Source organism: Callorhinchus milii, unplaced genomic scaffold, assembly GCF_018977255.1.
Source record: "Callorhinchus milii isolate IMCB2004 unplaced genomic scaffold, IMCB_Cmil_1.0 Scaffold50, whole genome shotgun sequence".
Lineage (NCBI taxonomy): Eukaryota > Metazoa > Chordata > Chondrichthyes > Chimaeriformes > Callorhinchidae > Callorhinchus > Callorhinchus milii.
In genome coordinates this window covers 165,061-309,239 of record NW_024704791.1, presented here as the reverse complement: position 1 = coordinate 309,239, position 144,179 = coordinate 165,061, and the positions used below count along the sequence as shown (strand labels likewise).

The window sequence follows — 144,179 nt, the reverse complement described above, 5'->3', positions numbered from 1 at the left end:
AACATTAGTACAGCATGCTTCGTAATTGAATGAAAACATTGCAATATCCTTCCAAGTGCATTGAATCTTATCATCAGCAACCCATGTAGTTTTGCTGTAGAGTAATAGATTAAAAAAGCTTTTTGGTGCTAAACCCTTCATTGTGATTTAGGAGGAGATTTGTTTAAATAACCGTGCAGCACTTATGGAAATGCAAAACAAAACATTCTATCACTTTAAAAGACTCCTGTAAGTAATTCCTTTTACGTGAAAACAAAATATATGCATGTGCAGCGTTCAGGCCAGTGGCAGACATTCCTCAAGCAAAAGAAAATCCGCTGTTAATGGCTCCACCACCAACTTTCTGACACTGTTGCTGTGCAGAAATAGCCTGTTCAGCTACTTAAATACTCTTTTTGCTTCTAAGTGATATGCCCTCATTTGCCAGTTCCATTAAGACTTGGCTGCACCCATCTTCCATTCAATGTGCATGTTGAAAACCCAGTGCTGATGACGAGCCAAGAGAATCTACAATTCCACTTAATGCTCCTTATTTAATCACTGAGGAATTTCTGGGCTCTGGTTCTGTTCTCTGAACGTTCCGACATCACACACTTTATATTGTTGTTTTGCTCGACACTGATGACTTATTACAGTATCTTGAATATCCATCAAGATGAGGATTTTTCTACAATTAGCTAAATATCACTGTGAGTGGAAGGTGACAGGGCAATACTGTAAATAGCAGTACTCCTGAAGCTACTCCTAATAAAGCTCTGATTGTGGAAATTGAAGCCAACAATGATATAACTTGTTAGGATTTTGGTTGTTACCGCATTTGGCCAAATAAATCAGTCTTTCACCTCATCTGGAAACTAGAACAAAGCACCTCTGATTCACAAAGCTGTCTCTTTGCTGCTCAGAAGTGGAACGTGGGAAGAAGGTTGTTGGGTTTACACTGCTCAAGCAGAAGAAATAATAATATGGAAAATAGGTCAGATAGAACTGATATTTTCATCATGGATTCGCCAAAGGGGTCAGGAGGACTAGGACTGTGACCATATTCTTAGAAACTGCCGAGTTTCACTGTCATGAATGAACATTATCGGTGGAGCTGGAGAATACAAGTGTTTTTTACTCACTCACCCCCGAGTCAGGGCCTGACCAGTGATCTCACACTGATTTCATCTTGCCTTGACTTTGCAGAACAAAGAGAGATTCTTTGAAGGGTGAGCAGTAAAAGACAAAACAGAAAAGAAGAATGCAACTCTTTCAAAAACGCTTCCCCGAATCTCCGGGACCAAAGGAAAGCATAAGTTGTTTGTTGAAACCTATTCCATCATTGGCATTCACATGTTCGTGCCAAATAAAATTGGTCATTCACTTTGTGGCTGTTTGTGGGACAGTACTGGCCACAAATTGGCTGCCACGTTCACCTACAAACACGTTTGCTTACAATCATTGCACTGGACAATACATCCTTTGAAATGCTTTGAGATATTCTGGACACTATATCATATACAGGATTATTAGACTTTCCTTATCTACGTGGAGGAATGTTATTCTAAGTGTCAAGATTTCGCCCATTTACTTACTCACCCTAGAGTCAGGGCCTGACTCAGTGATTTCATCCTGCTCTGCTGGCCTAATTCAGAGCGTTTAGGCACAGATTGGCAGGAGTCAAGCCTTGGGGAACCCCAAAGTGTGCATTGAAGTAGCTGCATGGAGATTAACCAGCTAAAACTCCACAGATTGCCATTGAAAGCTTTGTCTGGAGAGCTTCTTGTATATAATCCTAATGCCCCACAATTTTACAATAACCTTTAAAATGTATCCTAATAAAAGACACTGTCATTGCGCTTTATACCTTATCCAGTAAGCACTTTCAGACTTCCTCCCACAATGTGAAAGGTGTTGTACCAAATGTAAGGATTATAATTATTGATTCCACCTCTGGCAGCTCTCTGGGGCAAAGCATTTCACATCCTCACAAGCCTTCACAAGAGTGAAGAAATGCTTTCTGACCTCAGTTCTAATTGTTTTGCAGATCTGAACTCATCTGATTTGGCAATGTAGCCCAGCATCCTGTTTCTTTGTTGGAGCTTAACAGCGGTGATTGATGAGTCACCTCGCACTCCTAGGTCTCTTTCGGCTAACTCCCTTGGCAAGTTCCAAACCACTCATTGGAGCACATGTGCCCTACCTCCTTGAAAACATGCACTAAGCATAGAATCAGAGAATTATACAGCACAGAATGAGGCCATTCGGTTCATTGTGTCTGTGCCGGATCTTTGAAAAGAGCTTCCAAATCAACCCCACTCCCCCACTCTCTCCCCATAGCCCTGCAAACTTATCCTCCCCAAATAATTATCTACTTCTCTTTTAAAAGTTGTTGTCGAGTGTAAACTAATAGTAGAAAAAGCAGGAAGTGATCTGGATTGTATCTCGGTTAATAGTTATATTTTTAGATTGTGTTTGCTGGGACACATCCTGTGTCACATAGATGTTGCTCAACAAAGAAGATGTAACACCAACTGATCTTGTTGTTAATACACACTACTACTGCACTGTGCTGTCATTGGCAACGCGCTGAGGATGGCCTATAGTTTTTAACCCTTTTCAGATCCTTTTTGACTCCTTGCTCCTTTGGGGATTTTAGCACGAGCAAGAAGAAACACTGTTAATGGCGAGCGGTCGGAGATCAGAGTGTGGCTGGGCTGGACAGGGGTGCAATCACCCCTTAACTGCAGACCAACTGACAGATGTGACAGACGTATGTGACAGATGTAGCGTGGTGGGTTCTGTCCTTCTGAACAACAATAAAAATAATAATCCTTGCATTTGATATATCGCCTTATCACATCATTGAGACGTCTCAAAGTGCTTCACAGGATATACTGCAAAGTGGAGTGACTGTATATTTTGTGGGTGATTTTTCCTATTTATTGCTCTATCCAGTGGATAGCGAAGGGTTACTTTGTGCCTTCCGGAGGCAATTTCTTCCGGATGGTCTCACTCAATACACGACTGTTTGTGGGACTCCGCTGTGGGCTGTTGGCTGCCGTGTCTCGCCCACAAAATACACAGTCACTACACTTTACAGTATATCCTGTAAGAATTATTACTATATATTATTATGCAAAGACAGCTTTTATTTGCAGTCCAGAGATCGTGTGTGGGTTGGGATGAGCAGATACAGGTTGGCCACCAGCCTGTGGCTGTGGCTGTGTGGGAGTCTCTGGACTCTATATGGTCTCAGGATCGTTTTGTCGTCAATATATATTGCGCCACGTTACCTTTAAGGGAATGGCTCTGACGCCTGTCAGAATTGAGTGACAGGCGTAACGCCCAATAAGCAGCCGGGAATCGTATCTCCCCGCCCAACCCGCTTATTGACGTGACCACTCAGCCAATGGTGATCCGGTAAAGGCGGCAGCTCTCGCGTGATTGGTCATCCTGCTCCCCACACCCCCCCACCCCCCCCCCTCCCATGCCCCCGCCTCCACTGCACGATACTGGTGTCGTCACCGGACTGGTACCGGCACTGCCCAATAGCAAACGAGGGGACTATTCACGCTCGGGCCGCGCCCCACACGCCCGCCCGCCCGCCCGCGCGAGGAGATGGACGCGCCGAGGCGTCCAATCGGAGCCGCCGCTGCGGGAGGAGCGCGGACTCGATTGGCGGAGGGATTTCACCGCCCGGGATTCCTCCAATGGGAGGGCGCGATACGGGCGGCAGCGGCGGGCGCTCCGACTGGGACCGGGAGAGCGGCGACGGGGCGAGGGCGAGAGTGCGGCTCGAGCGCAGCGGGTGGGACCGGAGCGGGAGCGGCGAACGTGTGAGGAGAAGCGGGGGAGCAGGTGGGTCACGTCTCAGTCCCCCCCACTCCCCCCTCTCTCTCTCCCCTCAGAGAGTCCCCGCCGACGGCTTCCTTCACCCCCGCGAGGGAGAGAGGGCGAGAGAGGGAGAGCGCGCGCGCGCGGCGCCGTCACTCACAGCCACAGTCACGGCGCGCGGCCTAAGGACCGCGCGTGAGGCGGAGAGGAAATCGCGGCGCCGACACCTCGCGCTCTCGCACTCGCACTCGCTCGTCGACGCCAACCGAATCAGGGCCCGACCGCGGCCTCGTTCGCGTACGTACCATGTGGGAGGGAGGGGTGTGGGGGGGGGACGGGAGCCTCGCCTCGGAGATGTGGCTGCGGTGGGTGGGGGCGGGGGCGGGGGTTGGGCGGATCGGCGGCGCCCGCCCGGGGGGGGAGGGTTACTTTCTGGTACTTTCTACGAGGGGTTTGAACCCGCCCGCGCCCCCCCCCCCGACACGCCCCCACACACTGACATCCCCCCCACACACTGACATCCCCCCCACACACTGACATCCCCCCCCACACACACTGACATCCCCCCCCACACACTGACATCCCCCACACACACTGACATCCCCCCACACCTGACAACCCCCACACACTGACATTCCCCACACACTGACATCCCCCCCACACACACTGACATGCCCCCCCCACCGACACTCCCCCACACACTGACATCCCCCCCCACACACTGACATCCCACCCCCACACACACTGACATCCCTCCCCCACACACTGACACCCCCCCCACACACTGACATCCCCCCCCCACACACTGACATCCCCCCCACACACTGACATCCCCCCACACACTGACACCCCCCCACACACTGACATCCCACCCCCACACACTGACATCCCCCACACACTGACATCCCCCCCACACACTGACATCCCCCCACACACTGACATCCCCCCACACACTGACATCCCCCCACACACTGACATCCCCCCCCACACACTGACATCCCCCCCCACACACTGACATCCCCCCCCCACACACTGACATCCCCCCCGACCCCACCACACTGACACCCCCCCACACACTGACATCCCCCCCCACACTGACATCCCCCCCACACACTGACATCCCCCCCCCCACACACTGACATCCCCCCACACACTGACATCCCCCCCCCGACACCCCCACACACTGACATCCCCCCCCCCACACACACTGACATCCCCCCCCGACACCCCCACACACTGACATCCCCCCCCCACACACTGACATCCCCCCCCACACCCCCACACACACTGACATCCCCCCCACACACTGACATCCCCCCACACACACTGACATCCCCCCCACACTGACATCCCCCCCCACACTGACATCCCCCCCCACACACTGACATCCCCCCCCACACACTGACATCCCCCCCACACACACTGACATCCCCCCCCACACACACTGACATCCCCCCCACACACTGACATCCCCCCCCACCACTGACATCCCCCCACCACTGACACCCCCACACACTGACATCCCCCCCACACTGACATCCCCCCACACTGACATCCCCCCCCCACACTGACACCCCCCACACACTGACATTCCCCACACACTGACATCCCCCCACACACTGACATCCCCCCCCACACACTGACATCCCCCCCACACACTGACATCCCCCCCACACACTGACATCCCCCCCCACACTGACATCCCCCCCCACACTGACATCCCCCCCCACACACTGACATTCCCCCCCCCACACACACTGACACCCCCCTCACACACTGACACCCCCCACACACTGACACCCCCCCACACTGACACCCCCCCCCCCCCCCCCACACACTGACACCCCCCCCACACACTGACACCCCCCCACACACACTGACATCCCCCCCCACACACTGACATCCCCCCCCACACACTGACATCCCCCCTACACACTGACATCCCCCCCCCACACACACTGACATCCCCCCCCCACACACACACTGACATCCCCCCCCTCACACACACTGACATCCCCCCCCCCACACACACTGACATCCCCCCCACACACTGACATTCCCCCCCACACACTGACATCCCCCCCACACACTGACATCCCCCTCACACACTGACACCCCCCTCACACACTGACACCCCCCCCACACACTGACATCCCCCACACACACTGACATGCCCCCCCTCACACACACTGACATGCCGCCCCACACACATTGACGTTCCCCCCTCCCCCCTCCTCCCCACTGTGACATCCCTGCACCCACACACACACACTATGACATTCCCACCCACCCCCCCCCCCACCCCGCGCCGCCCCCCCACTCAAACTGTGACACAGCGTGCAAAACCTGCTTTGGTATTTAAGAATCTTCCCCAATCCTGTGAGATCATAAATAATATTTAATGATAATAATTATTATTAATTAATAATAATTTGATCACTCAATCCACCACACTGCTGTGCACAATTTGCTGCCTCGTTTCGCCCATAAAATGTACAGTTGATTCACTTTACAGTACATTCTGTGAAGCGCTTTGAGACATAGGAACACAGGAATTAGGAGCAGGAGTAGGCCATTCGGCCTATCTATCTATCTATCTATCTATCTATCTATCTATCTATCTATCTATCTATCTATCTATTTCTATCTATCTATCTATCTATCTATCTTTATCTATCTATCTATCTATTTTCTATCTATCTATCTATCTATTATCTATTCTATCTATCTATCTATCTATCTATCTATCTATCTATCTATCTAATCTATCTATCTATCTATCTATCTATCTATCTATCTATCTATCTATCTATCTAATCTATCTATCTATCTATCTATCTATCTATCTATCTATCTATCTATCTAATCTATCTATCTATCTATCTATCCTATCTATCTATCTTTTATCTATCTATCTATCTATCTATCTATCTATCTATCTATCTATCTATCTATCTATCTATCTATTCTATCTATCTATCTATCTATCTATCTATATCTATCTATCTATCTATCTATCTATCTATCTATTATCTATCTATCTATCTATCTATCTATCTATCTATCTATCTATCTATCTATCTATCTATCTATCTATCTATCTATCTATCTATCTATCTATCTATCTATTCTATCTATCTATCTATCTATCTATCTATCTTATCTATCTTTATCTATCTATCTATCTATCTATCTATCTATCTATCTATCTATCTATCTATCTATCTCTGAATCTCTGAATCTCTGAATCTCTGAAGATGTGATAAGGCGCTATATCAAATGCACGGATTATTATTATATCCTGTGAAGCGCTTTCAGATGTTTTGAAGATGTGATAAGGCACTAATCAAATCGTATTGAGATGACAGCTTCCCCTCCCCCCATACTGTGGTGACAGCCCCTCCTACCACTCCCACTGCGATGACAGCCCACCATTCCCCTCCCCCCTCCCCCCCCTCCCCCCCCCGGGCAATGGATATTGTATACATCACTCTTATTAACAGTAAGTTTCTAATAGTTGGATAAATAGCTCCAGTATTCCCTAGTCTTTAAAGTGTTACTATCGAGCACCTATTCCTGGTGTAGTAGCATAGCAACCCACTTCTACTCACTTCCCAGCAATTGGGAAGCATTGTAGGAAATTAATTTATTAACACTTGTGCTGCTAGACAGATATCAGGAAATTTCTCAGCCAACTCCTGCTATAATGCAGAATACACGCACATCCATACACTCGTATATATATATGGATTGCTTTATTACTATAATATTGACCCGAAGCTACAGAGCACAATATTAAATACTTTGGTTTTGTTTGACCTATTGTTCCTTTAGTCCCACGGTTCTATTTTATTTTACATAAAAGTTTCAACCACTGACCCTCCTTTCCTTCCTCACCTTGTCATGTTTTTTGATAGACATTCCGAGGACCTTTTCAGAAGTCATTTTCCAGTGAATGTTGAAAGTGAAATTGATTGCAGTTTAGGAATATCGTTGTTTACTATTGGCCTGATTCTCACCCGGTTATAGAAGTAAAAGGATTGTATGTTTATACGTTTGTAGTCAGCTTCATAACCTAAGGGAAAATTTATGGTGGAGCTCGCGGTTGTTTGGATAGTATTTGGCATATACAGATCATCCTAGTACAATTAATGGAGAGTAAAGCTCCTTTCAACTTGCCCAGTGTAAGAGGAACCCTTCAGTAAACCAATGTGAGTTTTCCATTTGTCACACCAGCTATCTTATGTCCTCATCCAGTGAAATTGCCAAATACTGAATAGCTCTGTGCTTGTGCTGACTTGGAACTGTGTTCATAGAGCTAGAGCAATTTAATCTAAGATTCCAGAGAGTAGACTTTTTTCTATTGGTTTAAGGTAGATTCAGACACAAGTCCCAGAAGTGAAGAGATACCATAAATCACATAGCTTCCTCAAATTCATTTTTAAATGAGGAAGTGCTTTCAGGCTACACTGTGCAGTAATCTCTATTCTGTTGTCCTTCCTTTAGTAATCGTTGTGACCATTCTTGTCTTTTTTTTCATCCATTCCTGGGTGCATTTTTAAAAAGAATCTGAAGCATATTTTTGATTTAATTATTGCTGGTGAAACTGATTGATCGGTAGCTGATGTATGATATTCTAATTGTGCGGAATATTTTTAGACCTGATTTTCCCTATTTTGAGGCAGATTGCAGAGTACATTCATACCTAAATTGACTAAATTTTGTTTTAACTGAGATAAAGGCCAGTGTAAAATATTTGACAAAATCTGACGCAAAAGAGTAGAGCTCAAGTGGGGCAAAGTGAAAATATCAGATTGGTTTGTTGAAGTGCTACAGTTTAGCAGTGTATAGATAAAATTTTAGCTGGTTTAAAAAGACTCCAGGGAATCCATTTGAACTAGGAGTTGCTGGAATTTCACACAGAAACATTTTATCTGAATTAAATATAATCTTGGTAATTAGTTTCTGATATTTTATGGAGATTTCAAATGACAATTCAAGGTTGTTTTAGCTGTATTGGTTATATTGTACAGCACTTTGGGACGTCCTCTCGACGTGAAAGGCACTATACAAATGTAATTTTCTATTGTATGTACCTTTTGGAACTGCATTATCTGATTTGACTTAAGTTTCAGAGACATAAATATGCAAAACTCGATTATTTTATACCTATGATTCTTATGCAGAAAATATATATAGATAGCTAATTAGTTTAAAAAAACATGGCTGCGGATATGAGTGATTGTAGGTGTTTGAAATATGATGAGGATACGCATGCCTGGATCTGCACTGCATGTAGCCTTTGAGACCTGGAGCAGTCATAACAAACCAAATGTGTATTTTCTAAAGACTTCTGTAGATAATAATTTTCAAAAAAATGTTCAAAATATTGGCGATGCCACTAATCGGCCTTGATCAAAACCTAGAAGATGCTTTTGGAAATGGGTAATAAGCCAGTTTGTCTCCAAAGGAGGTTGCAATGCAATTATGCATCAACATTTTTAACTTAAAAATAACACCTACTACTGCACTGAAGTTTTATTTTATGCCCATTCATTGCCTTTGAATATTCTTGGAATACAATATTTGTTTGATTGTCATTAAGTGCTGAAAATTCGATTTGACTAATAATCTGAGATTCAACAGCAACATATTACATTTATATAGCGCCCCTCACACAGGGTAACATCCCAGAGCGCTTGAGAGTGGCAGAGCACACTGCCATTCCGGGGAGAGGTGACCTTAAAAAGGTCTTCAGACGCAACATGCGGGTGGGAAGGAAAGGACAAGGCAGAGGGATAGGGGAAGAGTGTTCCACAGTTTCAGTGACTTTGTTTTGTACTTGTGCTGTTGTACGTGTAATGTTCAATAACGTTGGGTGTGCATCTTGCAAAGTTGGATTTTAAGAAAAGATTTGATTTTTTGTTTAATTCCTGGGTGGCTGCTATAAAAAGGCAGAATATCCCAGATATTGCTATTTGGAACACCATGATCTACTTAAATTATTTTGAGAGTTAATATACTGTTACTGGAGTTTTTTTAAATACAACTTCTAAGGAATATTGCAGTCTAATTTTATTAGTTCTGTTGAATTGAAATTGAAAGTGAATTGAAAGTTCTGTTTGTACTGTAGAAGATGGTTCCATTGAAAATGGTTCAGATGATGTGCTAAGTATATTATTGGCACGAACATAGTTATGACTTACATTTCAAGTTCAAAGTTTTTAATTTGAAGACCTATATTGTTTAATTTGTGTTTACCTGTATCTTGTAAACTAAATTCATTATCACTTGCCTTGCCTGTAGCATTTTTTACCAACACTATTCCTTTCCAAAGTACCATTGCATATTGTATTTTCCTTCTGTTAAACCGTATTAAATACCTAACAGAATAATGGGTCCTGGTTGTGAAGACTTGGGCAGAGTGTGGGCATGACATTACTGAAGTTCTTTTGAAACAATGCTCCTTTGATTGAGACCGATCTATGGTTTGGGCTTCACTGTGAATTTTTTATTTGTTACATGGAATTTATTAAAACAAAATTTTTAAATATTTCCAAGCGGCTTTGTATGCAGTAATTTATTTCAATGAGGGTCAGAAAGGGATGGTATTGAATACTGATGCTTTAGTGGTTCATGTTGGCAGTATTTAACAAATACGGTTTTATTTGTAATTTTTGAGTTGCACTTTTTTGAGTCACTTGCATAATGTACTGGCCAAATCCCAAAGAAGAACAAAGGCCTGCAATTAAGGGGACTTTTGGGGGAAGAAATTGTGATGACAATAATATAGAAAATGTATAATGGTTTTAGAATTATTGTGCATAATATTGCTAAAATGTACATTTGTTAACGTTGATCATGCTTGTTTGACTTGATTGGTAATTTTAAGAAGTTTTTGTGTCCCAACAACAACACGATTACATTTGTATAGCGCCTTTCACGTCGGGAGGACGTCCCAAGGCGCTGGACAGTGTACAGGCGAAATGTGGAAGCTAAAATCATTTGGGGGTACTTTTTGTAGCATTTAATTTGTTTTGAAACAGAATTGAAAACGAGCCAATGCAGTATTTGAGATTTTCAGCGAAGCCTGTTTTGAAGGACATGCAATTTTTAAAAAAATATATATATAATTTTCAGTTAATCTTTAGGATCCGTTTATTCACAGTAAAATCATTGCTCTGCATGGTTACACCATTAGATTACCAAGAGTACAGTACTATGTGCAGAGGATGAGATTAAAAATAGTACACAATTGCCCTTTCTAATAAAAGACAGCTGGAAGATTTGCAGCACTTTTTAATATTCTTTTGACCACAATACATTTGTAGCTAATAAAGGAAGTGACTTGTCAGTTTACTTATCTATTGCTGTCCAGTATATCATCTGTATGCACAAACTATAAAGTTTACTGATCTACATGCTCCACAGCAGGTATCATCTATTGATTTTTTTTCAGTCGAATTTCGTGGATCAGCAGATCAGAACCGTATATCTAGCTATGCAAGGCATCTATTTGCACCATTTTGCAGCCATTAGCACATTGTCTGACTTGTTTACTGAGCTCTGGAAAGATTAATACAGCCTTTACTTATCAACCTAATTCTTTAGAGTTGTGGTTATGACAATGTTGCGTAACAGGATCATTTTAGTGACCCAAGATAATCGTTCTTGTATTTGTATCTTACGTGCACAATGTCCACAATAGGATTTTTTAAAACTGTGTTTCAGTCATAGTAGTTTAGCAGGCAGCAGTTACACTAATTCAGGGACCTGAGGAAGCATTTCAAAACTGTTCACCTGCTAACACATTTTTTTTAAAAAAAGCTGCCCTCATGCAATTATAGAGGCCGGTGAAAATGACTGGATTGCCGCAGTTAATATTTGCTGACTAAATACTAAGCAGTGACTTCTGCAATGGACATTTCAAAACTACATGTGGCATTTTGCAATAGCTCTTTAGACACACATTAGCACAGATGTCCCCCACTTCATGTTCTATGTTCCCCACTTCAGTGATTCAGCTACTCATTGTTTTCACCAAAATTACATTTTAAATCCTGTTCAAGATCAAGGTATGTGATTCAGGAATGAAAAACATTCACATTTGTCTGCTTCAAGAATTTACCATAGTCATTTTTGGTAAAGCAGGATAACAAATCTGTTATGGGGAGGTGGGGTGTGGTGGATAAAATACTGGTTTAGGCAGCAATGAAGAAATTAATAATTACAGTACACTGTAAAAAATTCAGTAATGACAACGCAACCAAAGAGAACTCTCAATCAGTCATTGTTGGTAGAGTAGCAACATTTTACCTTTCTGCCATCTGTCAGTGCATTGAAATCAAGTGCTTCAGTAATCCTGATGTTTACCCAGTTTCCCAGGCAATAATGAGCGACACCTTTGATGGATGCAGTGAACTTGCTATTGTAAATGTAGTAATTTTAGTAGAGAATGAAAGTGGACTGGTGGAGAATTTCAGTATAAAATATCTAAAATGAATTGAGCACCTATAGGCTGTAATATTTAATGGAAGATCCCATCAAATAATCCATAATGTGGCAAGTACTGTTTTCAATTATGGATAAATATTGTAATTTCTGAGTGTTTTTATTTTCTGTTTTTTTCCAGGCTGGTATTGATTTCTCTGTTATTTCAAGAAACTGTTGAAATCCTGCCCGTGTTTGAAGGACAACATGGTTTCAATTCCAGAATTCTACCTAGGCAAGAATGTTCTCATCACTGGAGCCACAGGCTTTATGGGAAAGGTGCTACTTGAAAAGTTGCTGCGTTCTTGTCCTGGAGTAAAGACCACGTATATTTTAGTGAGGCCCAAGTCAGGCCAGGAGCCTCGAGAGCGAGTTGAAGAGATGCTAAACTGTAAGGTAAATAACATACAATGGAAATTTAAAAAGATCTATTGAAGGAAGTGAAATTTTCAAATATTTAAGAGGTTGTATAACTATATTTTGTAATTCCCTTTGAGTTTTGCTTCTAAATATTAAGACAAAACTATTGATTTTCCATTGCAGATGCTATATCAGTATCAGGGAGAATAGTATAGCATTTTGTGGTCGAGAAAGTTGCACAAATAATGGTTATAGGTAAAATTGATATTGATTGCAGGAATTATGAATTTGGTAATAGTTGCGAGTGTGTGGATTTCGAAAGTAGTTTCCCCCCTGCTGTGAGCTCTGTTACTACTTTATTCCGATATTACTTTTGCAATATGCAAGTTCTGGTATGACACAATGTTTAATTGGGCCACAATATGTAGTCAATTCACTTTACAACAACAACAACAACAACAACAAGATTCCATTTATAAAGCGCCTTTCACGTCAGGAGGACGTCCCAAGGCGCTGACAGTATATTCTGTGAAGCGCTTTGAGATGCCTCAAATCTATATCAATTGCGAGTATTATTTATTATTATTTAATGCGGGTTTGATTTATGAGGCTCTATAAGGAGTAGCATTTTAACTCTTAGTAGTGCTGAGTAGTTTGAATGTAAGAATTTCCATTTCTGAGCCACAGTGAATGCAGTGTCAAAAGTTTAGCAATTGTTAGTTTTAAACATGCATTTTTTTTCAGCATTCAGTTATATACCCCACTGTTATGCTCATCAGAAGTGTGTAAGTAAGGTGTTTCAATCACATTTGTTATTTTCCTGTGAAAAAGGAATACGTCTCTGCACAATTAATAATCAGAAACTTCCTGAACTACCCGATGTAAATATGCAGCGGTCGCCAGAAAAATAACATGATGCCATTCAACTGTTCTGATTATTGTGCCTTGCGTTGTGCCTTCAGAAGGTTACTGAAAACTGGTGGATGAATTGGTGTGGCTCACAGGCCTACTGTTTTTTTTATCTGGTCCTTTTTTTTAATACAAACCAGAAATAAACTTCAGAATTTTCTTCAGAAGCAATGATATTTATAATGCAGCAGTGTGTTAGGAGAATGGCCTCTCTTCTGCTGTGGTCAGGTTTGCATGTCATCTTTCAGGATGCTTATTTCAAGATCATAGCTCTGAATAATGTGGCATTTCCAAGTAAGCACACTGATCTTATCTCAGTGGGCATTTCCTTTTAGAAAAAAGGATTATGTTATTGATGTATTGATGCCTCCATTTGCAATGGCTAAAACTATTGCAGTAATATTATATTGCAATGATTTCTTGGTTCAGTACCATCCAGATTATACTAATAGGAGCAGAATCGGTTAAGGAGTTACCTGAAATATGAGTGACATCTGGAATTTTTCCAGACACTTAGCAGTTCACTGTGATCAGATTGACGTATTATTTGTAGCCATTTTGCCACTTCTAGAAAAGGACATGATTTTTTTTCACAATTTAAAGACTGGGAGTAGACTTTGTTGCAGGTGTATACGTGCACAGAAGAGCCTTGTTACTCGAGCACAATTGTTGTGCTTTTTAGGCACAGGAGATTTAAGATCCTGTAAGCTGAAAAATGACCAGATGAAGACCAAAGGTGTATGACCAAATGTAGGCCAGATTCTTAGGTAAAAATGCATTAATCGTGACCTGCAGGGTGTAAGTATGGAAAACATTATGAAGTTTCATCAGTACAAAACTACTTGCAACTGTATTTTGTCAAATACAGGTTCATGTAGTATTCTAATGTGAAACATACTGAATATAGGAATGGAGGAAATGACTCGCCTAATGTCATTTAATTCACAAATAACTGCTGTCAGGACTCTTATATAGAAATCACAGAAGAATCTGTCTATTGCCGAATCAAACTGTTAAATTGTTCATGTTTTTATTATAGTAAGTTATAATTGGCAACTTAACCTAGTAACATGAGTGGGTAAATGCTCGTCGTTTAATTACATTTAATTGGCTGTTGGTCTGATGGTACAGCCCTAACCAACACATTAATTTGATTTGGTTCTTGTGCAGTTTTGCTTCCATTTGTTCTGTGGCTGCTGAGTCCATCTATTCATCACCATATTCACACAGCTTGAATCCAGCTATACACTGCTTTCTCTATACATGATTTCATACTTTCTCTTTTGAGTCATATGTAATATTAAAATCTATACTCATATTACATATGAGTACATATTACATATGCCACATATGCGGCATATTACATCTATAAGCATTTCTAGTTAGAGTTCGACTCTTTCTTGTAGATCCCAGCTGTTATATATCAAAAAAAACTTAGAGTATTGAAATAATCTTGTTCACATCAATAATTGTGATAGATACCCAAATATATTTTCAAAATCTTATTAAAATATTGATAACATTGTTGCAGAATCTTGTTTCTGATAATTGTAGCTTGAGATCAAAAACTTTCAACGGTCAAGTTTCTTAACATTTCTTTTCTCTTTCCATCCTCTTCCACCCTCGCCTAAACAAAATCCATTTCCCTTTCCTTCTCTTAAGAAGGATCATCTCGCATTCTTCATCAGATGGGAGGGAGGTGGGATGATGGAATCATGTACTGCCCCCTTCATGATGGTCATTGATGTGTTCTGTCCTTCCTTTTTCTCACTTTTCCCAGGTGAGATTTTGTTTCGTTTGTCCCCTGATCCTAGTGACCCTGTGCTCAGATCAACAAGCAACTTTCCTGCTAAGTTTCCATTTAGATTTGGATGCAGTTAGACAATTTTCCTATGAATTTTCCTTCAAAATGACCCAGAACTGAAGATTTTCAGTAAATGTCTTGTTTCTTAAGCAATAACAATGTAATATTGATTTCCAAACTAATTCAGGCATGAGATTTTAACGTGAATGAACTTGTTGCATTCTAAATGGAAGCTTCACCATCTCTAAATTAACTTTATAAATAATCTGCTCTGGACATTGTTTAGATTCATGATTGGAAGCGCTGAGGGCAGATTTAATTAGAGGTAAAGCCATTGGAAGGTATTACTGTATTTCCCTAATGGAGCTAAGCTTTGATCTTGAGTAAATTGTTTTGAGCCTTCAATAAACTGGCAAGACTGTTGATATCTTTGGAAGAAACACAAGTGCATTTCTCAAGCTTTTATTCATTCAGAATGATAAATTGCCAAACTCTGCTACTTAAATTGTGAGGAAAAATCACGGTATTGAGTTGCATTATTGATATGTGCTCTATAATTCAATTGCATTCAGTTATAAAATTGGTGCGGTTGTAGCATTTATTTCTTCAGTTAATGGTTAACATCTGATGTTGCTCTTCGATTTTTTTCTTCTTCTGTGCAGCTTTTTGACAGACTCCGTGTTGAACAGCCAGATTTCAAGGAAAAGATTGTAGCAGTGAGCAGTGAACTGACCCAGCCAGAGCTTGGCCTTAGCCAAGAAGATAGAGAACTTCTGACATCCTGCATTAACATAGTCTTTCATTGTGCTGCAACCGTTAGGTTTAATGAAACTTTGAAGTAAGTATTTCCATTTACTGTTCCATGTAAAAGTAGACACTATTTGACATAGCATCGGCACTCTGCTTAACTAAGAATGTCATAACATCTAATGTAAATCTTTGAAGGTTATCAGTATTGTGGAATAAATCCAAAAATTCCATTTCATTTTCATTAATACATTTAAATTGATGAATTACTTCAAAGCAAACTTTTGTGCTTTCTGGAATATTTTTTAAAAATGCAGTAACTTCTACTCTGAGTTAGTATTTGATGGCGTTTTGTAATAGTGTATTTGATAATCTGGTCAATACAAGTAAGAATTTTTTTTGAAGGAGACGCTTTTTAATGTTCTAACAATGTAACAATAAAATCTCAGATTTATGGCAATTTGATGTCTAGCTAAACCTATCCACTGTCAGACCAACCAAATATCAGAGTCGCAAGCACTTTGTTACAAAGTTTATTTTTTGCTGTTGTTTTAATACTAAGATTATTGATGCGTGTAAGTGTATCTGCATGTGTTTTCTTATCAGCACCAACGCTTATGACAAGGACCTGCTGTCTATTGAAGCTCCTTTTTTTTTCTGTAAGTGCTCTATTAATGCAATGGAGCATTAAATCCCAAGGAGTGACTAATTTTGCTATTCTTCCATTACAGAGATGCGATGCAGTTAAATGTGGGGGCTACCCGCCAGCTCCTTGCTTTTGCACAGCTGATGAAGAAGCTTGAGGTCTTCATTCATGTTTCCACTGCGTATGCCAACTGCAATCGCAAGCATATTGAGGAGGTTGTTTATCCACCTCCAGTTGAACCTAAAAAGTTGATTGAAGCTCTGGAGTATGTTTACCGTCTCTTTCCTTTACCTTTTTTTATAAACCAAAAACAGATTTCTTTGGAACACATTAACTTTCTGTTATTGCAAATTATGATATTCAGACTTTATAACTTCCCCTTTCTGTCCAATTATCGATCAAAATGAATTTTATCCAAGAACTAGTTATTTCATGTCTTTCACCGTATGATTCGCTGTAAAAAATATTTAAATGTTTTGAAATACTGTGGAAAGCACTGAATTCCTCCTCGAGGCAAAGGATTCACATTGTGGCCTGAATGGCAAGACCACAATAATGATTTTCACTGCTCTGCTGCAGTGTAAGTAGAGAGCTATCAATTGGATCTTAAATAACATTATGAACTTTGTTGATTAGTGGAGCTTTGTGATGCATGTTCTTAGTTTTGCAACCACAAAGCACTCCTTAGCTCTCGGGGAGATTGGTGGGATCGGGAAATATAAGTTTTCTAAGTGAGCCGTACAAATTGAGCGTCAAAAGTACGATTTGTATAGATTCTTATGTTTTTTGAAAACTTTACAACGATTTATTTCAGTGGGTTGAATAGCTGATGTAACCATTTCTCAATGTGTACTTTTCTCTCTACTTGATGACAAGTTAGTTAGGAAACCTATTTAAAAACTGAATTTTCACAGATGGATGGATGATGGTCTAATTCAAGACATTACGAGGAAATTAATTGGAGAGCGTCCGAACACTTACACCTATACTAAAGCCATGGCTGAATATGTTGTACAGCAAGAATGTGGAAACCTCAACGTTGCAATTATCAGACCTTCTATTGTGGGAGCGAGTTGGAAAGAACCATTTCCTGTAAGTAAACAGTAAATTAAAGTTTAAGCTCCCACAGAAATCATGGTTCTGGTTTATGCAGTTGGATACACAGCAGCCAAATGTGCTAAACCCTCTTGTCAGAATGGTTTGGCTTGTTCGGAGATGCTCTCTTGTTCAGTTCTCAGTCTTTGCTGCTATGAAAATATCAAATCCTTTTTTTTAATCTTACCTCTCTTCCACTTTCTTTCTCTCTCTCTCTCTCTCTCTTCCTCCCTCGCTCCCTCCCTCGCTCCCTCCCTTCCTCCCTCCCTCCCTCCCTCCATCTCCTCCAAATTAGATCACAGCTTGTAACCTGATGAACATGGCCTTTGGGTCTGGGTATAGTGAACCATAGGTTGGAAAGCTGCCCTTTTGCCATCTGTGCTGAAAAGAAGTGTCCCAATGCCAATCATGCAGTATAACTGGAAAACTTTATTCAAATACAGGAATTTAATCGTGTATTCTCTGGTTTCTCAGTTTATTGCATTGTACCCAAACCCAAAGGCCACGTTCATCAGGTTACAAGCTGTGACCTTTCTCTCTTCTCTCTTCCTGGTTGGTCAGCAATAATGAATGTATTTGGGGAAAAGTTAACATTGAAGGAGCTAATCACCCTATTGCATCCACTCCTGATTCTGTTTCCTTTCTTCCTGCTGTCGTCAAAACAGGGCTGGATTGATAATTTTCATGGACCCAGTGGGCTCTTCATTGCTGTAAGTACTATTGGATTACACCTGCTACTGGGATATCAAATCCATTACATAAAAAGAACTATCCATTTCAAACTCTGCTACATTATAGATCTCAAGAATGTGCTGGACTTGTACTGATGACCTAATGCACAAATTGTTAGCAATATGTGATATAGATTCATTTGACCATTTAATATACAACATGACTTGAATGGTTTTCTTTGTAATAGCTTTTGATAACATTCTAAAATCTTGACTTCCATCTATGGGACTAAATTTGTAAAGCTCTTAAAATTCTGCAGATTTTGAGATATTAACATTCCAAAAATGTAACACAATTTTGTTATAAATTGCTGCATTATTAGAGAGTAAAAAAATGTTGATAATCGCGTTGCCTTTGATTATGGGTGAATTGTAATCCAAGAAAATATCAAGTATATTGTGATTGATAGAAAATTAATTTTACATTGACTCTTGTTTCTGTGTAATTTTGTTGACTTGCAGGCTGGGAAAGGAATTCTTCGCACAATGAGGGCTTCTAACAGTGCAGTGGCAGATCTGATTCCAGTCGATGTGGTCATAAACATGATCCTGGCAGCAGCCTGGTATTCTGGCGTTCATAGGTACAGCAGGTGACTCCTTTTTCAATGAAATAATTGGCCAGTGCAGTTTTAAAGAATTTAATCGAACTGCTGAACAATTCTCCAATAAATTGAGCATAGTCTAAAAGTACTGCTGATTAACAAAATTGCAGAAGCAACTATCTAGATATCTCTAGATTGTCCAACTAGTCCAACTCCATATCCCCAACGAGTCTGTGCCAGTGTTTATACTTCACATGAGTTTTCACACACTCTTTACACCATCCCCAAACCCTTCTGTTCCTTTCTCCCTCGTGTATATCCTAATGTTGGTAATTGCTAAAAAAAAATGAAAAATACTTAAAATTCCAAGTGGAAATCTGTTTAAATGTTAGAGGTAAGTCCATCAGTGCCTTAAAACGCCATGTGTGATATTCATTTTATTTTTCAGACCAAGAAACATCTTAGTATACAACTGTACTACAGGTGGCACCAATCCTTTCCATTGGGGTGAAGTTGGTATGAAAATAAAATTATTTAAGGATACTTTTCTTACAATTTATGCATTAAGTGTTAGGATATCTGTAGCTAAATTTTCTGAAGCTTACTGCTAAGTGATTATAGCATAGCAAAATGTAGTAATTGATTCAGAAACTCGACTCCTGTGTCTGAATCTTTCGAAATTCTACAACTGAAATGAAGCAAGCAGAAAATTCTCAAAACATTTTTACACAAATGTTACAATTCCAATGCATGTTTTTCTTGCATGACGTATTCCATTTAGTTTGTACATATTGCAAAGATTTAATCCAGTTTTATCAGTTAGCCCAAAGCACCTTGTACAGAAAAGAAAGCCACCACTAGAATATTATGGATATAATGAGGTGGGAGGGGGAGAGCACTCTTATTTCAATGCATGACTTAATAAAATAGTGAGCAGAGCAGACTATTTAAGCCAGACCAATTCCCGAGGAAATAAGTACAAAGTTTGGAAAGAAATTCCTACTGAATAGGGGTGACTGATTAGCTTTTTTTTTCGCTAATACTGGCACAAAATGCAATATAAAATGAAGCTTCCCTTACAATGATTTCTCTTTGGCCTCTGTCCACGTGAAACTCTCTTAATTTTTTTACTATGTGTTTGTGTGATCTTGCCATGCTGCTGTTCAAAAAATATTTTAATTCAAAGTCAAAAAACCTTTCCAAGTCCTATTACAATAATGATTGGACCTTGTGAAGATGGTCATTGATGTGTATGTACTACTGCAATATGTTTACTCAGAATATTCAGAATGCATCAAACTTTAGCAGCAGGTCTAAGTGATATAAAAATACTCCACCAACACCAAATTAGAAACGTGTCATGGTTTTTAAAATGCACAGTTGCAGAATATGATTTCGGGATGATCTAGCACTCAACAGATTCTACTTGAACGATTATAGCATCTGTTTTTAAAACTTACATATTTAAAGGAATGTTCTTGGTGGTATTAAGTTTATCAAGTCTTTTTTTCCCCAGTTTTGAAGACTTCAGTAGTGATGCATGATAGAACAAAAATCTTGTGAAATGGAATTGGAAGCTAGAATGCATCTTCTGACAGGACTTGTTGTACTGAGGCAAAGGGGGTGGAGTTCATCAATGGGGACAATTCAGTATTTTCTATAGAGAATGCAAATGTATGTCCAGATATAACACAGCACAGAAATTTTGGTTTATGACTTTTAATACTTGAATTTCACCATTTTTTTCTGTCTGTGTTTCCCTTTCTTTTGTCACATTTTCAAAACCTGGCAGAGCTATTTTCATGACCAATTGCCAACTGGGATTCCTAAAGATACCAAATATAGCATAGAATACTTTATTCTGCAACTGTTTATAAACAAAGTGGCTTATATTGATTCTAGAGACAGACACACCTTTTCAGTACCTCTCAATTGTCTGTGTATGATGCTATGTTACAGCTTGATGCATTTTATTCAGTCACACTGCAGCTGAGTTACATGTTAAAAGTCTTGTGATTTCTTATTTTGGGGTGTAGTTGGTGAAAATTATCTTGCTTCATTTCCTGTGTCACTAGGGCTGCTAAACTTACAGCACATACTTTGGCTGATGTCTTTGGTAAGGCAAGTTATTAAAAAAAGAAATGGCATGCAATAATCTTGTGGATACATAAGCTTTGTTTTTTCTTGCTTCAGCTGAATGCAAATCAAACTAATAAAGTATTGTTCCGGGCAAAACCCAATACAATTACAAACTAAAATATTTTCCTGGTCATGTTTTTAATGGTTGAACATTTTCTGCAATACAGGTAACTGTTTTTGAGATCACATATGATTATATTGCAATACTATCAGGTCACAACCTGGCTTTGATAATATTGTTGGTTCACAATGTAAAAGGAGTAGTTAATTTCAGTCAAATTTATCTAATCAATTCATGCTTCCTTAGCAGCCCTAATCCTGGCTGTCCTCGTAAAAGGGTTTGAGAAAAAGCAAGTCATTATACTGTCATGCAACTTTTCTTCCTCAGAGTACCATGTAATATCCACTTTCAAGAGGAATCCTCTCGAACAGGCCTTCAGACGGCCCAATGTAAATCTAACCTCCAATCACTTGATCTATCAGTACTGGATTGCTGTAAGCCACAAGGCCCCAGCATTCCTGTATGATGTCTACCTCAGGCTTACTGGAAGAAAACCAAGGTAATGGTGGCTAGCTTTACACTGAACTCGTATCCTAACAAACCCCAATATTCATCTTTCAGAGGTCAACCATCATTTTCATACTTCAGCAATCTTGAGCAATAGTCTCCATCGAACAGTCGAGGCACAAAGGTGCTAAACATTAGGTTGTCAAACTTTAGCAACGAAAAGTATGTTAGAAGGATCCAATCATTTATATTCTATATTCTACAGAGGAATGGCCTATAACTTGCTTGCAAGATACTAATGAAAATCCTTGGAACCTAGAAATATTGAGGGCTTTTATGTGTAAATTGTTACAATAGCAATATTAAAATAGGTCTCCAGGCTTTAAACAGCTTGTAACTTAATGCACAAAACACTCCCAATTGTCATTTCTAACACAAATTCCTGCACGTAAATGAAAACACTGGTTTGCGTGCATTTCACTTACTAGTAACTGTTGCCAGTTTGACAATGCACAGCTAGTGAAAGGTCTTGGAAATTACTGAGTTTGCTTTTAAATTCAAATGTAGATGGCCTTAATCAGAAAGCACAGCACTATTCTGATTGCTAGTAAATTAGTTTTACGAAATCACTTCTGATTCTGATTGTATTTAAGCAGAGCAAGTAATATAATATCTGGTGACAAATGGTTGCCCTTAATGTAGTGAAAAAGCTGTTGGAAAATGTGCACTTTGAAACTTATTTGTAGATAAAATGATTCAAAGGAGTGTTTTGTGACTTTTTTTAAATAGTATTTGGAGCCAGAGGTTTCACCTTACCTCTTCATTATCCCAGTAGTATATGATAAGCTTCATTAAAACAACAGTAATACTTATTTTCTCTGCAGAGTATCATATAAATGTATTCTTCAAGATGAATCCATTAGAACAGGCATTCAGACGCCCAAATGTAAATCTTCGTTCCAACCCTATTTTGCATCGGTATTGGATTGCTGTCAGTCATACAATACCTGCATTGTTTTGTGATGCGTTACTCAGGCTGACTGGTCACAAACCCCGGTAAGGATACCATAGCTGAGAAGAACAGTTGTGTTAGCAGTGTTTGGCAGTTGACAGGCACAGGCTTTTATAGCATGAATTTAATGTTTAACTTATATTTGTCTTGGAAGTAATGGTTAGCATTGATAACAAAATCTGCACGTTGTCAAATTTAATTTGAAATATTCAGGTTGAAATTTCTAGAAGAGTGCAGTGAAATTCCAATATACAGTTCAAAGAGTGATAGGGTGTGAATTTGTGACTGCAGTTTCTAACATTGTCACACTGAGCAGTGCTTTCCCAGAGGAAGGGAAACTTGGAGAGCCAGCTGGATGGAACGTGGAGTTAGAAGTTCAGGAGCAAATTCTCCTGCCTGATTTCTCAGATGGGGATGATGTGCATTGTAACTACATTGAGAGAAGGAAATAAAAGAATAGAGAAGTTGCATGTTTTTCACAATGCTTCCTATGGGCATAGGGTACTGATATATGGGCGTGTAGACCTGAATCTAGTCCTTTTAGGCCAGGTTTTTAATTCTGTTGCTTTATGATATCCTTATTTATATGGGGGTAATATTTTCACCCATTGTTGTTTGAACTAACCTTGGAGTTTGGGTCACAACTTTTCTCCACTTCCAACACCTCTTGAGTATGTTCCTAATTGGTAGTGGAGATTGAGAATAAGATTACCTGCTTTAATCTAGTTACATGATGTAGTTACGATTTATGATTGTAAAGCAGTCTCCATGTTCAAAGCTCCAACCAATCCTTCTATTTAATTCCTGGTTGGACCTGGAGGTATTTGAAGTACTTAGGCTTTTGTTTTTTTTGTTCTTTTAGACAAAGTTTCAGTCTTCACTTGGTCACTTAGTGATTCAGTGAATTGTTGAGTCATCTGTGTAAAACTTAATTGTGAAGGTTGTTGGGTAGACACAGTGTGAAATTCTTACCAGGCCTATAACTCTCGATTCTTATCTGTGAAGAGAAATTATTCTTTTTTTATGTGGTGATTAAACTATATTCAAAAACTGAGAAAGACTACATTAGTAGATAATCTTACATATATTTTTACTAACAAAGTGATGCTGATAAACTAATCATCTGTAGATTCAAATGTTACTTGTCAACCCTTTTTATTATGTTATCTGTGTGTCCTTCTGAACTGTTTTGGCTAATGAAGACTAGAATCATCTAGTCTCTTGTAGAATGCCAGTATTATATTTACATAGAGCTGAGGAGAGGAGGAAAGCAATTGCTGTCTGAGCAAGTTTTGGTTTCCATTATGTGGTTATTTTGCTTCTAACCAGAAAACTATGTGCGAACAGCTCAATCTGGGCTATGATGCATCAGGCTGATTTGGGTAATGATGATGACAGCTGTGTTTTAATGTACAGGGCAGGTAATTTATTGGCACCCATCAGAGCAAAAGGAGTTAGCTTTTAGGATTAAAGCTTCCTCCCCGGCCCCCGGCCCCCACCCATTTAGGCACCAAAAAAATGCTGGGATTACTATTATTATACACCGTGCTGGCGTCAAGGACTTCCAGGTCAACTGTAAAGCTCCCATAATCTGCCGAAGCTACAACCTCAAAAGAACATTTACCGCCAAATTAGAATTTCTGTCAATTGAAAATTGAGTTCAGATTGTTAAAACTCACTTCATTTTGGTTAAAAAAATTACACAGTCACTATATTCTACTGTGAACTGCTTTGAGACAGACATCCTCTCGACGTTAAAGATCCTGTATTAAATGCAAGTATTATTATTTATGTTTGACTTTCAGAGAGAAAAGCTGTTTGCAGCTTTCTATTTCTCATATTTTTGATTACAGTTAAAAACAAACTTGTGAAAAATTCCTAGAGGACTATTGCTAAAGATTTCCATGAGACATCTTGTAGTTATGGGGGAGATATGTGACATATCCCATCACGAACCTTGTACTCTATTATTTGTTTGCTGTGTCTTGGTTCAGGTGAGAGAGTAGATTACGGTGCACCTGTACTGTGGGAATTAATGAAGATCCCTATTGTATTTTTGGATGAAGTCCAAGCCATCAGGTTTGTGCTGCGTGTAAGATGGGAGTGTTGACAGGGGTGTTTATAGTACCAATACAGTCTTGTGGAAGGTGCCATTTTACTACATGTAATGGTTTGTCTTGCTTTATCGATCCAACAAAGTGTTGTGTGAGAATCCGAATGAGGTGCTAAGTGTCAGTCTCGTTTATTGGTAGTTGGCAATGTTTTGCTCCATGTTACATTGGTCTTGCGATAATACAGTGATGGAATGCAGTTTTTTTTTTTGGAAAAAGCTGACCTTGTCTGATACTCGAGTCCAGATTAACTTGAACTATTTTTCTTTCTACATAAACACGCAAACCACCAACTCACTGATAATTCATTTTATTGAGTCTATTTCCCCACATAAAAGCAAAGCACCATGCACATTAACAAAGAATACAGTATTTTGCCTTGCTTAAATTTTACAGTAGCTATTCCAGATGAATGTTCATCATTTTGCAATATGATAACTAATCAAACTAGTTGTCCACAATGTTTTAAACGCTAAATCCTTGCTTGTTTCAAAAGTTGACATTTTAGACAGAGACAACCTCCATCTTAATGTGTGTATACCGTACTTATAATTCCAGTGCTCAATAATTGTCAAACGTAAATCTTGTGTCCAGATTTAATTTGGGGGAATAGAACTGCATCTTAGAACATGTTTTCAATAAGCGTCACTATTTTCAACCTTATTCATACATTTTGTTGTGATGAATAAGGTTGGCATTAACGAGTGTTTGCTTTTTGCAGTGAGTGATTTGTTTATTTAAGCAGTTTGGTGCTATTTTACCTATAAAGGATCTGGTTTGCTGGTTAAATTGGTTTGCATTCTCCTGATTGTTAACTTGACTTTCATCATGTTTAGGATGATGAAAATCATTAATCGGCTACACAGGTCAATGATGCTGGTTGAATACTTCACAAGCCATTCGTGGGTGTGGAACACTGATAACATAAACATGCTTATGGGCCAGTTGAGCCCAGAAGACAAGAAAGTAAGTACTGTACTCTATAAGTGTCATACATATATTGCCTTTTGCACTGAAATAACATCCATTGCTATATAAAATTTGATTTGATTAATTCAGGGCATCATAATATTTTTGGCGGTGAAGTAACCATACTGCTTTTGGTACCTAACCAATTGATTTGCGCAAAGCTTGTAGAATGAAAGGAAAAGCTTCATCTTCTGGAATTGAGATATCAGGGCATGGATCAGAAAATATTGAAGAGATTGCTTTATTGAATTGAATTTTCCTTATCCTGCAGTGATATACCAAAGTATGTTTGCTGCTGTTTTCCAATTCATCCTTAGGCTATATGTAAATGTTTGCTAACAGATCATCAAAACGTTCCTCTTATAATGTCCATTACCAAATGACATTAATACACATTGTGGCTGGGACAGGATCCTGTAACAGTACCCAAGGTCAACTTTGCTTCTTTCTCTCTCGTTGAATATAAAACTCATGACTATTGGAAAATAACACCAAAACATACTGATTGATACTGGTCTGCACGTCCTACCTCAAATTGCATTAATACTGTTGAGTGTTGACTGTGGGTGTAACTGTGTATCCAGGTCAAAGTCAACTGTGGATGTTGACTATAGCCCAGATGGCACAGAAAGTCGTTTGCTCTCAGCCTTCCTGTTCATAAGGCGGATCTGCAAATCTGACAACAGGATTCAGACACAGCTGAAAAGCTTGGTTCTCTGAAGGGATATTCCAGGATCTAGGACTAGTTTCAGGATTAAATTTCATGACTTCAGTCTTGGTAGCAGACGACTACATGTCCAGAGTCTGAATAGCAAAATAAATCATAAAATAGGTGATAGCGATCTTACTGTTACAAACTTTGACTCCCATCTGGTTGCCTCCAAGCTTGAACTTAAGTAACCCTATTTGTCTTGCTGCAGAATAATGTTGCTGAACCAACCAGTTTGGTTCTCTGACTCTCCTATTGCATTCTTTGATTTTTATTTACCTCTCTAAGTCACTAGTACAATTACTCAAGGAGCTGAGAGGGGGAGGCTTTAAATTGCATGCGTCATACGTGAATGTTGAATGTTCTGGCTGGTGGAGTTGCAACATGAAACGTTGGGAGCCAGACAGTTCAGCTAAACTGATACCAATATCATGTTTCGAGTGATCTGCCTTGCAACGTTCAATTAACCCAAATGCCTTTCAAGTTTTTTTTACATTTGTTAATACGGAAATACTGATCTGAAGTTTCCTGGCTCTACAGAGGTCTAGCTGTTAATATGCTTGGATAAAATATATTAATTTGTAGCTGCTACAACTTTAAATGCCAGATTTTCTGCTGAACTTTCCTTTTTGAGATTTTGCCAGTTGTACAATAATTTTTGTAACTGACTCCACGCTGTTCTAATGCTACACCAAAATGCCTCTCGCTTTCTTCTCTCTCTCACTCTCCTCTCTCTGTCTCTCTCCCCCCTTCCCCCCTCTCTCTCTATGTGCCTTTTCTTATCTCTCTCTACCTCTAACTATTTATTAATTTATATAATGACAAACAAATCTATTTGTGAGCACATGCTATAATTACAAAAATGCAATTATGTCTGTGATTCACCTGCTAACTCTGCCTTAATATTGGTGGGAAAGCGTAAGCCTTTAGCCACTTTGCCTTCAGCCTCTCCTAAAATACCTTTACCTCACCCCTTCCCTACTTTCAAATCACACCTGAAGACTTACCTATCCCTTTGACTGTGCTGCTACCTTAATCTTCAGGTATGTGCTGCACAATATTCCCTTAGGGCCAAGGGCCCGGTGTCTACCCGGTTATACTGGTATAGCCAGGTTGCAGGCCATCTAAGAGGTGCTTAGTGACAGCAGCAGCTTTTGTTTTTACAAACGTCAGGAAACACCTGATCTTTGCTAGGTGTCTTCCCACAACAGCACAGGCAGATGGAAACTCCATTATATGCATGAATTACAGTGCTAAAAGCCAACATCATATCACAATGCAATGGAAAAGCACACAGAGCCCTTCTGAGGGTTTGTTTTAAACTGAAAGCTGGGTTTTGTTTTTACGCTTGCCTTGTGTCCTGTAAAATAGATTGTAAAATTGACTCCTGAGCAGCTTCGGACCCTTGGAATTATTGAGCTATGAGCCTTTTGCACCTCTTTGCATCAGAGCCACTAAAAAGATTGGCACAGGTGTCAAGTTGATCCTTTTGTTTCAGATGTGATTTTTTTCCCAGTGCTTTGGGATGTGCTCCCCTGGGGGCTAAACCCAATCTGTGTACCAAAAAGGCAACTGTTTGCACCATAATTTTTGTGTGTTGTCCAGCAGCAAATGGATGGATAATATTGGATACAGAATATCTGATGCATACCTTTTCAACTTTACTTTGTGTTTGTTACCTGAACCTAGAAGGTGATAAACAACATGTTTGAATGCTAGCTTTCTTTGTTTTACAAGTTCTGAGGTGTTATAGTGTACTTTTCTACAGTGATTTGTTAGTGGTATAAATCATTATCTTTTCCAAGCTCATAGTAATATATTTTTAATAAGAAGTACTTAACTTGCCATGCCTTTGTATTTGAAAGTAGACCCACTCTCTAGTGAGATGCTTAATAATAACTGCATTGCCCTGTGGTAATTTAGTGAACCACACATACTTTTCAGGTAAATAAAGATGTTGAATTAATTTGTTTTGTGAAAGATGCAATTGGGAATATCCTTTAGCTGCAGTTTTGGGATGATTTTTGTTTGTATTTTGTTCTATTTTAAATGTGACTGAGTAATAGGCAAAAGAGCTGATCGATTAACATGACATTTTGATGTAGTTTGATCAAGCACCAACTAATAAAATCAGAGCATTTCATGGCACAGAAGGGAACATCCGAACACTGTGCCAGGACCTGCTCTCTGAAAGAGTAATTTATTGATTACAAATGCTACTTCAGCATAGAGGCAAAGTACAACTACTTCTTTCCGTGATGCTAATAAATTCAACTGAGGACAAATTTGTCAAAATACCATTCTGAATTAGCCTCAACTTGCATCATTTTAGCATTAAAAATAATTACTCTCTTTTTGCTGGTCTGAGCAGCCCAAAGAGCTGCCTGTAATCATTTGAATAGTGCATTGTACGATCAGAATAGTCATGTCTCAGCATTCAATTTGCTAAGCAATTGTGGGAAAGAGGTATTGCTGGTACCAGTATCCAGTCAGTGATAGACAGTGTGTGTTTGTCTTGCAGCGTCAAGCTCCAGGTCCGTGCCAAAAAATTGAGAGATTTGCTCCAAAATGGACCTGTATTTGAATCTCAAAATCCACCATTCTTCTGATAGACATGATCAGTGGTTGTTGTGCTTAACATTCTCTCTCTTGTCAGGCTGCTGAGAAAGCTCTTTCATCATTCTTGTATAATATGGACCTGAAACTCAAGGCAACATGGTTTGATTTGCAGAAATGCAGTTTTAAAGTGCAGTTTATGGAATTCCTTTTCTTGGTAAACCTGTTATGTGTGGGGATTCAACAATACTATTCTAATATGACGACTTCTTACAGTATCTTTGATGCTAATGATATTTTTGTGGTATGTGTGTTAAGGTTTTCAACTTCGATGTTAGACAGCTTCACTGGGCTGAGTATATGGAGAATTACTGCATGGGAACCAAGAAATATGTGCTAAACGAAGAACTCTCTGGGCTTCCTGCAGCCAGGAAACATCTCATCAAGTATGTTTATATGAATAACTTAGAAAGATTTGAGCCACTTTTACCGTCATGTCATTCTCTGATCATTATCTGATGTGGTTTTATTTAGTTATTATATGTGCTATAATTCTATATGTGCATTCTAACCATGTGATGCTAACCCAATTTTACAGGAAATTGACTGTTGAAAAGTTAATATTATTTAGTCTCGCTAATACATCTGATGCTGATAAACCAAAATGGTGCACAGCTTTCCTAGACTCCCACGAGTGCTTGGGCATTCAGTACAATTGCTTACTCTTTTCACTTCTCAGGTTTAACTTTGAAATTTGGCTTAAGTGTCACTGGTTTATCCTCTGCCCCAATGCTCTTGCATATTACTATTATATATAATATTTTTACAGATAGATTTTTCTGAAAAAAAAATGACCAATTGTTGGAAAGACTTGTCTGTCCCCTTGATGTGTACCTGAAACATAAACCAAACCCACTCCATTCCACTGAGCTCACAATATACCCCGACATGTCTCCTGGTTCTAGTTACTCTTCTAAGGGGAAACCAAAAATGAGGCCAATTTTGGAGGCAATTTTCTTGAATAATTGCTCCCTGACTCTGGAGTAGAGGGAACTCCAGGAGAGAATGAAGCCACCACTTCCAACATGAGTTCATTGCTAAACATCCCATTTACTCTGTTACAATAGAGCGGTCCTCACATGAAAGGATGGCAGATAACCTGCTGTGGCGCAGCATGAGGCCAGAAATATTAGTGATCTAATATAATTAGATATAATGACTGAAGTAAACTTTCTAATGCCTAGTTTTCGGTAGAATAATGTCTAAAAATAGCTATACATTGTGCAACAGATTTTGCATTATTTTGCATTTTCTCCTACGTTATGCCACGCTTTCGTATAAATGAATTGCATTCTGCATGTTAATCGTGTGCTGGATTCGAATAAGATGAGTTGTTTGTCTCACAATTCCAGGTTGCGAAACATTCGCTATACATTCAATACAATTCTGGTTGTCCTGATCTGGAGAGTTTTCATTGCAAGATCACAAATGGCACGGAACATCTGGTACTTTGTGGTCAGCTTATGCTTCAAGTTCCTGTCTTACTTCAGAGCATCTAGTACCATGAGATATTGAAGACACTGCTGGCACTCAACCTTTGTGGATAGTTGTACTGGACCTTGATAACTTTTATGTTAATGTTTTTACCTTAAAAAGAAACCTGTACCTTGTTACACTTTGTCATGTATGTAATTTGTTAGCTACCTTATGAAAATTTAAGTTGGCTGTCTAACACCGTATAAAGTACAGAAATGCACTAAAGCAAGTGTGTGTGTTTAAAAAAAATTAAAAAAAAAATCAGTTTCAGGGTTTAAAATAAGCTTTAATACTGAAGGCAGATTGACATGGAGAAATGAGTTTCAATTTTGTTTTCCATTGACTTAACTATTCAGATTTCTGTAGTCATCTCTGCAGTAGAGTTTGTGGGCGGCAGTTTACTTGTGGCGCATGTTGAGTCTGCATAGTTTTCAATTTATCTTTTGGTTACAGGTCAGGCATTCAGTTTAAACGTCTATGGTGCATTACTAGAGGAAGAAACGCCATTAAATTCACATCAAGTTTAAAGAGACTAAATATCACTGGCCATAAAAAATTCACCTTATTGGTCTGTAGTCTCCATGCATTGATTGATCTGAGTTGAAGAATAAATTCATTGTTATTTTTTTAAAAGTACCCATGTGGTGTTCGCATTAAAGTGACAATCTTAAAATTCTGCATTTTTACCATCACACATTGAAGCATGGCAGTCACTTTGTGGCAGTCAGTGGATAAATTGCTAAGAAAAGTTCTTAATGACGTTGCCTTCTACTCCAATGTTACCGTAGAAAGGACCTGTGCCATGTAATATTTAAAATTTTTTTTAAGAATGTCACAGATTTAATCCAAGCAGGTTTAACTGAATGTCTGAATTCAACAAATAGAAACTAGTAATGTCGTTTGCCTTTTTTTTCCAAAAGCCTTTTAATTTAGCATCTTAGATTTATGTGGAAAGCAAAAGGTACTTACGTTACCTGTGGGTAAACATTCCTCGAAGAGAAATGAGACTAGTGAATGCAAATGTATTAATGTACTACACTCTCTGTGGACATGTATTAATAGTTGAATTTTGATAAAATTAGGAAATTAACTTACTAATGGTTTTGCCTTGACCTGGGGCTATCATATTGAGGTATCAGAATGTGCCTGACTTCACTATATTTTAGGTTGCTATGCTGAAGATTTTTTTTAAAAAGAGATATGAAAATTGCTTACTGGCCTCTCAGAATTACTGGCATTTTCCATTTGATTGTTACAAGTGGGATGCTGGCATTGTTGCTTTTGGCACAAAGGTTGAATGAGTCGATTATATTTTAAAATTATGCTGCAGCCTCCTTTAAAACATGCGCTATGAAGAACAGTTTTATTTTTGTGGCCTCACAATCAGTGAGATGTCATGTCTCACTGTACCAATAGCTTACATGGGACCTCCCATTGCTGTACTGTTGGCTACCACTTCGCCTCTACCACACGTAGATTAAAATGACCATTAAAAATCATCAACAAAAATTTTTTAAACACCATGGCCGCTGATCAACATCGGTCCACACCTTTTTTGATGTAAACTGTCCTCGGAGCTGGTGTGATTAGAGGTTCTCACAACTGTTGACTTGATTCATCGGCTGCTAACTTGGTTAACTGCTTGAATGACATTTGCATCTTTACAAGAATCTATTTTAACCGAAGGCAAGTTGAGGGCAAGAGTGTAAAAGAAGCCAGGATAATATATATATTACATGTATATATAATTATATTGGCTGGCTTCATTCAGTGTGCAGTACTGTGTACCTACATAACATTTAAGTTACCGTTTGTCAAACATTCTTATTGTCAGCTTTTTTTTTGTTGAGTTTTCAGTGTAGTTATAATTCATACACCATCCTATTAGTCATGAAAGAGTGCTCTTTGCTTCATAAAGTAATCAAATTAGTAGTTTGGCAGCTAAACTACAGTGATTGTTATTGCTGCAAATGTTTTCCATCAGTTGCCCTGCCTGCTCTGTCTTGTGTGAGGAGTGTCTGGGTTATTATCTAAGCCAAACGTGTGTAAAATCCTTTGTAAAAAGCCCCCTTCGTCTCAGAACGTTGCTACTCTTGTACCCATTTGTTCACAGTATCTTAAACAACGTGACAGGATGGTTACAAAGAAAACCTGTTTGAGATTTTAATTCAAATTTCTGTAATTCAACAAAAAGTTTCACCGATAAACGTATCAGTTGAAGTTTGAGCAACTGAGATTCAAGCCTTACTTTGTGATGGCATTGAACGCCAGCAGAAATAACTGAAAACTGCACAAAATGGTGATTTTATAAAGTAAGCCGTGCAAATACTTTTCACTTTTGTTAGCTGGGATTTGGAGAAACCCTGTGCTCATATCAAATTCTCAACTTTTTTAATAGCAGATTACTTGAGAGGGAATTATTGAGGTGTTTTGCAGGAATCCTTCCTGACTGTAGTTGGTTGGTTGGATAGTGCAGTAAGTGGAACTTCCTGCTATGGGACTGGGTGCGCTAAAATGGCATAGGTTGTTATGCTATTAACAATGGTTGTAAAATAACTTCAATGTGTATTGTGAGGCTGCCTTATCAAACAATGTTACACTTTTTAGTGGATGTTTCTACAAAGGACAATAAATGACATTTGTAATTGAAATGGCTAATATTTATTGGTTTTCAGTCATTGTTACCAGTAAGGCATAATCTGGGACAAAATTTGCTTGATTTTAAGGAAATAATTTTCTGTATACTCCTGACTTTTTAAAAAAAAAAACTTTTTTCATCCTGAAAGCAATGTTAAATGCAAGCCACTCTCCAATGGCAACATTCATATTTTTTACACTGTTTGTATGAAAAATGAACAAGTGTCAGTGTCACAGTTTGAAGTACAAATAGTGATTTGTGAATGGAAAATTAAATGGGTGCCTTTGAGAACCAAAATATGCTGTATTTATTTAAATAAAATGACATATTTATGCTTTTCCCTCCCCCACATTGTGGAACCCATGCTATGCTGCCTTTTCAATATCTTGCACATCATCCAATGGCTAATATTTCACTGTACAGCAAAGCTACAAGAATGTTGTGAATATTCAATGGTTCATGTTATCTGGTTGGAGCAGAACTGGTCATCCTGTATGGAAAAAGATGAATGTTAAATATAGATTTGAAAAGTTACTCAAATAATAATTCTAGCACAAATTGCATGGCAACAGAGTCAAATGAACTAACTTGCAATGCCAAACTGGCATGGGCCAAATCCTGACCTACTGGCTGGATGCATGGTTTATCTGGTTTCCAAACGTGCATGGAAAATGCACGTGATTGTCTATGTGATGTTTAATTCTATTGATCGTTGGAACGGTTTCATAATACTCCGAATGTGCAGTAGGGAGACGTGTAAATAAAAAGGACAATAAGCGTGAAGCAGGAAAATTTCAACGGGTGAATTGGCTACTTTACTATTGCTTTGGTTAAGCTGTGATGAAACGTACTTGAACAAAGTTTCAAGAAATGCTTTTTGCTCTATGTTAAAACAATCCCAGGTGTAGTTCCTCACCTTTTACAGTGGTTTTCTCTTTTGCATATGCAGCCAATAAGGTTAACGATGAACCCACTTATGTTGTGCAGAAGTCCTACAGGGCAGGAAATAAATATTTAGTTTGCATTAAAACGTGCATATTTAAATGGTCCTCATTTGTTCAACTTCCACATAGCAGTAATTTCCTCCACTCACAGAGAGGCAAAGGGTAAGGAAATTTTGCGGGAGATCAAGTAATAATCTTGCTAAGCTTTAGCATTCATAGACTTGCTTTGATAAAGGCCTTCAGTTATGTTAACCCCTTGTTTAGCAGCAACAAGCGTATCAAGTTTCAGTATATAACAACATGGATATATATAACGCCCTCCACGCCGGTCGGGGTCCCAGAGCGCTTTACAGTAACGGATCCCGGGGCCGAGCCAGGGGGAGGGGGGGGAAAGTGACCAATGGCGCGGTCGAAAAGAAAGGTCTTCAGCAGAGACCTGAAAATGGGAAGGGAGGGAACGAGATGAAAGGAGTGAGGAAGGCAGTTCCAGAGCCTCGGGGCATCATGGCTGAAGGCACGGCCGCCGGAGTGGAGCGGAGGACTATATATATATATATATACTGGTATTTCTGGCTATGATTTTGTAGCTATTGTGCATTTGCGATGGATTTTAAGTTGAGTTTTATTTTGGGCTGATCCAAACCTGAGGGGATTTTATTTCACTCTGTTCCTGCAGTGCTTGGTGATGTACTGTGATCTGTAGTGGCAGCGCCTTAACAGACAGTTGCACAGTTGTCTTCAGGCATTTGACTGAGACCTTACCTGTTCATCGACCCAAACAGTGGATTCTCTAGTAGTTTATTTAGTGTCTGCCTTTACCTGCCGTAGAGAAGATTCCACCAATTATGCCACAAAGTCGAATGAGGAGTTGGCGGGTGGACATTCCTTCTTCAGAGATGATGACCTTCAGAGGGCTGATATCATACTTTAAAAAGATGCCTGGTATTCCATGACCCTTTTTCATCTCGGTTAGTGTTTGTTCCTGAAATTAAATTGTTCCTCAAACATTAAACAACCAATTTAAGCCGCAGAGTAACTGTTCAGCGTTTTTCAAAACGTGCTTCCTGCAGGGGGAGAGGAAGCGAGACTGACCGTGTATGGCATAACAGCACACATTTTTAAAAAAACATCTCATTCGGGCGCTTTCCTTACGTTTAGTGTAGGCTAACAAATTGAACGGGGCATGCAAACATAAGCAAATAGGTATGCTGCTTGGTTTTGAGCCACTGGTAAGGAAGAAGAGCCAATTTTGAGAGATTCAGTGAAAATGATCACAAATTACACCACTATTTGTAAACCAGGTAAAATCTCAGTGTGGGGTTGAAAGATAAGAATCTTCTAATTGAACATGATATTTGTAAGGTGTATACAAGATGAGACTTGCTTGATTTGAAGGTAAACTCAAGCCACTTGAACATTTCACTGAATATTTCACTGAATATGTGAAACAATCCAATGTGTAATGTCCTGACGTGGGGTGACTGCAACAACTACTTGCAGTTCTATTGCACCTTTCACATGGAACACGTTAGTGCACCTTCCACCCTTGTAGAAGGAAGTACATTTTTTTAAAACAAAATGACCAGTCCAAGCCAATTCTGATGCTTTCATGGCACATTCTGATGTATTGAACTGAGGGGCATTAGAACTGGTCATCTTTGCAATAATTTAGCAGACATAAACTGGGTCAGAAATCAATCTTTCAGCCTGCTGAAAGGAATATCGCTTTAGTGTAAAAAAGGGTTCCTTTGATATCAATCCCTAGCGCATCTGGACTTTTGATTAATATTTTATTTGGAAAGATATAGTAACACCAAGCTATCCACTGTCAATTTCCGGAGAGTTCATTAACTTTTTATGCCATTAGAACTGTACACATTACTAAATATAGTAACGATTAAGTACGTGGCATTTTTCTGGTGGTTTCCCTGTTATTTGGTGGATTTCCTGGAAGGTCGTGTAAGTAATTCCAAGCCATGAACAAGTGTCACAAAAAATAAGTGACTTTGGCCAAAAGTAGAGGCTGCTACAACAACAACCACAACAAAATTATATTTACATAGCGCCTTTCACGTAGCACTAATGACCAGAAGACAAACAGCCCCATGGCAACACACACAGGACTTCACAATCAGACGACTTGTACGACAACAGATACACAACAGGATAGTCAGTTTGTAGTCAGAGAATCTGGAAATGACGTAAAGGTTAAGGATTGGTTTGGGAGGTATTTGATTATCAAATTCAGGACTGCCATTGTATTAGGGATGAAATTATAAAAGTGTTTGCTTCCTTACCTTTTCTGTGACGGAATACTGATGAGTACTGGTAGAGAAACTATAGGTATTTACTTCAGTTGGCACGAGCACAAGGAAGTATTGGAACATATGTAGATCTGCAACATAACAACATTACACAACACTTAACAATTTGCATTTATGCAGACCTCTTTGTGGAGGATAATGTATCGGAGCGATTTACAGACATAGGGTCAGATGCCAAGCATGGGAACGAGGGAATTGGTGAATCGGGCAGAATTATCTTTCAAGGCCAATGATAGAAATACTAAATTTCTACTAATATCAAGGGCAGCTCCAGTGTGACCGCTGGGACCGTTTTAGTGAGTTTTTTCCCTAATTGGTGTAATTATTGGGAGTTACGTTTCTGAGGTTAGATGCAATTTCTAAGATCAGTGTTTATTTTCGAGGCAAACAAAGGGCTCTGCTCTGAAGTGAAACATGGTCTCTCTGGGGTTGAAGGGGCTTTGAGGAGACACCATATCACAAAGCCGGGCAGGTCTTCTACTCTCCCAGACAAAATTTGGGAAAATTGCGTGCTGCAGAGTTAGCACCATTAATTGGCTGCTATATTATAATTTTAAAACCTGTTACTCCATGTGTTGAGATAAGTGGAGCACCAGCACCACTTTCTTCCACCTCCAACGCATCACCCGTCTCTGCCAATACCTCTCTCCAAAAGCCGCTGAAATCCTGATCCATGCCTTTGTCACCTCTTGGCTGGACTAGTCTCACGCCCTCCTCGCCGGCCTCTCCTCCACTACCATCCATAACATCCAGATTATACAAAACTCTGCTGCCCGTGATCTCACCCGCACCAAACTCCGCTCCCCGATCCCCCCAGTCCTGGCCAGACTGCACTGGCTGCCTATCCCAGAGAGGATCCACTTCAAGATCCTCATCCTTGTCTTCAAATCCCTCCACTCCTCTGCACCCCCCGACTTCTCTGACCTCCTCTCTCCTCAAAACAGTATCTGTTGCCTTCGTTCCTCTGGGTCTGGCCTCCTACTTGTCCCCCGAGTCCTCCGCTCCACCCTTGGCGGCCGTGCCTTCAGCCACTATGCCCCGAGGGTCTGGAACTCCCTTCCTCACTCCCTTCTCTTCGCCCCCTCTCTATTTCTAAGTCTCTACTGAAGACCTTTTTGACTGCGCCTTTGGTCACCTTCCTTCCCCCTCCGCCCGGGTCGGCCCCGGGATCCGTTACTGTGAAGCGCTCTGAGATGCCGTCCGGCGTGGAGGGCACTATATAAACCCAAGTTGTTGTTGATGTTGTTGTTGTGTACGAATGCATTTTCTCTGTTGACTTACTTGATTCAGTTATTTTCACACTACCATCTAGTGGATTGATTAACCCGGGGCTAGACACTCCAAATGAGAAATCATCGATTCGATGGGAGAAATTATAGACTGTAAAAGGAAGAAATTGTTTTAATAATACGCAGTTTAGCTTTTTTTCCCCAACTGCACTGAACTCTCATTACCCCAAACTTCATATATAAAAATGCCAGGGACAAACATGTACAGAAAATAGTACCTTTGGGATTCCTTACAGCAATCACGTGTGCATGGCCAATGGGAAGCTCATACGACCTGCAACAGTATGAAATAATATAATAATCCTTGCATTTGACAAAGAATGTACAGCATGGAAACAGGCCACTCAGCCCACCTACGTGTCGGTGTTAATGCCCTACATGATTCTCCCACCTACCTCCTTACTCCCTCTCAGACACTTCTATTCCCCTCTCCCTCGTGTGAAGGTCTAAGCTTCCTCTTGAATCCATCTACACTGTCTGAAACCACCGCTGCAGGCATTGAGTTCCACAATCTCACTACACTGTTCCTCCTAAATTCTCTTTCAGATCCCCTGTCACTCTCTGCTGGTGTCCCCTGGTTACCGACTTCAGTTTATTTAGGCTTTTATCATTTTAAACATGTACCACACTTAAGAAAAATACAAAACGACAATGAAGTCAAAAGTTAAAAGATGCTGTAGTTTGTAACGAAGGTCATTGTTACAGTCAACAACCATATCGGTTCATAAAGAATATTCCTTCATTGTAATCTACTGTGGACCTGTACTTTGTGTTGTGTCTAAGTTACTAATACATGGGTTACTGAGGCGGAAGAGCTGTCTGGCATATTTGCCTGATAATTACTTACTGAAAATTAAAGGCCTTTTCCTCCCTCCCCACCTTTAAAGCCCACCTTTTCGGCCGTGATTTAGGCCACTTTCCCCAATAAGCTCTGAAGAAAAGTGGGGATTTAATGGTCTTATGTTCTGATCATGTTGTGAGCAATGTCAGTTCCCTGTGATGTGGTCAGTGGGGATATCCTCTTACAACAGGATGTTATCAGACATCAATTGACCCTCAATATAATTAAATTGACAATTAAGGGCTTTGTTTAAATGCGAGGGAATTGATTTCCGCCAATACCAATTTGCTAGGCCGGACAAGGGAACGCTGAGTAAGTGTGGAGACTGGTGCCACTAACTTTCCAGACAGAACATGGAAGTTTCCTGCTACTTTGTTCACGTAGATTGAACCATACACTCTGCACGCATTGGGAGGTTCTGTGGAGTTGACATCTCTGAGGGAAAAGGAAGAGAGTTAACACTTGTTTTACAGGTCACGTAATTTGAGTTGAATTCTTTGACAAAGATGATTAAAAAAGAAGCTGAATCCTTGCATTTCATACGGTGCCTCTTTCCCAAGCTCTTCACAGGATTCACTGTAAAGTGTAGCAGTGAGTGCATTGTGCAGGTGTACGTCGTGGCACCCAGTTTGCACAGCAACGTCCCTAAAGCCTGCCTACTGCGAAGTTCAGGCTGGGAATACTCAGGGCGTCAAGCTAAGGTGCAAATGAATCTTCACGTTAGCGCTGTCTTAGTTTTACTGTCAACACATTTGCATCAGAGCAATACCAGGTTTATATTGCAAAACCTCTACAGAGCTATCCAGTTCACTATTGTAATTCTTTGGCTGAAAAACGGCTCAGACACAAACTGACAAAATGTAGGTGAATCCCCAGGAGGGTTAGTGATCCTTTCTCTCCACGTGATAGACTGCAGGTAATTAGACAAAAATGAACATAAGTCTTGGGGAAATGCTTAGACAATGGATCCTTTTAGAGGTCTGTTACTGGGGGACTTTCTTGCTCTCAGTGCAATGTCTCACATTTCACGATTTTCTTAACAATCTTGCAAATTTCACGAAAAATAATGAGAAACTAAGAGAAATTAATTCTTTTCTTTTTTAAAAAAAAGCGTCTTAGCCATAATTAGAATCACTTTGGTCACCTGATGTCTCCGTGACCAGGTGGAATGTTAAAGATCTCGCAGCGCTATTCGAAATGAGAAAAGCCAGTTGTTAATCATTCACTTTACGGCTGTTTGTGGGGCACCTCTGTGGCTCAAATTTGGCTGCTGCATTCGTCTTCTAAATTCACAGTCCCTACACTTTACAGTAAATCCTGTGAAGCGCTTCGATGTATCTTGACGACGTGATAAGGTGCTGTATCAAAGGCAAGGATTCATATTCTAATGTCAAAGAGAACCCTGATATAAAGTTTCACATGGATTTCCTCGGAGCCTTTGTTTTGCGATTTTCTTCAAATGATGACTTTATGAGATAATCCAGCAGGTTATGTTCTTCCTGTAGCTTTTCATGAATGTCCTGACGAGTCCTGCAGTTTAGCAAAAAGGTCCTTATATAAATGGGAAAGGCTCACATATGAATTGGAAGGTTTTGCTACTCACCGATCGGGAACAGTTTTTGTCAAGACCTCTGGGACATTTTCCCGTCGTGAGAGATGCTCTATATACGTGTAAATTGTACCAACTATTGTAACTTTTGAATCTTACCCGTACCAGTCTTTCTCCTCAGGTGTGAGTTCGAATTGCGTCTAAATATGTGAAAATAAAATCGGTTTATTTAAACAACAAAAAANCGGGAGCTGGTTTGTTTGCTTGAAATTCATGAGCGCAAGAACAAGTTGCATGTACGTAGCTGGCACCCTTCACACTGGTCATGTCTCAGAGCAAAGATAAGCCGGCAAATGTGCCACCGGCAATCGTACAGAGAGGGGGACTATCTTATTCAATGCTCCATTCCATACAGGAAACCACAAAGCACAGGAAAACAGGAGTTACTGCAGTCGTTGAAGGAAGGAAACGTCCTTGTACTCAAGACTGAGGTGAGGCACATAGATATTTGTTAGGTCAGGGTATCAAGGGATATGAGGCAAGGGCGGCTAATTGGAGTTGAGGCAGAGACCAGCCGTGATCTTATAGAATGGCGGAACAGGCTCGAGTCACTGAATGGCCTCTTCCTGTTGCTATGGTTCTATGTTTATCGCACAGAAATTTACTGAAATTCACATCCACCCACTCACTACATGTCAACAGGGTGTTAGAGGTTGCAAACCACAGCTTCTGGTTTCCTGCCTTACAAAGACCTTAAAGTTAAACCCAAAAACAAGAAGCTACATTTACTTCTAACTCTTGATCGCTTTCTCATGCACTGTCTGAGTGAAGGTCAGACCAGAAACTCTTGAGATAAAATCAGCTAAAAAATAATCAAGTTGCTAAACCTTACAGGCTCATAGTGCAGATCCTCTGAATCTTCCACTACTGTGTCTGAGAGATCAAGGATGTCTGCTCCTATATCTTTTAAGACAAAAAAGAGAAAAACACAAATTCCATACTGGGGATTAAGTGCGGTTAATTTCTCGCTAAAAGTTAGGTTTCAGTTCTTGTTATAAGTAATGTTTCAGATCATTGCCTGTTATTGCATAAAACTCTGAATGGATTTATTGTCTCAATCTTTTCAAGTCGTTTTTTGGGGGGCGGGTGGGGGCATTTGCTTTATAAATAATAATAATAATAATCCTTGCATTTGATATATCGCCTTACCACATCATTGAGACGTCTCAAAGCGCTTCACAGAACATATTATAAAATATAGTGACTTCACTGCGAGGAGATGCTGGATTTCCTTGAATCCAAAATCAAGGAAATCCGCTCTGTGGTCACTCCCCCTCCAACTTCCACCCACCCCTCACCCCTTCCCTCCCACACTCCGACTCCCACCCACCCCCCACCCCTTCCCTCCCACACTCCGACTCCTACCCATCCTTCCCTACACACCTTCGAACCCGTTTCCCCACCCTCTGTCACCGAACTCATCCTGTCCCTGAAACCCACCACCTGCTCCCTTGATCCCATCCCCACTCCACTCCTTATCTCCCAGCTCCACCTCCTTGCCCCACTTATCACAGACATCGTCAACCTGTCCCTCTCCTGTGGCTCTGTTCCCATTCCCCTAAAAACTGCCACCATCACTCCCACTTTGAAAAAANCCCTCCCTTGATGCATCGCAGCTATCAATCTCCGGCCCATCTCCAGCCTCCCCTTCCTGTCCAAGGTCCTGGAACGAGTTGTCGCCTCCCAGCTGCGCTCTTTCCACTTCACCCATTCATTATTTGAACCCCTTCAGTCGGGTTTCCGTGCTGCCCATAGCACAGAAACTGCCCTGGTCAAGGTCACCAATGACATCCTGACCATCTGTGACCAGGGCTCCCTCTGCCTCCTCGTCCTCCTCGACCTATCGGCAGCATTCGATACAGTCGACCACGCTATCCTCCTCCACCGCTTGTCCTCCACCTCAACCTTCAAGGCCCTGTCCTTGAGTGGTTTAGGTCGTACCTCTCCCACCGTCTTCATTTTGTTTTCACAAACGGCTTTTCCTCCACCGCCTGCACTGTCTCGTGCGGTGTCCCTCAGGGCTCTGTTCTCGGTCCCCTCCTCTTCACCCTCTATATGCTCCCCCTGTGGTAACATCATCCGCAGACATGGGGTTAACTTCCACATGTATGCGGATGACACCCAACTCTACCTTTCCTCCTCTACCCTCAACTCCACAACCCCCGATGTCCTGACAGCTGTCTGTCCGACATCGAGTCCTGGACTTTCTTCAGCTCAGCGTGCGCAAAACTGAGGCCCTCCTGATTGGCTCACGTCAGCGCCTCCGCACCTCAAGCGCTGACAGCATCAGCATCCAAGGCTGCACTCTCCACCTCTCAAAGCCATCAGGAACCTCGGGGTTCTGTTCGACCCTGAGCTGTCCTTTCTCCCTCACATCCGCACCACAACTGGCACCGCCTTCCATCACCTCCGGAACATCGCCAGACTACGGCACTACCTCACCCCTCACACGGCTGAAACTCTGGTCCACGCCTCTATCACCTCAAGGCTGGACTACGGGAACTCTCTCCTCGCCGGCCTTCCCGGCTCTCCCTCCACACTGCAGGTCATTCAGAACTCTGCAGCTCGTGTACTGTCCCGCACCAGATACCGCGACCACATCACTCCCACCCTCACCCTCGCCCTCACCCTCACCCCCACCCTCGCTCGCCTCCACTGGCTCCCCATCCCCCAGAGGATCGAATTCAAGATCCTCATCCTCACCTACAAGGCCATTCGCGGCCTCGCTCCCTCCTACCTCTCCGACCTACTCTCCCCCTACCTACCTGCCCGTACCCTCCGTTCCTCTGGCTCCGCTCTGCTCTACATCCCCCGCCCCAACCGCCCTACCATCGGTGGCCTTCAGCCTCTCAGCCCCGAGGCTCTTGAACTCTATCCCCCAGTGCCTTCGCCGCCTCCTCCCTTTCCTCCTTCAAGGTCGGTCTCAAGACCTTTCTCTTTGACTGTGCCTTCAGCTCCCCTCTCGACTCTCTACCCCCTCCTCGCTCCCTCCCTTCCCTCCCCTCACCCTGACCATTTCCCCCCAATGCTCGGGTCCCGACCCAATTGTACAGCGCCTTGGGACATCCTCCCGAAGTGAAAGGCGCTCTGTAAATGGAATCTTGTTGTTGTATGTTTGTAGGGCAAAACCCGGCAGCTAAATGCGCACAGCAGCGTCCCCACAAAGAGTCGTGGGATTGAGTGACCACATTTTTGGGAGATATTGTGCAGTCCTGTAGCTCAGTGGTTAAAGCACTCGCTTTGCAAGTGAGACACCTGGGTTCAATTCCAGGCAGGTCAGGGCGAAACCTTGGGCAAGTTTCCTTACTCCACACAGAGCCTAATAATAATCCCTCCAAAACAAAACAATCATTTTCAATCCACGACTGTTTGTGGGACGCTGCTGTGCGCAATTGGCTGCCGCGTTTCGCCCACAAATATACAAACATACAGTCCAGAGGACGTGAAAAGCGCTATATCAAATGCGAGGATTTTTATTATTCTAATCTCTTTGCCGGCCGCTGTCTGTGGTATGTTTGACATGTCCCACTAGGTGGCTCCCAGGAGCACGGCAACGTCGATCATCTCCCATGCGGGGAATCCACCCCTCGAAAACAATTAAAGATCCGGTTGACATTGACCACAACAACAGCAACAACAACTACTTGCATTAATATAGCACCGTTCACGTGGGGGAGAATCTCAGAGCACTATATCAATGGTCAGCTGGACATCTCATTATATTTTCCCTAGACATAGAGAAGCAATTAATATTAATAATAATAATCCTTGTATTTGGTATATTCAGCGCCTTTCATGTCAGGAGGATTTCTCAAAGCGCTTCACAGGATTTACCTGTAACTTGTCGTGACTGTATTTTGCAGACAAATACATTTAGTGTGTTGAGAAACAATCAGTTACTTACAGTCACATTTCATGGCCACTGTGAGATCAATGTTTATTTGAAGTTTACTGCAATACAACAAACAAAAACAATCTTATAGAATAAAAACTAAAAATTGCAAACTTTGTTAATAATAATAATAATCCTTGTATTTGATATAGCGCCTTATCATATCTTCGAGACGTCCCAAAGAGCTTTGCAGGTTATACTTTAAAACGCGTAACATGAATGGGCCAGGAATTGGCCGAGGGGAACCTCGGAACACCTGGGATGCCAGGCGGTCTGTCCTTAATCACCCCCCTGTGCTTTGGAGACATACATTGTTTGGGAGGGAATCCAGGGAGGGCTTGTTCCTCGCATCCAATACGTCACTTTGCTTGTGAATTATTCCCCTTGAGAATGTTTTGTGAAGCGGATGCACTTACCTCTGAATACTCGTGTCGACCACATAGTTGTACTTAATCCAACTGTTACAATAATATAACGATTCTCCAATTGTCAAGATGGCGATGAGCACAAACACGAGGAGAGAAACTGCAACAACATTATTATTATTATTATTATTACTAAAAACAATTTCATATGATTTTCACAGTGAACTGACTGGGGTTGGGGGGGGGGATGGGAGGGGATGGGGGGGATGGGAGGGGATGGGGGGGGGGATGTGGGGGGGATGGGAGGGGATGGGGGGGGGATGGGGGGGGATGGGAGGGGATGGGAGGGGATGGGGTGGGGGAGAGGAAGGTGTTGCAGTACAGAAGGGAAGGTCAGTCACCTGTACCCCCAGTGGCAGTGGTTTCCACACAGACTTCAGGCACTTTGGGGAAGATGTCCAACCCTTTGATGACCCCCAGTGATGCTCTTCTGCCGAATCGCCTCCTCATTCTGGTGGGATTTTGTGAAGCCGCTGAATTCCAGTCCACAAACACAGACACTCAGGGACTCACTCCCACTGAGAGCAGAACCTTCTCCTTCACAGGGCATCACCTGGAAACTGCAGCCTCGGGTCAGGTCACAGAGAGAGAGAGAGAGACCGATCTCCAAAGGTTACAGATGTTCTTCTCTCGGAACCTGAGCCTTTGGTTACAGCGCTGTGCTGTTTGGTGTTTCCGTGTTGGGAATCCGGGATAACAGGATATGAACCGCACTATCAGGGAACACCCGCACTGAAGGGTTGGGTTCACTGATGAGATTGGACATCAAAGGGGGACTCCGACCCTCTATCGTGGGCTACAAACTCCAATACTGTTATATACAAAGTCCTGATCCCGACAGCTCACCAGCAACTGTCTGAAATAAACTAATTACTCTTTAAAATATCAAGTCTCGTACTTATGGAGTACAGACACTGTGATTTCCTATGAATGAATGAATTAATGAATGAATGAATTAAATAATAATAATATTAATAATAATGCTAATAATCCCTGCATTAGATAATTATTTAGGGAGGACAAGTTTGCAGGGCTATGGGGAGAGCTGGGGGGTGGGGTGGGGGGGGGTGGGGGGGGGGGGGGGGGGGGGGGGGTGGTGGGGGGAGGGATTGAATTGGAAAAGCTCCTTTCACACCTCAGGTTTTTTCTACCCCAGAATCAAAATAAGAAAGTGAGACAGACGGTTTGAATTTACCAGAATTCTGTATCCTCTTATTTAAGAATAGTAACATTTATACCTAATCAGTCTCCCAGCTTCTTGGTGGAAGGAATTCCTTTTACTTGTAGAACGGCAACTGATGTATTGCCGTCAAACAATCAATGAGCTTTGTGTTGTAATTTAAAGTCGACCATCAACTGACCTGTCACACATAAATGTGCCCAAACACTCTGTGGGAGAACGAGTGTGGAAGCACAGTCCTCTCCCGTATTTTATACACGAGGGACAAGGCTGTGTCTGTTACAGTCGGAGCAGCGTCAGCCTGAGGTGTGACAAACACAGGTCGGTTTTAATGCAGCAAACACCAGGTGTCTTGGCTTCCAGAGGGAAAAGTACACACAGCGTCCAAGTAACTGTGTGAGGGTAACAGCACCTTCTGGGTTGAGCTGCGTGTCAGTAATAATAATAATCCTTGAATTCGATACAGCGCCTCATCACGTCTTCGCAACGTCTCAAAGCGCTTCACAGAATATGCTGTAAAGTGAATTGACTGTGTATTTTGTGGGTGAATCCCGGCAGCCAATTGCGCACAGCAGCGTCCCACAAGCAGTCGTGGATTGAAGTGACCAATTTACTATTGTTTTTTTTTCTGGAGGGATTATTATCAGGCGTGTGGAATAAGGAAACTTGCCCAAGGTTTCGCCCTGAGCTGCCGGGAATCAAACCCAGGTCTCTCGCTTGCGAGGCGAGAGCTCTAACCACCGAGCTGCAGGATTCCACAGTAAAGTGGTTATTTAGGAGGAGATCAACGTGACTTAGACTATGTTTTCCTCATATAATGAATGACACAAGCAGCTCCTTCATGACTTGTGGCAACGGTGACTTTTATTCTGAATAAAAGTATTCACTGATCCCTGAGGAAGAGATGATCAAAAGGTTTTATACGAGTGTTAGCTGCGGAGATACAAAACATGGCATTGTGCAGAGCCATCTCAATAGCTTTGCTCACCGCAAACTCAGCCCTGTGGGAGACTGAGCAAACACACTAATGTTACAAAGATGGAAAAATGATGCTCAGACATTTCTCTCCTGTTAATCTCCCTCTTTCTCCCTCTCTCTCTCTTTCTCTCTCTCCCTTAATATCACATTTTCTTCTGCATTTTGTTGGGATCATAATAATAATAATAATCCTGGCATTTGATATAGCGCTTTTCATGTCTTCGAGGTGTCTCTAAGCGCTTCACAAAATAGACTGTAAAGTGAATTGACTGTATATTTCTGGGCGAAATGCAGCAGCCAATTGCGCACAGCAGCGTCTCCACAAACAGTCGGGGATTGAAAATGAACAAATTATTATTGTTTTTTTTCTTGAGGGATTATCATCAGGTGTGTGGAGTAAAGAAACTTGCCCAAGCTTTTGCCCTGACCTGCCGGGAATCAAACCCAGGTCTCTCGTTTGTGAGGCAGGTGCTCTAACCACTGAACTACAGGACTCCATATGATCTGTTGATACCATTGGCATTCATTTCAAAATCACCTGTTTTTNGGGGTCAGGCGGGGGTTCTGACACATGTGGAAACCCATCACCGTACTTAAGAGCCATCACCATCGGGGCCCTGGCTTGTGGCATTTTACAGGGCGCTTAAATTGCCGAAACTGACAAAGAAAATGACGGAAAGAAACGTAAAATACGTTACATTTTGCTTCAAAGACGCAAGGCTATTTAAGAAGGGAATCCAGAGCCCGTTTGTCAGTGTAGCCGCTGGGTGTTTGCGCAAATCTTACTGCAACGAGCGCTGAACGAATCACTCAGGGTTAACCACCACAGCAACCAAGCTATCAACTCAGTGAGCAACTCTGCTTTCCTCAAAAGCAACACACGTCCCTCCCACCCACTCCCCTTGATCCTATTTGAACACATTCCAGTGTAGCTCCCTGCCACCCACATTCTGTGCCACGGAAGCTGTGTGTCTGTTGGTTAAACAGTAACAGACGTGAGTCCTTTCTCATTGTCTCCCTGATTGGAGTGCAGGCAAGTTAGTGAGGGAGTTGAGTAGCCGTTCCTGTGCTGCTTTACGCAACTTGTGGCTCCGTCTCTGCCGCCCAGCCCCGCGGGAGCCAAGCAAAGATGCGTGCCATCTCCATCAATCTCTGCCTCGTCGCTCTAGTATTTTGCTGCTGTTGGCATTACGTTCGTTCCCTGCCGCTGGCCAGCCAGAAAGGTAAGCGAGGAGTAGGTGCCTTCATAGAGATAAATAATAATAATAATTATAATAATGTTGAGACATCTGAAAGCGCTTCACAGGATACACTGTAAAGTGTGGTGACTAATGAATAAAGAAATAAATAATAAATACACGTAAGTCTTGTGTGTCAGAACACACAGGTTTGCCTGTGCTCTTGACTCTCATTCAACAGATTGTGAGGGTCTAAGTCCCATGTCGGAGGGGGGAATGGGGTTCTGAGCTTGCTGTCTAGGCTGACCCCCCCGCCCCCGCCCCCCCCCCCGCTCCCGGCTGTGCTGGGGGGAGCACTGGGCAGTCGGAGCTGCCGTCCTTGGGATGAGATGTTAATCTGAGGTCCCGTCTACCTGTTCAGGTGAATGGCAAAGATCCCGTGAATTGATGCGATGCCACAAATTATAAACTGGAAGGAAGGATGGAAGGAAGGAGCCAAGAGGGAATTTACATGTCTGTACGTTTTTGTTTCCTTTCAGCTCTCAAGTGTGGCGTTCGTCAGGAAGGAGACGGGTTTCCATATTGGTTCAGTTTCTGGAGTCGCATCGTTGGGGGGCAGAAATCAGGGGCCGGTACTCATCCCTGGCAGGTACGGGACAACAATAACAACAACAATAACATGCATTTATACATTTAGGGGTCAAATATATTTAAACATAGATGAGTGAACAAGACAGAGCTCTCTTCATTGAGTCAAACACTTTCCTCTTGTCAATCAGACCCTTTACTTTGCTAACGATCATAAAGACCTTTCACTCACTGTCAACGGGGACCAATTTGTAAAGGAAAGATGGAGAGTGGTGTTCCTGACCCTCCCCAGGGGTGAAGTATCTCATTGCTGGCCAAGTCCGAGGCACTTTCTGGCTGATTGCATTGACAAGTACAGAGTGTGAGGAAGGTCTTCAGGCAGAACATCCCTGAAGGGTGGGGCAGTGGGCAGGGAGTGAGTGGGGGGCAGGTGGGTGTCAAAGTCAGGATGGCTCTTCACTCTGAAGGATTTTATAGCTTGAGATCAAGTAAATACATACATCGCTTAGCAATTGAGATCCTTTAATGCACTTCAATAACATGGTAACACGTGGATAATGCACTATTTAGCCGTTTCGCCCACAAACTACGCAGTCACTCCACTTTACAGTGTATCCTGTGAAGATGTGATACAACTCTATATCAAAATGCAAGGATTATTATCATTCTTATTATTTAAGTAGGATTAATTGTCAATGGGATTTTTTTGGGGGGTTTAGGTGTCTTTGAAACGGGGCAAGACACATTTCTGTGGAGGAACAATCATTGCGGAAAAGTGGGTCCTGACGGCTGCTCATTGCATCAGGGACAGGTACTGAGTCACATCCCAGGTTTACCTTTTGTCCTCCTTCTTCAGGCAGCAACTGCAGCTTTGTGCTGGATGTGAATGGTATGCAAGAGATGGAGATTGCCGTGATGTTCTGTGTGAATGTTCCTGTACAGGATGACTATCTCATTACCTCGATCGCCGTCACTGAAGCACAAATGACGTTCAAAGCCGGTTTACTGCAGTTAGTCAGCAATCGATTTAGTCGTTCGGGTAGGTGGGAGGCGTGGAATTCTCGGTTTGCTTTGGCGACTCTTAGTCTACGTGATGGGTTTTCGCGTGTGTCAGACACCTGGCTGACCAAAAAAAAATGTAGTCGTTACTCAGCCTATGAAGCTGTCTTTCTCTTGGCAGCCAACTTCCAAATTAAGTCTGAATTTAGGACTTTCCACAATTCCGCGCGACCTTACATTTTAAGATCTCTCGATAGAAATATATCCCGTTGGGTTTTAGTGGATTGCTAATCAGGGATTAATCTGTGAAGCCGTGAACAGCAAACAGAGAACCTTTCCCCTTCAACAACACAAGGCAGTCAACCCGTTGTTCTCCGCTCGTTCCCTTCTTGTTGACACCAGGAACATTTTGTCCGTGCTGAAGGTGACGGCTGGTGAGCACAATCTGCAGGACTGGGAGAAAGAAGAGCAAACACTGAGGGTGAAGCGGATCATAACCCACCCCAGCTTCAGGCCAGGCAAACACCCCGATTATGACATGGCTCTGCTGGAACTCAACGGCAGCTTCACCTTCGGTAATTTCTACTTAGAAACATGGGGTGAAATTCCACTCAGATTTAACCAAAGTGCAGTCCTGTAGCTCAGTGGTTAGAACGCTCGCTTCGCAAGCGAGAGGACATGGGTTCGATTCCCGGGTCGGGGCGAAACGTATGGCAGTTTCCTTACTCCACACACACGCCCCTGTTTACCAGCAGTCAGTAGGAACCCAGTTGTTAGTCGATTGGCAGATTGCTTTTCCGAGTGTAATAATCCCTTCAAAACAATAAATAGATTTAAAATATAATAATAACTTTGTCACTCAACCCACGACTGTTTGTGGGGATGCTGTTGCGCGCAATTGGCTGCCGCGTTTCGCCCACAAAACACGCAGTCACTACACTTTACAGTGCCTCTTTTGAAGCATTTTGAGACGTCTCGAAGTCATCTTAAGGTGCTATATTGCTGTAAATGCAAGGATTATTATTATTGTTGTTGTAACGCTGACTGGCAGTGCTTTCTGATCGCAGGTAAGAGCGTGTATCCAGCTTGTCTTCCCAATGATGATGATAACTTTGCCTCAGGCGCCATCTGCATCGCCACTGGGTGGGGACGGTTAGCAGAGAGTAAGTGTCACATTATATTGAAAAGAATTACATTATATTGAAAAGAATTGCTATCCCCAACCAATTACAGCAAAAACACATTAAGAAAATGGATGCTGGCCAGTGTTCACGGTGTTTATCACATTGTTCTGATGTACATTGCAATCAAAGTCTCATTTTCCCACACACTGACAACCAGTCCTCAACTTATAACCACTGCTCCTCAATAAGCTGTAAACCTTCTTTGCACAGTTTTCTCTTTTCTAAAACAAATTCTGCACTTAAAAAAAATCACTTTGAGACTTCTCAAGATCGAGGGCGTTATATCAAGCACAAAGGATTATTATTACTATTATTGTTATTAACAATTTGTAAAAAAATGCCGTACATTTATATTTCTTTGTCAAGGTGGAAGGTTGTCTAATATCCTGCAAGAAGTTGAGCTGCCGATCCTGGATCCTAAAACCTGTTTGCAAGTGTTACAGTCAGTGATGAAAAGGTACAAGGGAACCACTCTGTTATGTGCTGGATTTCCAGATGGACAGAGAGATGCCTGTGAGGTAAGGGAATCCCTATAATAATCTGGTCCTTCAATCCATGACTGTTTGTGGGACGCTCACTACTGTGGCTGCCGCGTTTCACCCACAAAAAATACACTCAATTTACTTTACAGTATATTCTGTGAAGCGCTTTGAGGTGTGAGAGGTGCTATTCAAAATGTAATTTGTTCTCCTTGATCCTGAAGGGTCCCAATAGGTTTTAATTTCCAATTTACTTCAACTTACTGGGTTCTACAGTTGAATGTTTGGATCTGCGTTGATATAAAAGACAGACCTGGAGTCTGTCCAGAATCCACATCCACAGAATGAGCTGTGTTTCCAGGCAATGGAACCATCAATCCAACAATGCGAGTGACATGAGTTTCCATAACACTCGCGTGACTCAAGCCGTAATCCAAAATGTAAACTACAAAATACCACCGGCAAAGTCAAAGCAATTGGCTGCCGTGTTTCACACACAAAATAAACAATCACGACACTTTACAGTGTATCCTGTGAGACGTCTCGACGGCGTGATAAGGTGTTATATTAAGTGCAAGGATTCTTATTATTATAAGAGGACAACTTGCTGTTTGAGATTGGGTGAATGATTCTGAAGTGGAAAAAATAATAGACAATTATCATTTTTACTGTTAGTGACCAGGAATTGTTCTGTTCAAAGGCACTGAGCTGGAAAATGTGCAGGGCTATGGGTTAAGGTAAGAGTGGGGGAGTGGGACTGGTTGAGTAGCTCTTTCAAAGAGCCGGTACAGGCACAATGGGCCGAATGGTCTCCTTCTGTGCTGTAAGATTCTATGAGCTGGAAATCAGAGGTTACGAAAGCCCATCGCAGTTAAACTGAAGTGTTGGACAAAGCTTCCAACCTGAAGCTCGTTATGTTTTTATGTGGGTTACTCATTGTTGTGTCCTGTTGCAGAACCGTAAGATCCCTTTAACGGTCTCACAGGGCTGCAGTTAAACTGTTGATGCGTGTGGTTGCAGGGTGACTCAGGAGGGCCCCTGATGTGCAAACGTGAAGGAGGTTCCTGGACCGTGGCTGGGGTCACGTCGTGGGGGATGGGCTGTGGCCGCAGCTGGAAGGACAACAACAACAAATGGCCGAGCCTGCGGGGGACTCCAGGAATTTTTATTAACGTGAAGCTCTTGCACTCGTGGATTCAGAAAACCGTGCACAATGGCAAGTAAATGCATGTTTCTGCCGCGCAGACGCACTCTCGCCAATAAAATTGCAAATAAAACTCAATGAGCCACTTTGTTTTGATTGAAAGCGACATTTTACTGTGAGAGTGAGGACAGTGAATGATGTTTGCCTATTGCCCAGGACAATCTGTGTGCTTTATTCTTGTCCTTTACCTTGTTTTTCCATTGGAATAAATACTGCTGGGATTCCGCAGTGTGGCCACTTTAATTGAATGGCTATGCCAACGGGGGAGCAGGTTTCTCTTTGACCATCTCCTCCGCACAGAATTGGTATCAATGTTTTGTTTCTGCACGGTGGATCTTAATGTGTTAGTCAAGTTCTGTTGATCAGCCAGGGCTGGCTGTGCTGTCATCAGGGGTCAGGGAGTCATCCCACTCAACTCCTGTTAACCCGACAAGCCAAAGCCCTAACAGTTCGGGTGGTCCTAGCTGGACAAGCAGCAGGAAAGCTTGCCAGACAACCGGGTTACTGAACCCTCTCGCCCAGCCAGTGTTCTGTTTGCCTCTATTGTATCTTGCAGGCAAACTAGTGAACCATTACATGTTCCCCTCTATGCTATACATGTGAACAGAAGTATCATAAATACCGTTATATAGTTCTAATTTACCTAAACAGTACATAACTAAAGTACTTTTTTCTGTTGCAGTTTTACAGGGAAACCAAAAGACCATTTTAAATGGTATGTTCACAAGGCACAAGTTGGTGCAAAAAATGGTTACTGCTGAGAAGGTCTGTTACTAAGATACAAGAAGTCTGTGTGTGGGTAGTTAGCTTGGTTAGCTTTTTATCATAGCTTTATCAAACCATAGCTCTATGGTTAGCTTTTTATATATCATTTGGTGAATGAATCCACCTTTAAACCAAACAAGTCCACCTTTGCCAGATTCTATTATTTCCTGGTGTAACTGCAGTGTTACTGCAAAACATATCCGTTGATGATTACATAATTGGGCATGTAATTAGACAATCATACACGGACGAGCCAGGCTGACATTTCAGCTGGGTAACAAGATCACAAGATTGGTTTGGACAAAGAAGGCCCTTTGGTCCATCTGATCTCATCGCCCCCAGAATATCATCCACCATCCCAACCATTCCCCCCCATCACAGCATCAAGCTGCTCTCTAAATGAGTCCAGTTTTCTGGCCTCAACCACCTTTCCTGGCCCCACCTGTTCCAGTCATTCATTAACCTCTGAAGAAAGAGGAACACGCTGGTAACTCAGACCTATGTCCTCTTCTTCTCCTGTCGTGTTGCATCGTAAATTATTGATCTAGATGGAGTTTTTCAGTCCCACTTAAAATTTTATAGACTTCTAATAGTTCCCCTCTGAGTTGTCTTCTCTCAAGATTGAAGAGCCCCTGGCGTGTTTAATCATAGCTCATAGCAAAGACGTGACAAGAGGTAACCAAGTCGTTCGTTGTGAAATGATGGTGCCTCGTGATGGCTGCTTTCTCTTTCTGATAGAAACGACATTGTGCAGTGCTAACGATGGCACGATGACTGGCAGCGAAGGAAGCATTGATTACCCAGAGAGCCCAGATCAATACTATGAAAACAATGAGTAAGTACACAGGAACATTCAAACCACACTCCCTCACATGCAATAACACAACTGTACACTATACAAGGTTCATTTTCTTGTTTGGGTCATTTAATCCCAAATTTATGCTCTTTCCCCCCAAAAAAAATCAGACTCATCGGGTGCACATCTAATTTACTCTCTGGCTCTTTCTCTTCAAAGTTTTCTTTGATTTCAAAATCAGGATTTGTATGTGGATTATTTATGTCCCACAAGAAAAGCACATTTTACTGGAGTTTACGCAGTTTGATGTAGAAGCGGGAATGTTCTGTGAAAACGACTATGTGGGTGTGTACGCTGACCGAGACACGTTGATTGGTGAGTAACCCTTTGAACAACAGCCTGCAGAGATATGAATTGGGATTAATATTTAGCCAGATATTTAACCCTGTGAATGGCAGATTCAATGCAGACTTTATCCATCAGCTTCAACCCAGGAAAATCTTAACAAGTCGGGAATTGCTCTCTGCCAAATAAATAGCAATTGCTGTCAAATTGAAATCGATGAATCATACTGTTATTAATATTTATTAATCATGTCGTATGTTGAAACGATTGGTTTGCACCTGTTTAGTTCTTTGTTATCAGCTTCTGTACTGACTGATCTATTCTGGTTCCAGGTAAATTCTGTGGCTCGGTTCCTCCCTCGCCATTACTTATTGACTCTCATCGAGTGACGCTGAAATTCGTATCTGACTTCAGTGATTTTAGAACTGGCTTCTCAGTAAAGTACACAGCGGTGGAGGCCAGATCACTGAAAGGTAGTCTTCACTCATTGATCTCTGTTACGTTGAGCTCACAGGCTGAAGGTCCTCCGCAGTCCTGGGAGAGCACTGCCTTGTCACAAGTGCAAATCCTTTCATGTGGACATTAAACATCCTGTGGCTCTACTCGTAGTGACTGTGTATTTAGGAAGCTAAACCCCATGCCATCGTTAGGATATTATTATGTATTATTATTATTGTTACTGTATAACATTTCCCTTCACTCAAACCTGTGTCACGTGTTTTGTTCTCAGGGTCTGGCTGTGGGTCACTCGCTATGCTGTCAAGGCAAGGGATGATCCAAAGTATGAAGTTTCCACAACAGTACAGCAGTAACACCCAATGTCAGTGGTTGATTCAAGCTCCAGAAAACCATGTGATTAAGGTACTCAACATATCCAACTGCTGTGCGCAATTGGTTGCCATGTTTCGCCCACAAAACATACAGTCAATTCACTGTTAATTAATTAAATTACAGTCTAGTCTGTGAAGCGCTTTGAGACGTCTATATCAAATGCACAGATTATTATTATTATTCTGCAAGGTAAGTACACACCATGCAACTCTCGCTCTCCTCCGTTAATCCCAGTCTTTCTTTGCAGCTGGAGTTTGAAGACTTTGAAGTGGAGCCGTCCACAGGCTGTTCTTACGATTCATTGACAGTATACGATAACCTGGCGCAAAATAATCAAACAGGTATCAGAGAGCAAACACACAGAGGTCTCCAACACAGGAGGATCTTAACATCTGTCCGCCAATTCCAGCTCAGCGTCTGTCTGCCTGTGAACAACATGAAACAAAGCTAAACTGGCAAATCCCTTATTCAAGCAGACGCCTCTCACTTGCGAGGCGAGTGCTGTAACCACCGAGCTACAGGACTCCACATTAATAATAAATTAAATATTAATTTATAGGGCAAAAATGTTTCTTTATCTTGCCTGATCTGTGATATATTGCCCCCCCCCCATACCTGCTGGCACTGGAGTGCAGTCGTTCTGCAATAATTCTGCGATTATTATAATAAATGCCAATATTTATTTATTTTGTTTAAATGAAGTGACCCAGTCCGAGTGGAATAAAGGGATGGGCTGGAGGGATCACATTGTTGTTGGTTTCAGTGGTTGCTTGTTCTTGGACTGTTTCCAGTTGAGATGTGTGGACTGAGCCTTCCACCCCCTGTCCTCAGCCGTGGCGATGCGCTGATAATTCGGTTCATCTCAGATGATTCTCAGGCCATGAGGGGATTCCGAGCTGCCTTCTCCTTCATCAGTGTATCAGGTCGGTCATTCACTCTTTATCAAGTTCGTAACCGGTGTATTTTTCACCCCAACATGTAATGCAGGATGAGATACGTTTAGGCTTATGTCAGGTGAATCTCTTGAGTGCGTCGCCCCTCCCTTCAAGACCCATCTCAAGACCCTCCTATTCGACCGTACTTTCGATCACCCTGCTTACCCCCCACCCCCTCACACCACCCTCGAACCTCCTCAATCCTGATCACCAGCTCGGGTCTGAAACACTGACTGTCCAGCGCCTTGGGACGTCTTCCAGACGTGAAAGACGCTTTACACATGTAACTTTGTTGTTGTTGTGTTTGGGGAATGCTACTCTCACATTTGGCTTACGGTATAAGGAGTGCTGAGATAGCTTATAGCAGCTACTGCCTTTGGGTTTTCATCTCAAGAAGTCCTTCCAGGACATCACTCTGGATCTGAGGAGATTCACTGTGTTTATTGGATGGACGGTTTTCCAATGTGCTATCACTTCTGTTATTCTATAACATTATTCATAATTTTGAGAGAAGCTGGTAAGTAGCATTTCCTCTCTCTCTCTCTCTCTCTCGAAGACGCAGGTCACTGGTTAATCTTATGAACATTATTTGCGTGTTTTGTAGATCTCTTTCTGGGACATCAGCTGACTGCGGTGGCCATACCTACTGAACAATCCCCCTATCCGGTTCCTCTGGGTAAGTCAACTGTCTGAGCCGTTTTTGCCCTCTCTAGATCCCAACTGAGCAAAGGCACATCATACAAAACCTCATCCCGATGGTAAACCAGAGAGACTAACAACTGAGTGATTGGGGACCATTTAAGTGACTGAGAAGAACTGTAGTGACAGGATGAGAAGTGTAATCAAGTTGCAAAGGCTAGGATTGTCGTTATAATAAACGGGGAGGGAGGGAAATGTGTTTTTTCATTTAGTGCCGAGTCCTCTGTAACTACCCAATGTCTCGTGCCTACGGTCACCTCCCCCACCCCCCCCCCCCCCACCCCACCAGCTCAGTGTTGTGCTCCGACAGGTGCTCTAGGATTTGGTGCTGGAGTTCCAGAGAGTGGAGGCAGAGACATTATATCCATAAAAAGCACTGTTGTTGTTGTTGTTGTTGTTTCAAAACATTAAAGTTGTTGTTGTTGTTGTGGTCATCTCTTGATGCTGAGCAGATGTCTGCGGAGCCCCTCCGCTCTCACCCAGATTCGCCCTCAATAACGTGGTAGAGCCAGAAGATGCCGTCCCCCATTCCTGGCCCTGGCAGGTCAGCCTGGGTCTGGCCAGTGAGCACGTGTGTGGAGGAGCGATTGTTGCCCCAGTCTGGATCCTCACCTCTGCTCAGTGCTTTTACGAAAGGTAAAATTGCATTAAAACAGCGGGTGGAAAGCTTGAATTTTTCTTAATTACAAGTCAGTGTTTTACGGCAACTCCCCACTGGGTGGGAGATACAGTGAAATTCTGTTAACTGAACATCTTTTTTTCGCACTTTTGAGCCTGAAATGTAACAGAAATATAGAGGAGAAATGTTGCCTTCCTTTGATGTAATGACACCCTGTGAGTTTCTCTGGTGAGGAGCAGCGATGAAGAGTCAATACATGAAGGGGAGGAGAGCGCGTTAAGCAAGAGATCAGTGGCAAGGCTGATTATTGGTCCTTGTGTTTGTAGGGAACAGTTTATTAACTTGTGGACAGTCATCGCTGGTGACCATGACATTGACACTGTAAACCTGGAACAACAGGTAATGATCAACAACGGCAGCCCCCTCCCCACACCCCCACTCGGTACAGTGCCGAGCCCTCTCTCCAAATTTAAAGCGTTTCGCCCACAAAATATACAGTCAATTCACTTTACAGTATATTCTGTGAAGCGCTTTGAGACGTCTCGAAGACAGGATAAAACGCTGTATCAAGTGCAAGGATTATTATTATTATTAAAGATCGATCCTGTGCCTGTCAGCACTAATGTGACATTGGAAACCCCTCTTTGCACAATCTCTTGTGTTGATCCTTGTGTTGAAGCTAATGCTTATTACGAATGATTGCACCGCAGTTTTGCTCCTGTTGCTTCACTAACATCCAAACCCTTTGATTTCTTTAAACCCTTGGATGGCTCTCCCAGGCAGGCTTAGAGATGACAATGTGTGATTCAGATTGACCTTCGCTTGTTGGTCGTAAAACCATTGAGCTGTTAACCTATGTTTTTTTTGGAAATAAAAGGAAAGCTTTATAAAACAGATCCTCATCCATCCACGTTACAACAGCACCACACAGGATTATGACGTTGCCTTGATTCAACTTCAGAAGCCTTTGCAATACAATGACTATGTCCGCCCGGCTTGCCTACCAGAAGCAACACAAGATCTTGAGCTGCCCAGCCTCTGTGTGGTGACAGGATGGGGGCAACTGTACAAAGGTACGTCTGTCCAACACGTCCCTGCAATGAACGGAGGAAATGGAAAGCAAGTATTTCCCGCCACTACTCTTTCCTTCTTCCCGAATTATTTACAAATGTAGTTATTACTGGGGAGGATGTCAGATTGGAAGCCTTTCTGCATTATTTTATTTTATTTTTTAAAACTTTACGATGGGGACAATACAGAAGAACAAGAGGACGCAGGTTTAGAGTAGAAAAAGGGCAAATTCGGAGAGACGTCAGGAAGTTGTTCTTTACTCCATAATGATGAACAGGTGGCCAGTAAGCAGTGGTTGAGGCCAGGACCCTGGGACTCATTTAAACAGCAGCTTGAGGCTGTAGTGGGGGCATGGGTGGGTTGGGGGGGGGGGGTGTATTCTGGAAGGATGAGATCGGATGGGCCGAAGGGACTTCTGCATCCAAATGGATCTTCTTATCTTATGATATGAGACCATTGTACTGTTGAGGTGTGCTTAAAGCGCCCCCTAGTGGCCACAGGTACAAATCTGATATTAAGTGTGGGTGGTTTGGGGGGGAATTAAGGTCATTTGGAAATGTCTTCAGGAGAGGAAGGGGACAGGAGAAAAATTGAAAAGAGGTAATCCACCTCACGTTCCTGTGTTTATTATTATTATTATTATCATCATTATTGTTTAAATAGATGGTCCTTTGCGGCCAAAACTTCAGCAACTGCAAGTGCCAGTTCTGGGCTCCGTGCAATGTCACGAGTACTACACATCTCACCCTGGCGGGATCACAGGGAGGATGTTCTGTGGAGGTTTTCCTGTCGAGGGGAGAGAGGAGACATGTTGGGTAAGCACAGAAAAGAGAAGGGAGTTGTCTCCTGCTGTCCTGGCCGGCAGGCGTGTGGTGTCACTTATGGATATAATGTCTCCGCCTCCATTCTCTGGAACTCCATCACCCTCCTTCTCACTCCCTCCCTTGCCTCTTGTGAGTCAAGATGGCTTTCGACCGCACTTGGTGGTCATTGACCTCCACAACCTACCTCAGCTCCCACCCCCCAGCTCAGGGGTCAAGTTGGGATTGCTAAGAGCCTCGGGAAGTGGTCCCGACGTGACGAGCGCTGTAGACATGTGAATCATAGAATCATAGAATCGTACAGCACAGAAGGAGGCCATTCTGCCCATGGTGTCTGTGCTGGCTCTTTGAAAAGAAGCTCCTTGAAAATCTACTTTGCAATTGAAGTTTCTTATTGGTTTTCCCCAGGGCGATGTGGGCGGCCCCCTGGTTTGTCCGTTTGGAAGCTCAGGAATTTACACTCTCTACGGCATTGCCAGCTGGGGCTGGGGCTGGGGCTGTGGCAGAGCAGACTTTCCAAGTGTCTACACCAATGTCTCCGCTGTGGTTGACTGGGTCAGTGAGTGGCTGCAGGGTAAGTTCCTGTTATTCTGCAAGCCACACTTTATAGTAAAGAAAAATCTCCCAAAAGGTTTCACTTTTAGTATTTTTTCAGGAGAAACGTTACCATATCACATTTGTGTTTTGCATTTTGTCCACATGCCTTCTTTCTGTGTTCTCGTTTGCCCCCTACACCCCCCACACCTCCCCCCCCACACACAGCTAGCGAACATGAGGATCAAGCACAAAGCATCGCAGAAGTCTCCACTGTTTCTCCTGGGTCTGGGCCGAGCCCAACCACATTCACAGAAATTCAACACTTACAACTGATGGAACCCACCCCCCCGAGTGTGTCCCAGGTTTGTCTATCGTTTGCTTTGTGCGATTTTAATACGCCACTGGGTTATATTGACGTCAGTGTAAGTTTTCTGTTGTTTTGAAAAGAAACTTTAGTGAAAACCGGGTTCAAATAGAAAGAGTTTATAAGACTTTGGTCCTCCCTTCTGTGGCTATAACGACACATGCCAACAATGGCCAGGATGGGGTTGTGCTGGTGATCAGAAACATGATGATGATTGTTCTTCCCGGTAGTGTCTGGGGTGAGGAATCGCACAGTGACGAGTGTTTCAGATAGTTCTGTTGACGAGGTTCATTTCTCCGCTGGCTGTAAAGACGTGATATTAATGGCCCGAGAGGGACAGATCCGCTCCCCTGGGTTTCCTGGCAGCTCTCCCGACGATGATCAGAGGTAATTACTGAAACAAGGTGATCCGGACTGTTTTACACCAGTTTTCCTTCTGAATCGTGTGTGTGTGTGTGTGTGTGTGTGTGAGAGGCTGAGTGACATTATCCTGTCTCTGATCTTCTCCTCCCCCCTCCTCTGCTCCCCCACCACCTCTGTCCCCATTCCCCACTCGCTCGGTTAATGAGGGGTTTCTGCACGTCCCTCACTCCCCTCCCCTCCTCCCTCGGTGACCAAGCCTTCAGTTACTTTGCCCCTAACCTCTGGAGCTCCCTCCCTCGCTCCCTGTGTGTGGGCGGTGGGGGATGTTGGTCGGGGGTGGGAGGGAGATACATAATGTGTATACCAGCACACACAGAATCGTCCCCATCACGATAATTTTCAAGTGATTTTTTTGTTCAATTGTTTCTCAGTTGCTTGTGGAGGATTATTGCACCAAAGGACAAAATTATCCAATTGAATTTCAAAGCATTTGACATCAGGACAGAGAGCGAAAGTTGCCTGGACTCCATTACGGTGTATGATGGAATAACCGTGGGCCGACACTTGAAAGGTATGAATTCTTTCAGGTAAACTTTAGGTTACGTTAGTGAGTAGGTCTTAAACAAAACTTACTGAAAACCGGCTTCAAATACAAAGGCTTTTTGAGACGATGGCCTTGAATCATTGTTCATGGTTATATTATTATTAAATGATTATTATTAAAATATTATTATATTATTCTTTAAAAATGATAGATTAATCCTTAATTCTGATAACTGTTATTAAGGTGTGTGGTGTCACTTCCTGTGTGCTACAAGCGCGCATAATAATATTAATAAGAATAATAATCCTTGCATTTGATATAGTGTTTTATCACATCTTCGGGATGTCTCAAAGCGCTTCACAGGATGTACTGTAAACTGAACTGGCTGTGTACTGTGTGGGCAAAAATATTACAGTGAATTAATTGAATAAAGGCTTCGGCAAGCTCTCTGGGATGCCAACTTGTGTGAGCAACACTACGTAAATGCAAGTTGTTGTTGATGATGATGTCACTGCACATTCCACTGATATATTTTTTTCCAGCTAAATTCTGTGGGATGGCAGCGCCTTGTACTATCTGGTCCAGTGGCCCAGCACTCACTGTGCAATTCACATCCGCTTCAAACGGCTCAGCAAGTAGCTTCTGGCTGCTTTACAGTAATCACGACTCCAAAGATAAACGCCTACTTCTCGAATAAATCAATCGTCCTGTGCACAACACAGCACTCGGTGTGCACACGTCACTGTGTACCACGCTCTGCCTGATGGAACCGTATCCTATTTTGATGCTCAACGTATTTTTTGACCATGTCTTGAGGAACAGTAGTAGATGAATTTCAGACGTATTTGCTAAGCGTTATGCAATCTGAAAACACAAGTAAACTTTCTCTGTGGTTCTTAATGGCATTGTACCTTCACCATTGACTTTTGATAGAAAGACTGACTCCTGCACCACAACATTGGCTCCCGTTGCAGGATGGCAGTGTTGAACGGAACTCTTCAAACAGAATCACTTGATTTTCCATCATTGGGCTCTTTTCAAACCATTAAATCATTGCCATAGGAAGCTTACCCAACCCACTCAACCACAATTTCAGCGCAAGCACCAGGATTACACAGAGAATAATTAACGACTGGGATGGGGGTTGCCAGAAGGGCCAGGACATTGGCATTAATTTATGGAGCAGCTCGATGCTGTGATGAGGAACAGTGAGGCGAGTATTCTGGAAGCATGAGATCAACTGAGTGGAAGGTGCTTCATCATCTAAACAGATGTGTGTGTGTGTGTGCGTAGGGGGAAATATTTAGATATCTTGTTGAAAACAAACTAGGGGCATATATATGTAGCCAACTAATATAAATACACTCAAGTCAAGACATTGTATTAAATGCCAAACACATTTAACAATTTATCGCTACGTTGCTGGTATGGCAACATTGAAAAAATACACTTTTCCTTGTGTTTTTAAACAAATCTTAAAACAAATCTTTGTTGTAGTTTGACAGACTTTATTTTGACCATGTAAAAAGAAACAATAACATTTATTTATATCTATTGTTTCTAAATCTGTCTCATCCTCTCGTATATTCTTTTCAATGTGGATGGCGTCCACTTTGCTTGGTTTCTCAATGTAACATCTGAAGATCCTTGATTCCTAACCCATGATATATATATTAGATGTTTATGTGAACATGAGTCATGGCTTTGTAGCAGCAATGGGATAGGTTTAAGTTCAAATATAATTTGTACTTTAAAACTAAAAATCAGTAAATTAAGTGGGAAATTGTCTGATAAAACACTGATAGATTTTTGTATAACAACAACTGATTCTATTGGCCCTTCAGGGAAAGGAAACCCACTGTCCTTACCCGAACTAGAACACGTCAGTTCTTAAAATGGATTTAAAGTGGTAGAGATGATTGTTTCTTCTCCCTCAATATAAACAGTTTATATATATATTCTAACTTATATAATATATACAGTATGTATATGTGTGTGTATGACACTAGTTTATATATGTGCATGTATTCAAAATAGCCTAAGGTATATCGAACATTTTCATTATTTGGTTGACATCTGTAAACTTTTAAATCGTTCTACATGAGGATGTTTAACAGCAGAATACATACTACTGAATCTATATTGTACACATACACTGAAAACTACAAACCGTTCAATAAAGAGGAGAATATGAAGGAGCACAGTTGCAAAAGCTTTGTATAACATTGTGACTAGAGTCCTGTAGCTCAGTGGTTACAGCACTCGCCTCGCAAGCGAGAGGACCTGCGTTTAATTCCCAAGCAGGGTGAAATATTGGGCAAGTTTCCTTACTCCACACCTCGGTTTACCGAGCAGTAAGTAGGAACCTGGTTGTCAGTCTATTGGTGGATTGCTTTTCTGGGGGCAATAATCCCTTAAAACAAAATTTAAGAAAAAAAATAATTTATCACTTAATCCACGACTGTTTGTGGGGACGCTGCTGTGCACAATTGGCTGCCGCGTTTTGCCCACAAATATACAGTCAATTCACTTTACAGTATATTCTGTAAGCTTTGAGACGTCTCGAAGGCGTGATAAGGCAACAGATCAAATATAAGGATTATTATTATTATCATCTCTGGGTGTTTTCATTATTTGATTCTGGCAACTCACTGAACATTAGCTGTTATAAGGTTGAAATTTCTGGAATACTGAAGTTACCGCTCTGATCTTACAGTGGCCTTCGGGAGAATTGTTTCCATTTGTACTTTGGCCTCATTCCCCTGAAGCCAGACCCCAGCCAATATAGCAGGCTGGCAACACTACACTAACCAGGGCTTTTTTTGAGGACAAAATGCGTTGCTTTCCACCCGGATATTGACCAAAACAGACCTAAGAATAACAAACACTTGTGGTGACGGTGTGATCGAGTTACCTAATGAATCCTTTAAAGTAAACTTGCCAAGGTTGCCAGGCGTGGCAGATTGCCTGGCGAGGCAATACTACCCCTTTAAGAGAGGAATGACTTTGACTTGTGAAAATGTCTGCCCGATCTCGTGATTACGCCGGTTGACTTTGCAGTTCAATAAAACCAAGACTCTTAACCTCTTTTAACATGCGGCTGTGGCTACAAACTACAGTGAGTTCTGTATGTCTGTGGGAATGGGGATGCACTTTGCCCTGATGTTAGTAAGTGCACATTCATGGAGATCATTTGGCCTTTTGCCAATCCAATAACCTGACCAGCGCTAACCAATACATTGCCATGTGACAACAGTGGTTCGCAAGGTAACTATCAATGTTATGCCTCTTATTATCTTAGTTATGGAATGTTTAGTAATGTGTCCCCAATGCCATGCACTCCAGGTGAGGTGATCATCACCACATGGGATGCATTTGCAAAGGGTCGCAAATTTCACCCCCGATGTATGTAAAGTGCGATGGGTGGAGAGTACAGATAAGCTAGACAGCAATTACTTGCTAAAATATTCATGTCGTGTTTCAATATGTTGGTGACCGCAAGGAGTGCAGATCTGTTTGCGTTGGGGTAACTGTTGGGAGTTCAACCAGCTAAAACCACATAGCTCGCCATCAACTGCTGTCTGGTAAGCTTTCCCCGCTGCTTGTCCTGTTAGGTATATTTTGGTTAACAACTGTAAACTTTTAAATCGTTCTTCATGAGGCTGTATAACAATCAGGGCTTTGGTTTGCAGGGTTAGCAGGAGCTCAATGGGTTGACTCCCTGCCCCTGTGACTGGGATCAGCTCACAGTCCCAGCCATTGAGTGTGGACATCACTATTACATGCACATCTCCTCTTCTCCAGTTGGAGCACTCGGAGGGCTGGTGAGCAACTGCAGGGCTCAGGGAGGAGGGGAGGAGAAGGGGGTGGATTGAAGCTCTGTGTGTGGAGAGGGAGAGAGTGTGTCCAGAAAAAAACAGCAGGAAAGGCAGAGCAGAGGGGGGGTGACAGACAGCGACCAGGACAGAACAGCAGAGCTGCACCAACTCACACACACAATGGAACAACTGGGCTTGGTAAGTGCTGTCTGTCTGTCTGTCTGTCTCTACTCCTCTCTGTCTCTGTCTCTCACTCCTCTCTGTCTCTGTCTCCTCTCTGTCTCTGTCTCTCACTCCTCTCTGTCTCTCACTCCTCTCTGTCTCTCACTCCTCTCTGTCTCTGTCTCTCACTCCTCTCTGTCTCTGTCTCTCACTCCTCCCTTTGTCTCTGACTCTGTGTCTGTCTCACACTCCTCTCTTTGTCTCACACTCTTCTCTCTCTCTGTCTCATGCTTCTCAGACTCTGGAAACCCCTTTCCAACCGGGTAACCAGCAAACTCTGGAGGTAATTTACAGATTGCCACAACATATAGCAGCTCCTGATCGAAGCATTTTCATTTGGAGGTATATGTGGCAAAAAAATCATGAATATTTCTGTTTAAAACAATGCACACATCGCTTGCTTGAATTTAAAATCAGTTTAAGTGTAGAACAATTAAATAACCTCCTTTCGTGGTGTATTAAAGATAGGAAAGTCCCCCCATCCCACCCCTCCCCACACTATATTTCATCTCATTTTGTCAAGATTGTTGTTGCTTGTAGGTTTAACACCATCTTCAGTGAAATAATGTCATGTCAGGTGAGGGGCTGCTACCAACCTCTTACCTTAAATATCCCAACTCAACATCCCTGCCTTCTGCCTTCACACTCAAAAAAAGGTTTGTTATTGTTCAACCTGTTACAGACAATTCCTATTCAACAGGTGCACAAGTCTGTGTGTGTAGGTTTGGGAGTGTCTGTGAGTGGGGGTTTGAGGGGGTGTCTGTCTGTGTGTGGGGGGGTTGGGGGGGGTGTCTGTGTGTGTGTTTGGGTTGGGGGGCGGGTGTCGGTGTGTGTGTTTGGGTTGGGGGGGGTGTCGGTGTGTGTGTACACCCAACATTATATTTGTTATTTCAATGGATCAATCTGCACTTTGTACAGTCCAGGGCAAAGGAAGATAACAACAGTGAATTATTTCAACACCAGCTAATAGAAAGTTTCATTACTCTTAAGACACCGGCCAACCAGAAGCTAGAGATTGGGAAAGGCCGAGTGTTAGTGTTCACAGAAAGGCAATGGTTGTAATTCTTTTTGAAAAACATTCTGTTTTAGCGGGTTGTCAACAGTGCCGAAGGCAGTGGACACTTTGACGTCTTGGGACGTCCTCCTGACGTGAAAGGTGCTTTAGCAATGTCATCTGTTGTTGTTGTTTGACGGCTGCGTACAATACAGAGACAACTTATTTTATGGGACCTGCTACAGCTGTTAGTGTCCAGATGTTCTGTAACTCTCTCTCTCTCTCCTGTTTTTTTTTCAGGACCTGCCCATTTTCATAGGACTGATAGTGGTTGCTGTCACAGTGCTGATATTCACCTTGAAAGCCTTGGGTGTTGGAAGCTCTAGCCCCAAAGCCCCAGTCACTCTCCTGAGCCCCGACGTAAAATACCCACTGAAGCTCATCGAGAAAGAGGTCATTATTATTATTATTATAAAAATACTTGGTGAAAAAATATCAACCTCTTGCAAAACAGTAGCTATTTTACAAAGCTCAAATATATTAAGAAAAGTAACATTCGTTCATATGTAAAGTGTCAGTGTAAGTGGTCCGGTTGACCCATCGCTAAAAAACATTCAGAAATTACCTCTACAGAATGAGTTGAACCGTAACAACATAATAATAAAAAATAATAATCGTTGCATTTGATATAGCCTCTTATCACGTCTTCAAGACATCTCAAAGCGCTTCACAGGATACACTGTAAAGTGAATTAATAATAATAATCATTTAATTCAAGTGAAACATTCACTAAACCGTAGATGTAGAGCAAACCCTGTGAAGTGCCCTAGAGATGTCTTCTCGATGTATGAAAGACACTCTCACCCCTGCCTTTATTATTATAATTATTTACTGAATCACATCATTCTGAACCAAACTTGTGCTTGTTTTAACAACCTGTTCAAAGTACGGCTGGAAAAGTGCGGTTGAGGAAAAGCGTAACCATTTCTGTCTGATTAAACTCACAGGAAATAAGTCATGATACCAAGAGATTTCGCTTTGCCTTGCCTTCTTCGAGACACATTCTTGGTCTACCTACAGGTAAACATTTGCTGCAATGGGAATATTTTTGGGGGGGTGGGGGGAATCCAGCCATGTTTATTTTAACCCACTGACCCACACTATTGTACAAGCACTGATGACTGGGGAATGTAATCATTTTATTAGCAGGTCTACATTTTATGAATCCAAAACCAACACGTTATAATGGGAAGGGGGAGGGGAGAGGAGTTACCCTGTAAACAGTGTTTGCTGTCCCAATTTAGATTGTTCATTTGCTTTAGAAAAATAAGCCACTGGAGATCTTTCAGGATAAAATAATTTTCACAGAGTCTATTCTGTATTCTAACTCATGCATCATTACTGCTTGTTCCCCCCCGCCTCCCCGCCCAGGTCAACACGTATATCTGTCCACTAAGATTAATGGAAATTTAGTCATTCGAGCCTATACACCCGTGTCCAGCGACGAAGACAGAGGTTTTGTGGAACTTGTTGTGAAGGTAAAATAACGCAAAAATCTACAATAACAAGAATAATCCTTGCATTTGATTTAACTCCTTATCACATCATTGAGACATCTCAAAGTAGTCTGTTTTAGAGGCTGTTTCCTAACTAGTCTGTGGAGATATTTATTGTCCATGAATGTCAGGTTTTAAGACAGCTATAGTTGCCTTTAATAACAATCTAGTGGCTCCTCCTCAAAGATGATCTCTCAGCCTTGCTGAATGCGGGTCCAAGGTCTTGACGCTGATTCCTCTGCAACGCTAGACTTTATGCTGTTGATGCCCCACATTACCAAAACTCTCAACACAATATTGTCTCCTGTTTCCCCCCCCCCCCAGATATACTACAAAAATGTTCACCCCAAATTTCCTGAAGGAGGAAAAATGTCGCAGTATCTGGACAGTCTGAAGATTCAAGATGCCATAGACTTCAGGGGACCAAACGGGCTGCTTGTCTACAAGGGCAAAGGTAACAGTGCAAACCCGCCGAGAGCATCATTTGTTTGGTTTACGTTTATCTGCTCCTCGAGACGTCAATGTGTTTATTGTGACCAACTGTTAAGAATCAGACAGATTTACTACATCGTCATGTACCTCACTCCTCTGCTCAGCTAACTCAGGTCCACTATACACCATCATCCTTCATTCACCAATGCCTCTAACCTCTGGAACTCTCTGCCTCTATCACCCTTTCTCTCTCTCTCTCTCTCTCTCTCTCTCCGTCTCTGTCTTTAAATCCCACCTTGAAACCTATCACTTCAACAATGCCGGGAGTCCCCTCCTCCTTGTTCCTTGCTCAGTGCCCAATCTTTCCAGAGCGAAAGGTGCTGTATCAATGCAAGTTGTTGTTAATTCTGTTGATAGGCTCTGCAGTGCTAACAGGTCATGTGGAGTCCTGTAGCTCAGTGGTTAGAGCACTCGCTTTGCAAGTGAGAGACCTGAGTTCAATTCCAGGCAGAGGGCGAAACCTCGGGCAAGTTTCCTTACTCCACACAGAGCCTAATAATAATCCCTCCAAAACCAAAAACAATAATAAATTGGTCATTTTTAATCTACGACTGTTTGTGGGACATTGCTGTGTGCAATTGGCTGCCGCGTTCGCCCAAAAATATACAGTCAATTCACTTTACAGTGTGTTCTGTGAAGCGCTTTGGGACGTCCTTCCGACGTGAAAAGCGCTATATCAAATGCAAGGATTATTATTATTATTATGTGTGGATGTCTATTTGAGAGCTTTTTAAAGGAGAGCAAGGCGAGCACAAGGAGCTAAAGGTATTAGAGGATGAGGGGGAAGGAACAGGGGAGTAGGATTGGGATGGACAGCTTCTTGAAGGAGTTGACACCAATCTCCTGTGTGGTACATTTAGTTTATCGGGGACATCTTGTACTTTCAGGGATATGACACTGAGTGAATCAAAAGCACACTCTGTAATAACCTTGATTGCGTTTAGCCTTTTCAACTCCTTCGGTTTCTAGCGAAGAAAGATTGCTGGTTTGTGTTTCAATGAGAAACTTTTTTTTAAATGAATGTAACATGATTGTAAGAAATGTTATCTCTCTCCCCCCCCCCCCCCACCCCCACTCTCCAGTTTGAAGCTCGACTGAGAATTTTCAGTGTCAAGTCCTCAGGGACTTTATCGGTTTGAGGGATGCTATATAAATGCAAGTTATTGTTGTTGTTTCCACCAAATAAAGGCTGTGTTTTCCTCCAGGTAACTTTGCTATCAAACCGGACAAAAAGTCTGAGCCGAAAATCAGATTTGCAAGGAATCTGGGAATGATTGCTGGTGGGACCGGTAAGGATGACGTCTTAGCAAATTGAATAAAAAGAGGGATCAGGAAGCACTTCCCCAAATTGTTGTTTAATTTTACTGGAATAATGGAATTTTTATTCACAACCAACCACACAACAATTATCTTCAAAAAGAGCTTGAAGGGATTCACTCACTGTCAAAGTGTAGTGATTGTTTTTTTTTGTAAAAGTGATGTATTTCATGGCCAAATTTTTGTGGCACTGTATGACATTGGGCCAACACACATGAAGACTGCAAAATATACAGTCATTTCGCTTTACAGTGTATTCTGTGAAGCGCTTTGAGACGTGATCGGGCGCTGTATCAAATGTGAGGATTATTATTATTATTATAAACAATTCGAAAGGTTAACGCATCCTCCTCCCCCTGTGATGTAGGTATCACTCCAATGTTGCAGTTGATCCGTCACATTGTCAAGGATCCTGAAGACGACACCAAGTGCTTTCTTCTGTTTGCCAATCAGGTGGGTCCAGAGGCAGCGGGTTACTGGCCTGGGTTTCATGACATTGAGACTCGACTGTGCAAACGCACTGCTTGTCGGCCTCCCCAACTCTTCCCTCCACAGGCTGCCGATCACCCAGAACTCTGGTGTCCTCTCCCGCACCAGGCTCCGCGACCTTATCACCCCCATCCTCACCCAACTCCACTGGCTTCCCATCACACAGAGAATACAGTTCAAGATGGTCCTCACTTTCAAAGCCCTCCACGGTCTTGCTCCCCCTGATCTCTGTGACCTCTTAATCCCCTACCATCCTGTTCACTCCCTCCGCTCAGTGGGCTCCAGTCTACTTCACGTCCCCCGCCTCGCTCGCTCCACTATCGGCGGGCGGGCCTTCTGCATTCTGCCCCCACCCTCTGGAACGCCATCCCACATTCCCTCTGTCTCGCCCCCTGCCTCACCACCTTCAAGAACCACCTCAAGATCCTCCTCTTCAACCATGCTTTCGATCTCCCTGCTTCCCCCCTCCTCCCTCCCCCGCCCTGACCCCCAGCTCGCGTCCATAACTCTGTCTTTCCAGCGCCCTGGGACGTCCTCCCGACGTGAAAGGCGCTTTATAAATGTAATTTTGTTGTTGTTGTTGGGTTTAATGTCTCTTAAGAGATCTCAAACCGGGCCATCCTGTAGCATGTTAAGGTCCCTTTCTCTTCAGAGGCTGCACAGATCAATGTAAACTTGAGCGCTCCGAGACTCTAGTTGCAAGTTGTTGTATTTGTATTGCGTTGTATTAATCGTTCACTTTCTTAGACCGAAAAGGACATTCTCCTCCGAGCAGAGCTGGAAGGTGTCGCTGAGGAATATCCCGATCAGTTCAGGTTTTGGTATACGCTGGACAGACCCACACAAGGTACGGCTCAACATCACCGAGACCCGGGGACATTATAGACTTTCACTCGATATTTGAGATGACTTGATGTGATAAGGAGCTGAAGCAAATGCGAGGGGTTTTATTATTATTATTATTATGATTATTGTTGATTCGCTCTGTCTTTCAGGCTGGAAGTACAGCTCTGGCTTCATTGATGCCGATATGATCACAAAGCACCTACCAGCTCCCGGGGAAGACTCGATGGTTGTCATGTGTGGCCCTCCACCCATGATACAGTTTGCCTGCAGCCCCAGCCTAGACACGCTGGCCTACTCCCAAGACAGCAGATTTGCATATTAACCTATAGTTCTTTTTTTTAATAAAATTACATATCGTATCATTGTCAGCGTGATGTGAATGCAGTCAAATAAACCCCTGCCTGAGGGTTACGTTTTTACAGCCATCGACTTTGCGGTTTCTTCGCTTTACTGCTGTTTGCAGGGACTTTGGCTGCCACGTTCCACTGCCAAACACACAGTCACTACACTTGACATGAAACACCCTGTGAAGCGTTTTGAGCCACACTGCTGGCGTGAAAGGGGCAGCACCAAAATACAACAATTATTATTACCAGCAGCAGACATCATTTCTTTATAATTATAATTATTATAATGCATTTCACAGGATTTTTGGTGTAATAATAATATAAGAATTTGATTTCCTGTCTAAACACGTCATTGAGATTTTGTATCGAAGAGCTTCACAGAATATATTGTAAAGTCAATTGACTGTATTTTGTGGGTGAAACTCGGCGGCCAATTGTGCAGAGCAGCGTCCCACAAACAGTCATGGATTGAGTGACCAATATTTGGGGGTTGGGGGCAGAAAGCGATGCACCAATCGACTTAACAGCCAGGTTCCTACTTACTGATGGATAAACTGAGGTGGGAATGGAACCCAGGTCTAATTGCCTGAGAGGTGAGGACGCTAATCACTCGGTACTAGTCTTTAAATAATTCCAACTCGTGTGTAATTTTGGAACATTATTTACATCCGCATCACAACCCTCTCACACATCACACATACACTTAAGGTGTATATAGGTGTGGGGCAGCGAACAGGAGGCTCTTGTTGGAAGTCTGTTGCCTTAAACAACAGCTGGAAGGTAAATCATTTCTCAGAGGGTCGTTGCTACCTGCAATGAAGGAATCTTTACAAATCCCATTTATTCATTTATTTGTTTTTAAAACGTCCTGATAAAACAGCTCTCCCGCGACAAAACTCATCTCGTGTACAGAACAAGCTGAAGTACGTTTCACTGACATTGGTTTCCTTTTTGAAAAAATGATGGACTTTGCTTGCCTGACCGATGCCCCCACTCCCACCCCGAACCTGTACGTTCACCAAGGTTGTGAGGCCCAGTGGCTGCCGCTAGAGGGAAACAAAGGGTTTTTGATTAATGTGACAGATGGGATCAGCCCCTGTGAGCCAGGCAGGCAACAAACTACATTTATAAAGCGCCTTCACATCGGGAGGCGGAGGCAACGTTCTCGAAAAACGTTCTTGGGTTTGTAGGAATTTCCGATGTGTACAAAACAGCATTCGTTGTTTGCAGGTGGAACTATATTACAGGTATTACCAACACTGGAACTAAACTAAGCCCAAATCAAACAGCCAGGAGCCATTAACAGCAGGAGTCCGCACACGCAATAGATTGGCCTCACCTGCAGCTGAAATTTGTATTACAATTAGCCTCTACCATTCGGGTCTCGACACCCAGGATTTCTCATCTTCTCAGCCTTAAGTCACAAAAATTAAAGTCAATGCAGAATTTTGGAAAGAAATCGCAGATTGCACCTTAATTTAGAAGGTAGTTTTCTTCTGGTTTGTTGTCAATAAATGTACTATTTGATTGGGACATGTATTTTGATAAAGCTTTTAATTCTGGGGACTTAGTTCCTGTTGCAGAAAGATTGAAAGCAGCGTTCAGGAGGAACTTCTTCACCCAGAGCTTCATGTCCCCTGGCCAGATCCCCGCACCCCAACACCACCAGCGCCATGGGATTATTACATGACGGAGAGTTGAGTAAACAGTCTAAGTGTGATCCTTGATTAGAAATTACAATCTGACCCATTATAACCCTTGTAGACTGAAAGAAATACAGAGGCTGTTATTTCGGTTAAAGACCTTGTTCACACCAGAGGCACAAGGGAGCTTTCAGAAACTATCTGGGGAGTAAAACCTGATAACCTTTACCCACATTCGTCAAGTGAAGATATGTCAGAAAATATCACGCCATCGGAGCCCTATAGGAGCAACCATCAAGCATTTAAACCCAACCCACGAAAGAGTAAAAATCCAGACCACCTTTGTGCATTGAAACTTCCCTCCCAAGCTCTGGCGCGGTTTATTGAGTAAACTTCACACAGATGGGCTTCAACTCGTCTGCCTCATTTCCTCTCTGAAGAACCATCTCCAGGATCTTCTCCAGACTGATGAAGATCTTGGTTTTCCTGATGTTGTCCTCTAGTGAGCGGCTGTCGATCACCTCCTGGCCGTCCTCTGTCGCTGTGTGGAAGCTGTTGCTCAGGACCCCGTAGATGTTCTTGGGGTCATCCTGATAGCCGAAGAAGAGAAAGAGTCCGTAACAGTCGCTGCCGATGGAGGAGCAGAACTTGATCATTTTCTCGGGCTTGGTTTCGAGGGTGGACTCGGCCTGGGCTACCTGCATGGTCTCGGTGATGGCCCAGGACTCGTCCTCCTCCGGCTCCTTGCTCTCCAGGTGAACGACCTGAACGACGATCTGCAGCTTGGGATTATTGGAAGATAAATCATGAACAGCCCAAACCCAGTCGGCTCCCAGCAGCACAGCCTGCTCCGAAGTCATCTTGGTGCAGCTGATGACCCCGGGCAGCTTGGCCTGGATGCTGCGGTTAATGTAGGACATCAGAAAAATGTCATTCAATATGGAGCTGTTGATTTTGAGTTTGGACTCGGGGTCGCTGAACCCAATGTACTCTTTGGTTCTCTGTGAGGCAAAGACGAGGCTTTGGCAAAACTGCTGGACAAAGTTTGGTTTCTCCTGTTTCTTCAGGAATTCCCTCAGAATGTTGGCCGTCATTTTTTTTGTTTGATCAGCTTCGTTCCCCACCGAATTCCCTCCGCTTTAAACAACGCTTTCCTGAAACACACAGAGAGAGAGAGAGAGAGAGAGAGAGGGGGAGGGAGGGAGGAAAAAAAACATGAACCCATCAACAACACAAGCCGTCTAGAAAGGAAGATTCTGGGGACAGCTCACAGAGAACGGTGGGAGGTTTAACGTAACACCAAGCACCAGAAGACATTCTCTCCTCTCAACGTTTAATGATCAAAATGAGGCCCAAGTTAAACACAATGGAGAAAACGCTGCTACAGATTCCAGATGGCACAATTGTAATCCAAAAGAATAAACCAAGGTTTCACTCCACTTTGTGCTTCACTGGAGAGTCGGACATCATGGCCGAAAGCACAGTCAAAGGGGAAGGTCTTCAGACACAAAAAAAAAGTGGGAAAAACTCCCTTCTCTTTGCTTTAAAGTTGGACATGTTATTAATGGCCTGCGTTGGTTTTGATCTGAAAATTTGAAAAGTCGATAGGCTGGTTTCACAGCCCCCTCTGTCCTTCTCCTCCTCCCCGCCCCCACCACCCCAAACAAATCCTGATCCACCCTAAATTGCAGGAGACAAGGACAGATCAGACTGGTCTGGTTTAGCCTGTAAATGAACACAATTACCAATATAAAAACAACGCACCTTCTTGAAAACAATGCATCAAATGAACTTTTCACTGAAAATTTTCACTGAAATCTTTCACTGAACAACCTGCGAAGGATTGCATCTTACAATCTTACACACGCGTAGTGCAGTGAGCACCGTAACCTAACCTTAATCACCACAGTAATTTCCATCTTTGGCTCTCCGTTCTAGGAAGGATGTGCCAGTGATGCATCCAACCCTTTAGAGTAACAATTTCCTTTTAAACTTACAGATCGTGGTTTCTTCCGAAACACGTCCTCGGTGGATCTCAGTTGCTTCTCACATCAAATCGCTTCCCAGAACAATACTCATATCCAACCAAGCGAGGATGGGGCGCGTTTAGTCTCTAGCTTTGCATGTTCGCCGGTCCACTCCGCTAAACAAATTCCACCTCACGTGTAGTCCCTCAAATGGTATTTTGCCTTTCAAATGCTAGTGTTACTGTTGTGGCCTAGGTGGGGCCATTGCTTTACGAGTGCAAATAAAGATGCAAAATGATCGCAAACCGAATTTGTCAGGCAGGTTTAAAATACACACACACAGAGCGATCGGAGCCTGTAATAAAGCCGCAAGGCAAAGGGAGGCTGGACATTTACACTAATGGGACCACCCACCCTTCCTTCCTCAAGGGGCAAGCTTTGCTAGGTCTCATCTGGCTTATCTGATTCAGGCCTGTGAGTCAGTGGTAGTCTCAGATCACAAGATCGCAAGATGAGTTTGGATGAAAAAGGTCCTTCGGCCCATCCATGAAGACCACTCACCCGACTCTCTTCCCATCACAGCATCAAGAAAGTCAACACCACCTTCCCACCCTCTCTCTCTCCCTCCCTCCCTCCCTCCTTCCCACTGTCCGATCAGGGCAAGGCTCTGATGTTTTAACACTGAAGAAAAAACACACAGTGCAGCTAGTTTAATGTTGGTGGCAGACACAATTTAAAAAAAGCCTAAGAACAAGAAATCAATACCGAAAAATGTTTCTATGGTGACGCATCTCAGAAAGAATGTGGGTCTTTATGGCATCTTTAGTTTAAACAGAATTCGCTTTGGGTAAAACCATAGGAATCCATTTATAAAAATCTCCAAGAAATAATAATTGTTTCCAACCTTGAGGTCACTTAGACATTTTTCTGCTTTGGAACGGAAATTACCAGCAATAGAATGACATTAGATTTTGTACACAACATATTAAAAACAAACTCTTAATCAATTACTGAGCTCCACGATCACAGATGGACAAGAAAACAACAGCTTTTTTTTGTATGGATTAATGTGCAATCAGTACGAAAGAGTCATTGAAAGGTTTACTCTTTAAATAAATGTTAATAAGAATAAAAATAATCCTCGCATCAAACATAGCTGTCTCATCACGTCGTCGGAACATCTCAGAGCGCTTCACAGGATTTCCGACTGTGAAATGAAGTGACTGTGTGTTTGCAGGATTTCCCTTGGAGCCTATCTTCACTTTGCAAAGCTCCTGCATTGTTACTGCATTTGTTGGAGAAGCCAGAGAGCAGAGGTGCAAGCAATGAGTCCTGGACAAATGGGTTAATGCCACATGTTGCCTTCAGTCGTAGACAGTGATTTGAGCCAATAATCCTTCAATAGGTCATCTCGAGTCAACCGGCTCTGAAAGCAAGAGCAATGGGCACATGTAATAACAATGAACATCTGCTTAGCAATGCACCAGCTCTGGGGCATGCCTCCCCAGTCACCCCTCACACAGTAACATTTAGTGTAAGCCAAGTGATGACGTGCTGCTATGTTGGTGGGTTCAGTGTCTTTTAAAAAGCTTGCATTCAACATCTTTAAGCATCTGCAGAATTTATTTGCAAAATTATTTCCTAATGGGGACAACAAATATTGCCAACACACACATACACACACAGAACATTTTCTAATTCTTAGCATTCTCGTATTAACTTTGTGCTTCAGTGTTAAAAGGATTAATTGAACAGTGTCCACGTGAACTGAGTCATGTGAGGATCCAATAATAATGACCAAATGCCAGATTTACTTACCATTTCCCACTGAAGGCCAGAATATTTTCCAGTGAAATAACAATAATCTTTGCATTTCATATAGTGCTTTATCACATCTTCTAGATGTTCAGGTGTGAACAGAAAGCCCTGTACTCACAGTTAGATTGTTGATACTCTCTGACAAAGCTCCAATCTGCTGCACTGCCCTCTCCGAATCCTCCATCTGTAAAAAGACAAGCATCGGCCTCGTCAAACCTCACACGCCTGCAGCACAGATCCCAAACCAAAAGCAGCCGCTGCCTTGCGTACCCCTGAGCTATCTCTCAGTCCTGCTCAATGTCACATCTCCCCAGAAGCAGCCGCTCAGCCAAGCAAATTGCTCTCAGCAGACTTATTTGTTCCTATCACCAATTCTTGCCGGGCTTTACCACAGCACGGATTTATTGCACCAAAAATATTTAGTTGCACGAGAACTCTTGAATAAGCGTTACAAAGTGTGATCCTGTAACATTCAGACTATTTGCACTGTAATTCAGAAACATCTCCAGGTTGGAAAAAAAAGTTTCTCACAAGACAAATTTACATTTTTATCAAGCCTTTCACTTCGGGAGGACATCCCAAGGTGATTGAATGGTTATTTTATTAACTTTATTTCCTGCTCGATATGTGGCTCCAAACTTCAGTTGATAAGGCACTGATCGAGTTATATCCAGTTCACAAACCCTGCTCTGTTCGGAGCAGGGAATATTTCCTGATCTGATCTCCGGGAGGTTGTCAGCCAACTCTTTAGGAATGTGAGGTCACTTGTTCCAATTGAGAAGGAAGTGAGCTGCAATCTGCCAAGTGGACAGCGATTCAGAATGCTCAAAACTAAACCGTGTGAAAGGACTAAAAATACTGCAAGAATCATTTGCGTGCGTGGTGGGGGGAATAAGAGTTGGGTTCAAACAATATAACTTTCTAACTCAGTGACTGTGTTTCGTGGGCAATAACCGCTTTGATAACCAAAATTTTGTACTATGTATGAAATGCTAAATTATCCATTAGGGAATTAGTTAATAAGCGCTTCGAGGCATCTCAACAATGTGATAAAAGCGCAATATCAAATGCAAGGGTTATATTATGAATCGTATTAAAAGCTGCTTTACAATTCAAAACACTGCCTGGAATCTATTACCTACGCCTACATTTTATTATTTTATTCTTTCAGTAGTGTGTGGGTGTGTGTAACCCAAATACTAGACCAAAGTTGAGAGTTACTATATTTTAGTTGACTTCAAAACCTTACATTTGATATAGTGCATTATCACATCGTCAAGACATCTCAAAGAGTTTCACAGGATATACTGTAAAGTGCAGTGACTGTATTTTGTGTATTTTATATAATTTGAAAATAATTGACAATTATATATACAAAACATTTTCTGGCCAATTTACCAATCCCAAACTCTTAAGGAAAATCACACGTTTTTTTATTCAGTGAAAACTTTTTTATTCATAATTTTTGTAAAAACAACTTAAGACAGATCTTACCTGTTCCTTATTAAAAAGTTTTTTTTTAACTGAAGTGTAAATAATATTTCAATTCTCCCCCCACTCCCACGAAGGTACCAGTTATGTACATTTTGCTAAAAAATAATGACGTCAGTTTCTTTTTTTAAAAAAAACGAAGAGCAACGATTGGGGCTACTTGACACTTAGCGTAACTTACTTTAAGAACACACCACTCAATGGACTTGCGTTGCTCTTCATGTGCAATTGTTAGATGGTGGGTGAGTGGGGGGCGGGAGGCGAGGGGGGGGAGGAAGAGAAGTACCAGCACAAAGACTGGCATTAATCTTTGGAATTCAATGTCACAGGTAACGGCACAATGGGAACCGGTTTCAGAGAGAGACTTCTCCTATTCGGGTTCCGTGCCTCAAAACTGAATCAGGATTCAGTTCAAGTAGGTTTCAAAGAAATGGAAAGGTGTACAGAGTCTCTGTTTCAAAAGAAATATATACGAACAGTACAAAGCAGAGAAGAAGCAAATTCTGTAAGCTTTCCATTGACGCACTGAACTAGCCCTTTAACAACAATCGCAGTTTGGACTGAAGTTTTTGTAGATGACTTTGTCTGTTTCCCCTTTTTTTTAAAAAAACGCAGAAAATATCACCTCTGCTTCACAGAAATAAAACCTTACTGTAGGTCAGTTAAGAATCACCAATAATAAACAGAATGAACAGAAAGTAATAAAAAAACAAAACGGCACATGGATTATGAATTATAGTTCAAGATTAATAGTGGAATACAGAGGGTACAAGATGTATAAATATGTAGCACCCAATTATGAACTGGTGGCTAATTCTACCATATTGGAAACTTACATTTCTCTTTCAATAAAATAGCTATGTGTTATTTCTCCGTCGACACATAGCATGTCCCAATTTCACATCACTGTATTTAGTGTCATTTTTCAAAAGCGTGCGTCATCTCAAATACAGAATTATAAATATAAAACATACCGTGCAAATATTAAAACATTTTTCTTTCTTTCTGTACAGACCTCAATTTGACTCCTCATTTATATTCTGAAAACCATCATTGTTATACTGGGTCCAAAAATATAGATCTATATATATTTCTGTTGATTTTGTACAAAGAGAAGACTCAGCAACGATTAACATTTAGAGTGAAATGGAAATGGGTTGGAAAAGGAGAGGGTTACATCTGCACCACAATAAAACTTTGCATTGCTCTTTACATCTCGACAAAGTATCGACAGTTGAAATGGCAGGGTTTTTAGTTGACCTCAAGGTGATGGAAAAGTTCAATGCAGGTTTGGTATTTAATACGGGTTATGTTTTGTGAAAGTATTATGATGTCCTCTTGCGGTCTTCCAGAATGCCATTAGTACGTTAGTACGTCCTTAATGAACACAGCTGTCCCATGCTTCAGAATGCCATGTGAATGTAGAGTTATTTACAAGCCTGATCTCCTAGGGCTTGTGTGGATGAAGGTGATCAGCTTTTATTGCCCACCTGCTCCAGCTTGTTCAGCTCTCTGTCCACTACAGCCTTTTTGCCTCTGTACCCCGCGTAGCTCTTCTGAGAACCGTTCGATGTCACGTGAATCGTGTCCAAGGGACAAATATAATCCGTGCACTCATCCAGCTTCTTTTTTCTTAGATTTCCGAAATGTGAAAACCCAAGTTTCTTTGGCTAGAAATGATGATTGAAAAGAAACACAAAAGATGAATATTATTCATAAATGATAGTTATATTTGATATAGCGCCTTTCATGTCGGGAGGACGTCTCAAAGCGCTAAGCGGGATCTACTGTAAAGTGTAGTGGGGGTTTTTTGTAGACGAACGTGGAAGCCAATTTGTGGCAGGCAATGTACCATCAACAGCCATGAGGTGAATGAGGGAAGATTGTTGGTCAGGACTCCAGGAAACACTCCCTTCTCTTTTCAAGTTGTACCTAGGGATCTTAAGCATCCATCTTTAGATATGACAGAAAAGTCTACTTGCAACAGTGAAGGTGCCTCTTCTGTCCAACTACTGTACCAATACACCGCGTGTGTTTCCTGTACCTACCCTGACTTTGGCTGTGGTGTTCAGTGGTGTGTAACTGCTCGACTCCAGTATCTCCCTCTTTTCATGCTGAGCTTCTGGTCCAATTAACAGGTTAAAGTGAGTGGTGAGGTGGCGACGCAACAAGGTTTTCTGAGGGGGGATATTCAGGAGCAGAGCCAAGGTTTCGGAATTAAAGCGAGGCTCTAATACCTATAGCAGAAAAAGAGCAGAAAAAATAGTTAATAATAAATGAGTCTTTGCATTTGTTAATATCTTCCTGAACAGGCAGGCGGAACCAAGGTTTTACATCTCATTCAAAGGATGGTACCTCCAACAAAGCAGCGTTCTCTCTCCCCCCACTGTCCACCTAGACTGCGAGTTCAAAGTGTTAACTTAGGGCTTCAAGCCACAACCTTCTATATAATAATAATAATAATAATAATAATAATAATCCTTGCATTTGATATAGCGCTTTTCACGTCGGAGGACGTCCCAAGCGCTTCACAGAACACACTGTAAAGTGAATTGACTGTATATTTGTGGGCGAACGCGGCAGCCAATTGCGCACAGCAATGTCCCACAAACAGTCGTAGATTAAAATGACCAATTATTATTTTTTTTTGGAGGATTATTATTACTCTGTGTGGAGTAAGGAAACTGCCAAGGTTTCGCCCTCTGCCTGGAATTGAACTCAGGTCTCTCACTTGCAAAGCGAGTGCTCTAACCACTGAGCTACAGGACTCCACCTCTGACTCAGAGGTGAGTGTGCGACCAACAGAGACAAGCTGACACCTGGCTAAGTGGCTAAGGTGGACTTCATTCACATTAGTGAATGACTTTAAGTGAAACATCGTGAATAATGATGACTTATGTAGCTGCAGAAATATTCTAAACCTTTGAGATCTCCTTGAACAAGACATATTTATTCTATTTGAATTCTATTTAGTGTTGGATCCCCAACCACTACTGTGCGATGTTCCTATCCCATCCGTACTTACAGCAAGTCCTCCATGTACCCCACTCCCCCGAAGGTTAGGGGCGTACTCAGCTAGATCCACTGACCGTAGCCACTCCATTACCCGGTGGTTTGACCACTGGGCCACATCGGAAGGGGAGACTTTGCTCTGATTGGAAAGAAAACAAGCTCATCATGACTTTAGTCGTCTCATTGTAATTCATCTCAACATAAGAAGGTGAATTTAATATACCCTGTAACTTTCTAACAACTTCATAATAAATATATGTGCAAATACATATTAATATGATTTTGTTTACTCTGTTCCCCCCACACCACCATTCTGTACATCTCAAAGATTTCAAGCCACCCTTGTTTCGTGCACCATCATCAACCGTCCATCCAAACTCCCAGACACCTTCTAAATGTAAAGCTAATTAATCTGGTTCAAGGCCCATCCAACAGGTATAAACAGAGAATCTTCACCTCGTCAGCAGGCCTGCGCCTCAGACAGTTGGGGTTGAACTTGTTGACGTGCAGTACGTGGATGGCACACTTGATGCTCAGGTGATGGAGCTGACTGGTGACTTTCAAAAACAAGAGGTCGTTCTGAAAAGACAGTGGTAATGGATTAGAAGCTCGCTCATGTTGCTCAGACGTTAGTAACCAGAGGCCACGGAATTGAGCTTGAATATGCTAATCTGAATGGAGTTTGATCTCCCCTTATATTTGCTGGCACCTGTTCCTCTCTCTTTCTCTCCCCGGGCCCTCCACAAACATGGGTGTGGGTCTGTGTAATTATTATCTGAATTTCAGTCCATCATTGCTGGGTACTTAGAATCATAGAATCATAGAATGATAGAATCATACAGCACAAAAAAAGGCCTTTCGGCCCATCGAGTCTGTGCCGGCTCTTTGAATAGAGCAATTAATGTCAGTCCCACTTCCCAGCCCTTTCTCCATAACCCTGCAGACCCGTCCTCCTCTTGTATCCAAAGATATTAGCTTTATTACCCACATCCTCTGATGTATGTAACATGTAGATTTAGCAGAATCAAAACAGCTACCTGTAACTCTCATTGGATACCAGCACATCAAGTGGGACATCATTACTCAACACAGCACTCGCAGTACATCAAGTCTGCACCATCACGTACAACAGCGAATACCAGATCCTGAGCAAATTCCTGGATTTCTTGCTCCAATTTAGAGTTGAGTTGAGTCGAGCAGAGTGTTAAAAATTTCAAACAACAAAAATGTTTCACAAAATAATGTTCGCCGGCCAGATGCCTTACCACAGTTAGATACTGGAGCATCCGTCCATCCACTCGGGCTTCATTGAACTGGTCCTTGTATTGAGGTAAGCCAATGTCATCCAGCCAGCCTGCACAGCACAACACAACAACACACAAGGCAATAAGGAAGGAAGACTTTGAAGGGACCAGATCCTCCAAGCAATGCTACAGCTTTTTGTTTTGCACTGATCCATTCATCCTCTGATCACGCAATTTGAGAGAGGGACTAGAGGGACAGGTAAACTGGACCAACTCTCTATAATAAGCCTCGCATTTGATACAGTGCCCTTCACATTGGGAGGACGTCTCAAGGCGCTTCACAGAATATACTATCAGCGCTTTGGGACATCCTCCCAATGTAAAAGGCACTCTATAAATGTAATTTTGTTGTTGTTGTACTGTAAAGTGTAGTGACTGTGTAGTTTGGAGTGCTTCACAAGGGTGAGGTCGGATGCTGAACACGAAATGTGGTGACAACAGGATAGTTGAACAGATTTTTTCATATAGGTGGGATTTAAAGACTGATGAAGAGACCGGGGGGTTAAGGTTCCAGAGATTAGAATGTGGAAGCTCGGCTGCCAACGGTGGCATTCAAGGGCCAGGGATACACACAGCCGGCCTGAGTTGGCCAATCAAAGGGGGTGAGCAGCAGAGTGGTGTAGGAGAAGGTGGCAGAGATAAAGAGGTGGCGGGCGTGGAGGGATTTATGGGCGGACCTTGCATTCGATCCGTTGGGAGACAGGATACAGGAATTAATTCACATTGCTCTCCTCTACATCTCAGAATATCATGGATTCAGTTGCGATGTGACAGTACAGACGGCCCTTTGTGCCGGTTCAGTCAGATACAACACTTCAGTTTGAGCTCAGACTCAGTACAAGGCAGCATTTATCATCAGTTCACAGTACGTACGCGTTACCCAGATGTGGTCCAGCTTTCCTGGGTTCTCGTCCTGTTTGGTACCAATTGTCTTCTGGACCAGCTGGATCTTCTTCCTATGTAGTGAGTGTTTGATTCCCAACTCCTGCCATGACAAGGAAACCCAGTCACACAGCGCTCAGTCTCACACACTGTAACAGCGCACTTAACAACTGCCAACAAACCCAAGCTAGAAATGCTAGCATTGGATTGATCGCCAAAGCTTTGTGTAGGGGGAGTGGGATTGATTTGTGACACTGAGTTTGACCTTTGGCACATTTGGAAATTCGGCAATGGCTTCCTTTTCTACTCTCGCTTATTACTCAATTCTTGGGCTAATTTTACTGGCTGACCCAAACCTTCATTAAGCAGCAGCGGAGGGAATACAAGATGAGGAAGGAAAATAAAGTGGGTAGAAATAGAGATCTGTGGAGCTTCTCACAGGTGGGGGGAGAAATCGCCCCCTGTAAAATTGCCCGAAAAGCCAACAAAATTTATGTTAATAAACATCATGAATGTCACGTCTAGCATTTGATGAGCACGTCACACTTATATAGCTTCAAGCTGTACGGCATGTCGGAGCGCTCAGTCTAACGCCACCCTTCTGTCCTGCCGCGAGCGAGAGAGGACGTGGTGACCTTGTACCTTCTCCAGTTCCTGAGGCGTTGCCGATAACAGGGTCTGTCCAGAGGTGACCCACTGCCTGGCCAGGGCGGCATACTGGCCAAGCCCACAGTCCTGTAGCCAACTGCACACCTGCTCAGTGGTCCACTGGGCAAAGGGCACTTTAGGGTCACTGAAAGGCAAATAGAATTGGACGTTCTTTAGCTGTCGGCACCAACACAATAATCTCTTTTGTGTATTTAATATCAGGACTTGCTGCTTTTTGCTTGAAATGATTAAACCATTATTGCTATTATGATGATTATTATTATTAACTAGTTTTCTTATTGTTGTTATTAATTGTTCTCACCCTTTGTAACCCGAGGTGTCTGTAGATCGTGCCAGGCAGGGCCCAGCGGTGGCTCGAAGCCCACCTCTCCTGAACTCTGTGGGTCCCTCTTCCTCCTCAGCAAGTGTAGACGAATGAGTTCTCCTGATTCTGGGGTGAAAGTTGGGTAAAAAGAAATTAAGTTTATCTTGCACCAAAGACCACCACAGGAATACTTAGCAGGAGAAGACAAATCTACAGCTACGATGCACAAACACATCAATTTATGATGCTGGTTTGGGTACGGAAGAGATCTTGGGTCACAGTAATCCAACACGTTTGTGTCCCTCAAAGACTTCTACACCCATTCGGTTCACTGCTCTGTTAATACTTAATTTCTCAATGAACTTCATCCACAGATCAGTCTTGGGAAGAGATGAAACTCCTCACTCCCTACTCGTCCGACTGTTAAAGAAAACAAAATGCGGTTATCTTATGCAGTTCAAAGTAACTCACTTTCCCAGGAACTTCTTCAGACCTTTAGTATTCTTCCTGTTTTCTGGTAAAGCTGCCGGGAAATGATCTGTCTCGGTCGTCGTGGACATTGGTGACAGTTCAGGTGAACTAAACGTGGAGTCAACACTGCGCTCAGTCTCTCCTAAAGATTAACAGATTGAATGAATGAAATAGAGACCTTTAGCTCCCAGGTACTGTAAGCAGGAGAACAGTAGATAGATATACTGAGTACAGAAATATATATATATGTTTTTATATAGAAACAGCTCAGCTGTTAAGATCATTCGTGACCAGCTCATTCCTGGCTCTTCACTTCCATGCTTTATTGGATAAATTGAATTGATTTCTCAGATAATCAGCTCGTGCTTTAGTTTTACTTCATCATTTTCCAAAGCAGCAGCTTCATTTGATACCCACAAACCGTTGACCCATTTAATCCAAAAAGATTTCTCTTCCTTCACTTATTGATGTGATTTTGCTTTCAACACGTGGTCCAAATAAATAATAATCCTTTTATTTTATAGTGTGTGTTTCACGTCGTGAGGACATCTCAAGGCAATTCACAGGATTTACTGTCAGGTGAAGTGACTGTGTACTTTGTAGGCAAACGATGCAGCCCATCTATGCACAGCAATGCCTCACAAGGGAATGAATGACCAATTTTAGGTGGTAGATTGTTGGCTTGGACAATGGGAGAAACATCCTTGTCTTTTCCAATAGCGTCATGGAATTTTTTCACCCTAATCAGGCACAGACCGGACCCGATTTTTACGTCTCATCCGACAATACAGCGCTCACCCCCATCCAACCCCTCTCTAGCACTGCATGGGAACATCAGCCAAGTGAGCTCAGTCAGTAGTCTCGACGTGGGGCTTGAACCCACAATCGTCTGAGCCCACCGAACCAAGGCTGAGGAGACCCGCACACTCCCTCCAGCAAGGATTAAGGGTTTACGTAGTACTATACCTAAAGCTGGAGCGCTGGCACTCCGGATGCGATCTTCAGCCATTCCGAAAAGCAGTAAAGCCCGTGTGAAGAGGCAAAGGAGGAAGAATTCCAGCAGGAAGATAGAATTAAAGATGGCAAAACAAACGTAAGCAGCACAACCCATGCACTAACCCAGCAAGGTGAAGCCAACGATAATCACAAGGGAAAGTTCGGAATTCAAGTAGAGTAAAAGCCGAGAGAGGGTTAGTCGGGTGCCAAGGACGTCCGCCTAACTTGCTGGCTGTGCTAACCATGTGCAATTACGTGTGTAAAGAGGAAATTACAGGTTTGAATCTCGGTCTGCACTAAGCAGCAACCCTGAACAAATCAGTAAGTTGGGTGAGTGAGAGCTTTTTGATCTAATATTCTGTTGACAGACCAATTTGTACAATGATTTACACAGAACATTCTGATTTTCTCTAAACCCTAAAACTTAACATGCAACTTGAGATTCAGATCCCTTGACCTGGGGCAACAGCCCAAGTCCGACAAATATTCATTTGTCATATTTTAATGCATTTTCAATGGCAAATTATCTCCAACGACCAATAGAATCATCAGCTTGGAGTGGACAGCATTAGAGAGAGACGCAGTGCTCATACTCAAACTACTTCCCCTGGATAGAGAAAAACGTTAAGACAAAAGTACAATTTAGTGCCGTAATACTTTTACATTTTCGTGTTACGAAAGGACTTTGGATCAAAAAACAGCATCGAACGATCAACATGAGATTAAAGGTAAAGCCGGCTGGGTACATACTGAGGTTAGGAATGCTGTTGTCCCAGTCCTCGGTCACAGCTGTCATTGTATTCTGCACAGGAGATGCCAAGTGTCTCTGCAGACTGTGTTCAGCATCTCTGTGGTGGTTAGACTGTGAGAGCTTTCCTGGTAAGGTTTGGTACTTGTTGTTGTCCAGGTAAGCTTTGCTCTGATGAGAGAGGGGGAGGGAGGAAGTGGAAAGTAGGGCAAGAAAATTAGTATTAAAGGCTGACTAAACGTTTGTACAAAAAAAACTGAAGCCGCTACGATTATGCTGACGTGCAGCAGTGATGGTGGCAGGAACCCAACAGATTGGAAGTTGACTTTTATATTTAATATAACAATTATGGCACCGGTTGGAGGTTTAAACTCAGGCTGGTCTGCCTTCTCCCTGTGTTTTGGATATTTTGGTGGGTGAATGTCAGTGTCCAACGCACAACTGTGATTCCCCCCCAACTCTCAGAGCACTGGCTCTCTAAACCCATTTGCTTTTCTTATGGCTTTCCTTGGTGCATCCTCAAATAATGTTCTGGGTTTACTTTGTCAATCCCATTCAAAGTTACATACACCTCAATAAGGGCCCCTCACAGACATCTCTTCTCAAAGCTGAAGAGCCCCCACGCTTACAAAGACATTTTTATTCAGAACGTACAATGTTCAGACTCGGATACTACAGGAAGAGTGTGGAGTTGGTTAGAGGTTAAAACAAGTGAAAGTTAATACCTCTGTCTGTATGGGTTCTTTTGATTCCCAGGCTGAATCCTGTTGAATTGCGGGAATGGATAAGAGAACGTACAACCAGCACAGATCAGCAGGGGGAGATGGAGGGCGGAAATTAATATTGACATGATGTTAGTACACAAAACTATCCACACAACAGAGCAATAAGACAATGCAAATGACATCAATTATTGCAAAACATTCTAAGATTGAGGTTAAAGACAACACTTAGTGGGGTTGGGTGGTGATGGTGGGGGTTTCAGATATTTACAGCGCAGACGTATGCCATTCGGGTCATGGCGTCTGCTCTAGGCCGGTCAATTTGATTGGAGGTTTGAACAAAAATGTCACCTGGTTCTCCTTCAGGGCAATGTGGAACTAACTTTCCAATGTCATCAACTATCCAGTAAGTCTAACCTTTTCAACCCTCTCACTTGTTAATTCCTCCAGACTGGATGACATTTGTCTCTGCTGTAACCTGTAAAATTAAGAGCAGATAGTGTAAGACACACAACAACCAACTCTCTTAAATCATTAGCTAATAATGTTTTTGTTACCTAAAAGATGCTGTGGAATAATAAAGCAAAATATTGACCTTGGTTACTTTATTTACAGATTTACTTTTCCCTCCACTCACCAGTGTCTGTTTGAAGGTTTGTCTCCATATGGAGAAAGGTTCTTTTCAGGATCAAGTTGGACGTTTCTAAAATTTAGAAAAAAAGACACAGAAATTGAATCTAGCATTGAGGAGACGGGTCAACCACTCTGCCCCCACCCTCTGGAACTCCATCCCGCAGTCCCTCTGCCTCATCCCCTCTCTTGCCTGCTTTAAGACCCATTTCAAGATCCTCCTCTTCAACTGTGCCTTTGATCACCTTCCATCTCCCCTCGCCCTCCACCCTCTCCGATCCTGAGCTGCAGCTCGGGTCTGAAACACTGATTGTACAGTGCCTGGGGACGTCCTCCTGACGTGAAGGCACTATACAAATGTAAGCTTGTTTTTGTTGAATCCAAGAGGTTGGAACTATTACTTAGTAGTGATGTGTGCAAGAGACTGCCAGGATGGTGGAAGGCAAACCCGGATGGACCTTGGTCTTCTTTCGTCTAACAAATTCTCATGTTCTTATGTTCAATCACACGGTCCTACTGTGTACAGTCAGGATAACAGTTTAAGCAATTAGTTTGTATCAAAGGATCAAACGGCAATTGATCTACTACCCAAACCTACAGAGAAGCAGTCAGAGACTAATTGTTTTTCCATACATTTGCCTCTTGTTTATTAGATTAACTGTGACAACATTAGTGACCGGCTGCTCTTTATTAGCATTAAGGAACAGCCCGATGGTGCACTGTTTGTGTGAGTTGCTTTTGATGAGTTCACTGCAGGCTCATTTATTCAGAACCCCAAATGGACAATTTCATTTGCAGATCTTACCTCGTTTCAAATTCGACCGGTGACGTCAGTCTGTCTACAGATGGTGAGGGAATGGGAGGCGAGATCTGTATCAGGAATGGAAGAGATTGTTGCAGAACATTTGCGAAAACTCTGGAAGTATATTTGTGATCACTAACTATTTCAAAGCCGTTTCAGGCATCCATACCTCTGATCTCGCTGCTTCCGAGTGTGTAGTATTGGTGGGCGATCGAACCATTGAGCACATACTCAGCTCCTCTTCACTGCTTCCTAATGGTCTTCTATCAGAAGGGCCTGAAAGAAGGTTTTAAGATGTTAACGGATCCTTTAAAAACCAACTGTCGAGCAGAGACACAAACTGCTAATCAATGCTAGTCAGATATTAAAATAAATTCTATAAATTCACATCTTCTAGTTTAGATTTTTCCAACTCAATCCACTGTCAAATCGTATTTGGTAAAAATCAAATACTGAAATACCTTTTACAGCCGATTGATGACAGAAAGATTATGGGGGTCGGGGTGGGGGAAAGATTATGGGGGTCGGATGTCCTCCCGATATGAAAAGTGCTTTTATCAATGTAAATTTGCATTATATAGATTAGTGATAGATTGTGACCTTGTCCCAAATGCCCACTATTTACACTATAATCCCTTTAATGATTTCTTCAAAATTCATTTTGGTTTTGCATGTTTACCAGCCACTTACCTTGAGCCATTAGCACCATCTGCTTCATCATTTTGTACTGGTTCAGCAATCGACTCAACTCCTCTATCCGTCGGTCCTGCCATAGAATAAAATCAGCTTTAACATAAAAACATTCCCGGGGAATTTCTTAATGAACGAGAGCAACAGTTATTGTATTTACTAAAATATCCCTTCAGTATCGCATTCTGTGCAAGAGAATTTACTTAGGTTTCTGTTACAGGGGAACCCGGTTATACTGTGCTGGTCGGTGAATAGTCAGTGGCATCCGGTTTATGCTTCTGTATTCACTGCAGGTCGGAAGCCAAAATGGTTGACCTCCGGGGTAATAGGCTGCCGTGAAGTGACTTCAAGAAGTCACGTCAGCAGTGATCTGATGACCTGGAAGTTGGCCATTTTGCCTTCTCACACCTTAGCCTGCGTTTTGAAACGCACGGAGTCAAAACACCAATTTCAGGATTTCTCTTGGTTAAGTAAAAGTTCGGGTTCCACACCCCAATTTTGCTGTAAATAAATAATGGGGTTCTGTTGTACAACCCAATGTATAATGATACTATCTTAAAGGTTAGTTGGATTTGATCCGCAATAACAAATATTTAACCCAAGATCTCATAATACATATTAACTGCTGCCTTTGCTTGTTGGTGCTTTGAGCTGCACAAGTTAATACATATTCACCATTGACTTTCAGAGTCAATCCCCTGGTGTACGCGGGGTAAGGACAAACCTATTCCTGCTCACCTTTTCTTCGTTTGCAGCTAGCAAGGAATCCAATCCGACCTTTAATCTTTGAACCTCTTGATCTGGAAAATAAACATTAAGTTTGGCATCACTCGGCCAAAAGACACTATTTTAATGGAATTATAAATTTAAAAGGTTGCATTTGTGAAAACAGCCGGATGTGCTGAGTTCAAGAAGAAATGGTAAAAAGTGTCTCAAAGCACTTCACAAGATTTTTACTGTGAAGTGTGAGACTGTGCATTAGTAGGTGATCACAACAGCCAATTTGTGCAGAATAGCGACCCACGAACAGACAGTAAGGAAATGAATGACCAATTTTTATCTGTGAAATCATTGGTAACCACACTGGGAAAAACTTCCTGCTCCCTTTTTCCGAAAGGTACCATGGGATCCTTAACATCCACCTAAACAGGTAGACGGGACCTTGGGTTTGATATCCCGTCTGAAAGAGAGGATCTCTAATAATGCAGCACTTTTCCAGCCCAGATTGTGAGTACAAAGCCCTAATGTTGAACCCACAACCTTCTGACTCAGAGGCGAGAGTGCTCCCGACTGAGCCTGGCTGATTTGCAAGAACCTGCTATTTTGCTCACTTCAGCATAAATCACCATCGTACAGTGTTTTGCATTGATACGATTATGCCGACAGGTCAGTGAGCTACAGGCTAGTCACCTAACGCAGATGGAGCGCACAGAACATAACACTATCCAATCCTACGGTGCAGGTCTGGCAAGCGGTAAAATTAACGCTGCTGCCGAGCTGAAAGGAGCAAAGTGGAAAAGCAATAGTATTGAGCACAAAGTTGCAAAGTGAACATAAATAAATACACAGGGAACAAAGCGACATTCTGTTTAAATAAAAGCATGGCGTTTTGCCCAATGGACGTGTCAGTTTCAACAAGCAACCGAGCAGGTTTGGTAAGAGCTTATAATATTGGTTCAAAGCGAATTTCCCCCCAGAGCTATATCCCAATGCAAAAATGCTGGACTGAAACTGTTGCTCTGCAATTTGGTCAGGGGCTTCTCTTGGTGAAAATAGTCTCGTTTTATTCCGACCAGCTCTTTGAACGACCATTTTATGCCCCATAACAGACAAGTGGATACGGTTCCTCTTCCTGCTCCCCCACTCCGTCTCCCCCGCTCCCCTCCAACATCTCCCCTTCCCCTGTTAACAACTGTAGAGCCAAGAGCACCCACAAAATATAGGAGGTCGGAGTGTCAAATCTGCACTTTGACTCGCTTGCCCTTAAACTTTGATCCATGTGCACCCAAGAAAGAAAAAAAACTATCAAAACGTGGCCAATACTAAAGCCCAGACATCGTGCTGGTTTGATTTTGTCTTTTTTTAAAAAGTGACTGTTAAATGTTTTTTTCAGGCTGACGTAGATTTAAGTAAATAAACCTTGAAGGACAAAGAGGCAGTGTGTGTCCAAAAAAGATTTCTACATAATTCTGTTTGCTTTGCCGTCCTCCCAATGTGAAAAGTGCTGTATAAATGGGTGTATTGTATTGTAATGCTTATTTTGAGCCTTTAGCTGATGAAACACCAACACTACTGTGAAGTGCTCTGAGACGCCGTCCGGCGTGGAGGGCGCTATATAAATCCAAATTGTTAATGCAAGTGGATGAAGCAAGATTCATGTTCTCAAAAAGGGGGGCGGGGGGGGAGGTGACTCAATGGAATTGCTCACCAATTAATAACATTAATAATAATCCTCACATTTGATACAGTGCCTTTCATGTCAGGAGAACGCTTCACAAGGTTTCACTGTAAAGTGCAGTGCCTGCAGGTGAGAAGCACCTGATATCCAGGAAAAGCACAACAGACACACAGCAGGAAGAAGTCGGGCAGTTCAGCAGCTCGAGGGTGTGAGCCAGGAAAACAGTGCGTGGAATGTTGTGGCATTTCCTCTGAGACGCTCTCACTAAAACAGCTCCAAAAGAGCTGGACTTTGTTTTTAAGCTGGGAGTCTAGTGAGACATGGCTAGTAATACACTGTGAAGTGAATTGACTGTACATCTTGTGGGCGAAACACAGCAACCAATTGGTTTGAAATGGGTCTAACTCCATAAAGAAATGCCCAAACTAAGTGGATCTGCCTAATAGACTGAACATGTACATCTATCTCCCCGCTTAAGTCTTTCTCCCAGTTTGAGGCCTGCAGAGAGTACGTGAGATTTAGAAACAGCATCATCACAGCTGGTCCTGTAGATACAGATTTGGTCATGTCTTTGGCCTGTGTACGGTTTAGTCAATCAGTCAGACTCACACACACTCACACACATCGTCAGTCAGCTGGGCAGCTCTGAACTGTAACTAGTGTCTGTGTGTCTGCTTGCACTGACTGAACTTACCACTGCCAAAGGCAGAAAGCAAGCCTCACGGAGGGGAACGTTATTAGGTTTGAATGTTTGGATTCTCTGCTCAGATATTTAAGGGCAATAGCAGAACATTATCTTAAAAAAAAACAGTAAAAATGATTCCTTTGTCCCTGTGAGTTGAGTTGCTTTAGGAAGTCAAAATAGTACAACCAAGTTTTCAAAGCCACATTCACGCTGCAAAACAGAATATCACTGTGCGGAATTAACTCGAAGGTCCTGCCCGGGTGTGGATAATTTTGTTCCGATTCCCGGTGCTGCTAAGCCCAAGATAAATTAGAGCCATATTTTCAAGCCAGTGTCATCTAAGTAAAGGCAGCAGGAACTGGCAAACAAACCACTTAAAAGGGTATTTTTGTTTTGGGGAGGGGGGGGGGGAGGTTGGGGGTTGCTCTGGGTCACAAAACAGAGACATGCTTCTCAAATTTCAATGTGTTCAGCATATTTGCATTGGATTACCGGAGTTACCTGCCTGCCAGCTGTTTGCTTGATGAAAGTTCAACACAGACGTGCGAAGCCACCGAGCAGCGAATGAGCGAATGACGTATACGCAGCACAAAGCCCCCCGCTCACCCATCACCAACCTCCCACCCTACAAACAGTCCATGAAAGCTTACGTTTTTCTTTCAGCTTTCTCCTATACATGTCCTCTATGACGCCACAGGTGGACAGTGCGAGGAGAGGAAAGGTTATGTAAAAGTAGGCGAAAAAAAAGCAAAAAATAATTAGATTTTGAACTTTCAAATACAATACAATATACATTTATGCAGCGACTGTCACTTCAGGAGGACATCTCAATTCCCTCTTGCCGGGCGCTCGAGCCGGGCGGAGGGAGAGGGAAGATGACTAAAAGTGTGATCAAAGAAATACGTTTCGAGATGGGTTTTGAAAGAGGAAGGAAAATAAAATGACTGCTCAAATTGCATTGATAGTCATTGATTCCTCTTTAAGTGCATCATTTGCTTTGCGTAGTTCCAGCTCGCGCATATACATCGCACACAGCGCGCACACGCACACAGCGCGCACACGCACACAGCGCGCACACGCATACAGCGCGCTCACGCACACAGCGCGCTCACACACACAGCGCGCACACATGATTCCAGAGCCACAATTTTGTGCAATGTTTTTTTTTAAAAAAGTACTGTAGGTCCTAATATCCAAAGGGGAGAGTGGTGGAGAGGAAGGGAATCAAAACTCGGGCTTCCCATTCCTCATCACTATCCAGTGGCAGCTCTTGGGAACCTCCCTGTGTTGTGCTCGGGCCGAGTCTACTCTTGTGCCTTAACTGCTGTGCAGATACAGCCACAGTTAACGTCTCGCACAAACGAAAGGCTCAAACTGTGGTGCTAAGCGGGTAGCTCAGGCTACTCTTACCTCTGTCGGACCCGTCACTCTGTACGGAAGCTCTTGAAGACAGCTGGCTCTGTAGTCGTTCAATTTCCATATCTTTACTGAGCAGCTGCTCCTGGAGCTCTGTGATTTCAGCCTGCGGAATGGGAAAAGTCAACATCAACAGCTATTGAGTGGCAGCCACACGCGGAGCCATTTCACTCTGTAAGCGGGATGATTAATTATCATTCGGACACGTTATCATTGAGCCCTGGAACACAACAGGGCTTGTCATGTGAAAGGTTATCGTGCCACAGAGCAGTCTCCAATCTGAACCATCGGAAGGCAAGGATGGGAAAAGAGAACATGCTTTAGGTTTGGATTCATGGCAATGACATCACTTGAACAGTGGACTGAAAAATAAGGACATTATGACTTGGAGCAAGACTTGAAGGGATGATGGCAGTGAGGAGGGGAGAGGAGAAAGAAGTGAGAGATAAAAGCTGTGCACTTGACAAGAGTGTGAGAACAAGGAGAGTAGGAGAGAAAACAAGAGTAAAGAAGGGAAGAAATCTTTCTTATTTAAATGAGGGATCAGAATTAAAGAGAAGTTAACGAGTAGGAAGGGAAGCTGTAGAACCATGTAGCTTGGTCTATGATGGCTCCTCGCTGGATGGGATGTGTGAACACATGCGGGGCTGAAATTGCAGTTTGGTTCCAATGAGCAATGCTCAGTTTGGTCGACCCACTTTGTTAAGTTCTTTAGGTCAATTCTCGTGCAATAGATGCCAAACTAGAGCAGGAATCTCAGCAATTTAACAAGTATCATCAAGAAGCATTAAAGCAAGAGGAGTCGACTTGTCTTTCAGCATCCAAAGACTCCCGCCATACCCATACAATGGAGATAAGACTATCGTTCCTACATTGACAAACAATGGAACTTCAACTCCACACTGGTCTTATTGTTAACGGTGACAACAGCAGCAAAAACAAAAACAAGATCATTTATAAGCTTAGTCAGGACGTAGGCTGCACGTGGGTCATGACGGGGGGGAATGGCAGGGGGGGGGGGGGGGGGGGGGGGGGGGGGGGGGGCTGAAGGCCGTCAAAGAGAGCAAACTAGCATTTATGTAGTGCCCTTCACGTCGGACAGCGTCTCAAAGTGCTTATGACCACCAGTGAAGCTTTAAGCTGCCCCTAGTATATTACCTTTTGCCCTAAACTGACCATTGGGGACCCTGGTGCTTACTTGCACCATGACTGAAAACTCACTGCATCTGCACGGGGCTGAGAAGGGAATTGTGAAGCCACTTGTCCCAAAAGTGACACAGATTGAGTTGCCAAGTGTTGATGCATTCAGTACAGTTCTGTTATGGCCTCCACATGACTGTAGGATCATTTGATATGTCCAGTGAGTCGAGGAATGCAGTCTCTCTAATTCCTGCCAGGACACTTGCTGTGTTGCTACTCGTCAGCTGTGAAAGCAGTAATTAATTCCAGCGCCACTTCCTGTATTTAATGGCTCCTTGCACTGAATATGGGTTTGAAGCAGCAACTGGGATGCAAGTGAAGCTAAACCGGGGAAACATTCCCGTTCGGACTTTGCGAATGGCTTTGTGGCCACAGCCTATGATGAACAGATTTCTTCTTCACGCTTTATAGGAAAATGCAGAGTGAACGCAGAGCCAGGATCGTTCGGGCTGAAGGGGTTCATAGAATCATAGGAATATTACAGCACAGAAGGAGACCATTTGGCCCATCGTGCCTGTGCCGGCTTTTTGAAAGAGCTACTCAACCAGTCCCACTCCCCCCGCTCTTTCGCCATTGCCTTGCCTAAGGTTTCGCCTGCCCGGGAATTGAACCTGGGTCCTCTCCATTACCCCACAGGACTAAAAGCAACATAACGTCCCTCACTCTCTGGTTATTGCCAAAGATTACCGTGAACACAGATTAACACACAGACGAGTGCTGAGATATCAAAGAGCACCTGAGTGGCTGGCCATTTCTTCTCCCACTGATGCTTCTCTATTTGCATCTGTGCGACTGTGTGTTTCAGTCGAGACAGCTTGGCCATTAAGGACTGGTAATAGAGGTGGAGGGAGCAAGAAAGAGAAAGCTAGAAGAAAAGAAAGCCAGAGTAACAGCTCGAGAGAAACAGTGAAAACATAGCATCCAGTGCTCCACCAAAGACCTAAATGGTTGCTGTCCTGCCTTGTAAGCCCCGCATTCTCAACACGTACACAGCAGCTATTCAACCTGCTAAGAAAAAAAAGAGTAGGCAGGGAAACAGAGAAACGTTAGAAATTAATTAGAAGGTTATGCTTGACTGTGTGGGGTATTTCATGCTGAGACAGTCACTGTCCACGTTGGTTTATTTTTTAGGGTCAGTCTAAAGTGTGTCCGACATGTGCGGAAACCCACAGATGTGCGTAAGAGTAACTTTGAAAGGAGTGTTTAAAAAAAACAAAAAATTCAACTGTTTATTAAGACGGAGCAGTGAACATGGCATTCATCCTCCCAGCCACCCACTTCACATCTCCCTTGCCCTGATCTGCTCCAAGTTTCTTCTCAAATGCTGGACTCTCTAAAACAAGTCATCAATAAAGTAAATCCAGACCCTGCTGGAATTCCTACTCTGGGATGGGATAAGATAGTCACAGCACAGCCATCAATTGTATTTCCCGCCAGAACCCGGGTGGATGAATGAACGGCAGGTGCGTTTACCTTAGTTGTTTTCAGTTTCTTCTCGTATTGATTTTTTTCGTTCTCCAGTTCTTCCACTTTGCACTTCAAGCTGCGTAACTCCAGAAGCAAACCCTGAAACATCGAGAGAGAGAGAGAAAGAGAGAGACATGTGAAGTGGAAAAGTCTTCAACTCACTGAAGAATCTGAACAATCCCTCAAAACACTTCAGTTTCGGAGGTGAGTGTGTGACCGGCTGAGCCAGGCTGACACCATGTTTTCCACTGAATCAAGTTTACGCACTGTCCTGACAGGACAGAATGTTTATATCAGCCGGCTTTAAAGTGCGGCAATTTCAAGTGGGAATTCTTATGAAGGAAATCAGCATTGTACTGTTTCTCCCTCTCACCCAAGATTCCTGCTGTACAATGTACATTTCCCTTCCTTTAACCCTCACCCCCGATCTTCCCAGTAATACCAGGTTGTGCTGAGGATGAGGAAGAGTAGAAGCAGTGACATAGTGCAATGTAGAAACCGGGTTGTGCGGATCTCAACTTGACAGTCACGTTTACATTTAAACACCAGAACTCTCTGGTTCAGTGAAACCTCTCCAAACTGCAGTCAGACATCGCTGACGGGCCGGCTGCAGTATAAACATGCCTAGTTTTATTTATGGGAACTGTAAATATTTTTGCGCTGAAACTACAGCTCCACATGATGACGGCCGTCAGCCAACCAGCCTGGGATCAACCGGCTATCCTGCCCCTCGTTCACTCGCTCAGCAAAAGCCCTCAGTTAGGCCTGGAAGACGACAGTGAGCTCAAGCATTTGATCAAAGTCCAAGCTGGTGTTTTGGCTCATTCGGCCAAAAGGAGAAGACAAAGAGACCATTTGTTGTCTGTGCGCTGATGTACAGCAGGCAGAGAGGCTCGGGTTAAATCCTGACACTGCTCAATAGTAATGTTGGCCAGCAACACAAGTGAGGGAGCTCCAGGAGAGTCCCTGGCTCCTGGCCTGAGCTGTCACAAATGTCTCCAGAACTTTACGCACACGACCACTTAAACCGAAGCTGACTGCACACCGTGGCAACCAGCCACTGTGACTGGTGTCCGTGCACATCGCATGTCAGTCCTGATATTGAACCAAAAACCTCCTTCCTTCCTTCTCACTGATCGATTCTAAACCGTGTGTCACCACAGTTTTCCTTTTCATAAAACAGGGTAAGCGAGTACTTTTTTCAAGGTGTCATTGGCCAGGCTCAGTCCATGGGGCTCTCTCCCGAGTTAGAAGGTTGTGGGTTCAAGCCCCACGTCGGGACTTTTAAACTCACATAGTCTAGGCTGCGGGTGGGGGGGTATTGTCAGAGGTGCCGTCATTCAGATTAAGTTAATCGGAGGTCCTACCTGGATTTTTGGGGGATTTGATGTCGCGCCTGTCACATCAGGAGGATGTTTCAATGCAGGACATACCATAAGGTGCAGTGACTGCATTTTGTAGGCGAAGGTGGCAGCCAATTGTGCACAGCCAACAAACAGCCGTGAAGTGAAGTCATCATTATTTACAATGGTGAATGTTTTATAATAAAATGTGACTATTCCTGATCAACCAACCTCATTCTTCAGACTTTTCTCTTCACATTCCTCTTGATCTTTCTCGATCCCCGCCAACTTAATCTTAAGGTTGGAGACTTCTGCCATTAGGTCCAGTTTCTGGCTCTCAAGTGCCGTTCTGCTAATCAACTCCTTAAAACCAAAACGTGTAGAGAGAGAGAGAGAGAGAGAGTTATGGCAATATTTCAACTTTTATCTCATTATGTTCGGTTTGAAAAGGTCTCCAGAGATTTGTTATCAAGAAAAAAAATGTTTCAAAATCCCAATGCTGATTACAGAGTTAGTATTCATTCCCCAGATAACATCGCAATCTCACTGCCCCAGTTGAGCAGCTTGTGCTTTTGCTCTATAGGCGATGAGGGAATCACCAATCGACTGTCCCTACTGAGAAGCTTCAGTGTAGGAGAAAGCAGAAGTATTTTTAGAAGCTAATTGTCAAGAAGTTTTTTTTTGCTCCAACAACGGCTATGCGTCTGACAACTAACCGAAATTTGCAAGTGAAATATTGAGAGCGCCAGCCAGAGCTGGAATTTGAATGTACACAAATACCAGGCGAAGCAGTTCAACCCAAAGCTGAAGAGTCAGCAAAGGGGGTAAAAGGCGCAGGGAAAAAGGTCAAAATACGACAAGTTCAAGTATGAGAACAAGTCTTTGTGAAGCGAGAGAGAAAAATCAGCCACTGACACACAATTAACTAGCATGTTACACCACTAAACCACAATTCACATTAATACAGCGCCTTTCATGTCAGGAGGAAGTCTCAAAGCGTCTTATACAGCTGACTGTACACCCGAGCTGGAGGGAGGAGAAAGGCCACTGAAACTGATATCTCAAAATGTCTCATAGCATTTACTGTAAAGTGTAGCCAGTGTATTTTGTGCGCGAACGTTAGCAGCAGATTTATGAACAGCAATGTCCCACAAACACAAACAACCATGAAGTGAATGACAGATTTTATCTGGGGGATTGTTGGCCAGGACACATGTTAGAAAATCCCTTCTCTTTTCAAATTGGGATCTTTAATGCCCATCTGAACAGAACAGGACCTCAGTTTAACATCTCATCTGAAGGAAGGCACCTCCAACAGTGCACAAGCATGTTATCAACGCCCCCCACACACACTCTATGTCCTTCAATTCCTCTTCTCAGTCTCCAAACCTTTCAATTTTCTCAAGCGTTGACCTAATTCCCTTTGAAATGTGGTTATGAACTCGGCCTCAACAGCCCTAATGTGTTCCACACTCAACAATCACGTGGAAAAAGAATTCTAACCTCCCTCTTTGTACCCGTCACAGCCCAGACTCCACCTCTCGATAATCCTCGATTGATACCATTAGGACATGGGTTGAGGTCCGTGTGCAATTGCAATGTGGGACAAATAGTTCAGGGGAAGTTTTCTGCAACCTGACACAGCCCCCACCCCTTCAACAAATGGAAACTGATCAGCTCCAGTTGGGATCTGACATCCGACATCGAGACACATCCTATATTCGACCCGCAAAGGAGAATATGAGACACTTGACAGAGATTACGTGGCAATGAGTCAACTGATTGAAGTGTTTTGGTTTGGATGCTGCCCATTTGCAAAGGTAGGTACCAAAACAACAGCAAGTCAGTGGCCACTGTAAACCAAACACATGCTTCAGATCCTTAGTTTACATCCCTGTACACAGTACACTTTGTGAGTGAGATTGGATAGGCAAAGATTAGGAACAATTCAAGAGTTTATTGTGTACAGCAATTTCAGCCCACATTTCCCTCCAACTTCAAAGGAAATGTCCCACTTCCAGGCCATGGTTTGTGATTGTGCGCTCGCTCGATTGGGAAAGTCAATAACGATACGACTAAAAGATGAAGGCATTGAGCTATGGGAATTGTTTGATCTCTAACAGCTTGGACTCTAATGGGATACTTTTGCCATTTAAGCGTGCAGTCCGTAAGTTATTTAAAACTACATCAAAACCAATTGTGCCCAAGGCTGTACTAATGGGTGATATCTGCTAGCTTTCTCCACCTAGACATGCCAAAAGCTTTACTCCCAGACTGACCTTGAAAGGCTCCACTGCACAGTTAAGAGTTTGAACAGCACGACAGCTTTACACTCACAGCTGATCGATGCCCAGTGGTACACACAGGACATCACAAAGCAAAGGCGTTGGGTATGGCTTCATTTCTAAAGAGGGGCCGTGTAAATAACTGCACCCGGCTGTTTAGACTGAATGAAATTGTGCAGGACTATTTGTGAACCGTAAGTTGCAGCCAATAAAGTTCACGGCTTGATCAGAACAGAGTCAAAGCCAAAGTAAACAGGAAATTTGGCTTCACGTTCAGAACAAGTCAGCAAATTGCAAAGTATCTGATTGAAACGTCACTCTCCGGCGATAAATGCGAAACGCAGGAGTTCATTGACCTGACAGTAACTGTGTTAATTGTTTCAATTGTCTGCTCTCCTGAAGGTGTTCGGCTCTTTCCCTGCGTTTGCGGTTTGGGTCCCGCAGGCACTGGTAGCCTTGCCCATTAGCCTCAACAAAGGCAACAAACCACAGGGGCTGACTGAGCTGAGTCCTACCCAGATCTCAAGTCCTGTAGCTCAGTAGTTAGAGCACTCGCCTCACAAGAGAAAGATCTGGATTTGGTTCCCGGGTCAGGGCGAAATGCTGGGCAAGGTTCCTTACTCCAGACACCTCTGTTTACCCAGCAGTAAATAGGAACCCGGTTGATAGTCGATTGGCGGATTGCTTTTCCGGGATAATAATCCCTTCAAAAAAATAATAAAATAAATAATAATAACCTGGTCGCTTAATCCACGACTGCGTGTGGGACGCTGCTGTGCACAATTGGCTGCCGCGTTTCGCCCACAAAATATACAGTCAATTCACTTTACAGTCACTGGGGGATGGTTGTTTTTTTAGTATGCTATTAGTTGAGTTGTGCTATTAAGACAAGTTCCGCTCAGACCCTCTACATCTGCCAGGCTGTTTCACGTCATTTTTATTTTAAAAAAAGAGCCTGGGAAATGCACGATTTATAGTTTAAAAATAAGTAATGTTCCCCCAAATTCTTAAGAATTCCCCAAACTCCCAACTAACTAGCGATTAGCAATAATCATTTTAACTCTTCGCAGATGTCTCCAAAATCTTAAAATTTTCAAATGGTTTAACTGAAAATTTATACCCGGAATTTGTGTGTGTTTTTATTTACATATAATATATATATATATATTGTAAAAACATGGACCTAGGCTGCAAGGCCCCAACGTGTGTGTTCTGTATAACACGAGACGAGGCACGTCCCAGACAGGCACAAACAAGTTCAGAAGAGTTTTCAGAAGGTGACAGCCTGCTCAGTCACCAACAAACAGAAAAGATGGAGGTGCAGGGCTTATGCAAGAATATTTCACACTCTCCCTTATAAGAAACATGCCACAAAATGCAAGCACATACAATATGCTTTGTATTGCAGCGCTCTGGAACCTGCCTGGCGTGAGAGGTGCTATATAACTGCAAGTCGTTGTTGTTATTATTTATTTCTTGCATTTGATGTAGCGACCTTCACACCAGGAGGACGTCTCAAAGCGCTTCACGTGATGTCCTGCAACGTGTAGTGATAGTATTCTGTAGGTCAATGCAGCGGCAGCTGATTTGAGCACAGCAACGTCCCACAGACACCCACAAAGTGATTGACCCATTTTATTTGGGGGCTTTGTCGGCCGGGGCAGCGGGAGAAACTGCCCTTCTCTTTTCACACAGCGTTGTGGGATCTTTAAAGTCCTCCCTGAACAAAAGCCGCCCTGTGAATGCTTTCCTGTGGCCAGATTTGTCGCCACAGTTTCAATTTCAATATAAATTATAACCATTAGGGAACATTTACGAGCCTGCGCATTTACATACATTCCATAGCTTTTTATGGTGGGTGAGAGATTTAGTATTATGATAGGGTGAGAAAAGGAGGGATTTGGTGCATTTCTAAAGTGGGGCGAGGTGGGGGAGGAATAAGAGGTTTTATGCCCTGCTAAAATATATGAGCTTTGGATAGCATACAGAGCACTTTTATTATGGACCGAGCGTTTATCAAGCCCTTGGGAAAGGGCTTGATAAGGGCAACTTGGCCAGGATGGGGTTAAATCTATTGATTGACAAGAGTCCACCCATCTACAGGGGGCTCAACCTCCCCAATATTCCTTTCACCTGGCAACAATTCACAGACACGGCTCCCAGAGACTGATAGCACCCACCCTGGCTCCACTGTGTCACTGGAGGCTGATGGGGGGAAACACAATAACATGCTTGACCCATGTCTTTAAATAACTGCAGTGACCAACAGTTAAACCAAGGTCTTCCAAACAGGATTTATAGAAGACCACGATGTGATCTCTCCTCCTCCATCCCTGCTCACACTATAATAAAAACATAACGCACGATGCATTATTCCTGGGGCCAAATCTAAAAGCCGCAACATGTCCAATTCCAGGAGTGTTTATTTACACTCAGGCCTCCCGTGGGAAAGAGAACTACAAATGCCCTTTCACTTACTTTCTCTGCACAGCAGGCTCGCTCACGACTGGGGAAAAGGAATGCTGCCGAGCCAACTTAAAGTGACACATGTCCACTTCTGAACGCGGACTAAACCCACGTCACTAAAGGGATGTTATAGGAAAGTCAAGTTTTATTACAGTAATGGAAGGGGACACTAGCTTTAATTCACTAGCCAGTCTCTCACTCAAACCCTCGACTGTTCAGCGCCTTGGGACGTCCTTCTCATGTGAAAGGCGTGAATCTCTAAGAGCACCTGCCAATCCAGCCAGGCTGGTACTCTACAGCACAGGCAATTCACCAGCAAATCCTGTGAGTCGCTTTGAGACGGGCTCCTGATATCAATCGCAAGGTATTATCATCAAGACATACCTCTTCAACACGCTTTCGGTCATCAATCCCCTCCTCCTCCTCCCCCTCAGCTCCCACCCTCAGCTCGGATGCCCAGCCAACTGTGTCCAGCGCTTTGGGATGTTCCCTCAGACGCGAAAGGCGCTGCATAAATGCAAATTGGCGTCGTGTTGGATCGTATTAGCCAGAGATATCGCTGCCAGTGAAGAACCCGAACATAACTAGCGAGCGAGGCAGTCGGTCACTTTGTGCATCTTGCTTAAACCGAATTATTTCTTAGCAATGTCACTGAAAATTCAAGTACAGCACTAACAAGGGTGGGGTGCGGTGTGGATGTGGGTGGGGGTGAGAGAGAGAGCAGTGAATCTTGTCACTTGCCTGCTGTAGCATTTCCTCAGTTGAGTTCAGCTTTAGCTGGTGTTCCTCCAGACAGGCCTCCAGGTCCCTGATCTTCTCTCCCTGCGCTTCCACCTGATCTGTCAGAACGCTCACCTGGCATTACACAGGGCAGAGAGAAAAGCGTTCACACACAAACACGCACACAAACCCACACACGACACCACGAGCAGGAATCCTGGCCCTGCCTCCAATCTGGCTGATAGTTTTAAAAAAAAATCAAATAATCCTTCCGCATTTGGATTTTTGTGCTTGGGTTGGTTATTTGCAGTCGGCAACGCCCCCTTGTTATGAGGCTTTAATGCCCGTGACGTTCAAAGTTACAGAGCAATGATGTTACACTTCTGATCCGAGTCAAGATAGAAATTGTGATTTTTTTAGTATAAAGAAAGAGGAACAAAAATTGACTCACATTCCCCCCTCACCGCTCACACACACTCACCGTGAACCAATTATTTGACTTGTAACTAATTTGTGACGAGTTGCGAAATGCCGGTGGAGGAGGTTTTTGGAACTGGGTGCAGGAATGTTGAGGGAAGACAGGGACGAGCTCACACTCAGCTCACTCAGAACATGCACTCCAGGGCTGACTGGGAGTCGAGCGAGCTGCTACTTGAAACAGGAACACAAGCTGCACCCAAGCATTGACAGATATCAGGGCCTCTCGCCAGCCACTGACACTGTACTGCAGGGTGAGCAATGTAATCAATACTTCACCTGAATGGCTGTAAAGTGCAGCGGTTCTATGTTTTAAGCTCCGAGACACTGTCCGTATAGCGTGAAGGGCCCTGTATAAATGCAAGTAGGTGACTGTGGGCAGCTAATTGCTCACGCAGTGACCCACAAACAGCCACGAAGGGAGTGAATGATTTTAATCTGGGGGTGAAGGAGGGGGGGGGGGGGCAGCGGAGGGAGAGAAATAATATACACTGGAGAGGAACAATCCATAGTGAGGTGTAACATACGGATTGGGCTACTAGCACAGCCCGGATTACAGTGCATTCATTAACCAGAACACCCCACCTGTAGCACGAGAGACTCCTTGTCACTTTCCAACCGCGTCAGTCGGTCTTGATAGCTTTCATTGTTCACTGTGGCACGGCGATTACCCTGAAATTAATGATAACAATAATAATAATAATAACAATAATAACAATAATAATAATAACAACAATAATAACAATAATAATAGAGGTGAAAAATAATCACATTTGCCAAACAAAGACGGCCACAATATTTGGGCCTCTTGTCCGCAGGGACCTTCTCCCTGCAAATAAATGTCACTGAGCTGGGAAGGGGGAGAAGTGGTCGTGCTGGGGGTAACCAGCAACTGGAACAAGTTGTCAGGAAGGGTCATTGAGGCCAGGACCCTGGGATGTGTTTAAAAAGAGACCATACCAATTCTGTGACGCGATAACGGTAAAGGTGGGTGTTCTGGATGGATGAGATCCAGAGCGCACACCCTACCACAAGAGACAAAAANGAGAGCAAGTGACAAGAGAAAGAGAACATCTACTCTCCAGTGTACAAGTGCGTGTCTGTGGTCATTGAGCCGGTCTGCAATAGGCTCTCGTTCAATAGCCTATAAAACTTGCTTTTAATCCTCAAACATCAGGAACAATTGTTTGGAGCTGACTGCTAGAGAGAGCTGATCTCTTGGAAAAGTTAAAGCAATCAAATCACCTTCAGGAGAGAAACTTGGATGTCCCAAGGAGCTGAAAACTGATGGCTGGGTGTGGAGAGGGGGGGGTTCGGGGTAGATTTCAAGCATTGAAATCTTACTCCCAAAACGGCAAATATCTGCAGTGTTAGTGTGAAGCTCAGCTATTTCCTCTCTAGCTAAAGGACTTTGAACCACAGCTGCAAATTCTCACTGCTTGAGAACGTACAGCTGACACACGGTATAAACACACTGAGCTGTTTGCTACAGATTGCAGATCAAAGTTAATTTTTTAAAAAATTTTAGAATAAAAACAACCCTCCTCCCAGATTAACCAAAATAGAACAAAGCCCAATTTTAATTGATTTTAACCACTTCAGACCTTAAACACAACTCCCATCTTCTCTCAGCCTTGCCTCCCCCCCCCCTCTTCTATAACCATTTACATATCCTCTGGGTCTCAAACACATCTTTTCTTTTTATAATCTCCCACTGTCGCCTTCTTTTGCCTCGCAGCATCAATACCTTTGTTCTCATCATCCCTTGTTCTCCACCTAAATTTTTCCTTTGTCTTTCTTTCCCATCCCCTTCTCTGTTTGTCCTTATAATCTGCCCCCTTCCAACTCCCAATCCTGAGGAAAGGTCATTGACCTGAAACGTTAACTCACTTTCCACTCTCCATAGAGGCTGCCTGACCTGCTGAGAATTCCCAGCCGCTTCTGTTATTAGAACAATGCCCGAGTTGGTGTTGGAATGATATCTCAGGCAAAGCACGTTAAGGGAAGACTATATGAACCTCTTGGACGTCACTTTAATATGAATGGACAGAGAGATCCAGGATAGGATGCACCAAGACTGCAAAATGAGAGAGAACAAGGACTGCAAAGGGCAATTTCAGGCCACACGCAAGTATTTCTTTGCCAGAGGGTAATTAACTATTGCAATCGATTGCCAGGAAGGGTGGTTGAGGCCAGGGCACTGGAACTCATTTAACTAAGAGCTGGATGTTGTGATGGCTGTTCTGGGACAGGCTGCTGCAACAAAAACTGTTTGTAGATGCCACAATACAGCCTTTGCTCTCTCTCCCTCTCGCTCCCTGCCAACTACTGCAGTCACCATTCTACCAACCAGATAGTCCCATATACAGTCCAAACATCCCAGCCTTTCCACACAGTCTGTTTCTAGTTCAGTGTTCAGCACTTATATGGGGAATCTTGTTGACGTAAGCCTAGGTTCTTGGGAGAAGGCCAGGCAGAAAAACCAGATGCAAGAGTAAATCAAAATACATCAGCTGTTCATCAATGTTATGAAGCATTGAAGGGAGCACGAGTAGCTGTGGAGGTAGGGGAGAACAGAGGAATATTTCTAAAGAAGACCCTTTAAAGGGCATTGTCCTAAACTATTGGTAAAAGAGGTCCTGACGTGTCACCTAGTCTCAGTTTATGAGACCACTGTGTCTTTGTCTTAAAATGTAAGATTGGGTACAGTTTACAGCAGAAATAGTGATTGTAATTTACAGTTTGTCTGCTTTAGCTAATGTAATCCCCTAACCCTAATGTGCAAAATCTCTGTAGTCACTTTTACTTTAGAATCTAGTTTTGCACAGTAAGTTCAGGCTTCCAGACCATAAGTCTGGATTTAAGAGTTCCTCACAGTTATAGATCAAGACAAGATTGTCATGCAGGTTAAGACCAGGTGGGATTTCAGGCCCAAAGGGTCCTCAGTAGATGACAGTGACCACAATTATCACAAGGTTACCTAAACCACTACTACTGTAAGTAACCAGCTAACGGTTAGTTAGCTGCAAATGTTGCAGCCTGCACTAACTCAATGTAATAAACGTGAAATTGACACGAACTCCAATAAAAGTCAGTTCTGTGGCTTGGGAGCACATGATTCACAGTCTCTGGATTGTAATAGCAATAATAGTCCTCGCATTCGATGCAGTGCCTTTCACAACAGGAAGATGTCTTCAAGCGTTTCACAGGATTTTTTCTGTAAAGTGCAGCGAGCGCCTATTTTGTTGGTGAACTTAGTCTGACTTTGGCAGTTAAAACAAACAAACAAAGCCCCCAAAAAGGCTCTTGGGTCAATTACTCGGTGGGTCACTGTTGCACAGAGAATCACAAACTTGGGCGGGGATAGTAGAGAAACAGAAAGCAAGAGAGAGAGAGAGAGAGAGAGATGGTATTCATTAGTTATCATGTGGTTTCATTAATGGCAGCAGTGTAGGGCAGTGTGTGGAGACTTGCTGTACACGCTTCACACACTTCTACAGGAGTCCTGTAGCTCAGTGGTTAGAGCACTCGCTTTGCAAGTGAGAGACCTGAGTTCAATTCCAGGCAGAGGGCGAAACCTTGGGCAAGTTTCCTTACTCCACACAGAGCCTAATAATAATCCCTCCAAAACCAAACAATAATAAATTGGTCATTTTCAATCTACGACTGTTTGTGGGACATTGCTGTGCGCAATTGGCTGCCGCGTTCGCCCACAAATATACAGTCAATTCACTTTACAGTGTGTTCTGTGAAGCGCTTTGGGACGTCCTCCCGACGTGAAAAGCGCTATATCAAATGCAAGGATTATTATTATTATTTTTAGTTTTCATCAGTTTGAGGCAGTGACTACGGGCTCGATGCAGTGGGCTGAACATGAACCACGGCACCAACAGATATTAAAGCAAATAGCGCACTGATACAGGGAATTCACATTCTGGTCGTCTGTTACTGAAGTGAAAAAATATACACATTTTAACCAGACTGGCTGCTTAGTTAGTCTTTTCAAAGGTTAAAAGGATGAGCGGAAATTCCTGCCCTACATGCCACAAATTACTCTTTGAGTTAATGAGTGGCTTTAACAAGCCGTTTTACTGAAATCTCTTTGGCATGTGACTAATTTAATATTCTCAAGCATTTAGATCTCAATCACTGAATGGAAAGCAGTCTGAAGCACAGTTTAACACAGCAGCTGAAAACTATTATAACAGGATGAAACTTTCCTTCAACTCTGGACTGAGGGCTGCAAACCCAACAATGAATAAACACAGGCAGCAGCGCAGATCGAGCCGAGTTTGGGCAGTTTACGTTGAACGGACAGCAGCGTAGTTGCAGCGTAGTTTGCGAAACACCTCGCCACATTGAGAAAATGCTACAAAGGTCTGCCACAGTCCAGCAACAGCATACGTGCCCGTGCCAGTGCTTTGCATCAAGTGAATTTTCTATCAACTACTTAAAAAAAAACAGATCCCATCAGCTTCCCCAGAATGGGCTCCCACTGTGGAATAATGTTAGCTATTTCCTGATCTGCTCTCTCGGAGAAATGCGTTCCCCGACCTTCCTCTCCCCCACCCCCACCCCACACCCCTTTGCCTCATTTCATTGCAGTTCCTTGAGAAATCCACACTTGTTATTGTCTTGTAAGTTTCAACCTGAGTTTGGAAATTTGTTTGGAGAAAAGAAAACCCTATATATAAGATGTGAAGAAAAGTTCCAATAAAAAGTTTTGAAAGCTTTTCTTGTTTTTAAAAAAAATGAGCGACTCATACAAAAGCCACGGAACGGCATTGTTAAAATAGGGGTGTAAGCAACAGTTCTGAGTTATGAGACACAAACACCTTTTTGAGTTCATTAGTTGGACGAGTCAAGTCGGAGTAGAGATAAACTGAGACACGTTTCTGAAAAAGTTTTACTTTTTAAGAAAGCCTCTTGGATTTTTTTGAAAAAAAGCACAAAGTTATAATAATAATCCTTGCATTTGATATAGCACAAAGTTATTAGGTCTTTTTACAAAAAAAATGACATATAGTTGATTTTTGTTTAAAAAAATGCTATATATACTGTGTATATATAATAATAAATGTATATGTGTACACTATACACATACACAACTACACACACAACCACACACAGACACAGACACACACCAAACACAATGAAAGACACAAAGTACCTACCCTTTTAAGCCAAGTGAAGTGCCTGTAAATATCTATCTCACCATCCATGCTTTGGACCCACTGTATCCATTATTCAATATGAGAGAAGTAGAGAAGGTTTTGGCAAGAGGTTCGGAAGCATCGCAGAGCAAAGCCACAGCGACCTACACACTGGGAACCACTCTTGGTACTTCAATCTGTCTCTCTCTCTCTCTCCTCTGCCCCTCAGGCTTTAACACGAGGCACGGCTGCACAAACCCCGAGACATGATGTGATGGCTGGGTCGATCGAGGCAGCATCTGGTTTTCAGTGCAAATTGCAGAAAAAAAAAGCCTGCGACTGGTGACTGGATCCTCCGAGCAGATTAAGCCATCGAGTAACGAGTCAGATGCCTTCACTTTGACCTTATTTTACTTCATGTTCCTGCTGCGAGACTTAAAGGGTCCGGTTTCTAAACCCCAAAAACATTCCATTTAAATCAGCAAAACTTGACGGCTGCCACGACCAGACTTCAGCTATTTCCTGTCACAATTGCAACCATCACACAGTCCAGCCACCTATTCCCCCCCCCCCCATCTTTCTCACTCTCTCACTCCCTCTCCCATCTCGCTTTCTCTCTCCCCCCACACATTTCTGTCAGAGCATCAAACTAAAAATAGCCAGGCTCTCAGTTTACCCTGGCTCTACACGGTTCGCTAAAGGTACAGAGCCAAGTAACTTGGCTGCTGATTCTTTCTCTGTGGGCAAAGTCTGCTCACCGACACCAAACGTAAAAGATGAATCTCATATCTCTCTCCAACCCCCCCCCCTCCCCGACTCTGCTCACTTCAATCATTTGCTCACCAAATAGTTATTAAAGCACTCACCTCACCCCCCCCCCCACCCCCCCACCCCCCAGTGTGATTGGAGGGACCTTGAAAGTCATTTAATACGAGAGAAGGTTTAACTGCTCCATAAACAGCGATGATAAAATAGCAGGAGACCAAACAGCAACTTGCATTTATATAGCACCCTTCACATGGGGAGCGCTTGACAGTGGTGGAGAAGGACACCGAGCCAGGGGGAAGGGGGGGTTGGGGCGGTGAAAAAAAGCATCATCAAAAAGGAAGGTCTTTAGGCAGGATTTGAAAGTGGGGAGGGAGGGGGCAAGGCGGGGGGATTGAGGTGATGGGGGTGATCAGGAAGGGGACAAGTTCTGAATGGCTGAAAATTTGTCGCAAGGTAAACCATATTCCCCAAGCGATAAGTTCTCACCGGTGAACGGATGGACCACAAAGACTGCACTCTGTTCCATTTCCCAGTCGCTTGACACAAGCGAGGACAGAGCCAGACTGAGCAGATAAGGGAAAGCTCGCGGAAAACAAAAAGTAATTTCAAAACTAATTAAATCTGCCACTCAATACGCTTTGCTCTAATACATTTACACGTTTGCCAACAGTAATAAATCCTTTCGGGTGGTTGGTTGGGTGGGGGCTAAAAAAAAACCCGAGACATTCGAGAGATTTGCCTGTGGAAATGACAAATCAGAAAAAGAACACCACAAATCAAACAATGATTCACTGCGTCACACAAAACCATAGCAACGCAAATTCGGACAGAGGGGGAGAAAAAAAGAGAAGCCTTTAGTTCCTCAACCACTTTTCCACCTCCTCCCCCTTCCCCCCCACCCCGGTCTACATCCGTTTATACAAAAAGAAAAAAAAATCTCCCTTCACTTCTGTAAATATCACTTTTTTACTTTTATTTAGCAAAGTAATCTGTGCAGATGCGGTTTTAGAAGCAAATAAGTAAAGGCCCATTCAATACAATGGGCTTCAGTATATTGGGACCCCCATTATAACACCGTCATTTGTGGTGGGGGTGGGTGGGTTGTAGACAATGGCTCCATCATTGAGCGAGACCCACCAGCCGGCTGGGACTGATGCTAAGCAATTTCGTGCTTTAAAAAGCATCACGTAAGCCAGTGTCTGAGTGTACCGAGTGCCAATCAAAGCAAATTCCTATTAAACACTCTTCCAAACAGTCAAGATTTCGATCACTTTGTCAGTTGTGGAGCACACTGGCACGTCTCGTTGTTGTGGTTTCGGTGCTGACTGGGTTAAAGCTTTAGTTCTTGGTTATTTCAGGCAATTTTCATGTTTCTCTGGTTAGTTCTGGTTCCCCCCCACCCCCCACCATCATTCCCAGTTTACATTAGCCAAGTTCAGTAGCAAGGCACAAACACTGTGTCAACCGTCTGTGCAGCATGAAGACAGCGTGTGGGGGAAAAATAAAAAAATTGAAGACTAATGAATTATACTCTGTGCATTTGACATAACAACAACTTGCATTTATACAGCTCCCTTCACGCAAGGTAGCAGGAGCGACTCGGAGCGCTTGACATAACACCTCATCACGTGGCAGAGACATCTTGAAGAGCATCTTTCGCTCGATTTACTTTTAATGGTTATAAAAATAAAAAAGAAAGAAAGAAAGAAAGAAAGAAAGAAGGAAAGAAAGAAAGAAAGAAAGAAAGACAGACTTGAACTGACGGCTTTCCATGTATTATGTGGGAAAGCAGAGTGCACGGCCCAGTCAGTATTTTTAGTGGTTTCAATTCCCTACTGACCCTTCGGATTGCTGGGCTAAATTTAGACACAACTCTCTTGAAATGAGAAATGAACCACACAGAAGGTTGCTCGCAACTGATCCAGCTGGTAAGTCAATCTGACATCCCTACAAGCCCTCACAACAACCCGAGCAAAGTCTCGGCACACGAGAATTAACAGGATTACCAATTCCAGCATGTCACCATCTCGCAAACTGCAAGCTCATTACAAGAAGACTGGGTTCGTCTGTACAGCGCTGTAAACTGGCTTTGCAGCAGCAAAGCAAGAACCCATAAAAAGTAAAGTAAGTGCCAGTTACCACATCTGTAAAAGTAACCAGAAATTGCACATTCTGTTAAAAACAAATCCTACTCTCCCCGAAAAAAAACCATGGTAAATAAAGTATGTGTGTGTGTGTGTGTGTGTGTGTGTGTGTGTATAGTGTGTGTGGTGGGGGGTGTGGGGGAGAGATAGCAAATAAAATAAATTAAAACATCTTTTAATCCACATTGTATATCAAAAAGATTTATTTACTCACGGATTTATGCATTTGTTGACAGAACGCATTCTTAATATTAAATGAGAAACTTCCGAGCAGTTTTCGTTGAAAAAAAAAGAATTATTATTATCAATCTGCGTGAAAGGCACTGTCAGTAACAGGCTCTTGTGACTGTACATCAAAGCCATTTAAAAACAGCTGGCATGGTATGAAGGCTGCTTAAGCAATAACAGCTGCCTGTGAAGCTCGCTCTATTGTACGTACACGTCAACTGAACTCAGACGAGAGTCTCTGTGGGTCAGAATTATCGAAAGCAAAATGCGGATAATTCAATTTAAATGGCGATCCTAATCTCCACTTGGACTTACCCTCACGAGAATTAAACAATCGATACTCCCTCTGTGTTCGGTCGGGACTAAACTCCAGCTTTTGTTGGAACTGGGGTGTTGGACAGGAAGTAATTTCAGTCCTGCATGAGTCTGACTGATTGCACTGACTCTATACTAGTTCCAACTATTTCCTCCCTCGGACTGAAAAAAATTGCACTGTATGAAAAGTCCCTCCTCGTCAAAGCCTTTGTGTTCCACCTGGATGTGCACGCGTTCCATTCAATACGTTTCAAGAGTTCGGGAAAGACAGCCAATTTTGTTCCGTTAAAACAAACTGGGAATTCTTCTAGTCTATGTCCGTATCCCTCAGTTGCATTTACACGTTCACTGAGAACGTTCAAGTTTGTCCTGTTAATGTGAAGGCACTATTGCCAGGAGGGTAGGACAGGCATATCTTCCTGGAGTCAAGAGCATGACTTCAAAGTAGAAGTAGATTTGCTGTTTCTGATTTTACGCGTTGGTGTAAAGCACTGGGTTACAGAGGGCTTTCGCCTCCCTGACCCGCCTTTGAATCCAGTGCCCCGGATGGACGGGGTGAATGGTCTGGGAGGCTGCCCTGCGAGAGGGGCGCCATATAAATGCAAGTTGACTTCTTTATCTCGTGCACTGCTGTCTCAAACTGGTCCCCTTTGCCAACCACACACAGACCTGCTTTGCTCTGAGACCACTTAGTTCACTGCACAAAACTGCTCGCATCGCAACAGTGCAACCGGCAGCTCCACAAGCTCACAGCCGCGATGGAACCAGACAAGTTGGACTGGTGACTGTGGGAGCCACATGCAGGTGGCGAAGGTACTTTGCAACAGGAAGCGATTACCCTGCATTGAACATTCAGCCTCACGTCTGATAATGGGTACAAAAATCAAGATGTTCCTGGCACCTGGTGCTCCCCTCACTGCTGCTCAGCAACAAGGCAGAGCAACCCCCACCCCCACAAACACCAAGTGCCCCCTCATTACCTGACCCACAACTCCATCCAATTAACACAAGACCTAGAGCCTGGATATGCTTTGTGAAACCACCACGTTGCCAGGAAACTAATGTAACAGAGCCAATGCTCATGTATATCTCAGATGTACCCATTAACAGCTATTAACACTGCACAAAAAACAGCAGGTGCATCTTCAGCCTCAACGTACGGTCTGAAAGAGGCAGCGAGTGAGTCACCACCAAGCACAAATATCAATTAATTAGCCATTTATCAGCTGAATGGTCTTTTTTTCTTTCCACGTTACATACAACATACCAATTGCAGTTAAACAAGGGAAGCGAGAGATTCACACACTGAGCTGAGGGACCAGAATTGGAAGGAAAGTTTGGTTCAATGTAAGGTCTTGTCGCTACTGTTATTGGATATGGGTCGGGAGGCAGGGACCGTATGTGTGTGAGTTGGTTGTCCATCAACGTTCTGTCAATGTTTACCATGTGGGGCAACGACACTACAATTTGTTGGGGCAATCTGCACCAGATTCAGTCAGTTTGTTTTTAAGACGGGTCAGGCCAGGTTGATAATAATAATCCTTGCATTTGATATAGCGCTTTTCACATCTTCTCGACGTCTCAAAGCGCTTCACAGAATAGACTGTAAAGTGAATTGACCATATATTTGGGGGCGAAATGCTGCAGCCAATTGCGCACAGCAGCGTCCCCACAAACAGTAGTGAAATGACCAATTTATTATTGTTTTTTTTGAGGGATTACTTTTAGGCGTGTGGAGTAAGGAAACTTGCCCAAGGGTTTACCCTGTTGGTCTGGCTTGAAGGAAAGACTAATAAACCAACTATTAATCGATTCATTTTACAGAGGCAGCTATTTTTTAATATGTCTCTCAAATGTATGTATGAAGAGGCCTGAAAAGAGACAAAATGAAAACAATCCTTGCATTTGATATCGCGCCTTTCACATCAGGATGACATCTCAAAGCGCCGCACAGGAGCTGTGGCTGTGCATTTTGCAGCCGAACGAGAACAAGTTTAGTTCAGTATAAACAAACAGTGCTGTTCAAAATGACGTCCGATGTGGTTTTAGGAAACCCCCCACATTTAGGGCAGAAACCATTGGGCTGCTGATAATTTACGATCCTTAAATTAACAGTAATTTTTGGCACCTTAAACTGTGCGCTGGAGGCGATTCACACACTAAGCTTGTTAACTCAGTCAAAGTGGAACAGGGTGCAAGTCCTGGGAAGTGTTTTGAATATGCCAAATCTATCTCCCTATGAATAAAGGCTGTCCTTCAGTCACCTCCTGCTATTATGTGGGGGCTTGTGTGGACCTGACCCACCTGCACTACACTGAGCAACGTGGGAAAAGACTCAGCCCGAACATGTGCCTTAACAATTCTCCACATCTACTCACAGAGAAGTGATCCAGCCATTCGATGATGGCTTGTGCTGAAGCCGTGGGGATCTGGTTCCGTATCTCCTCAACCTCCTCTTCACTGTTCATCAGCTCCAACCCCACCCTCAGCTCTTCCACCAGCTGCAGGATCTGCAGGGACCTCAAATAGGGTGGGGCCACGGGGGAGCCAATCTCAAATAGACCATTGGAGTAGTCAGCCGCAGCCTTGGAGCCTGCAGAAGGAGGAGAGAAGAGAGAAAAAGAGAGACAGCGAAAATGAAAATCATTTTGTTTCTGAAACGTGCTCCAATCACCAAACTACTCCCTTCCCAGACACCGAACCTCAAAAACAAACAAAATAACCCCACGAGGAGTACGTAACAGAATTTGAATCACAAATCAGTTCCCACGAGACACGGTCATTTCCCAGGTGTAAGGTCCATCGTCACCAGGCACCAGAATCACTTCACTTTTGCGCTAAAGTAAAAACAAACAGCATTGTAAACCCTCCTGTCCCACTGCCTCTGTACCATGACCTTCATCACAGCTGATGGGGTGGAGGAGTGGGGGAATTTCACTCACCGTATCCCCCACAGAATGCCGATAAGTTCTTCTTTTGTTGGGGCGACGTACATTAAACTAGCAGCCTGTGCACTCCGCCCTGCTACACTGTGAAAGGTCTGATACTACCAGTTTCCCACAGTGTCACAGTTTGCGGTTGGATGTGGGACTCAGCAAGCCTTGATCAATCCAACTAGGTGTGCACGCCAGTTGGCTCACGCACCCGAGACGTCACTTCACCAGCACACAGGAATGCAGCCAGGCCAGTTCACGATGTGTTTCCTTCCCTTCTCACAACTCCAGACTTCTAAATCAGCAATGTTTAATTCAGATTTGTTTTTTTGGTTGGATCGGGTGGGTGGGTGAGTGGATGGTGGGTGGGGGGAAGAAGGAGGAGAAGAAAGAGGAGGGAGGGAAAAGAAAAGAACGAACAGCACACAATGGTATAATTAAAGAGGCGTTGACACCACAAAGTTTGTTGGGTAAACTGATCAGTTTACTAAACGTGGAACATGACAAAGTGATTCATGAGGTTTCTGAGTTTCTTGACATCTGAAAGCCACAATACACAACTCTTCCATTCTCCTTCACAAATCAAAATATTTATTGACCTCTTCTTCCAATAACCCATCTCCTCCTCCCCATTCACACATGGTTTACACAACTCACACAATTTCTCCCACCCCCCCAATCTCTTACTATTTATTTATCTTAGTGTACAATATTCTCTGAATAAAAGAAATGGATCATTTTTAATGTGAAGGCATGTCACAGAGATGTATTCACTAACATACCGATGTAATCTTAAGACGGCAATTGTATAATATTAATAATCCTTGCCACTCATGTAGAGCCTATCACATCGTCCAGATTTCTCAAAGCGCTTGACAGGATATACTGTAAAGTGTGACCGTGTGCATTTTATGGGCACTCAGACATTAAACCCAAGGTCTCATCTGTGATTGTTCAGGTGGCTGTTAAATATCCCACGTTGGTATTCAAAAAGAGAAGTGAGTTTCCCCTGGTGTCTGGCCAACAATATTCCAGCTACACTTAGACAATCACTTTATAGCTGTTGGTGGGACATTACTATGGCCAAACTGGCTGCCACATTCACCTACAAACTACAGAACTTTGATTTATGAAATTTGAAATTCGAATTCAAGATCCTCATCCTCACCTACAAGGCCATTCCCGGCCTCGCTCCCTCCTACCTCTCTGACCTACTATCCCCCTATCTACCTGCCCGTACCCTCCGTTCCTCTGGCTCCGGTCTGCTCCACGTCCCCCGCCCCAACCGCCCTACCATCGGTGGCCGGGCCTTCAGCCTCTCAGCCCCGAGGCTCTGGAACTCCATCCTCCAGTGCCTTCGCCGCTTCCTCCCTTTCCTCCTTCAAGGCCGGTCTCAAGACCTTTCTCTTTGACCGTGCCTTCAGCTCCCCTCTCGACTCTCTACCCCCTCCTCGCTCCCTCCCTTCCCTCTCCTCACCCTGACCATTTCCGCCCAATGCTCGGGTCCTGACCCAACTGTACAGCGCCTTGGGACGTCCTCCCGACGTGAAAGGCGCTCAATAAATGGAATCTTGTTGTTGTTGTGTTGTTGTGTCTGAAACTGCTGAGAATCCATTGACATTCACAGCGTAACCCATTCTAACATTGGTTGAGGTTTCTCAGTAACTTGCTTTCCATCAGGTGTTAAAGTCCACTTCAAAAAGACATATCGTTGGGTTAATAAAACACTTCATGAATACTGACCCGATTGGACTATTGCACTGCACTTCCATTACCCACTGCTGCAAATTGAAATTATAATAATAATCCTTGTATTTGATGTAGTGCCTTATCACGTCTTCGAGACGTCTCAAAGAACCATCTTCATAGCTCTACACAGCCGACCATCAATTCTGTTGCCCTGGTGATGCGATCGAGATAGGGACAAAGGGACCGCTTTCAGTAGGCAATAAAGAAAAAGTATTTTTAATATTGGTTTTTTTTAAAAAAAGAAAAGAATAAAACCACAAATAGACACATCTCCATTTAAAAGAATTTACATTTTAGAATCGCTCATCTCTCTCTCTCTCTCTAAGATGACTTTATTAAATGTGAATCTGCTAGAGTTAGTTTTACCTTCAGAAGCCTTTGAAATCCCAACGAGTTGATTTCAGACTTGATCGGACAGTGTCGTGAGACGACACCACTTACAGAGCAAAGCCACTGTGCGGCGCTCTTGAGCACTGAAGCACAAAACATCTGTGAGCCCTTAATTGGATCACTAAAATATTCATCTAACGTAGTTTTTAAATCCAACCCCCAAGTCTTCAAAAGAGACGAGAGGCACACAATACTCTTTGGACAGTATTCTAAGTGCATCAACATTGAATCATTAGCCTTGTGCTGCAGTTGAGGCACTGGAACTCCTGACCTTTGCGATCAGAGCCTCGAAGCTACGATTCAAAATAATCTTCGCAAAAACAGGTTCTCAGGACTGAATTATTTTCCACTTATTCACTAGTTTTAAACATTTCCTGCCTGAGCTTCTTAAGGTTCTGCTGGAAAAAATGGAAAATATAGGATTCCGATTAACGTTTCTGAAATTATTTCCAATAGCCATCGCTGGGTGTGGTCCTGTGTTCATTATGGTGAGAGATGTTAGCGAAAGGAAAACTGCAACTCTCTGTTGGTTCAGCCATCCTGTGGCAACTTCCAGTAATCCCAGATCAGAATGGACCGCACAGTAATGCTATTGTCCCAAAGGTCAACACTCACAAGATTGGAAAGCCCTCAATCCGGTTGTGAGGGATATTGTTGCCACTCAACCAGAGGGCTAAAGGTAACATGACTGTAGCTCTGCAATTCCAACCGAATCCAAGCCACGTCAATACTGTCCACCCCACAACCACATCCCAAAGCACTGCCTGCAGTCAACACATCCCTATTTTAGATAATCCTTCTATTTCAGTTGACTGGTTGATTCCCCCCTCCCTCCCTCCCTCCCTGCCAGCCTTTCCGGCCCCACATCAATCAATGTTATACAACACTTTCACACATGCTAAGAGGCATTAGTGGAATGCACCAACATTCAACACCCTCCAGACATGACCCAACCGAAAGGCATTTTTACAATGCTTGGGCACAGCTAAGGTTACAGGATTTATGAATGTGATATGAACACATATCTCGGGAATGTTTACTTATTTCTAAGATCCATAAGGTGCAATGATGGCAAAGACCAGAATCCCAAACCTTGCCACGTCAGTCTCTGGATCAAGATTCAATGCTATTCCATTGAATCCTTAAATCCAGTTGTATTGTACACCAGTAACCAAGAATTACCCCACAGAGTTGCCAGGAAGGGTGGTTGAGGCCAGGACACTGGGACTCAACAGCTCAGTGCTGTGATGGGGGTGGTGGTGGGGGTGGGAGGGACAGTAGGGTGGGTGTTCTGGAAGGATGAGATCAGATGGACAAAAAGGCCTTCTTCATCCAAACTAATCTTGTGGTCTTATCATCCCATCGGGATGCCCGTTTGGGGCACAAATCCTAACCTGTGCATCTTAATGGATCTCCTATTACATCAATGAGATGTCTGTGCAGAGATGCTCATAAGTTCCTGAAGCTCCTAGATTAGTTTACTGTAGTCAACCTATGCTGCACCCAACGTCTTGTATTTCTATGAACGCAGCAAATCTTTCTCATGAGCCGTTGAGTATGACTTTGGCAACACGTAGTTTAGTTTCCCCTCCTGTCGCTGAAAGGCCAGCTGAGCTACAATCCCATTGTGTTGGCTACTCTCTCACATCTCGCCCCAACCGGGCGCTCTACATGTGCGAGCCTAGAGCAGCAGCTAATCAATGAGAGGGGCTTCCACAGCTGACGTCCAAACACACGCACTTCAAAAAGCAGACCTGCCCACGCAAACATCAAAGAAGCAAGATCAGTGCACTGGAAAATATTTCCAATATGAAGTACCTACTTCTGAAGGTGCCCTGCAGTTTAGACAGAAAAAGAAAGGTGAATTTCAAGAGCTCCAGCAGGCAACCTTACTGGAACACGTGCACTTTGAACACATCTGCGCGTGTGGGGGTGTGGTGGGGTGGCGCGGGTGAGGTTGGGGGGTGGGAAAGTGGGAGTGTTATCAAAGCACAGTCTGCCATACAGGGCAGTGTGTCAAGAGCAAGACGTCAATAAGATGGGTTTGTTATCTTCCCCCACACCCCATTTTTAAGTTGTCCATCCCCAGTATGAAGGTCACTTGCAACAAATGCGTGGCTGATACATTGCCCCAGCGGGTCCCGATAACAATTTAGTGGAGTTCAATGGCTCAGATCTATAAAAAACACAAGTTGGGCTTCCCACCCTTGAGGGATTGAAAGTGCCAGTAATATTCATCCCAGCGACTTAAGACATCCTCCCGACGTGAAAGGAGCTTCATAAACACAATATGTTGTTGACTGGAAAAATGTACAAAGCAACGGAGAGATGTACTGGACCAGATGAGGCCACTGGAGTCCATTTGGCTGGTACCAAAGATTGCCTCTGCAAAGAACTGCACTACACTAATACAAACATCATGATTTCCTAATAAACTCATTGACATTTCAACAGCGGTTTGTCAAGATCTCTGGTGACATATAGATGGATAATTATACACAGAATATACACAGACCAGGGGCTTGGCTGGAAAGATGTCACATTTTAAATTGCTTGTTAATGTCATTCAGACCAAGATATCAGCCTTGACGCTGCAGATCAATTAGTCTGACATCTATAATGGGGAAAGGTGTCCAAGAAAATCTGCAATAAAATATCAATGCCCATCTTAAAAAGAACAGAAGCCAAGAGGAGTTAAGTCAACATTGATTCAACAATCAATAGGCATGTCTTACAAAGCTACCTGGAGTTTCTTTTGAAGTAGCAATAGGGAAGTGAGTGGCGGGTCACAGTGGCTAGAATTTAATTGCATTTCACAAGCCATTTGAGGTAGTTGAATATGCGACCGAGTCTAAGAGTAAATGGCAGTACAGTAAGCGGGCTAACTCCATGGCTGTTTGTGGGCACTGATGTATACAAATTGGCTGCTGTGTTCACCCATAAAATATACACACCGCCACACCACTTTACAGTATATACAGTGAAACCCTACTTGAAGGACAGAGCTGTCAAACGTGCGTAAGGGAGATAGAATTCTGCAAGGTTCTGAATAGAAATGATGTGCACACAATGAAGTGGTCTTCACCAGCTGGGTGTCATTCACAAAAACATTTCCAGTTAAAGTGAAGCTTCTGCCAACAAAGCTCATCAACGACAATGTTGCATCTCAAGGGCATTTAAGTAAAAACAACAAGAAAGAAATTGCTCTAACCTTACACCTAAAATTGGTGAGGAGGCCACTTTCAAATTATACTGAGCTGGATTGATCGACATACACAAGACATTTTAAAAGATTTCTGCTCCAATTAGAAGCACACGGAACTGCGCTGTGCGATAGAACTTAGAAAAATAAACTTAGCACTCCCTCCCTCCCAACCTCCCACCCCCCCAGGAGTCACATCAAAACATATTCGTTGGAACAGGGCCAATAAACACTAGCCTGGGAGTTGGGTTTGCTGTTGATGGTCCTGGTTGAAAAGAATCCAGAAATGTAAAATTACACCAGAAGCTGTGGGAAAATGCAAATAATGCAATGGAGGCTTATTTTTAAACACCGTGCCTTGTCCTCCCAACATTGACGGGTGTCTTGGGGACGGACAACCAAACAGGGAGGACTTTGGCTCGAAACTGGCTTAATTCATCAAATTTGTTTCCACTTCCTTTTTACTCCAATTTCTTATTTCTCTACGAAGAGAGAGCCTTGCTGTTGTCCATTGGGGCATTTGCTCATCAAGCCAATTGGCTTGGCTTTCTAATAAACCCTTCATTGTTATTGAGAACAATGGCGCACACTCTGGTCCAATCCCAGTATGATTTGTGTAATAGAATTAAAGGGCACAATTTTAAGCAACTTGCCCTTCCGAAATAGATTTTCTGTTAAAAATAAAAAGGAATTGCAGTTACACTGGTATATTACCATCTTACTCTAATTGTCGATCTGCGATAATATCACTCTGATAAGAGACGGCTAAAGGAATCACTTGTGTTTGTGAACATGGGTCCTCCAGTGATTGCTGCACTCTGACCCTGTTGGGGGTGAATGTGCACCAAAGTTGCGCTGGTCCTTTTGTAACCCAGGTGAGCTATGGACCCACATTATACTGGAAGCACTGTACATTTTCACTTCCTGCCCAGATGCGCAGCACGATTATAAGGATTATTATTATTATTATTAGTTTATTTGGCTCTGAGTGCTCAAACATCAGCTCATAACATGTTACTAAAACCTCTGCATTCAGTCCTGTAATTACTGACGTCCACTCACCCTACTCCGATTATGCCCGTACAGTAAATCTTTTATGTCTGAAGCAATTTTTAATTGGAAGAGTGCTGCACGCAGATAAGCTCATTTCAACTGAGAGCCCCAGAAGCTGATCCAGATAGGACACATTTCTGCAAGTATTTGTCCACCACGTTACACACACACACAAACTTCACGTTCAACTTAATCTGAAACAGGCAGCAATTTCCGGTCAAGAGCATTCCGAGCTCATAAAGGTGAAACTAAACGCAAGTCATTTCACGCAGATGTACTGGTGTAAAGCATTCAGTGCCTTTGTTCTTTGCTGAAGACAACATTCGCTGGAAATGATATTGGGCAGTGAGTGATGGAAACAGCTCACGTGGACATGTCACAGCTCCACACAGAAAAACAGAACAAAACAAAACAGCAAGGAAGTCACATTCAAGTTGTATAAGCCACGGGTTAGGTGGCATTTGAAGTACTGTGTTCGAAAAGAGATCAAAGCCATAAAATATGACCCAGGCTAGAATCACGAGAGAGGGAGGGGGAAGAGGTTATGTATATTAAAAAAATCCTTGCATTTGATACAATGCATTTCACGCCAGGAGGACGCCACAAGGCACTTCACAGGATTAAATGTAAAGTATAGCGCTTTACATTGTGTACTTTGTAGGTGAACAAGGCAACCAATTTGTGCACAGCAGCATCCCACAAACAGCTATGAATCACCAATAATTATTTGGGGGAAACTGGGGTAAAATACTACCACAGGATCTTTAACATCTAGTTGAACAGGTAAGCGGTGAAGGGTGGGGGGGATGGGGGGGAAAAGACAGCAGGGTGGGTGTTTGGTAAGATTGAGTTCAAATAGGCTGAAGGACTTCTTCATCCGAACCACGTCTGTGATCATGCGTCCAAGCTCAGAGCCATTTTCCACTCTTTGCTGTTTGTGTCGAGTGGAGGAATAAAGCTCGGTTTTATTCGATTTGCTGAATGGATTTGTTACACTGGAATTCCGATCAGAAGCTTATCTTTCCAACAGTGGAAACGCTGACTCAGTGACAGGGTTTTATGGGCTGTGTTGGCCAAAACAGTGGAGAACCAGTAAATCGTTTCATCACCCCATCTCCTTGCGCTCGCTAATTAACACACGTCCGAAAATCAGTCTACACCCCGGGTAATTCCACTGGTGATTTCTGTTTATCTTGTCCTTCAGAAATCTCCAGGAGCAACATATCTGTTTTAATGCAGATCCTGGGAAAAACACAGGAAAAGGAGGAGGCCATTCAGCCTCCTAACCCACATCAGTTCCAATATATGATTGCATTTTATCCTTGAAAATTAAAGTGTATCCGTTGTAACCCATTACCCAAATCAAGAATGATGTTATTTTCAAGACTTGCAGCCAACAATTTACAGTTAAGGGTTTGTTTCCTGAGCAGATCTGAGGATTAACAAAGTAACAACATTAGGCACAGGTTTTGGCTTAGGGTAAGAGGCCACTGAAAGGATATTTACCTGCTATAATATCATCCATTTGCTCCAAAGCGGCTTCAAGCATGTGACTGGCATCTGAAGCCATGTTGGACAATATCCAGGTCCACCTCAATTAGCCCAAGACTTATTTTCCGCTGTAAAAATGAACAAGACAAAACCACAGCCATGAATTATTTAATAACCAGAAGTCACAAATGTTTCGGCAGCAGACAATTTTACAGGACGTTACTTCAGGGGTAAAGTGGAGCATTGGATTCAGAATCCCTTGTACACGAGAGGAGAACTTTTACACCCCAGGTAAATCCACTTCTCTTTGGCAGGAAAAATGTGCCATTAAATATTTACGCTGCCACCAGCGGCAACAACAGCCCAAACAGTTCATGCTTCGCTCGATCGCACAAAAAACCTGGAGCAGAAATAAAAGGAATTCATGTCCCACCAAACGGCTGAAATTATAATACAAAGTTTGGCTCATTTTCCTCAGCGATTCAGCTGCTCTGGGGAATGAGCGAATGTTCACAGTTTCTTCAGATGCATTTGTTGAGGTTCGACACTTTATGGTCTGTGACACGCAGCACAGTAACCAGGTACACACTTTTGTACATCACCTCCGTGTCCCTGAACGTGTGTGCATGTGAGTGCACGGGAGCGAGAGAGAAAGAGAACACGAGAGAGAGAGCGGACAAGAATGAGAGAGGAAGACAGAGAGACAGAAGGTGAGAGAGTGAACCCGAGAGAAAACACAAGGGAGAGAGAGGGAGAAAGAATCTCTCCAAAGCATTCTATTAATAATTAATACAGTTCAGTTGACAGAATAAGTTAATTTTTCTAATCTGGTTGTTTTCAACGAGAGAAAGAGACACACACACAGAACAAGAGAGGGAGAGAGACAGAGACACACACAAAAAGTACACGAGAGGGAGAGAGAGATACACAGAACACGCAAGACTTTTTCAACGCTACTCACAGTATTCAACAGCAAAAAAAAACGTATTCCTTACACGTGTTTGAGCCTAGGCTGATGAGACCATTCATTAAGGATTACCTCCGAATTTTGCAGCAGCAGTTGTTAAAGCAGGATATTTATTTTACATTGCAACATTTAACTGGTTTCAGATGTGGAGCTCACCGTGTGGGCTCCAGTGAAAACAAGCAGAGGCCGGGCCTTGGCGTAGCTAGAATCACAAACTCCGGCCACTCTGGTTTCTGCCCAAAGGAACATTTCTCAGAACCCAGTGAGCGCTGACAGCCAATTCCCTTGGGGAAGGTATCACAGTGAGCCCCAATCATCTGGGACCTGGGTAGGGAGGGGAACGATGTAGGAACGTTTGGTTGATTTGTCTCTCTGAAGTCCGAGGTGAGGGACTCAGCTCGAGGTCACGGATGACATTCCAACGCAGTGCTAGGGACAAGGCTGCATTGTCAAAGGTGCCGTCCTTTGGATGAGACAATCGAGTCAAGGTCAACCTCTGCTTGTTCATCAGATGGATTGTACAGATCCTCGTGATACTGTTTGCAAAAAGGGAAGGGAGTTTCGCCCCTTGTATCTTGGCCAAATAATCCTCCAGATAAAAAATAGGTCTTTCACCTAAAGGCGGTTTGTGGGAGCTTGCTGTGCACGAAATAGCTTGCACGTTGCCTATAAAAAGTCAAGACACTAAAAACTCTTTGAGGTGGATGTAATAAGGCGCAATAAAAAAAATTTCTCTCATTTTTTCTCTTCAGCGCCTTAACTAACGCACCAGCTCAGCATTATGTAATTTCAACGCTAACATATCCCAGTATAAGGGGCCTCCATGCTGATATTAGTCTTGAGATCCCATCGAACTAAGATAATATGTCAGATTCATAGAAGAAATGGACCCATCAAAGAAAACGTGCATTTGTACAGCGCCTTTCAAGCACTTGATGTTTTTCAAGTGGACGTTAAAGATTCCAGGTTTACTATTCAAAAAGTGAAGGGAGTTTCTCTCTCTCGGGATTCAATACTCAAGATAAAATTGATCATTCATTCCGTGGCTGTTTGTGGGACATTACTTAGCGCAAACTGGCTGCTGCGTTTCGCCCACAAACTCTCCCCCCTCACAGTCAAACCACTTTACAATATATCCTATGCAGCGCTTTGAGAAGTTTCGATGTTTTGATTTGCTAGATCAAATGCAAGGACTATTATTATTTACTTATATAGTGCTTTATAGAGATATTGCTGGCAGAAATCTGGGAAAGAGGGATGGAGAGAGAGAGAGAAGTCACGATAGATACAGTCGAAGGGTTAGGTTTTCACGGTTTGTAAGGACAAATAGAGAGGGAACAAGATGGAGGGGATTCAAGGGGCAAGTCATTGCTAAGTAATTAAGCTAATCATGTCAACTTCAGACAGTAAGACAACTGTTAACAGATGAAGGGTTAATGGTCAAGTGACGATAAATAGCGAGGAGCACCGTTTCATATAATTGCTGCGCTGCATTCTTAAATTCACATTTGAACGCAACTCCCAGAACCGGGTAAACCTCATGCTAACCATCTGCCATCCTGCTTAACAGGGGAAAAAAACCTTCCTGTAGTTAATCCAAACACACAAAAAAAACTGAGCGACATTTCAATCGCATGAACTGTAAAGCAGTTACCGAGGTGCTCAATGTACAGGAAATCAGCCATGATTTCTACCACCTGGTGCACACTCTCTCTCGCTCGCTCTCCAATCCGGCTGATTAGTGTTTAAGACCAATGGAGATTTTGTGAAATTATTCAAAGCTGGAGGGGGTGTGATTAAAAGAGCTTTCTGTTTCTAATCCCGCCAAGATCAGGCCTTTTACCAGCACAGTAAGTAACGTTTCGTCCAGGCTAAAGTGTTAGCAGGAGAGACCACCAAAATAACGTACAGCTGTGACAACGTTCCAATGACTATGATTAAACGCCCCCCTCCGCGCCCCCAGCCCAACACAACACAGTGAACATTGACACAGCGACCATTTACACAGCGACTTTCATATCGTGAAGAAGTCTCAAAGCGCTAAGCTATGCTGGGTGGACGCTGAGGGAGGGGGCAATGACTAAAAGCACCAATCCACACCCTCAACCCCGCACCCCCACCCACTAAGTGTCACTTTTCCCCACTCTAGCGCTATCCCACTTGAACACTGTCTGACCTTTCTCCCAATCTGGCGTTTATCCTGTACAGAAACAGTCACTACACCACTGTCCTTCTGCAGTCCTGGTCAGTCAACGATCAAGAGATCATCAGCTTGGATCCTGAACTAAACTAAAAAGCCTAAGGGCTTTACAAGCTGGGATTTCACCAGTTGATCAGAATTTTTTTTTATCAAACACACTTAAATGCAGGACGGTTTTCTTTCAAGCAAAACAAAAAATAAACTGTATAACAGGGCCTTTCTAACGCAATGCATTAAAACAACTTACTCACAGGGTAAAGCACTGGGACACAGACACCAAAGATCAACGAAAGTAGCTTCAGTTAAATCCCGCATACAACAAGGCTTCCTGATTGTGTGGGATGGGATGAAACATCTCCTGTGTCCGTGAGGAGTGTTCGATGTTCACTAACAGGCTGTCATGCTGTATCAGTGATTTACATGTGAACTATGAAGAATGTGCCCTGTTTGCTCACTCTCTCTCTCTCTCTCTCTCTCAGAAACCTGGCAAAGAACCAGTTTTCCAACAGCTGCTGCGAAGCAAAAGTCCACAAAACCGACTTGAAGGGTTCATTTACGTCACAGTCCAGGGTCTCGTTTCTGATGCCTTTATTCTTACGGGGTTCGAGTTTTAAGCTTTACATGATCCACCCCATCTCCTTTTGTTGTGCCTTTGGACCCTGTGTACAGACCTGAAACAGCTGCAACAAGAGGCAGGGAACCACAAACTCAGCCATTTCAGGAGATCTTAACTTCATGTTGGTGTCATGGGTGGGGGGGGTTGTACAAGGAAGGTCAGTCCAGTGGTCAGAGTAACTTTTTGGCTTTTATCTGGCATTTTCCACAGCGCAAACTAAAGAGGAGTCAGACAAGGTTAACAGAGCAAATATTCCACACAGAGTTAATGGTGCCCTCACCAGTATCTACCCACATTACTATGTCCAATAGTTATTTTAATAATGATCGTGGTTTAGAGACTCTTAAGCGTTGTGATGGGATTCCATAGAGGACAGACACCCAGCTGATCAAAAAAAAAATTCTTGCATTAGATATAGCATCAAGTCATCCCAAAGCACTTCACAGGATATATACTGTAAAGTGTAGTGACTGTATTTTGTGGCCAAATGCGTCAGCCCAATTTGCACACAGTGACGTCCCACAAACAGCCGTGGAGTGAGTGACCAGTTTTATTTGGGGGATAGTTGGACAGGACACCGGGAGAGAGAGAAACTCAAGTAGTATTGCCACGTGATCTTTAAGGTCCACCTGGACAGGTAGGTGGTTTAACATCTCAACTGAAGGACAGCACCTCTGACAGCACCGCTCTCCCCCAGGAGGTCACGGTGAAATGGCAGCTATTCCTGAAAGCAGAATATTGGTCCAGGTCATCTCTGTATGATGACAGGAAATTGATGTCTAGCGTTAGTATTTATTGATAAACAGCAGCTGACAATAGTCAAGACTGGTCTGCAATATCTTTAGAGATACATACGTCACCCAGCCAGTTGTCTAACACCTTTCTGTCAAGTTATGAATGTTCAGACGGGGCTCGGAACGTGGGGGAAGAAAAGGAATTGAAAAAACAAGGTTTATTTTGAAACAAACAATAGTCCAACCTAGAGTTAATCCTAATTCTCCCCTCCACTCCCCAGAGCAGGGAACAGATAATTAATGTTCCACCCATTTGTTTCAATGAAAACTCTTGCAATGCACATCATCAAAATACATAGTGGGCCTTTGGGAAGGGGTGGAGGATGAAGCTGGATTACTCATGCTGTGAGACAATCCCTCAGCCAGCGAGGGAGTTCATTTAAATGCAACGTGTGGTCTTTCTGAGCTACAACAGCCTGAATTTGTACCTGCCTAATCCCCTTATTCCTGTCAACGGCACTGCAGTAAAGTGATAATCCTTCGGATGAGATGTTAAACTGAGGTGCCGTCTGTCTGTTCAGGTGGACGTTAAAAAGATGGTGCTATTCGATGAGAAGGGAGTTTCCCCCGACAATTCCTTCAAGTAAAATTGATCACTCACTCCATGGCTGTTGGCGGGACATTGCTGTGCACAAACTGGTTGCCACGTTTCGCCCACAAAACACGTACTTTACAGGATATCCCGGGAAGTGCGTGGAGGCGGATGGAACGGGCAACCTGCCAACGTGTAAGCAGGAGCAAGGTTTGGGGCGTCTCATTGCGCCTCTTGAACTCTCATCTTAATGTCACTCTCCTTTCAGCTAAAACACACCCGCTCGTTTAGCTCAAAATTAGTCGGCTCAAAACTGATGCTGTACACTGTCCAGCGTCTTGGGACGTCCTCTCGGCGTGAAAGGCGCTATTCAAATGTAATCTTGTTGTTGTTGTTGCAAACTAATGATCCAGTGAAAAAACAGTCATTATCGGACGAGGGCAGATAAAGCCAAACTGGAGTTCAGAGTTAAAGAGTTTTGCACAATTTCACGTAGTCTTTAAACTTTCAAGATGAAATATTCTCACAGGCTACGACTAGCACTGGGAAGAATTTCAGGCCTCGAAAACTCATAAGCCTTTGATGGCTCACTCAAATGATCACCTGCTTCTGTGAGGTGTCCCTCACTCCGCCCAGCACCTTAGGACATCCTCGCGATGTGAAAGGCCTTATACAAATATAATTTGTTGTTGTCAAGGATTGCAATTAGAGACAATAACAGGGTTTGAGGTCAGTCGAATGACAAATGAGCCATGACTGGTTGGCAAGTGCTCTGGGAACTATAGCACTGGGAACTACAATATGCAAAATCTTTTGGAAACTGGAAAAGTCACTTGAAAAATACCTTAGCTCTTCACCCCTGGCTTATTTGAAATACTTGGTTAATTAACCCTGTTGATTGAGCCTGATGCCGTCATTGGCACTCGCAGGCTAATGCTGTTTTACAAACCAAATATACATTACACAGGCCGGACCATTCTAGTCCTGCACCAGCACAGACATGATGGCTCGAATGGCCTAAACAGTCAATGCAAATCCCAATGCTCTTGTTCTGTGCTGTAAGTTTCTACGGCTGTTACCTAACGCTTACTGTAGTGTAAGGTCAGCTATTTGCATGGTAGGCTCAGCTCCTCACATCGCAGCTCGCACACACCTCTCTGTCCTTTGGGCATAAGGTGTTGCAACATATAGCTGGGAGGGAATAAAGGCTGCAGAACAACTTTGACGGGGATAACATCTTGAATGTCAAAATATCAATTAAGCCTCGGGATTGTGTTACTACTCTCTCACGCTCACAATCATCCGACACAATCTCTCGAGTCAAAGAGATTCGTCAAACATTCAGATGAACTGTATTAGGTCGACACAAAAGGAATCAGTAAAGAATTTTTACATTGGAAAATAAACAAATCAGCAAATCTTTTTTGATAAGTTTCTACATCCAGGTTATTTCTGGGGCTGTTGAGCTGTGAAAAGAAATATTTCTGGTGAAGTATTGTTCATAATGTACGGACGCTGCATTACTCTGTGAGAGTTTGTGTTATTCTCACACAACTAGTTTATATAGACAATACCCTCGATATACAACACTCACCAGTAGATACGCTAAGTGTCAGCCTGGCTCTCGCCTTTCAGTCAATATGTTTCTGGGCTTGAACCGCACGTGGGGACTTTGAACTCACACAGTATAGGCTGACACATAATGCAGGGCTGGGGGGATGGGGTTGGGGGGAGTTGAGAACGCTGCATTATTGTAGATGCCATCCTTTGGATCAGACGTTAAACCAAGGTCCCATCTGCCCTGGCGAGACTTGAAAATAATGTGAAAGTCACTCTGTTACAGTGGGCGGTTATCAATTACTCCCCCCCCCTCCCCACACACCATATTCCATGTAAGGCATCGAATCAAACCTTCACGAGTATTGCCACCTCGAGATCCATTCAAAGTGTTTAAGTCTCCGAGACACCATGCGGCGTGGAGGCTATTATATAAATACAAGTTATTGTCGTTTCACCAGTGATTTCCACGGGGCTAAATTCCTGGCCGGAAAATAATCTCTCCTCCCCACTTAAGGTGGTTAAAGCCATTTGCTCTAGGATACACAGGATCGGCAATAAACACTAAGACATTTTTCTACAGTTTTCTGAACAAACTGCTGTGTTTTGCCCATTTCGCCATTGAAAGAAATAAAGCAGCTGGTTTAGAAGTACCTTGTGTGGATCTGTGGTACACTGCATTCGCCCACAAATATACGGTCAATTCTCTTTACAGTCTATTCTGTGAAGCGCTTTGAGACGTTGAGAAGACGTGAAAAGCGCTATATCAAATGCAAGGATTATTATTATTCCCCGAGAGGAGCAATTTTAGTTCCCAATGAGATTTGTCTCTTGGCAAGCGTGGACTTAGCAAACATCAGCCATCAGTCACAGTTCTTATAATTGTAATCTCCTTAAAGCCTACCATGTGAGCCACTTCGCTGCATCAAGAAGCATCGGAATAACAGCTAGAACTGAGGTCGGGAAGGATTTCTTCACACAGCGGTTTGTGAAGATGTGGAATGCTCTGCCCCAGAAAGCTGTAAAAGGTAGAGTTTTTTTTTTGAAGAGACAATAAAATAATAATCCTGGCATGAGCTATAGCTCTTCATCATGTTGATGAAACTTCTTAAAAATCAGTAAAGGTTGTCCACTTTACATGTTGTAAAATGTGCTCGCTCATCACCCGTTCTCTTCCTGCTCGAGTAGGCGCTGGGAGCTGACATGAACAACAAGTTACAACCCAACGTGCAAAGGCCATGCGAGACCATACTGTCCTGCTCTCAGTCAACACAAAGTCACTCAGAACCGGTTTCACATTAACCTGACAGCAAAACCACATGTACCTCAGAGCGATGTGAAATCCACCCCCCCACCGCACTGTGACAAATTAAAGCCCTCAGACTTACCTGCCCGAGTTACCTACAATCAGACAGGTTGTGAGGAGCAGTATGAGAGAGCATTTTGGGCAGTTTCATCTCATCAGCGTGACAGCGCATTCGCGACCAACAAGAAAACAACTTACATTTATATGGCGTCCCTCACGCAGGGTAGCATCCCAGAGCGCTTCCAACGCTTTGGGGCGGAGTGGCTGAAAGCATGGCCCCCGATGGTGGGGGTAACGAGGGGGTGAGAAATAGTGGCTATCTGTACATCAGTGCCATAGTTTGATGGATATGTATTACTTGGCTGCTGTTAAGCATCAAAAGAACGCTGGTGTCTTTTCCAACTATCTGGCTAACAAACTGTTCCCAATTTCTCAGGCATCAAGCGTTTTGACTGAAATATTCTGGATCATTGCTCCTCTATTTCAGAGCCCTTCTTGGGCTCTTGTTCTCACAGTACGTGTGTGCAAATTGAAGCTACGTTGGGAGGAAGAGGCCAACGTTGATCCCTGATTAGAATGTGTCTGGTATCCATCGAGATCAAGGCTGACACTTCTGCACAGCGCAGCCAGATAAAGTCATGATCAAGGCTATTTTTAAAACAAAACAAAGCACATGAATGCCTGGCTTGAAGTGGACCAAAATTTTTACGTTTTCTGGACAGCCACATATCTGACACAAGTGCAGAAACCCACCGCTGTGCTTAAGAGTATCCAAAATTACTTTCAAAGTTGCACATACATACGCCCGCTGTGTATTTTGTGGGCGAAAACACAATCAATTCACTTTACAATATATTCCGAGAAGCGCTTTGAGCAGTATATGTAGGTTGACAAAAAACAAAGCTTGGGGGGAGCCCAGATGGTGCGTTGGGGGTAACTGTTGGGAGTTTAAGCAGATAAAACTGCGTAGCTTGCCTTCGATAGCGCTGTCTGGTAAGCATCCCACTGCTTGTCCTGCTAGGACCACCCACCTCGCTAGGGCTTTGCCTTGCAGCATTAACAGGATCTAAGCGGTAAGATTCCTTGCCCCCAGTTAATGGGCAGAATTGGACGCAGACACAACCATGCAACTGCCAACCTCAGATCAATTAACTAGAGTAAGATTTTATTAGCACAAAGTGCAAGGCAGACTGCCAAACTGCTTTGAGCACACCAAGCTCCACTCGGGATTGATAAGTTGGACAGCGCTGGACGACAATTGAATTATTTTTAAGACTGAGCAAATTTTTATTTATACCAGATACCCTCACACCTCATTTTCTTCAAAGGATTTACCCCATCTCTGAGCCCCTCCGCCTCACTCCCTCCCTTGCCTCCTTCGAGGCCCGTCTCAAGACTTTCCTCTTCAACCACACCTTTGGTCATTTTCCCACCACCATCCTCCCTACTCCTCTTGACCCCAGCCTGCAGCTCGGGTGCAAACCCTCGACTGTCCAGGGCCTTGGGACGGCTTCCCGATGTAAAAGGCGCTGTATAAATAGAATTTGTTGTTGTTGTTGAAACAGTGACAGATTGGACAGGCTACTTGCAGAGCTGTGTTTAATGAACCTAGAAACCTCCAAAATACACAGTCACTACACTTCACAGCAAATCCCATGAAGCGCTTTCCGATGGGAAAGAAGCTATAATCAAATTTGATTATTTATTTCAATGCGATACACATGCAGTAACAAGAGGCTACGTTAAGGACACCCAATACTACAGTAACTTCACAGCAAGAACCCATTTTAATTTCACTGTCTTTCGATGGCTATTGTGAGAATGATGCTGATCTTGCCGTTCATTAATTAATCTGCCTAATTACTACGGCGCAATAGGCTTGTCGGCAGCAATTAACCTTTTAACGTTAGAGATCCATTACAAAACATTGTCAGACACATTTTGAAATCAATAGCTGGTTTAGGATTACCCCAGAGCAAGTTCATAGTTTAGTCTCTATCATTACCACAAGCACTCTTTTGATTAGTATCTGAAATGACAGGGACCCTCATTTAAAACATTCAATACTGTTTGGGGAGAGTTAAGCTTGGTTGAATTATGACTAAACCTCTGTGTACGTGTATGCACACACACTAAATCTCTACCTTCTGTGGTCTGTTACTGCCTGTATCTTTCAATCTCTTAAAATAAGCGGAAACATTCAAGGGAAAAAAGTGGCAAAGAAAATAAGACGGGCCACTAGCATATACAACAACGAAAGGAACAATAATCAGCTGTACTGATCCACAAAAGGAGGAAAAGACACTGATGGAAATAATCCAGTCTTGATTTTAATCCTCTGATTATTATTTCCATTATCTATCTATTCAATATGATTTATTTTGGTCAGTTAGGCGACCTCAGGTATCCAATCCAAACTGACTGCAGAAGAAAATGTGGGACTCTCAGAGTAGCAGGTTACCCAGTAAGTAACGGGATTGAATTTGCAGTATTTCTTAAAAAGATTCCTTAAGGAATTCGGGTCACATAAACGTTGGCTCCTTCCGATGACCAGAAGTTACATCAGGCCGAGTCTTAGGAACTGCGCTGTGGCTATCTACTTCCAGAGAGGAGGTGGCACACGTGAGAGCTGTAACGTGTAGAGAATTTGAGGGCAGCTCCAATCACACATGTCGAACCACAATCAAGAGGTAAATGTGGACTGAACAGATAACATTCACATCTGAAAGGCACCTGACAATAAGGAGTGACGCATCACAGACTACCCCTTGGATGCTGTTTTTTATTAGTTTCTGTAGCTAGCATGGGCTTGGTTCAACAAGACAGAGAAACCACTGGTCAAACACGTTTCACATCCGTGGAACAGTTGGATTTCTGTTTGTTTCGCGTTCCAGGCTTAGAAGCTCAAACATCTGGAACGCAAGACAAGAGCTCCCAACCTGTCCATCTACATTGTAGTAACAAGTTAAATAAGGGTGAGCTTCTCTACGTAGCACCTGGATCAACACAAAAAGCAGCAGAGAGTAGACACTTAAAAGAAAGACACTGAGAAGCATTGAGTTTTACTCAGGATTCCACAATGTACAAAGATTCTCTGTTCCTTTTTCTGTACTGAAGTTGCTCAGCTTTAAGGCCTCGCTTCACTGTGCCTGGCACATGACACCACTCCATTAGAAGCGGCAACCCAAATCAATAATAACTGCAAGGACTGAAAGGTCATTGTGTAACATTTGCATTCACTGGAACTCACAAGAGGACTTTTGACTGCCCATATTCACCGGGTGTGCTATAGAGGGCAAGTTTCCTGTTTAAAGCAGGAAATTTTCATATACAGACGACTCTACAGCAGTGACACATTATAATAATAATAACTTAGAACAGAAGAGGAAGCTTACTTTAGAAATAAACAGGTGTGAAGAGGAACAATCGAAAGGAAATGGTGCAAGATTCAATTGCACGACTGATTTCACTACACAGCACTGAAAACTCACCACCCGATTTCAGTGATCCATGCAGGCACTAGTTTATCCACACACACACACACGTACACAGCGGTGGAGCAGACCTTCAAGATGATTTTCCATGCTCTTCCAGGAGTCAACGAAGGTGACAACCCTCTATTGTATCCATCACTCTGCAGTAGTCTGTGGAGGAAACTAGACCAGACAACAGGAGGGTGGGAGTGAGCTGCCACTTCTCAACACTGGCTTAGTTCCAGTGCAATGGACTGACCACAGGAACAAGCAGGGCTGGGCTCATTCTCTTGTTTGTGCTGACTGTTTATCCTTGAAAGTACAATGGGACTATTACCCATTCAAGACGAGACTTTTTTTGAGTGATCTGCAGCGAAGTTAGCAAACGTTCCCAACTTCGCAATTGAAAAAAAACCTTCCTCACCCACAGATCTTTCAATCTCTCATTGACACCCACAACACCAGCCCTTCTGCCTGACTACCCCCAATGCCCCAAGTCTGTGCCAAAGGAAATGAACACACGTTTTCAATATGTGAGAAAACAATTCACCAAAAAACCACATAAATCAGTTACTTGTTGTGCATTATTCACCAAATATCTCCCAACACACGCACGCACACACACAAATGCATGAAAATTGCTGACTGTTCAGTTGATCACGTTAATGATCATTTCTACATATAGTTACCGGGTAAAAAATTTCTAGCAGAAAGTATAATGAACTGTTCAGATCTGTTTTGCCATTCTCTCGAGAGGTTGCGTCAGTACTATTCTGGGCATTTGTCTCTTTTTCTCGCTCAAAATTATTGCTATCAAACCAGCCATCCGTGTTCTTCATCTCAGCAATCAATAGCAGCAGTTTACCCAAAGGACACCCGCCTCGTGTCCTAATTCTTACATTTGCCTTTTATCAAACTGCAAATGCGTGCCCTTGAGCTTGGAGATGAAATGAATCAATGAAAAGACCTCAACATTGCCTAATCCATATTAGATCTGTCCTACTCAACCAGAATGACCTAAATTATCCTCCCCTCCCCCCCAATCCCACTTGTCTGCCTCAGTTGGTAGAACACTCGCCTCCAAGTCAAGAACTTGTGGGTTCAAAAGAGTTTTTTTAAGATCATGGTCTAGGCTCAATGTTGGGGGAGCACGGCATTGTTGGAAGTACCGTCCGTTGGATGTGATATTAAACCAAAGTCCTGTCTGGCTGTTCAGGTGGATGTTAAAGATCTCATGGCACCATTCAGATACAAAGAGAATTTCTCCCGGTTCCCTGAGCAATAATCCTCCTTACGTAAATCAGTCATTCACTTAGCTGATTGTGAGACATTGCAATGCTCAACTTGGCTACCACATTCATCTACATCATACATAGTCACTACACTTTACAGTAAATCACGTGAAGCACTTTGAGGTATTGATGTGATAAAGAGCTATACAAAACACAAGGATTATTATCATTATTATTATGATGATGATGAATGGTGTTACCGGATGTCCAATGGAGCAGCAGGGCTGCAATTACTGAGCTCCAGTCTGATCTTGAGGAAATTATTGTGAAGTGATTTTGGTTTGGAGGTGGTGGAGTGGGGATGGAGAGGAGGGGAAGATGACATATTTACAATGGAGAAACTGAAACATGTTATTCAGTGAACAGCGGCCACCCATTCTGCAAAAGCTCCATCTCAAAATGTGCTCAACAGAAGCAACTAGTTTTACCCGGGGGTTGGGGGGGGGGGCGATGGAACAAAAACACAGGAAGGAAATGGCAACAATGCTGTGCGTTCGAAACATCCTCCCTCAATCTTTCCGCATAAACATTCAGAAATAAAGTCACCGAATTTTCTGTGAACCATTGCAAGCCTCGGAATATATTAGAGTAAAAGGATTTTTCTTTCCCCCACCCCACCGCAACCCAGAAGTAAAACTGTCCTCACCTTCCCGAATATTCCATTGCATCCTGTTGAAAGTTATTTTGGAAATTTCAATTAGAATTTTTTTTTTAAAAAAATGGGGATCTATATTAAGAATATAAAATTTCTAATTTTACAAGCTCGCTCGCGAAAACGTACAATTTAACACCATATGGGTTCCAGCGTTTATATGTCAAACTCAAGGGCTAGAGTTCGAAGCAACTGCATTGGTTGCAGGAGTTTGACATCTGCTGCCCACAATTTGACAGCAGAACAAAAGCACATCACACACACCCCCCCCCCCCAACAAACACCAGCTCCCCCATGCATTATAGAAACTAACAAGATTCGGAAGCTTTCAAGCAACACACCTCGGAGATTAAATGCTCTTTGAAGACGTTCTTGCAATTGACTCGCTGTTTACAGGCGGGTCTAGCAGGCCTTGCTCTTTAGCAAACTCCATATGACGGGAATTTTGTTTTTTCCGTCTCCACAAATGAAATATATAAATATTCTATAAATAAAACTTGCTTCAAGAAAAGGAGCTGACAGCAGATTACATCTTTTAATGGGATGGCTGTGTTATTAGCTCGCGCTCGGTGTCAACATGTTTGCCTTAATCTACCCAGCAGCAGTTCATTACCGCTCAGAACATCACAGTCCAAGAATATCATTTAAAAACAAGCAGCCGATCAAATCAGACCATGTGCACCGTTACATAAATTCAGTTCAACTGACGGCAACTCGTAACCTCCTATTTATTCTTAACCCAATTCTTTCTTGTCTTCTGACATTAAACTTCTTTATAGCCCGGATTTAGTGACAACAAAGTTTGGGTTCAAACAGCCCGACTTCCAGGGCATTAAGTTGGTTGCCGCTGGCACTTCCTGCTCCTGCTGTGCATGTGCAGCAGCCAGGAAGTGACACTTGCAGTGACCCAATGACACTGAGATCGGCAATTTTTATTTTAACACAGGGACCGTCCGGCCCTCAGTTATAATAATAATAATAATAATAATCCTTGCATTTAATATAGCGCTTTTCACGTCGGGAGGACGTCCCAAAGCGCTTCACAGAACACACTGTGAAGTGAATTGACTGTATATTTGTGGGCGAATGTGGCAGCCAATTGCGCACAGCAATGTCCCACAAACAGTCGTAGATTGAAAATGACCAATTTATTATTGTTTTTGGTTTTGGAGGGATTATTATTAGGCTCTGTGTGGAGTAAGGAAACTTGCCCAAGGTTTCGCCCTCTGCCTGGAATTGAACTCAGGTCTCTCGCTCGCAAAGCGAGTGCTCTAACCACTGAGCTACAGGACTCCACAGTTTCCGTGTCGTCGCAGTGAACCCCATCTCGTGGCCTTATTATAGCACAGTTTGGGATTTTGTGGTTCTAACCGCCAGGTTACGACAGGACTCCATTATAATGTGGAGTCCTGTAGCTCAGTGGTTAGAGCACTCGCTTTGCAAGTGAGAGACCCGAGTTCAACTCCAGGCAGAGGGCGAAACCTTGGGCAAGTTTCCTTACTCCACACAGAGCCTAATAATAATCCCTCCAAAACCAAAAACAATAATAAATTGGTCATTTTCAATCTACGACTGTTTGTGGGACATTGCTGTGCGCAATTGGCTGCCGCGTTCGCCCACAAATATACAGTCAATTCACTTTACAGTGTGTTCTGTGAAGCGCTTTGGGACGTCCTCCCGACGTGAAAAGCGCTATATCAAATGCAAGGATTATTATTATTATTATTATAATTAGGACCCTCACCGGTTCGGTTGATAAATCTCACATCACAAACTGCGTCGAGGCCAATGCAATTCCTTGTGTATGAAGATCTGTGACGCGGGAGCCGGGATATTACTGTAAGACCGTAGCTTTGGATTCCTGATCTTATCAGAAGTTCCTGGCAACCCTACACAGGGCAGTATTGTGACGTATTCCGTTTGCTGCTCTACATAATCTAAACTTAATTTCATCCTTCTGCTCCATATCATGATTCTGTACTCTATGAACCCAAACTTGCTGAACTCAAGTTCCCTCTTTACAGAGAATTAAATCACGGATCTGATAATCTCCTGGCAACAATCAGCTCCGGTACAAATGTTGCATTGTTATCAGTTTCCTTTCTCACAACACACTTAAACACAAAAATGAATGTTCGAGAGTAAAAGTGGGATTGAGCTCATCCAGCTTCCTACCCCAGAGGTTGGTCCAAATAAAAACAATTTCGAAGAACAAGTACAAAATAATAGTCATAAACTCAGAGGAGTTAAAAAGTAGAAACGTGAATAGCAATAAGACAACTTACATTTGTCATAGAGCAACGTCTCAGATGCTTCGCAGCGGAGGGCTTGGACGACGAGCAAGGAAGAAAGGGAAGCTGAGCGTAGGCGCGGATGAAGGGGTAGGTTTTCAGATGGGATTTAAAGACAATTGGCATCATCAATGGCAGGTTTCAGATCTTCCAAAGAGCCAGCACAGACACATGGCCTTCTTCTGTTCTGTAAATGTCTTACAGTTCTACAGTCACATGAACAGTGACGTCTCACTTAACCATTGACTGGAGTGGAATTGTACTTTGTTGGCGTAGTGTTCAGCTCTGGAAGAATGAGCCAATTTTACTTGAAGGTTGCTGGGCTGACCTCTGGTTAGCTTTGGAGTCAATGGTGCCTTACGCATACTTCAAATACTTGCAGTGCTCGAGTGCTAAGTGTTTGTGTGTGAACAGAGAGCTGGTTGGCTTTAGGATACTGTCCCAGTTTGACTCAATCTACACTGGTTGTTGGCAATCCACCCAGGATAGCGATCCGTTAACTGTACTAACCAGTTGTGTTGGTCACTGGAGTTAGTGTTGGTATTGTGAGTGGTTCAATGTCTACAGTGTAAGTTTACTGTATAGAGTGCTTCTCACATCGGGAGGATGCCCCAGGCCTCTTTGACAATACTGCAGCCAGAGTTATTTTGCCAAACTGCGACCATTATTCTTAAGTGTCTAGTCAACCTCCTCAACAGCCAGGGAACATGGTGGGAGAAATGCCCGGCCAAGTGGAAGTCATTTGACAGTGCAAATGTCAAATAAAATGTACGGAGAACAGAACAAGGAAGATGTATATCATAACACAGCTACGTGCTGAAGAAAAGACGTACAGCAAACTCGTTCCAGGTTAATATCAAATCCCATGCCACCATGACTTGGTAACCCTATCATTGCATTAAACAATCGGCAGCTCTGATGGCTCGGTGCCAAGTCTTAAAACACGTTTTGTACGTTTAAATGGGACCATAACTGAGGCAACTACAACAAGGACAGACGTGACATGCAGTTAACCTTGAGATTGTACTGGGGAGAGAGGGGAAAAGGCATTTCCCATTAACGCACACTGCAGCAACCGGAAGCGGTTATAATCTGCAGGTTTCAACTTCAGAAACCAGGTCCAAAGTTACTTGATCACAATTTAACCCCGTATGTCAGAAGTTCACATTCCCTACAATGCGATTATTCCTTAGAATAACCTTTCTATTTCTTTTAAACACCTTAATAATAATCCTTCCTTGCATTTGATATAGCGCTTTTCACGTCAGGAGGACGTCCCAAAGCGCTTCACAGAACACACTGTAAAGTGAATTGACTGTATATTTGTGGGCGAACGCGGCAGCCAATTGCGCACAGCAATGTCCCCACAACCTTCTTCCCCCCGAATCTCCCTTCCTCTAGACGGAGGGTGACCAAAGGCACGGTCGAAGAGAAGGGTCTTGAAGGAGGCAAGGGAGGCGGTGAGGTGGAGGGATTGTGGGATGGAGTTCCAGAGGGTGGGGTCAGAGTGGTAAATGGCCTGTCCGCCAATGGTGGGGCAGGCGAGGCGGGGGACGTGAAGCAGGAGAGGCCATTTTAGTTAACAAAGGTTAACTGAAATGATTGCGTTCATTGTTTAAGGCCTTTCTACCCTGTTTCTTCCAAATTATTTACCGATGGGATTGTGAATTTTGAATTGTTTCAGAATAATGGTTCCCCTCTCTCTGTCTCGGTCTCTCTGCCTCTCTCTCTCTCTCTCTCGCTCTGATAGAACACCAATTGAAACTTTCACTTTGAATCAGTCTCTGGCACTGTGGGCAGCTGGTAAAGAAATAGCTCTCTGGCATGAAGAGGAGAACATGTGCAGGCTGTTAACTGTAGCAGGCTCTGTGGTGGAACTCAACCCAATTGTTAAGCAGGCATTAAGGCTTTGATAGGAGGCATTTCATGGTTGTAGGATCACTGCACACTAACAGGATTCACAACACAATGTGACTCTGTTTTGCAGTCTATTCTCGGTGCTTCGTCTCTTATTCCAAGTGCAAACAAACAAACAAACCAGCTTGCAATTGCAAAGTCATCCTCCCAACTCATGGCTTTAAGGGAGTGAATGACTTGGGCTCAGCTCGTTCTCACCTCGGGTGGGGGCCGGGAACGGAGGTTGGTTTTCAGCCCCGAAGCCGCAGAGGTCACTTTGTAGGAAACACCAGTCAAACAGGGAAATGGAAGTGCTGGATTCTCCTCCTCTCTTTTGTCTGGTTTCCTTTTCAACCTTATTGTGCTTTGCGATGATATCAGTTTTTTTTATTATTATATTATATATTATTATTAATTAATTTTCTTCCCAATGCTCGCCAGGCTCTAGTGGCCAGTATTCCTGTATGAACCTTACTGGACACTTCCCCTCTTTCTCCATCTAGATAGTGCTAATGAGGGAGTAGGATCAGTAAGCCTGACTGATTTTATTCTCTCCCACCCGCTCCAGCCCAAGAAGGTCAGGGCCAATTCATTCTCCCCGTATAGTCCCAGCTGACAGCTATACCCAAATCAACATGGGTTGATGGATTCTAACCAGCGAGCTCCTGGTCTATAAAGCCAAAGTTCTGACCACTGAACCCCCAGAAATGCTCCCCCACTGCCCCCAATATCAGCTGTTTATTCTCCATTGGTTGGTGCACATGGTACAGTATAATGAAACAAAACTGTGTGGATTAGCATTCAATGAATTAAAAATAAGCGTCCGGAAATATAAACCCTTCACCAACTGCAGAGCCATGAATGGGTCCAAATACAATTCAAGAAATAGTAAGGCAGCACATCAGCAACATAGCAATTAACTCGGCAAATAATAGGTTCCCGTTTTGGAAGCTTTTTGTGCACACGCTCATTAATTTCTGTCTTGCCAAATAAAACAAAAAAAAACTATACATTATCGTAGTAACAGGCTCCGAATCATAAGGGGTTTTGAGAAGAGAGGGGGGGGGGGCGCAAGGTGGAGGGATTTCAGAAGAGGAGTTCCGGAGGGTAGGAGCAAAGCGGCTGAAATCGTTACCCTGGTCATTTAAATTAATTTTTAAATATTCCAGTGATCTCAAGCCAAACAAATTCAGATCTCTAATAATTTAATTGCATTCAGGACTGCACATGACACAAATTCTTTTGATTTGGGCTCAAATCTCTCCTGGATTTTTTGTCGAGTACAGTTTTGTACAGTCAAGTAACATTCATTAAACTGAACCAAAAATGTAACTGAGGTTTAACCTCTCAATGATCGTACTGCTTCTAAGCTGAAGAGAGCCCCCAACTGTAGGTCAAAACATCAGTCTGTGTTGGCTTTGATCTGAACCACTTTGATCTGAAGCTGGATTGCACCTTGCCAACCGGCCAACAGAATGCACTGCGTCATTCTGGACGCAACAAATACAATAATACTAATAACCTTACATTTGGTACAGTGCCCTTCCCATCAGGAGGATGTTCTGAAGCACTTCACAGGATGCCCTGTAAAGTGCAATTTGTGGGAAAACACACAATAGAAAAGAACCAAACAACCACTTGTAATCACATGGCGCAGCATCTTGGAGCAGTTAAAGCATGAATCCATGTAAACAGGACAAAGCCAAGTGCATGAACTGCCCATTGCCTCCAGCTTCTCGCAAGCACTACAGACCACATATAATCCATAAGTTTCCGTATGTTCACAGACTTTCTCTGGGATGCCTTTATATATATTGTATATATATATATAAAATAACAACAACTTGCATTTATATAGCACCCCTCATGCAGGGTAGTGTCCCAGAGCATTTGAAATATAATAAAGTAACAATGGAGAATTAATTCACATTGTGTAAGAGGTACAACACAAGGCTTGACCAGGGTTAATCACAACCAGAAGAAAAACAAGTTACCCTGAACAAAAAATAATAGTAATAATAATCCTTGCCTTCGATCCAATTCCTTTCTCAAAGCTCTTTATAGGATTTACTGTAAAGTGTAGTGACTGGGTCTTTTGTAGACGAATGTCCCAAACAGAGAATTCTCAAAGAAGCTCTGCGAGAGTGGGGAGGGGAAATGAAATAAAGTCAAGTTTAGTCCTTTATGTAAATAGGCGGAGTATCGACGAGACTTAGATTGATTTTTTTAAAATAAAATAATGTTTTTCACAGATGGGACTGGGATTACTTGAAGCCTCAGCTGCAGAAAACATTTAGAGAGAAGCAGCAGATAAAGGATAAGTGCCAAGCCCCTGACATCAGAAAGAGAATTCTACACCGCTTTCCAACACAGCCCATTAATAGAATGAGACACGTAGACGTGAAACAGAGCAGAGGTTTGGCTTGACGTTCGCTACGAAAAAAATTTTCTCAATTTGATAACAAGATTCGCTGCCAAAAAGATGGGGGTCTAACTTCAGCTCATGCCTCGATTCAGCTTCCAAAGTCAAAAAAAAGTACTTACTCGTCAAGCCAGAATATTACTCTAAAATATAAATAATGCCTGTGTTCAAGGTAGCGCCTTTAATGGCAAAAACATGCCTCAAGCACCCCGCAGGTCATTTCTGTTAAGTGCAGTTGTGGGCAGGTCCTGCTGATCGAGCTGGTGAGGGTGTAGCTGCTCAAAGAAAGGTATCCTTTAGTTGCTTTAGAGCATGAGGTCATCAACCTACAACCACGGAAACCTTGTGTCTCAAGAGACCTCGAGATTGTAGGGAAATTAAGGTTGTTAAAGAAGGAGGGGGTTGGTGGCGGGGGAGAGGGGGGGTGTTTAAAGGGAAGAGAAAAAGCAGGGATTAAATTGTGATGACACTGCAGATCACAATTTATCAACCTTTGTTGGAGAATGTGGATGGAAAACAATCCAATGTGGTGGATGGATTGCCTGTATTTAGTGGGCTGGACCCCAAAAATATACAAGTCAATTCACGTTACGATGCATTGTGTGAAACGCTTTGAAGAGTCTCGACAGGTGATGAGGAGCTATATCAAATGCAAGGATGATTATTGTTATTAAATAATAAATAATGGGAAAGCTGCAGAAATTTCAACTTCGAAGGGAGGGGCAATAATACATCACTCAATTTAGCACTGGCCTGTGTACTGTATAATTTAACACTTGGCAGTGTAATGTGCAAGAGAAGGTGCAAAGCATGATTACTCAATATTAAAGATCCCTTGTGATTGCCACATTGCATTAGTCAGTCTACTGTTGAGTCAGACGCTTGGCAAAGCTGTCCTTCGAATGAGACGTTAAAGATCCCATGTCGCCATTTGCAGAGAAGGGAG

General features: G+C 43.1%; 6 protein-coding genes across 12 annotated transcripts; 3 read left to right on the top strand and 3 right to left on the bottom strand.

Moving 5' to 3' along the window:
- Positions 1-3,737: 3,737 nt before the first annotated feature.
- On the top strand, positions 3,738-34,352 carry LOC103175059 (fatty acyl CoA reductase 1). 3 transcript variants are annotated; one of them, XM_007887807.2, is made up of 12 exons: positions 3,738-3,840; positions 12,449-12,702; positions 16,042-16,217; positions 16,858-17,037; positions 17,687-17,864; positions 18,533-18,577; positions 19,061-19,179; positions 19,589-19,656; positions 21,668-21,839; positions 25,747-25,876; positions 29,463-29,590; positions 30,557-34,352. In XM_007887807.2, exons 2-12 carry the CDS (start codon positions 12,514-12,516, stop codon positions 30,717-30,719), a joined length of 1,548 nt encoding a protein of 515 aa, XP_007885998.1. In that variant the 5' UTR covers positions 3,738-3,840; positions 12,449-12,513; the 3' UTR covers positions 30,720-34,352. The 3 variants fall into 3 exon arrangements, with proteins under 3 accessions (XP_007885998.1, XP_042201392.1, XP_042201393.1); XM_042345458.1 differs by having other exon boundaries at positions 19,061-19,188; XM_042345459.1 differs by lacking the exons at positions 3,738-3,840; positions 12,449-12,702 and adding an exon at positions 15,272-15,355 and having other exon boundaries at positions 19,061-19,188.
- LOC103175060 (endoplasmic reticulum-Golgi intermediate compartment protein 2-like) lies at positions 33,598-45,253 on the bottom strand. The gene is made up of 13 exons (XM_007887809.2): positions 44,984-45,253; positions 44,634-44,742; positions 44,230-44,276; positions 41,158-41,228; positions 40,425-40,465; positions 40,136-40,246; positions 39,056-39,151; positions 38,094-38,149; positions 37,868-37,966; positions 36,560-36,657; positions 35,082-35,244; positions 34,235-34,310; positions 33,598-33,808 (listed from the first exon to the last, which is right to left on the bottom strand). Exons 1-13 carry the CDS (start codon positions 45,090-45,092, stop codon positions 33,781-33,783), a joined length of 1,104 nt encoding a protein of 367 aa, XP_007886000.1. The 5' UTR covers positions 45,093-45,253; the 3' UTR covers positions 33,598-33,780.
- A 2,581-nt stretch (positions 45,254-47,834) lies between these two features.
- On the top strand, positions 47,835-63,103 carry LOC103175111 (ovochymase-2). Its single transcript, XM_042345462.1, is given in 25 exon segments — positions 47,835-48,023; positions 48,518-48,627; positions 49,286-49,377; positions 49,968-50,140; positions 50,633-50,728; positions 51,116-51,267; positions 52,249-52,444; positions 53,115-53,147; positions 53,936-54,032; positions 54,235-54,368; positions 54,671-54,811; positions 55,069-55,199; positions 55,417-55,510; positions 55,961-56,092; positions 56,709-56,780; positions 57,256-57,439; positions 57,749-57,821; positions 58,300-58,495; positions 59,157-59,308; positions 59,723-59,888; positions 60,077-60,150; positions 60,153-60,213; positions 60,446-60,602; positions 61,010-61,149; positions 61,665-63,103. Coding segments are annotated over 25 exon segments (3,105 nt in total). The 5' UTR covers positions 47,835-47,929; the 3' UTR covers positions 61,820-63,103.
- Positions 63,104-64,819: 1,716 nt separating this feature from the next.
- LOC103175058 (NADH-cytochrome b5 reductase 2) lies at positions 64,820-71,281 on the top strand. Its single transcript, XM_007887806.2, has 9 exons — positions 64,820-65,138; positions 66,457-66,609; positions 67,164-67,236; positions 67,588-67,694; positions 68,037-68,166; positions 69,410-69,493; positions 69,889-69,974; positions 70,758-70,857; positions 71,006-71,281. Exons 1-9 carry the CDS (start codon positions 65,121-65,123, stop codon positions 71,176-71,178), a joined length of 924 nt encoding a protein of 307 aa, XP_007885997.1. The 5' UTR covers positions 64,820-65,120; the 3' UTR covers positions 71,179-71,281.
- Positions 71,282-72,012: 731 nt separating this feature from the next.
- On the bottom strand, positions 72,013-73,940 carry rep15 (RAB15 effector protein). The gene has a single exon (XM_007887805.2). It carries the CDS (start codon positions 73,938-73,940, stop codon positions 73,227-73,229), a length of 714 nt encoding a protein of 237 aa, XP_007885996.1. The 3' UTR covers positions 72,013-73,226.
- Positions 73,910-139,058, bottom strand: LOC103175056 (liprin-beta-2). Of its 5 annotated transcripts, none has more exons than XM_007887802.2 (28): positions 126,654-126,730; positions 123,251-123,363; positions 114,796-115,010; positions 104,395-104,481; positions 103,354-103,467; positions 98,093-98,224; positions 96,525-96,617; positions 93,846-93,957; positions 93,086-93,118; positions 90,091-90,152; positions 89,353-89,428; positions 88,832-88,938; positions 88,666-88,730; positions 87,868-87,933; positions 87,648-87,708; positions 87,234-87,272; positions 86,511-86,679; positions 84,765-84,906; positions 84,291-84,419; positions 83,963-84,113; positions 83,312-83,423; positions 82,400-82,488; positions 81,591-81,713; positions 81,148-81,273; positions 80,171-80,359; positions 79,613-79,792; positions 76,750-76,815; positions 73,910-74,000 (listed from the first exon to the last, which is right to left on the bottom strand). In XM_007887802.2, exons 2-28 carry the CDS (start codon positions 123,312-123,314, stop codon positions 73,986-73,988), a joined length of 2,817 nt encoding a protein of 938 aa, XP_007885993.2. In that variant the 5' UTR covers positions 123,315-123,363; positions 126,654-126,730; the 3' UTR covers positions 73,910-73,985. The 5 variants fall into 5 exon arrangements, with proteins under 5 accessions (XP_007885993.2, XP_007885990.2, XP_007885989.2 ...); XM_007887799.2 differs by lacking the exons at positions 73,910-74,000; positions 126,654-126,730 and adding exons at positions 75,460-76,239; positions 138,910-139,058; XM_007887798.2 differs by lacking the exon at positions 73,910-74,000 and adding an exon at positions 75,460-76,239.
- Positions 139,059-144,179: the final 5,121 nt, after the last annotated feature.

Excerpts from the sequence above, each read along its gene's own strand:
- LOC103175059 (XM_042345458.1), top strand. The coding sequence starts at position 12,514 with ATGGTTTCAATTCCAGAATTCTACCTAGGCAAGAATGTTCTCATCACT. Across the intron at positions 16,218-16,857 it reads AGGTTTAATGAAACTTTGAA|AGATGCGATGCAGTTAAATG; the intron begins GTAAGTATTTCC and ends CTTCCATTACAG. Across the intron at positions 18,578-19,060 it reads CCAGTGGGCTCTTCATTGCT|GCTGGGAAAGGAATTCTTCG; the intron begins GTAAGTACTATT and ends GTTGACTTGCAG.
- LOC103175060 (XM_007887809.2), bottom strand. The coding sequence starts at position 45,092 with ATGAGGAGGCGATTCGGCAGAAGAGCATCACTGGGGGTCATCAAAGGG. Across the intron at positions 37,967-38,093 it reads TGCTGTAAGGAATCCCAAAG|TCTATAATTTCTCCCATCGA; the intron begins GTACTATTTTCT and ends TTCCTTTTACAG. Across the intron at positions 34,311-35,081 it reads TGGAATCTTCTCTACGGCAG|GACTTCTGCACAACATAAGT; the intron begins GTAAAGGCAGAC and ends CCTGCCCTGTAG.
- LOC103175058 (XM_007887806.2), top strand. Across the intron at positions 68,167-69,409 it reads GCTTGTCTACAAGGGCAAAG|GTAACTTTGCTATCAAACCG; the intron begins GTAACAGTGCAA and ends GTTTTCCTCCAG. Across the intron at positions 70,858-71,005 it reads GCTGGACAGACCCACACAAG|GCTGGAAGTACAGCTCTGGC; the intron begins GTACGGCTCAAC and ends TCTGTCTTTCAG.
- rep15 (XM_007887805.2), bottom strand. The coding sequence starts at position 73,940 with ATGACGGCCAACATTCTGAGGGAATTCCTGAAGAAACAGGAGAAACCA.
- LOC103175056 (XM_007887799.2), bottom strand. The coding sequence starts at position 123,314 with ATGGCTTCAGATGCCAGTCACATGCTTGAAGCCGCTTTGGAGCAAATG. Across the intron at positions 84,420-84,764 it reads CTGAAGAAGTTCCTGGGAAA|AATCAGGAGAACTCATTCGT; the intron begins GTGAGTTACTTT and ends CTTTCACCCCAG. Across the intron at positions 84,114-84,290 it reads GACACCTCGGGTTACAAAGG|TGACCCTAAAGTGCCCTTTG; the intron begins GTGAGAACAATT and ends TTTGCCTTTCAG.